Source organism: Trachypithecus francoisi, unplaced genomic scaffold (assembly GCF_009764315.1).
Source record: "Trachypithecus francoisi isolate TF-2019V2 unplaced genomic scaffold, Tfra_2.0 Lachesis_group7, whole genome shotgun sequence".
Classification (NCBI taxonomy): domain Eukaryota; kingdom Metazoa; phylum Chordata; class Mammalia; order Primates; family Cercopithecidae; genus Trachypithecus; species Trachypithecus francoisi.
This window is the reverse complement of record NW_022681472.1, coordinates 15,310,125-15,454,303: the sequence shown is the minus strand read 5'-3', so window position 1 is coordinate 15,454,303 and position 144,179 is coordinate 15,310,125. Positions and strand designations below refer to the sequence as shown.

The following is a 144,179-nucleotide window of genomic DNA, read 5'->3' as shown; positions in this document are numbered from 1 at the left end:
TTCCGAAAGACAGCATGTACTGTGCAGGATCCTGGAACTGCAATTGCTGACATAGACATTTTAAGTGACACCAGGAGCGCTTAGTGGCATTTTGAAATTTTAATACAGTTCAGGAAATTTCTGCCTCTGGAGTACTCCAGAATCATTCAGATAAAGTATTTTTTTTTAAGTTTAAAAATAATTTCTAACTACACAAATTTTAAAAACAGGAGTAAGACTAGAGTAAGTGAAGTGCTGGAGTCTGCTTGTATGGCTTGGAAAAGACAGTTGTTAAAATTTTAGGCATTTTATGAGCCATTAAATCATCCACAGTTGTTGTATTTACTCCCCAGAAATCAGCCAAGGGAGTGCTGGTGGCTACAGCTTTATCAGCATCCTTAGGCTGAGTTCTTCTCAGACTAGAATGCTCATCCAGCCCCACCACTCCCAAGATTTACCATCAAGCTGGTGTGCATCTCCTATATTACTTTCTGTGTATTACATTTATTTTGGGGTTCCCAATAAAACATATAACATTGTTATCAATTTTCTCTTTAGTTTTTAAAGTGTCACCATAAACTTGTTGATTTATAGCCTGCTTTTTTACTCCCTCAGCAAAATCTTAGAGATCTATGTTAGCTCATGTAGATCTGCGTCATTTAAAAAACTGTAATATTCCATATTTCATACATATGGTGTACATACACTATCATATAGGTTAATTTCTGTAACAATTTTCTATTCATGAATGTTTACATAGTTTTAAATTTTTTGCCACTACAAATAATGCAGCAGTTAATGTTTCTGTACCTGCCTTCGTGCCACTGTGCATCTAAAGTAAATAATGATATTAATATTTGGAATTTCTGGGTCTGAGAGTATAAGCATTTATAATTTTAATATATACTGTCAAATTGCTTTCCAAAGAGGCTGTAATAATTTACGGCTCTACCAGCAGTGCAGTTTCTCTAATTTTGACCTCAATGTAGTCAATTTACATTTGCTAACATGATGGATAAAAGGCGGTCATTTAAATTTTGTTTCCTTGATCACTACCGAGGCTTACTATAATTTTGTGTTTATTGGATATTTGTATTTATGTCAGCCTGTTCTGGTGCTTTTCCCACTTTTCTATTTTTTTCTGATCTTTTTTTCTAGTCAATTTGTAGGCCACATTTTGGACACGAATCATTTGCCTATTATGTTGCAAATATTTTATCCCAGATTATCACTTGATACTGTTTTTTTCCAACTTAAAATAATCTTTTCATTTTAAAATAGTGCTTGGTTTACAGAAAAGTTGTAAGGGTAGTACAGTGAGTTCCTATACACCCCTCACCCAGTTTCTTCTATCGTTAACATTTTTCATTACTGTGGTACCTTTGTCACAATAAATGAACCAATATCAATACTACATTATTATTAATGAAAGTTCACACTTAATTAGATTTTATTAACTTTTTCCAGCATCCTTTTTCTGTTCCAGAATTTCATTCATTATAACAAGTTACATTTAGTCATCAAGTTTCCTTAGCCTCCTCTCAACTGTGACATGTTCTTAGACTTTTTTTTTCTTTTACCATTGTTCAATATTTATTTATATCCTCATATATATTAGGGAGATGACATAGAGCATAGTACAAGAATGAGTAAGTCAAGTGTCCTACATGCATACTGATAAATTATTTCTCATATATTAAATTATGATAATATATAATGGCAATATACCAATACTTTTCACCTACATGTTTTAAAAACGTATTAAATAAAATAATTCTCTTAATTTTCAAGTGAAAGTAAAGAAATGCCCAAAAGCTTACAAGTTATGGTTCAGGAACTTTATAACTTCTTATGCCTTAATCACTTTTATATCAATTTTGGTTTTTACTACTAAAAAAGCCATATAAATATCTGGTAATGCTAGTTCCCTACATCACTTCTCACCCATTTTTGAGGCCACTGCCACTTTACTTTCATTTGTATTTACCTGTATGTCTACATCTATGTGGGTGCTTTTTAAAAAAAGTTTTAGCAATTTCTAATAATTACCCCACTGAAAAGATTAGGATTTAGCCCTCTGTTACTACTCCTTGCCACTACTCAATGAGTGCCTTCTCATACTCTTAATACTGGTATATTGTAATTTCAGTTATGCCAATAGTCAATGTTTCTAAATACTTCAAATATGTCGAAGATGATGGCAGTTGAGTCTTATATTGTACCAACATTACTATCCCTTCTTATGCAACTTCCTCCCCACCTCATTGAGCGGATAATTGTCTTTCGTTTTGTTTGCTTAGTTTTCTACATACTTATCACTAATTCAACCTTGAATTCTTTGTCAGTTATCTAAAACCTTTCATTCATCAAGAACTTTATTATTGTCATCTTCCTCAAGAAGAATCTTCAGAATCCATCTGTTACATACTCTGCCTTCTTTGCTGGTTGTCCTAGACTTTGCCTTTACTCCATTGCTATATTGGATCCTTTGTTTCTTTGCTGCTATGTTTCTCTTTCTCTTGACTTCTTTTCTCTTTTTGGAGGAATGTATCCTCCAGGATCATCTTGAGAAAAGCTTCATGAGAAATATTTCTTAAGTTTTGCATATCTGAAAACATCTGTATTCTACCTTCAAATCTGATCAACAGTTTGGGATATATGTAAAATTCTAGGAAAAAATAACTATTTTCTAAAAAGAAGTTTGAAGACAATGTTCCATGTTTCACAGCTTCCAGCGTTTTTTTTGAGAAGTCTAATGTCATTCTGATCCTTTGTGGCATGATTTTTTTCTCTGTTTCTGGAAGCTTGTAAGGTCTTCTCCCTGACTCTTGGAGTGTTTATTTCATTGACCTTTAATGTAATTATTGATGTGACCACACCGATTTTCAGTTTGTTCCCTCTGATTTTTGTTCCTTTGTTTCAACTTTATTACTTTATTTTTCAACAGTTGAGTGTGTTTTGAAATTCCATTTTAATTTATCTATTGGCTTTTTAGCTATACCGTGTGGTATTATTTTTAAATAATTGTTCTAAGAATTAAAATATCAATTCTTAACTTTTCATATTATAATATTTTACCACTTATAAAATGTAAGAACTTCAGTATATATATATGTTCATTTACATTTATTGTTCTTCATGTTATAGTTGTCATATTATATTGTAAATTTTCCATGGCAATATTATAATTATGCTTCAAACAGTGTTGCAACTTTTAAATAAAAAGAACCAGTCTTTTATTATACTTAGACATTTCTATCACGTTCAGTGCTGCTTTCAATTCCTAAAGATCTGAATTTCCCCTGGTATTATTTCGCTTCATCAGAAAGAATCTCCTTTAGCATATTATGTAGTTCAAGACTGGTGTGCATATTCTTATTTTTTCTTTATATGAATATGTTTTAAATGCACCTTCATTCTTGAAGGTTATTATCATTGCCTATACACTTCTGGGTTGACAGTTTTTAAAAAAAAATCTTTCTTTTGTTCAGCACTAAAGAGATGTTCCACAGTCTTGAGCCTCCATGATTTCTCATAAAAGTATGTAGTTTTCCAAATTATTGTTCCCCTGTATCTTTTTCTCCAGTTATTTTCTTTTTTTAAATTTATTTTATTTTTTATTATACTTTAAGTTCTAGGGTACATGTGCACAACGTGCAGAGTTGTTACATATGTATACTTGTGCCATGTTGGTGTGTTACACCCATCAACTCATAATTTACTTCAGGTATGACTCCCAATGCCATCCCTTCCCCCTCCCCCCTCCCCATAATAGGCCCCGGTGTGTGATGTTCCCTTTCCCGAATCCAAGTAATCTCATTGTTCAACTCCCACCAATGAGTGAGAACATGCGGTGTTTGGTTTTCTGTTCTTGCGATAGTTTGCTGAGAATGATGGTTTCCAGCTGCATCCATGTCCCTACAAAGGACATGAACTCATCCTTTTTTATGGCTGCATAGTATTCCATGGTGTATATGTGCCACATTTTCTGAATCCAGTCTGTCACTGATGGACATTTGGGTTGATTCCAAGTTTTTGCTATTGTGAATAGTGCCGCAATAAACATACGTGTGCATGTGTCTTTATAGCAGCACGATTTATAATCCTTTGGGTATATACCCAGTAATGGGATGGCTGGGTCATATGGTATTTCTAGTTCTAGATCCTTGAGGAATCGCCATACTGTTTTCCATAATGGTTGAACTAGTTTACAATCCCACCAACAGTGTAAAAGTGTTCCTATTTCTCCACATCCTCTCCAGCACCTGTTGTTTCCTGACTTTTGAATGATTGCCATTCTAACTGGTGTGAGATAGTATCTCATTGTGGTTTTGATTTGCATTTCTCTGATGGCCAGTGATGATGAGCATTTTTTCATGTGTCTATTGGCTGCATGCATGTCTTCTTTTGAGAAATGTCTGTTCATATTTTGCCCACTTTTTGATGGGGTTGTTTGTTTTTTTCTTGTAAATTTGTTTGAGTTCTTTGTAGGTTCTGGATATTAGCCCTTTGTCAGATGAGTAGATTCCAAAAATTTTCTCCCATTCTGTAGGTTGCCTGTTCACTCTGATGGTAGTTTCTTTTGCTGTGCAGAAGCTCTTTAGTTTAATGAGATCCCATTTGTCAATTTTGGCTTTTATTGCCATTGCTTTTGGTGTTTTAGACATGAAGTCCTTGCCCATGCCTATGTCCTGAATGGTATTACCTAGGTTTTCTTCTAGAGTTTTTGTGGTATTAGGTCTAACATTTAAGTCTCTAATCCATCTTGAATTAATTTTTGGATAAGGAGTAAGGAAAGGATCCAATTTCAGCTTTCTACTTATGGCTAGCCAATTTTCCCAGCACCATTTATTAAATAGGGAATCCTTTCCCCATTTCTTGTTTTTGTCAGGTTTGTCAAAGATCAGATGGCTGTAGATGTGTGGTATTATTTCTGAGGACTCTGTTCTGTTCCATTGGTCTATATCTCTGTTGTGGTACCAGTACCATGCTGTTTTGGTTACTGTAGCCTTATAGTATAGTTTGAAGTCAGGTAGCATGATGCCTCCAGCTTTGTTCTTTTGACTTAGGATTGTCTTGGCAATGTGGGCTCTTTTTTGGTTCCATATGAACTTTAAAGCAGTTTTTTCCAATTCTGTGAAGAAACTCCTTGGCAGCTTGATGGGGATGGCATTGAATAAACTACCTTGGGCAGTATGGCCATTTTCATAAAATTGATTCTTCCTATCCATAAGCATGGAATATTCTTCCATTTGTTTGTGTCCTCTTGTATTTCACTGAGCAGTGGTTTGTAGTTCTCCTTGAAGAGGTCCTTTACATCCCTTGTAAGTTGGATTCCTAGGTATTTTATTCTCTTTGAAGCAATTGTGAATGGAAGTTCATTCACGATTTGGCTCTCTGTTTGTCTGTTACTGGTGTATAAGAATGCTTGTGATTTTTGCACATTAATTTTGTATCCTGAGGCTTTGCTGAAGTTGCTTATCAGCTTAAGGAGATTTTGGGCTGAAATGATGGGGTTTTCTAAATATACAATCATGTCATCTGCAAACAGGGACAATTTGACTTCCTCTTTTCCTCACTGAATACCCTTTATTTCTTTCTCTTGCCTGATTGCCCTAGCCCGAACTTCCAACAGTATGTTGAATAAGAGTGGTGAGAGAGGGCATCCCTGTCTTATGCCAGTTTTCAAAGGGAATGCTTCCAGTTTTTGCCCATTCAGTATGATATTGGCTGTGGGTTTGTCATAAATAGCTCTTATTATCTTGAGATATGTTCCATCAATACTGAATTTATTGAGAGTTTCTAGCATGAAGGGCTGTTGAATTTTTTCAAAGGCCTTTTCTGCATCTATTGAGATAATCATGTGGTTTTTGTCTTTGGTTCTGTTTATATGCTGGATTTTGTTTATTGATTTGTGTTTGTTGAACCAGCCTTGCATCCCAGGGATGAAGCCCACTTGATCATGGTGGATAAGCTTTTTGATGTGCTGCTGGATTTGGTTTGCCAGTCTTTTATTGAGGATTTTTGCATCGATGTTCATCAGGGATATTGGTCTAAAATTATCTTTTATTGTTGTGTCTCTGCCAGGCTTTGGTATCAGGATGATGTTGGCCTCATAAAATGAGTTAGGGAGGATTCCCTCTTTTTCTGTTGATTAGAATAGTTTCAGAAGGAATGGTACCAACTCCTCCTTGTACCTCTGGTAGAATTTGGCTGTGAATCCGTCTGGTCCTGGACTTTTTTTGGTTGGTAGGCTGTGAACTATTGCCTCAATTTCAGAGCCTGCTATTGGTCTATTCAGGGATTCAACTTCTCCCTGGTTTAGTCTTGGGAGAGTGTAAGTGTTCAGGAAATTATCCATTTCTTCCAGGTTTTCTAGTTTATTTGTGTAGAAGTGTTTATAGTATTCTCTGATGGTAGTTTGTATTTCTGTGGGGTTGGTGGTGATATCCCCTTTATCATTTTTTCTTGCATCTATTTGATTCTTCTCTCTTTTCTTCTTTATTAGTCTTGCTAGCGGTCTATCAATTTTGTTGATCTTTTCAAAAAACCAACTCCTGGATTCATTGATTTTTTGAGGGTTTTTTGTGTCTCTATCTCTTTCAGTTCCGCTCTGATCTTCGTTATTTCTTGCCTTCTGCTAGCTTTTGAACGTATTTGCTCTTGCTTCTCTAGTTCTTTTAATTGTGATGTTAGGATGTCAATTTTGGATCTTTCCGGCTTTCTCTTCTGGGCATTTAGTGCTATAAATTTCCCTCTACACACTGCTTTAAATGTGTCCTGGAGATTCTGGTATGTTGTATATTTGTTCTCATTGTTTCAAAGAACATCTTTATTTCTTTTTTTTTTTTTTTTTTTTTGAGACGGAGTCTCACTCTGTCGCCGGGGCTGGAGTGCAGTGGCCGGATCTCAGCTCACTGCAAGCTCCGCCTCCTGGGTTCACGCCATTCTCCTGCCTCAGCCTCCCGAGTAGCTGGGACTACAGGCGCCCGCCACCTCGCCCGGCTAGTTTTTTGTATTTTTTAGTAGAGACGGGGTTTCACAGTGTTCGCCAGGATGGTCTCGATCTCCTGACCTCGTGATCCGCCCGTCTCGGCCTCCCAAAGTGCTGGGATTACAGGCTTGAGCCACCGCGCCCGGCCAGAACATCTTTATTTCTGCCTTCATTTTGTTATGACCCGGTAGTCATTCAGAAGCAGGTTGTTCAGTTTCCATGTCGTTGAGCAGTTTTGATTGAGTTTCTTTATCCTGAGTTCTAGTTTGATTGCACTGTGGTCTGAGAGACAGTTTGTTATAATTTCTGTTCTTTTACATTTGCTGAGGAGTGCTTTACTTCCAATTATGTGGTCAATTTTGGAATAAGCGCCATGTGCTGCTGAGAAGAATGTATATTCTGTTGATTTGGGGTGGAGAGTTCTGTAGATGTCTATTAGGTCTGCTTGGTGCAGAGTTGAGTTCAATTCCTGGATATCCTTGTTAACTTTCTGTCTCATTGATCTGTCTAATGTTGACAGTGGGGTGCTGAAGTCTCCCATTATTATTGTATGGGAGTCTAAGTCCCTTTGTAAGTCTCTAAGGACTTGCTTTATGAATCTGGGTGCTCCTGTATTGGGTGCATATATATTTAGGATAGTTAGCTCTTCCTGTTGAATTGATCCCTTTACCATTATGTAATGGCCTTCTTTGTCTCTTTTGATCTTTGTTGGTTTAAAGTCTGTTTTATCAGAGACTAGGATTGTAACCCTTGCTTTTTTTTGTTCTCCATTTGCTTGGTAGATCTTCCTCCATCCCTTTATTTTGAGCCTATGTATGTCTCTGCATGTGAGATGGGTCTCCTGAATACAGCAAACTGATGGGTGTTGACTCTTTATCCAATTTGCCAGTCTGTGTCTTTTAATTGGACCATTTAGTCCATTTACATTTAAGGTTAATATTGTTATGTGTGAACTTGATTCTGTCATTGTGATATTAGTTGGTTATTTTACTCATTAGTTGATACAGTTTCTTCCTAGCCTCGATGGTCTTTACATTTTGGCATGTTTTTGCAATGGCTGGTACTTGTTGTTCCTTTCCATGTTTAGCGCTTCCTTCAGTGTCTCTTGTAGTACAGGCCTGGTGGTGACAAAATCTCTCAGCATTTACTTGTGTGTAAAGGATTTTATGTCTCCTTCACTTATGAAACTTAGTTTGGATGTATATGAAATTCTGGGTTAAAAATTCTTTTCTTTAAGAATGTTGAATATTGGCCCCCACTCTCTTCTGGCTTGTAGAGTTTCTGCCGAGAGATCTGCTGTTAGTTTGATGGGCTTCCCTTTGTGGGTAACCCACCCTTTCTCTCTGACTGCACTTAACATTTTTTCCTTCATTTCAACTTTGGTGAATCTAGCAATTATGTGTCTTGGAGTTGCTCTTCTCGAGGAGTATCTTTGTGGTGTTCTCTGTATTTCCTGAATTTGAATGTTGGCCTGCCCTACTAGGTTGGGGAAGTTTTCCTGGATGATATCCTGAAGAGTGTTTTCCAACTTGGGTCCATTTTCCCCCTCACTTTCAGGCACCCCAATCAGATGTTGATTTGGGCTTTTCTTATAATCCCATACTTCTTGCAGGCTTTGTTCATTTCTTTTTCTTCTTTTTTCTTTAGACTTCTCTTCTCGCTTCATTTCATTCATTTGATCTTCAATCGCTGATACTCTTTCTTCCAGTTGATCGAGTCGGTTACTGAAGCTTGTGCATTTGTCACGTATTTCTTGTGTGATGGTTTTTATCTCTGTCAGTTCATTTATGGCTTTCTCTGCATTGATTATTCTAGTTATCCATTCCTTTATTTTTTTTTTAAGATTTTTAGTTTCTTTGCTCTGGGTACATAGTTCCTCCTTTAGCTCTGAGAAGTTTGATGGACTGAAGCCTTCTTTCAATTCATCAAAGTCATTCTCCATCCAGCTTTGATCCATTGCTGGTGATGAGCTGCATTCCTTTGGAGGAGGAGATGTGCTCTTATTTTTTGAATTTCCAGCTTTTCTGCTCTGCTTTTTCCCCGTCTTTGTGGTTTTATCTGCCTTTGGTCTTTGATGATGGTGACGTACTGATGAGGTTTTGGTGTGGGTGTCCTTACTGTTTGTTACTTTTCCTTCTAAGAGTCAGGACCCTTAGCTGTAGGTGTGTTGGAGATTGCTTGAGGTCCACTCCAGACCCTGTTTGCCTGGGTATTAGCTGCGGAGGCTGCAGAAGATTGAATGTTGCTGAACAATGAATGTTCCTGTCTGGTTCTTGCTCTGGAAGCTTCGTCTCAGGGGTGTACCCCACCATGTGAGGTGGGAGGTGTCGGTCTGCACCTAGTGGGGGATGTCTCCCAGTTAGGCTACTCAGGGGTCAGGGACCCACTTGAGCAGGCAGTCTGTCTGTTCTCAGATCTCAACTTCTCTGTTGGGAGATCCACTGCTCTCTTCAAAGCTGTCAGACAGTGTCTTTTACATCTGCAGAGGTTTCTGCTGCTTTTTGTTTAGCTTTGCCCCATCCCCAGAGGTGGAGTCTACTGAGACAGGCAGGCCTCCTTGAGTTGCTGTGGGCTCCACCCAGTTTGAGGTTCCCAGCGGCTTTGTTTACTTAAGCCTCAGCAATGGCGGGTGCCCCTCCCTCAGCCTCGCTGCTGCCTTGTAGTTAGATCTCAGACTGCCCTGCTAGCAATGAGGGAGGCACTATGGGTGTGGGACCTTCCTGGCCAGGTGTGGGCTATAATATCCTGGTGTGCCATTTGCTAAGAGCCTTGGTAAAGCGCAGTATTAGGGTGGGAGTTACCCGATTTTCCAGGTGTGGTGTGTCTCAGATTCCCCCTTGTGCTTCCCAGGTGAGGTGATGCCTCGCCCTGCTTCAGCTCTTGCTGATCGGGCTGCACCGATTGTCCGGCACTCCTCAGTGAGATGAACCCTGTACCTCAGTTGAAAATGCAGAAATCACCCATCTTCAGTGTTGCTTGCACTGGGAGTTGGAGGCTGGACCTGTTTCTATGTGGTCATCTTTCTCTGGGACCCTTCTCTGGTTATTTTCATGACTAAATCTTTGTCTTTTTTTTTTTTTTTTAACCAATTTGAATATAATGTGCTCAGGCATCCATTTCTCCAAATTTATCCTGTTCGTAGATTGTTGAGGTTGTTGAATCTATAAATCTGTCAATACATATCTTCCACCTAATTTGAGAAGTTTCTGTCATTATTTCCTCAATTATTTTCTCCTTCATTATCTTACTCCTCTTCCTCTGGGTTTCCATTTACCTATGTGTTGGACATTTTGAAATGGTTTCACATGTTCTAAGGCTTTCTTCATTTAAAAAAAATCATTTTTTCTCTCTCTTTTTCAGATTGGATGATTTTTATTGTTTTCATTCTGCTATTTAGCTCATTCAGTACACTTTCTAGTTCTGGAATTCTATTTTCAGTTGTAAAATGTGCATTTGGTTTTCTTCATAGTTTCTATTTTTGTTCTGAGATTCTCTATCTCTTAATTTATTACAAACAAATTACCTTATGTCTCTTTGAGCATAGTTATAATAGGGGCTTTAAAATAGTTGCCTAATAACTCCAACATCTGGGTTTGCATGATGGTATTAATGTTTGAGAACTGTTGGGAAATTTGTAGGTCACAATCTACAATTAAAGCTCTGCAAATTTGGGGGTAACTCAGCATTCTGAAAATCATAGGTTCAGCTGAGCCAAGCTCTTTCTTCTTCTTCTTCAATGTTGTTCATGATGCTGTTGTATTCCTCATCAGTGCATCTGAGACAAAATTCTTTAGGCCTTCTGAGTCTGTCTTTTCTGAATAAGCCACTGAGGATTTTCAGGCAAAAAGAGACAGCCTAAAAACTATATAACTGCTGGAATTGCTTCAAGTTCCAACATGTACTTATCCCACCTAATTACATAATATATAACTTTGTATTCAGCATATCACCTAGTAAAGTATCTTGTACACAGTAGGTATTTGGTAAATGTTTTAAGAAATAATACAGGCCGGGCGCGGTGGCTCAAGCCTGTAATCCCAGCACTTTGGGAGGCCGAGACGGGCGGATCACGAGGTCAGGAGATCGAGACCATCCTGGCTAACACGGTGAAACCCCGTCTCTACTAAAAATACAAAAAACTAGCTGGGCGAGGTGGCGGGCGCCTGTAGTCCCAGCTGCTCGGGAGGCTGAGGCAGGAGAATGGCGTGAACCCGGGAGGCGGAGCTTGCAGTGAGCTGAGATCCGGCCACTGCACTCCAGTCCGGGCGACAGAGCGAGACACCGCCTCAAAAAAAAAAAAAAAGAAATAATACAGAAGCATCTGTATATCTAAATTTTCTGCATTAACTAAACAGAAAATAGCTGTGCTTTATACTCATATAGCCTTATTTTTTGCAGCTTCTCTTCTGGATCCTTTAGTGTTGCAAAATTACTTGTAGAATAATTCCTTCCAACCAAAGCATTCATTATTCTAGATATAACCAGAGCTCTTCTGGTAGAGTCTTCAGATGAGAGTTAGAGAGCAGATTTTCCTTGTTTTTAGTGACCTTGACAATTTTGAGGAGTACTGGTAAGGTGTTTCATATCATGTCCCTCAATTTGACTTTGTCTAATGTTTTCCTTATGGTCTGGCTGGGTTTGTGGTTTGAGGAAGATCATAGAGATGAAGTGCCATTCTCACCATATCATGTAAAGGTACATGCTGTCATCATAAGTCATGATGATATTAACCTTAACCTTCATTACTAGAAGAAGGGAGTGTTTGAAATAGGCTGTGTTAGGTAAATCTTAGATTTGTAATCATATATTTGCTTTTTACTTTTCTTCTGTAGAAACTAATACTTTAACAAAAGCTGATTGGCACAAAAGGAGAAATTGGAATATAGATAATAGCATTTATTTAATAATCCTGAGTAATTGGATGTTAAATATTTATAAAGTCTGTTGTTTTTATGAGTTTATTTATGAAAGATGGATTTTGCCCAGGGGGCTTAAACTGATTAAACTTTCTCTGAGGCTATTTGATAAGAAAGGAATAGTTTCCTATATTTTGTTCATAAATAGTAATATTAATAATAGGTAATATGACAGGAGATAAACAGAATAAACAATGTTACAGCACATATTGCATTTATAATAGTATACATTTGCAATTACATGTAATGACCAGCATTAAATACAGCGTATTAAATTATTCAAATTGTTCTTCAGTATAAATTATGCCATTGATTAGATTTATCGTGGTAGCTGTGAGACTTAAACTAAATATTGTGACATTCTTTAATTGAAATAAATGCTTGTACTTCAATTAATGGTAATTTTTTAGTTCATTAACTCTAGAAATTTATTTTTATAGTCTATTCAGAATTCTACAGTCAAATGAATTGAGATATAGGCTTATATAGGGTTTATTAGGAACAAATCAATGGTCATATAAACCTGATAACTTTTTTTGATACAATGATAAGGTAGCACATAAAATGTGAAATGTAAAGAAATGAAATGTCTATGTCTGTCCCTCTTAAATGTTGTTATATTAAACATGTCCACTTCTCAAAGCATGGTCTGTGGGCAAAGATGTGTGAATTTTGCTCTTCTAAGCTCATCTCAGAATTCTTCATTAGCCTTAGTGAAATGTAGCCACATTCGTACCTAGCTTAAAGAGTAAGCAAAGTTAGTGTGGTTTGGCCAGAGAGAGATAGTGAGTAGATGTCTTCTGGAGGGAGGGCAGTATTTTTATAAATATTTAATGAGACTTTACCAAAATCTTATAACCTCACTTTAGCAGTCTTTAATGGGTAAAATATTTGAAGGACATTGACCAATATCAATGTCTAAATGATATTTCTCAAAGTATGGTCCAAGGACCCATATCAAAATCACCATTCACCTTGAGTACACATTAAAATTGTAGACCCCCTGAATCAGATGCTTAGGAATTTGGGTGGCAACTGCATGTTTACCATCTTTTAGATGTCCTTATGCAAAATGAAGTTTGAAGTCTACTGGTATGAAGGGTACTGTTTTGTTCATAATATGCAAGGGAGAATAAGAATGAATACATGAAATTCTCTATTAGAAAGGTCTTCCTACCAAATCAGAAGTCTGTGAGAAGCTGTTCCATGTTTCTGAGAGTGTCATGTTCTGTAGAAATGGTCTTCTCTTTGTTCATTTTAACACTTTGTGGTTATTGACTGTATTACGCTCAGCCTTGTAGTTATGATATATCTGCAGAGTATATCATGATCTCCTTGAGGGCAGGAATCATGTGACTTCATTTCTACATCTTTATAATCCTATTTAGATTTGGGGGACATACATATTTCATAATCTGAATTAGGAAAACATTAGCTAATTAGATCAAAATAAAGTGTAACCACCACCATCTATTCTGTCATGCCTAATGATACATTACGATAAGTGATACTGAAAACAACCAGCATAGTTTCTGCTCACTAAGAACGAATACAGTTAGTTCTCCAGATTCTTTCCTAACATTTTCCATGCAAGCATATTTCAGGATAAACCTCTTTCATTACTTTGCTTTTCATCACATTTATACAGCGATCTCTCCCCACCCTTGAGGGACATTTTTTTCTGAGGTGCACATAATAATGTTTGTTAAGCAATGTTTGGATTAAATATTTAATGGCCCTCATAAGTATTATTTATGGTTTTTTAAATAATAAAGATAATACAGAAAAACATGCTAAAGATACTTAATTCATTCTAACCTAGTAATAACAGATGAACAGGTTTAATTTGCACTTTCCACCTCTTTCTTGCTAGAAAATTATGAGATCTCCTTCCCTCTATTCCCTCAATGAACTCAAATGTTTTTCCTATTCCTTGGAGAGTTGGGTAGGGAGAGCAAGATTGAATAGATACTGTGGTTGTATTTTTTTCTGACTTCATTAATCTGGGCTACAGGACTAGCTCTGAATGGCAGGATAATAGCACCATTTTAAAGGTCACCTGCCTTCTGGAGATGTCATCACACGTAGGAATTATTACTTTGCAAATGTAGTGCTTTACAGAAAGATTGAAGAATTGCCTCCTGTAGGCTCAGCTTTGTGCTGTCCTGTATGGCTGCTACAGGTCACGTTAGGGAGTGTATTCAAACCCAGTCCCTCCCGACACGGTTGCACTAGCCTTAGTGTCCTGCTCTGGGTCTCAGTATCTGGTGTTTGAGGTGAGTCTTTCTTGCTAGCTCTCTCCGTGTGCTCTGTCCCTAGCATTTGTTCTGTTGTGTGCTCTAGCTCTGGTGGATGGGAGCCTTTCCATGAACTACAGCCCTCTTGGATGGGACCCTGGGGCCTAACACTTTCCAGGTTCAACTTCTAGCACATGGGTCAACAGTGACTGTTGACTGTTTTTATCAAACAAGAGAGAGGTCATTTCTGGTTTCTCCACTTTTGCCTGCCACCCCAAATTGTGAAGCAAGCCTGAGGCAAAAATTTTATCCTTCCGATTCTCAGAAGACTTGTGCCACTTTAGGATTAAAAACAAAGTTACAATTTTGAAAATCTACAATAAGAAAGCCAAGATATTTAAAGCGTACACAGAAAGGATTTTAAGTGGAGTTACATGGTATATAGCTTACCAGTGCGTCATATCTAAGACCAGCTGAAGAGGTGCAGGCTAAGGCAGATGAGTGACCATGACTTGAGTAGGGGGCAATTGCCATTTTTTCTGGTTACCCAGCATGCATTACCCTTCTCTCTCTCTTTTTATTTTTTTCTGTCACTCAGGCTGGAGTGCAATGGCCTGATCTCGGCTCACTGTAACCTCTGCCTCCTGGGTTCAAGCGATTCTCCTGCCTCAGCCTCCCGAGTAGCTGGGATTACAGACGCCCGCCACCACACCCGGCTACTTTTTGAATGTTTAGTAAAGATGGGATTTCACCATGTCGGTCAGGCTGGTCTAGAACTCTGACCTCAGGTGATGCATCCACCTCGGCCCCCCAAAGTGCTGGGATTACACATGTGAGCCACCGCACCTGGCCGCATTACCTCTTCTCTATCCAATTTCTCTTTGGAGAAATACTTCTCCACGTTGACCCGTCTGAGTGGGATGGTAAATTCAAGGGCCTGCTCAGCTGTGAGGGGAACCAGAGGGATCTCTGAATCTCCTTCCGCCATCTTGAGCAAGGCCCCGAGGAGCTGCTTCTTGACTTTTCCAAGCTGGGCTCTTCAGTCTTCCCTCCAGACTTGGGAGATTTCCCAGATTTTTCTAATATATTACCCTATGCTTTATCTAGCCAGAGTTCAGTTTTCATTTCTTGAAATTGAAGAAGCCTCCATCTGTAAGAAAGGTAAGTGGTGGAGAGTGATGCATTGTTTTAGAAATGCTGTCAGTTAGTGTTTTGTTCCAGAGAGGGCAACGGATATTTTCATCTGTATCACAGTATTGTTATTTCCAACCAATTGTTACCTTAAGTTTAGGGTTCTAGCCCATGAATCAGAAAAATATGTTCACATTGACCTTCTTTACATCCTAAATAATTTACAAAGGGCATGTTTACACAGCAGTAATTCCTGTGGATGATGATGTTTCTGGGAGCCAGTTGACCCATCAAATGTTTCATTAGCATCACATTCTGCAGATAGTCATGTGTCATATCTTTTAAACTTTACATTAATCAAAATCATTAAAGGAATTAGCCACACAAGCCAGCCTCATTAGATGTAATTCATTCTATGATGTGTAATAAAACACAAAGAACACGTGGCCTGTATCAGGAGGCAGGATGTTCTCAGTGGCTCATGTCACTGGTTTAAATGGATATTGCTTCTCACCCAATTCACAGGTTTTGATTGCCACATAAGCTTAATTAATTTATAATTGACATCTTAGCCTTTCCATTCCAGAAAACTGTCATTGTTTACTGATTTATTTAATTTACTGTCAGGGAAAAAATATAAAAGGGTCTTTGTGGGGTTTGCAATTTTGAAGCAAAGCACTAAAGACCACAAACATCAGTTAGAAAATGTCACCTTTTGGGAGGCTGAGGCAGATGGATCACGAGGTCAGGAGATCTAGACCATCCTGGTCAACATGGCGGAACCCCGTCTCCCCTAAAAATACAAAAAGTAGCCGGGTGTGGTGGCAGGCGCCCGAAGTCCCAGCTACTCGGAAGGCTGAGGCAGGAGAATCGCTTGAACCCGGGAGGCAGAGGTTTCAGTGAGCCGAGATCGTGCCACTGCACTCCAGCATGGGCGACAGAGTGAGACTCCATCTCAGCAAAAAAAAAAAAAAAAAAAAGTCAATGTCACCTTTCAGCTTCTGAACCTCAAACTGTCAAATCGAACAGCTTTCATGAAACTTTAATTTTCATTACAAAGAATCCAAGCAACGCATTAATAATTTGTTTGTGTTTGTGGAAATTTGCAAAGAGGTATCATGTAAGACTTTGTCTTTCAGAAGCTGACTTGTAAGTTCTCTTTACTTTTCACTTCCAGATTTACACCAGTGGTAGAAAAGAGTAGGAAGCAAGTCTTGTGGTGAGATGGTGCCATCCCGTGTTAAGAACTTCCGCAGCAGAAAGCCCAAAATATGTGGCAGGGTTGCGGTAAAGTCTTCAAAGCAGGCTGTTTCTCTATCGCTGAGTGTGTTCAGTCATGGGACTATTTCCTGGTAAGTGTCATTCCTGTGGAATGGGGCTGAATGAGGAACCTTCAGTTATGTCAAAAACTGGTGGTTCCCACTGTCGCCACCAGAGGATGTTCTAGGCACGTTTTTGTCAGAGCAGCTCACATTGACTAAAATAGCCAGTCCTTCCAACAGAGGTAGCCTAACGGCTCTGAGGATGTGGAAAATCTCAATGTCAACAGCAGCTCATAAAATGGAAAAGAACATGGCATCAGCTATGTGTTTAGAAAAGTCTGAGGCGTTTAGCCTAACTGTTCTTGAATCATTACCATGATACTGACAAGCAAAGTATTTCTGAGAAACCTGTCGTATTTAGTCCTTAACTGCATGGCTAATAGAGAAAATAGCTTAGGCTACCCACACACCACAATTCTTTTCAAGGTTTAGGAAAGCAGCCATTTTGGTTGATACATTTTTAAAAATTATTATTTTATTGTTTTAATTCTTGTGGTGAGCCTAGGGTAGGTAGAGACACAAGAAGAGAATAAATATATATTTTTAAAGGGGGAATTTAGTCTAATGTTCCTTAGATAGGGAAGAGGAAAGATTGAGAAACATACTGTACATTCATCCAAAAAATAACCTATAAAACACTATTAAAAGGGTAGCAAGAGCACCTGTTATAGATAAGAGCTTTAAAAACTGATATGTAATAGCAAGATCTGCCATCAAATGTCAAGTGTCAGGCACTACTTAGAGGCTGAATCTCGCATCGGTGCCAAGGAATATACATTGAAGCTGAAAAGCAACCTGCCTCCCATCAGTTTGCCTCATTATAGAAATGATATTCTTTTTGCGTGCTGCAAGAACACTGAAGGATATGTAATATATATTAAAATGAGTAACGGTAATATGTTGTTGAAGGCAAATCATTTGCGTGTGTGTGCGTGTGTGTGTGCATGCAGAGACTAAAAGCACAAACCATAGTTTTCAGGGTTGATGGCATGTTTTTTAATATCATACCTATTTTATGGAACATTCTCTGCTTTTACTAAAAATGGTGTATTTTACATTTATTTTATTGTGGTAAGAACACAACATGAGAGCTACTCTCTTAACAGATTTTTCAGTGTGCAATACAGTGTTCTAAAGGCACAGTGTTACACAGCAGGTCTTTCTTACGGCTGAATAATATTTGTGTGTGTGTGTGCGTGTGTGTGATATTTTCTTTCTCCATTTGTCTATCAATGGACATTTAGATTGTTCTCATGTCACAGCTATTATGACTAGTGCTGCAATGTATTTATTTTTACAAGGTTCTCATTTTTATTAAGTTCCCTTACTAAAATAATTAAATAATATGTGTACATTTTAGTGACAGCTGCAGTTCTTATGACAAAAAGAATTGACAAGTGGATGCCTACAGGCAGGGAGAGCAGCAGGCAGGTGGACTTCAGGTATGGATTGATCCTGGTTGCTCTTCTATGGGGCTTGAGGAGCATGGCAAATACCTTCTTCCCCAGCAATGCTGGGAGAGAGGCAGTGCATAGCACAACATCTGGAGTTCTGCTGCTACAATACTTACCTCTTACCTGTTTTTTGCTATTTTGGAAATTCAAGCCATCTAGGCAGCAGGAGACTGGAGTAGCTCACAGGATTATTGTAAAAATGACCGGAAATACTAAATGTAAACTGAGTAGCCAATGCCTGGACTGTTGTGGGCATTCAATAAATACCAGCTATTCATTTTTTTTTTAATTTGTTGTCAGCCATAGTTATACAATGAAAAGTCACACTTCATTGCCTTTGTGGGGCGGGGGAATGGAAACCCTGATCTTCAGAGAGTTTGAAGTATCATCTGAATTATTAGAAAAGAAAATCCCATGAAAGGCCCTTCCAGGCCCCTACCTAGAGTGCACCTCACCAGAATCATATCGTTTACCTTTCACCATCCTGATGATTCAAGATGCGTTGATTTTTATCAAAGGGTTGAGGGTGACACTGGCAGCAGTGAATCTTGGTGTCCTGAGGCTAGCGAGGGAAGCCTGAGGTAAAGCAGACCTGCGCTGGACTCACAGGAAGGCACTGGTTTCAGGCATCAGGGCTTCAGGAGAGCCTGTGTCAAAGGCCTGCCTCTGGGTGGGCCTGAAAGGAGGGGTTGCAGGGGAGGGGGAGATGACAGAGAAAAGCTTCTTTCTGCTCACTGTGAGTCTGGTATCCAAGCGATACCATGATGTTGATATTTACCATTACTGAACAACAGTTGTCTTAAAAATTATTTTAACAGCGGTCTGGACAAAAGGATCTGAACCTCATCACTACTTACCAGAAACAAATGCATTTATCAAGTCTTCCCCTTTGCACCCCTCTTCAGTGTATTTTTAAATATTATGCTAGTTACTTTAAAATAACTATGACTAAGGTTGTTAGATTTTATCAGAACCAGGAGGCCAAGTTTCCCATCAAAATGCAATGTTAAAGAGAATTTGGGCCTCAAATTAAGGATGGATTTTACCTTGTTTAAGTGTATTTGTAGAGAGTCAAGTTTAAAATCTGATTTTGGACATAAACACATAAATTTGAAGGGAATTTGGTACATGACTTCTTGATATATGTATGTATACATATGAAAAGCAACTTCAATTTCTACTCCATCATTTCTCTTTAACTTCCTCCAGTAATACCTGTATCTTCCTTAAATTTTATTTTTAAGTCTGGGCATTCTTCTTTGATGAGCCTGGTTTTCTTATTTCTATTTTCTTCTATTTTCTTTTCTTTTCTTTATTTCTTTTTCTTTTTCTTTCTTTTTTTTTGAGACACAGTCTCACTCTGTCATCCAGGCTGAAGTGCAGTGGTGCGATCTCAGCTCACTGCAACCTCCACCTCCTGGATTAAAACGATTCTCATATCTCTGTCACCCAAGTAACTGCTCTTATAGGCGGGTGCCACCATGCCTGGTTAATTTTTATATTTTTAGTAGAGATGGGGTTACACCATGTTGCCCAAGCTGGTCCTGAATTCCTGACCTCAAGTGGTCCACTCACCTTGGCCTCCCAAAGTGCTGGGTTTACAAGCATGAGTCACCACACCCGGCCTTGTCTCCTGTTTTGTTGAATCAAATCTTCTCTCTTCCTCCTCTACAGTCTCCCCCTCTTCTTTGGTTTCTTTCCCTCAGCCATCAATGATTTTCAAGCTGGTCGTCCTAATCCCCTAAAATGCCTTCTTTTGAGTTTATGGCTTTTCTCCTAGATGTCACTCTTCAAAATGTTAGAAAAGTCTATAACACATGCCTACACTTCTGAACCATGGAGCAGTAAAGCTACAAAACTATTAAGGCACAGTCTCTGTCCTCAAAAAGCTTAGAGTCCAGTATGGTGAGAAAGACATGTAAATGCTTTGGGACACTAAGTGCTGTCAGTGTAAGCTGTCTGGGAATGCTTGTCATATCCCAGGAGTCAAGAGCACTTTCTCAGAGAAGGTGAGATTTGAATAAATGCCAGAGATAAGTTGGTAGTTGCCAGTTAGATAGTAGTGGGGGTGAGAAGGATATTCCAGGCACATGTACAAGTGAAATCCAAGCTGGAAGAAACAAGAAATAACAGACATGCAGAGGAAACCTTACAAGTGATTCTGTATCATTGGAGTATAATGTGCAGAGGAGAGTGCTTGGTAAGAAGTGTGGTTGAGAGACTTGACCAACTGCATTCTTTTTCCAGGCATCGAATGGATCTTCAGGAGGTTTCTCCTCTTAGCAACTCCCCTTGCTTTTTCCCATTTAGGATGCATTGACTAGGCAGACTTTCTATAAACTGGGCTTTTCACTACATTTCTCATTCCCAACACATTATACCTTTGACTATGGGACTAATTACGTGAGAGGCCACTAATCAGGAAATGTTAATATATGTTGATGGTTTCTGGGTCAGGAACTATCAGATGTTTACCAGGACCATTCTCACTGTTTCCAGTAACAGGATGGCAGGGTATCGGTGTACCCACAAAAGACTCCATTTCCCAGCCTCTCTTGCAGGGTGGTGTGTTCTGGGCAGTGCGGTATAAGCAGAAGTGATGCTACCATATCTCCAGTTCATACCTCCAAAAAGGTACGTGCTTACACATCTCTGGCCTTTCCAACTGGTTGGGTGAGCAAGACCTGGAGCAGCTGCTCTGGACTCAGAGGTAGAAGCCATGTGATGAACGTGGCAGGGGCACCCAAACAGCTCAAGAACACTTTTTCCTACTCAGTTATATGAGAGAGAAGCAAAGTTCTGTTTATATCATGTTTGGGTCTCTTTGTTATAGCTTCATAGCCTATTTTGTAACAAATACAGTCACAGAATGTTATAAGAAAATTTAAAGCATTGACTCAAGATAATGTAAATGACTTAATAGGGATGTTCAAGAAAGAGAGTCTTAAAGCAGTTATCCAGATGTTGGACATCCCAGATGCATGAGTGTACTGACAAGGCAGCTCTATTCAGGCAGTGGGGTCCTATGGTACTCTTCAAAATACACCTCAAAAATAGCAAAGCCCTCCTAAAAATAATGTCTGTATACTCCCAAAATACCAAGGACAAGAAACACACAGCAAGCAATAGGAACTGTTTCAGATTAAAGGAGACTAAAGAGACATGACAATTAAATGCAACATATGGTCATAGACAAGGTAAAAAGAGCTATAAGAACATTATGGGAACAACTGATGAAATTTGAACATGGGCTGTCAATTAGATAATATCAATTCTAAAAAATCTTGAATTTGATAACTGGTAGTTACATTAGAAAATATTCTTATTCTTAGAATAAGTATTTAAGGTTAAAGTACTGTGATGTCTGCAACTTATTCTCAAATGGTTCTGAAAGAATATGCTAATACACACACACACACATGCACAACTACACATAAACACAGAATGCTAAAGCAAATTGAGTGAAGTATAAACAATTAGTGAATCAAGGTGGTAAGGGGTAGTGTATAAATCAGCAACCTTGCAACTGAAAATTATGAAAAAATAAAAACTTAAAAAAAAAACAGATAGGGGCACAATTTTCTCTTCTTTGAAAATCACCAACAGCATCAATAGTCACACACTTGAATTTGAATATGGCTTGCCAATTAGATCATTGCTATTGGCAAAACATTTGGCAGGGCACCCCTACATGTGCTCTTCCTTTTGGGCCCACTTCCAGCACTCTAACTTTCCCCTGAAGCAAATTTGTCAAAATAACTGTGGAATAAACTCACTTTTTAGAAGTTGTCAAAACAGAACCAGTCCTCATCTTTGATCCAAGGACTGATGTGATCTTTGAGTATGAATATGAGGTAGAATTGGAGGCTGAATTTTTAGCATGGACTAAAATTCAATTAGTGTGATTTTATTCAATTCAGTGATATATCCTATTCATTCCAAATTGAGGGACATTCCACAAAATAACTGCATGTACATTCCAAAAGTATCAAGGGTAAGAAACACAAAACAAGGCTGAGGAATTACTATTATTCAAGGAATACAACTCTAAAATTTTCCTGAAAACATTTCTTTTTTTTCCATTCTCTGTGTTTCTACCTACCATAGTATCACCACAATGATTATAGTTATTTACAAAAAAACAAACCTAACAACCAAGGCATTCCAAGATGGCTGAATAGGAACAGCTCCGATCTGCAGCTCCCAGCATGACTGATGCAGAAGATGGGTGATTTCTGCATTTCCAACTGAGGTACTTGGTTCATCTCATTGGGACTGGTGGGACAGCGGGTGCAGCCCACGGAGGGTGAGCTGAATCAGGGTGGGGCATTGCCTCACCAGGGAAGGGCAAGGGGTGAGAGGATTTGCCCTTCCTAGCCAAGGGAAGCTGTGACAAACTTCCTGGGAAAACGGGACACTCCCCACCCAAATACTGTGATTTTCCCAATGTCTTAGCAACCAGCAGACAAGGTGATTCTCTCCTGTGCCTTGCTCCGTGGGTCCCATGCCCACAGAACCTTGCTCACTGCTAGTGTAGCAGTCTGAGATCAATCTGCAAGGAGGCAGCCTGGCTGGGGAAGGGGTGTCCACCATTGCTGAGGCTTGAGTAGGTAAACAAAGCAGCCAGGAAGCTTGAACTGGGTGGAGCCCTCCACAGCTCAACAAGGCCTACTGCCTCTAGACTCCACATCTGTGGGCAGGGCATAGGTGAACAAAAGGCAGCAGACAACTTCTGCAGACTTAAACGCCCCTGTCTGACAGCTCTGAAGAGAGCTGTGGTTCTCCCAGCATGGTGTTTGTACTCTGAAAATGGACAGTCCCTGACCCTCATGTAGCCTAACTGGGAGACACCTCCCAGTAGGGGCCAAAAGACACCTCATATAGTCAGCTGCCCCTCTGGGACGAACCTTCCAGAGGAAGGATCAGGCAGCAATATTTGCTGTTCTGCAATATTTGCTGCTCTGCAGCCTCTGCTGGTGATACCCAGGCAAACAGGGTCTGGAGTGGACCTCCAGCAAACTCCAACAGACCTGCAGCAGAGGGACCTGACTGTTAGAAGGAAAACTAACAAACAGGAATAGCATCAACATCAACAAAAAGGTCATCTACACCAAAACCCCATCTGTAGGTCACCAACATCAAAGGTAAATAAAACCACAAAGATGGGGATAAACCAGAGCAGAAAAGCTGAAAATTCTAAAAATCAGAGCACTTCTTCTCCTCCAAAAGCTCACAGCTCCTCACCAGCAATGGAATGAAGCTGGACAGAGAATGAATTTGATGAGTTGACAGAAATAGACTTCAGAAGGTCAGTAATAACAAACTTCTCCAAGCTAAAAGAGGATGTTTGAACCCATTGCAGGGAAGCTAATAACCTTGAAAAAAAGATTAGATGAATGGCTAATTAGAATAAACAGTGTAGAAAAGAGGTTAAGGGACCTAATGGAGCTGAAAACTATGGCACAAGAACTTCGTGATGCATGCACAAGCTTCAATAGCTGATTTGATCAAGTGGAAGAAAGGATATCAGTGATTGAAGATCAAATTAATGAAATAAAGTGAGAAGACAAGGTTAGAGGGAAAAAAGTAAAAAGAAATGAACAAAGCCTCCAAGAAATATGGGACTATGTGAAAAGACTGAATCTACATTTAGTTGGTGTACATGAAAGTGATGGGGAGAATGGAACCAAGTTGGAAAACACTCTTCAGGATATTATCCAGGAGAATTTCCCTAACCTAGCAAGGCAGGCCAGCATTCAAATTCAGGAAATAGAGAGAACACCACAAAGATACTCCCCAAGAAGAGCAACCCCAAGACACATAATTGTCAGATTCACCAAGGCTGAAATGAAGGAAAAAGTGTTAACGGGAGCCAGAGAGAAAGGTCGAGTTACCCACAAAGGGAATCCCATCAGACAGCAGATCTCTCAGCAGAAACCCTACAAGCCAGAAGAGAGTGGAGGCCAATATTCAACATTCTTAAAGAAAAGGATTTTCAACCCAGAATTTCATATCCAGCCAAACTAAGCTTCATAAGTGAAGGCGAAATGAAATCCTTTACAGACAAGCAAATGCTGAGAGATTTTGTCACCACCAGGCCTGCCCTACAAGAGCTCCTGAAGGAAGCACTAAACATGGAAAGAAACAACTGGTACCAGCCATTGCAAAAACAGGCCAAATTATAAAAACCCTCGATGCTATGAAAAAACTGCATCAATTAATAGGCAAAATAACCAGTGAACATCATAATGACAGGATGAAATTCACACATAACAATATTAACCTTAAATGTAAGAGGGCTAATTGCCCCAATTAAAAGACACAGACTGGCAAATTGGATAAAGAATCAAGACCCATCAGTGTGCTGTATTCAGGAGACTGATTTCATGTGTAAAGATGCACATAGACTCAAAATAAAGGGATGGAGGAAGATCGACCAAGCAAATGGAAAGCAAAAAAAAGCAAGGGTTGTGATCCTAGTCTCTGCTAAAACAGACTTTAAACCAACAAAGATCAAAAGAGACAAAGAAGGCCATTACATAATGGTAAAGGGATCAATTCAACAAGAATAGCTAACTTTCCTAAATATATATGCACCCAATACAGGAGCACCCAGATTCATACAGCAAGTTCTTAGAGACCTACAAAGAGACTTAGATTCCCACACAATAATAATGGGAGACTTTAACACCTCACTGTCAATATTAGACGGATCAATGAGACAGAAGGTTAACAAGGACATCCAGGACTTGAACTCAGCTCTGTAACAAGCAGACCTAATAGACATCTACAGAACTCTCCACCCCAAATCAACAGAATAGACATTCTTCTCAGCACCACATCACACTTATTCTAAAATTGATCACATAATTGGAAGTAAAGCACTCCTCAGCAAATGTAAAAGAACAGAAATAGCAACAAACTGTCTCTCAGACCACAGTGCAATCAAATTATAATTCAGGATTAAGAAACGCACTCAAAACCGCACAACTACAAGGAAACTGAACAACTTGCTTCTGAGTGTAGGCAGAAATAAAGATGTTCTTTGAAACCAATGAGAACAAAGACACAACATACCAGAATCTCTGGGACACATTTAAAGAAGTGCGTAGAGGGAAATTTATAGCACTGAATGCTGACAAGAGAAAGCAGGAAAGATACAAAATCAATACCCTAACATCACAATTAAAAGAACTAGAGAAGCAAGAGCAAACAAATTCAAAAGCTAACAGAAGGCAAGAAATAACTAAGATCAGAGCAGACCTGAAAGAGATAGAGACACAAAAAACCCTTCAAAAAATCAATGAATCCGGGAGGTGGTTTTTTGAAAAAATCAACAAAATTGATAGATCACTAGCAAGATGAATAAAAACGAAAAGAGAGACGATTCAAACAGATGCAATAAAAATGATAAAGGGGATATCATCACTGATCCCACAGAAATACAAACGACCATCAGAGAATACTATAAACACCTCTATGCAAATAAACTAGAAAATCTAGAAGAAATGTATAAATTCCTGGACACATACACCCTCCCAAGACTAAACCAGGAAGAAGTTGAGTCTCTGAATAGACCAATAACATGTTCTAAAATTGAGGCAATAATTAATATCCTACCAACCAAAAAAAGTCCAGGACCAGACAAACTCACAGTTGAATTCTACCAGAGGTAAAAAGAGTGGCTAATAGCATTTCTTCTGAAATTATTCCAATCAATAGAAAAAGAGGGAATCCTACCTAACTCATTTTATGAGGCCAACATCATCCTGATACCAAAGGTTGACAGAGACAACAAAAAAAGAGAATTTTACACCAATATCCCTGATGAGCATTGATGTGAAAATCCTCAATAAAATACTGGCAAAATGAATCCAGCAGCACATCAAAAAGCTTATCCACTATGACCAAGTTGACTTCAACCCTGGGATGTAAGGTTGGTTGAACATATGCAAATCAATAAACATAATCCATCACATAAACAGAACCAACAACAAAAACCATATGATTATTTCAATAGATGCAGAAAAGGCCTTTGACAAAATTCACAGCCCTTCATGCTAGAAACTCTCAATAAACTAGGTAGTGATTGAATGTATCTCAACATAATAAGAGCTATTTATGACAAACCCACAGCCAATATCATACTGAATGGGCAAAAACTGGAGGCATTCCCTTTGAAAACTGGCACAAGACAAAGATGCCACTACTATTCAACATAGTGTTGGAAGTTCTGGCCAGGGTAATAAGGCAAGAGAAAGAAATAAAGGGTATTCAGTGAGGAAAAGAGGAAGTCAAATTGTCCCTGTTTGCAGATGACATGATTGTATATTTAGAAAACTCCATCATCTTAGCCCCAAATCTCCTTAAGCTGATAAGCAACTTCAGCAAAGTCTCAAGATACAAAATGAATGTACAAAAATCACAAGCATTCCTATATACCATTAACAGACAAACAGAGAGCCAAATCATGAGTGCGCTTCCATTCACAATTGCTACAAAGTGAGTAAAATACCTAGGAATTCAACTTACAAGGGATGTCAAGGACCTCTTCAAGGAGAATAACAAACCACTGCTCAACGGAATAAAAGAGGACACAAACAAATGGAAGAATATTCCATGCTTATGGATAGGAAGAATCAATATCATGAAAATGGCCATACTGCCAAAGTAATTTATAGATTCAAGGCCATCCCCATCAAGCTACCAATGACTTTCTTCACAGAATTGGAAAAATGGACTTTAAAGTTCATATGGAACTGAAAAAGAGGCAGCATTGCCAAGACAATCCTAAGCAAAAAGAACAAAGCTGGAGGCATCAGGCTACCTGACTTCAAACTATACTACAAGGTCACAGTAACCACAACAACATACTGGTACCAAAACAGATATATAGACCAATGGAACAGAACAGAGGCCTCAGAAATAACACCACACATCTACAACCATCTGATCTTTGACAAACCTGACAAAAACAAGCAATGGGGAAAGGATTCCCTATTTAATAAATGGTGCTGGGAAAACTGGCTAGCCATATGTAGAAAGCTGAAACTGGATACCTTCTTTACACCTCATCCGAAAATTAATTCAAGATGGATTAGAGACTTAAATGTTAGACCTGAAACCATAAAAACCCTAGAAGAAAACCTAGGCAATACCATTCAGGACATAGGCATGGGCAAGGACTTAATGACTAAAACACCGAAAGCAATGGCAACAAAAGCCAAAATAGACAAATGGGATCTAATTAAACTAAAGAACTTCTCATGACAAAAGACACTACCATCAGAGTGAACAGGCAACCTATAGAATGGGAGAAAATTTTTGCAATTTACCCATCTGACAAAGGTCTAATATCCAGAATCTACAAATAACTCAAACAAATTTACAAGAAAAAACTAAACAACCCCATCAAAAAGTGGGCAAAGTATGTGAAGAGACACTTCTCTAAACAAGACATCTATGCAGCCAACAGACACATGAAAAAAATGCTCATCATCACTCGTCATCAGAGGAATGCAAATCAAAACCACAATGAGATACCATCTCACGTCAGTTAGGATGACGATCATTAAAAAGTCAGGAAACAACAGATACTGGAGAGGATGTGGAGAAATAGGAATGCTTTTACACTGTTGGTGGGAGTGTAAATTAGTTCAACCATTGTGGAAGACAGTGTGGCGATTCCTCAAGGATCTAGAACTAGAAATACCATTTGACCCAACAATCCCATTACTGGGTATATACCCAAAGGATTATAAACCATGCTACTATAAAGACATATGCAAATGTATGTTTATTGTGGCACTATTCACAATAGCAAAGACTTGGAACCAACCCAAATGTCCATCAATGATAGACTGGGTTAAGAAAATGTGGCACATATACACCATGGAATACTATGCAGCCATAAAAAAGGATGAGTTCATGTCCTTTGCAGGGACGTGGATGAAGCTGGAAACCATCATTCTCAGCAAACTATCACAAGGACAGAAAACCAAACACTGCATGTTCTCACTCATAGGTGGGAATTGAGCAATGAGATCACTTGAACACAGGGCAGGGAATATCACACACCAGGGCCTCCTTGGTGTCGGGGGCTAGGGAAGGGATAGCATTAGGAGAAATATCTAATGTAAATGATGAGTTGATGGGGGCAGCAAACCAACATGGTACATGTTTACCTGTGTATCAGACCTGCACATTGTGCACATGTACCCTAGAACTTAGAGTACAATAATAATAAAAAAACCCTAATAACCAAAATGGCTGCTTTTCCAAGACTCAAAAAGAATTATAATATGGATATTACAGTACTTGTCACTCCTTGAAATTACCTTAATAATAATAATCATATTAATTTAAATAATATTTAAGTTAATAGTAAATAATAATATAATTAAATAAAAAATATTTGTTATGAACTGTAACATTAAACATTAATATTTAACATAATACTAAATAATATCATATATACTTATATAAATATATGTAGAGAGACAGGAGTGCTAGTTGGAATGTGCATTAAGGCCACCTATATCACAAGTGCTATCCTATGTCAGAAATACGTTGCAATCCAGTAAAATCATCTTACCCATATTGATGAAAAGACATTCCACAGATGCATTCACAAATCAGACACCTCAGTGACTACTTCTTAGTTCATCAATAAATTCTAAAGGATTGTTAAATTACTCAGGCATGGATGCTGGGTAGCATTTTAGCTAATTTTCTTCAAACCCTGGTTGGAAATTTATTCATCATTCACTCAAAAAGTGCTTTTGTGCACTGCTAATGGCAGCCACTGAATTAAGCACTAAAATTACAGTTTGCCTTCCAAGTGGCCATAGTTAAGACATGAAAGGAGTGAGGTAGGGTTAGGTGAGAACCTTCATTATATAAGAATTCATTCATGTTGTGTCATGCAATACTATTGTCATTTTCTGGCATTTCCTCTTAAGATGCATAGATTAAGGAAAGGCATATACAAATATTGTTTACAAATGTAACATATGGAAATCACATACATTTCCACCTAAAGTCAAAGAGAAATTCAAATAGTAATTTTATAATAACACAAATAAATATAAACTTAGATTTACTTTCTGGTCAAATATTATGTTAGAGGCTCAAGGTGGGATTTTGGTGAGCTTATTGCTCATTCATCTTTCCATCATGGCTTCATACAAAGAGATTTACATATAGCAATTCTTAGTAAAACACCAATGTATTAATAGCTGGTAATTATCCTGTCTTCTCCGATGCAGTCCTGTTCGGTAATACCTGTGCAGGAGAGCACGGGTCAGGCTTGAAGGTTTTCCTCCGAGTTCACAAAACTGTATCTGAGAAATCTGCTTACCACACGGAGGCAGGAAATGAAAGATGACCACACAGCTTGCGTCCTGGCCCCTCCAGTTGATAAAGCCCAGTAAAGGCCCCATGTTTTGGCTAATAACAAACTATCTTCATTTGAGGACAGGAGGTGTAGAAAAGTACATTGGGATGGGGACAAATGTTCCCTTTTTCAATATTGTATAGTGTATTTATTAAAGATTGGGTGGATTTTAAGTCTCTGTATGGCTATAAGCTTCTTGAGAGCAGAAGCCACAGCTTAACACATTTTTGCATTGTCTCTAGCTATAACATCAAAGACTAATACATCTTTGCTGATGGATTGAATTTGCTTCAATTGAATTTGCATAGACAATTGTCTATGCTTTAGGTATTATTTTGTAAAAGGCATTTTGAGATCTCCAGATGCCTTCAGGACATGATTATAAACCTCAGTTTCCATTGTATTTTACATGTGCACAAGTCTTGGCTAATAGATATTTCTGAATAAAATAGCTCCTACATGACTATACTATGCAATATTAATAGTTTTACAGTATCTATGTCATTATGGCACAACATTATTCAATAGCATAAAGCTGACAGTAATTGCCCCAAATGAAGTACAGCGCTAGCTTCTTTTGAACTGTCTTAATATGAAGTTGACACAGCAGGACTGAGCAAAGCGAAAATTATTCCACATGAAGGGCAACTTTCTGGAGACTGCGTTTCATACAATTAATTTTTTTCTCTGGAAAGATCTTATTAAGCATTAACTTTATTATTACATAGTTACTTGTCCCAAAGGTCAAACATTTACCAAGAGGCTTCTGGAAAATGTTCTGAAAGTATTTTGTCCAACTTTTAGCTTAAAATTCTATCCATTCATGATCAATTAGTAAGTTTCTTGTTAGTATGTGCTGTGTCATATATGTTCATATCCCTCAAATGTCTATTGTCTTGCATGTAATAAACATGCAACACATATTTATTAAATGGATTCACTGTCTTATGTTGATGAATTGGCTTAAAAGCAAATTTACACAAATATCTGAGCCAATTCATTCTGTCAGCAGCTTTCTAGTTGTCCTTGGGGTCAATGTATTAATCTCAATAATGATAAATTGTGGAGAGTAAGATCAGGTCATATAGACCCCAAATTTCTGACAAACTGAAAACATCTAATAGAATAACACTGCATTCTGTTAAATGACCGACAGCTGAACACCATGGACATAATCATAGGTTGGAAAAGCTCAGTGAGCACATCTATGTTCGGTGCCAAGAACCAAAAGATAATTATATTATTGATGTATTGCAAAGTGGTGAATGGATTTATTGCTAACTATAGTTAGAAATTAATTCCCTCGGCCTCTGTGGCTCACGCCTGTAATCCTAGCACTTTGGGAGGCTGAGGCAGGTGGCTCATGAGGTCAGGAGATCGAGACCATCGTGGCTAATACGGTGAAATCTCATCTCTACTAAAAAAAGAAAATACAAAAAATTAGCCGGCGTGGTGGCGGATGCCTGTAGTTCCAGTTACTCAGGAGGCTGGGGCAGGAGAATGGTGTGAACCCAGGAGGCGGAGCTTGCAGTGAGCCGAGATTGCACTCCAGCCTGGGGGAGTCTCCATCTCAAAAAAAAAAGAAAAAAAAAGAAAGGAAGAAAGAAAGAAAGAAATTCCCTCTTTGACTTGCTGATTTATCTAGACAAAAATTATTGCTATTTATTTAATAGTCTTTGTGATAATGGAGGAGGATAATGTAGTGATGAGTTTGTGTTCTAGAGACACAGCTAAAGTAAAACCATTTCACCAAATCATGTAATTGACGAAACATTTGGCTTCTGGAGTAGTGTTTTTTTGAAGTGGAGTTCGTGATTTTCTTCTCCAAGGTCTGATACTCCTCTAAGAAAATGTCTGATTTTGTGTTTGCTCTTAAAAAATACTTAAAAATAGTATCATCAGCGAAAATTGTACTAATAGGATTCTCTAGATCTCTCAGGTGATATTTTTGATTGAGTTTTGCCATGGACTTTTGCTGCCTGTGATTCTGTTTACTTTTGAGACAACAACAAACTTTTCACATTGATATCTTTGCCTCTCTGGAAGTCTAAAGACTTACGTAGGTTGAATATTCATTATCTAAAATGCTGGGGACTGGAAGTGTTTTAGATTTTGGATTTTTACAAAAGATTTTTGAATACTTCCATATACATGATGAAGTATCTTGGGAATGGGACCTAAGTCTAGACATGAACTTTATTTGTTTCATATATACCTTAAATCCATAGTGTAAAGACAATTTTATACAATTATTTGACGTATTTTGTGCATGAAGAAAGTTTTGACTTTATTTTGACTATGACTCATTATGCTTATGTAATCAGGTGTGGCATTTTCTACTTGCAGCCTCACATTGGTGCTCCAAAAAATTTGGATTTTGGAGCATTTTGAATTTCAGGTTTTAAAAGTAGGGCTGCTTAACATGTATTCCTGGGTCCTAGATATCTAAATTTGAAAAATACCACTCTGGAGAACAGAACATTTCCAAAGAGCTCCACTTTTCTTAGGTCAGAGAACCAGTATTTACTTCTTATTCTGCTAGAAAATAGATTAATTAAAACAGATACATACTGTTAATGCCATCAGTGCTGTGAGATACTGCCATGAAAGTTAACTGGAGGAGAATGGCCCTAGTGTTGTTGAAGAAAGTAATCACATCTTCCATAGAAATCCTGGAAGGTTTTGTCATTGACTCAGCCACTGAGATTCTGTACATATCAAAAAGAACTTAATCACAGTGAGGGGCCTGGAGATTACTATGTGTGATATAGGGGAACCACAGAATTTGTTATTTGAGTGCCTATTTTAGATCCTACAACAGGTAAACTTTAAAAAATGCTTTTTGAATAGTTTAATTTTAAAGTGATCTCCAATAAATTTTTCCTCAAGCACATTTCTTCTAGAATTTTCCCCCTTGTAGACATTGCATCTGCATGCCTCTGATTTATTTACATGAGACTCATCAGAATGTGTTTTTAAAGTGTTTGATGTCCAGGGAAACTAAATAACATTTAAAAAATGTTGAAGTCTGGAAATCATGCTTGCCAGCATAAAACATTTATTTCTTGGATAGAGGCAAACTTGAGTATAAAAGCAAGAAACCTATATTCTCTTCCTGCCTCCACACTGAAGAAACAATGGAGTGTTATATTTAAAAGTGAAATGTTTTATTTGCAGTTAAATTCAAACAACTGTTTCACTTAAGGAAAAATAATCATCTAGTAGCGTTATTATCAGTAGTGAGAATATGACATATTTGGAAACTTTAACTAATTGAAAAGAATATAAGAATCCCCTGAATTTTGGAGAAACTAAGTTTAGGCTAATCTTGGCTTAATTTTGGAGAAACTAAGTTTAGGCAAAGTCAGATCTTGCTTTGATCTGAGACAGATGTGTCCTCTTCACCTGGCAAATGTACCACCAGTACAGTTCATTTAAGATGTTTGGAGCTACCCTTTGCAAATGAGGAAGATTTTTCTGACCCATCAATTTAGGGTTATTCAGTGAACTGCAGAGATGGGCATGCCTCATGTGTCTGTGTGGCCTCACAAGTTCCTCCTCATCATCTCACCACAGATGCAAGAGATAGCCTTGAGCTGGGGCCAAGTTAGGGCCAAGGAGTAGGGTGCATATAACTGCCTCAGACAGCAACCCTATCCATGACTGTGGTTGAAAGAAGCTCAGTCAATAGGCCACAGCACATGCTGGGAGTGAGCGAGGAACAGCGAGCAGGCATGAGATACAGGAGGCTGATGAGCTACTTTAAACAGGTTAATGGTAAAGGCAAAGAAAAATACAACCTGCACTGCCCAGTACAGTATCTGTAGGGCCCTTAAAATTAAAATTAATTAAAATAAATTTGAAAATACTTAAAATAAAAAACTCAGTTTCTCAGTCACAATTGCCACATATTAAGTGTTCAGTAGCCTCATGTGGCTAGTACCTACCATTTGGACAACATGAACAGAGCATTTACATCATCACAGATATGAACTATCTGTACTATAATTCCCAATGTGACAAACTTTACTCCAGGGCAAAAGCAGTCTCACTTTTGCCCAATGACACATGGTCATACTAGCTGTTTTGACTGAATGCGATGAATGAAGGAGAGATGTTACTTCTAGGAGCCAATGCCAAATTAGTTAGAGACCAGTATTTTAAGAATGGAATGCAAGGCTGATTTCTGATTTTTCCCTGAGAGAAGGCATCTCTTGGGAGTCTAAAAATCTCCAAGTATCCTAAATGCCCCCTTCACATAATTACTTAAAAATACTATGTTTATATATCAACTTATTCAGAAGATATTTATTGAACATTTAATATTTTTCAGACTATGCAAGATAAGGGATTCAAAGTAATAATGCATTTTGAACACAATCTAGCTTTTCATTATGACCTGCCATGTCTCATATGATATGGCCCCTGTCTGTTTTCCCACCTTCATCTCATATAACTTCTCCTCTCATTTACCATGCTTGAGACACACTGGGGACTCTTCTGTCTTCTGAATAAAACAAGCCAGTTTTTGTCCCAGACACATTGCAAATGTTGTTTCCTCTGTCTGAAACGTTCTTCCTTTAGATCTTTGCATGGCTGGTGCATGTGCCCTGACACCTCAGCCTTCAGGTGTTAGGTCAAATGTCATCCTTGTGGATGGCCTTCTTTGACCACCCTGTCTAGAGTACCTGGTTCCAACTCTGCTCCTATAGCTCCATGTGATTAATCTGTATTAGCCTCTTTACAGTACTTGCCACTTCTGGAAATTAATTACTTATTTATTGTCTGTGAGCAGAGATTATATACTCAGTGCCTAGAACAGGGACTGTCAATAGTTATTTGTCTAAAGAAAGAGTAAAGGAATGCATGAAGCAGATATAGCCCTTCCTTTTGTGGTAGGTACTTATACTTTTTTCCTTTTTCTGTGGAGGTAGGGTTTTACCATCATCTCTGAAGAGATGGGGTTTTGCCCAGGTTGGTCTCAAACTCATGAACTCAAGCAATCCACCCGCCTTAGCCTCCCAAAGTGCTGGTACTTGTATTTCAGTGAAATATTAATAGCTGACAGGTGAGCATGTACTATGTAGAAACCAACTTCCCATGATTTATCTAATATACCAACCTGATAAAAATACTCTTATTTCACCAGCCAGGACAACATGGTGAAACCCCCGTCTCTACTAAAAATACAAAAATTAGTTGGGTGTGGTGGTGGGCTTCTGTAGTCCCAGCTACTCAGGAGGCTGAGGCAGGAGAATCACTTGAACCTGGGAGGCAGAGGTTGCATTGAGCCGGGATCGCACCACTGCTCTCCAGTCTGGGAGACAGAGGGAGACTCCTTCTCAAAAACAAAAAACAAATGAACAAAACTCTTATTTCCCCTGTTTTACAGATTAAAAATTTGGGGTCTTAGATGAATTAAGTAACTTGTGCAAGATTAAAGAGGTAGTAATGAGTAAAGCCAAAACTGAACACAGACACCATTGCCTCAGAACCATGCCTTAATCAAGGGCCATCTCTCTTTCTCTCCTTTCTGTGTACACTTTTAAATTAATTTCCTCAATTGGGTTCTATGAGTCTTTGATGCTTGAGTCTTACTTTGGATGAATAACAATGATAATAATCTACAATATTTATAAAATTCTTTTTTATATGGTGGATGCACGTACTATCTCTTTGTAGTCTTCACAACTGTCCTGTGAGCTAAGCAGGAAAGATATTATTATCAACAAAATTACCCAGTGAAGAAGATACTCAGCATAAAGAAAGAAATCATTATTTTCACATGTGAGAAAAACAATGTTGCTCTGATTTTAAATGTCACCCCAATTTTGAAAATAGCCTCTGGTTTCTCCTTGAAATCATTGGAATGAGTGGTAGAAGACAAGTGGCACTACTCTGCATGAATAAACCATGAAATATATTTGACAATAAAATTTTCAATTAATGTGGAAATATTTGCTCTGAAATCTTGGCTCTTGAGAATTTAAGTCTTGGCCAAATATTAAAAGTATGTTTTATTTCATTGCACAAAGTACATTGCAGAGTTTTAGATGCCTGCGAAATGGAAAACCACTGTTTTTGAAAATTCTGAATATAGATTAGGCTGATGGATTGATTGTGTTGGGTGAATTGGATTTGCACCAACAGTTAAAAGAAGCCTTCACCCTCGTGTGGTGGAGCTTTGTTAGGAAAATAGACGCTTTTATTCTGACCAACTTTTAGATGGCGGTTTTCCTGGGTCTTTGCTACTCATTAGTATCTTCTTTGTGGAATCCTTTTCAATTCAGTAAATGTATGGGGTGGGGGGAAGGGGGGAGAGAGAGAGATTGATCAAGGTTTTTGACCGAAGTGTTTATTTAGAATTGTGTACTTTAAAAAAAGTTCTGTCAGCTGTCTCAGACAAATATATAATAATACACTTAAATTAAAAAACATGTCCCTGCAGTCATTTTACTCATCATCTCAGTATATTCCTAATTTTAAGAGTTCTGCTTTGCTAAGACTTGGCATTTGCTAGTGATTCTATACCCAGGTTTGTTTATTTGAAATACTATTTGATGGATGTAGAGTATCTTCTATGTGTAAGTCACTATATGCTACATGCTAACACATAGCCCTGTACTCAATAATATGAGAGAGGATAAAGGAATAAAAAAGGAGAATGAGGGTGGAGTGGGGTGGAGTGGGGTGGAGGAGGTGGGCAGTGGGTGAAGGAGATAAAATAGACAAAACACATGGCACATTCACCCACCAGAAGGCTAACTCTGCCACCCCTCAGGGCTTCCCTCAGGTGCGTAAATGCTGCCAAAGACCTTTGGTTTCCCAAGGTAAACCACATAAACATTTTCCTTGAGGAACTGGAGAATGCAGAGCACTCGATTTTTCTGCATAAACAATTCCTTGCTTTGTGTTTATTTCAAACAGATGCAGTTTGTAAAACCATACAATATATAAGAACAGGAATTTTCAGGTCAGAAAGTGTAGTTAGGGGGTCAGGTCATTAAAACCATGTATTGAAATGGACATTGTCAGATTATGTTTTAAGTAAAAAGGATTCTAAAGTAAGTAACATGTAATACATTCATGGCATCATTTCACAGCAAGAGCAGCTCTTGCAACACACACTTTTGCAAACCTGGGTTGCTGGGAATTGGACCAAACAGATGACCAATTGCTTTAAACCAGACACAGCTGTTTTCATCATGCCACTCTCATGCATTTGTTTTTTCGTTAAACAAATATTTATCATATGTGTATGTGATGGGGATTCATTATCCAATAAGAAAATTTTCAGATCCCAGATTTAGAGAAAGATGCAGACAAACGACCAGATCCTCACAGAATAGTGAGATCAATGTCCCATCGTGGATGCATTTCACGAAGAGCAAGGGAGGAAGGCTTGATGTGGATATGGGCAGTAAATAATAGAGGTAGAGCTCCGATAGCCTCTGAAACGGAACTGTAGGAGTAGTAGATGTGGCCACTATAAACACCAGAAATCGATTGAAAAAGTAAATTGTAAATGAAGGGTGACAACAATTATGCAATACATTTATCTCTAGTATAAAAAAATGTTGACTAGTGACAGTCATGATGAAGGCAGAAATTTGTATTGAATTGATGCAAAACAAAAATGAAAACAAAAAATCATCTATCTAATCCAACAAAAAAGCTCTTGATTTTGAAGAATGCCGTTTGTTTAAGGTCAGCTTTACCTAGGCCTCGCTATCTCTGTAGCACAAATGGTTCTTCCAAGGCTAAAAGTAAGTAAAACTCAGGTGATCATGATCAGGTGAGGGAATAAAAAATGCCTTGTAAGGATGGTGACCTTTGAGCTAGATCTTAACTAACATGTAGGCTTTTGATGGGTGAAGATCAAATGAAGCCAGGAGAGACCCTTTGAATGGAGGACAGCCTGAGCAAGGAGAGAGAGCAAAGGCCAGAGTTTGATTTAGGAAACGTCAGGAAGCCTGTTTGTCCATAGCAGAGAATTCAAGATGGCAAATAGTTGATATTAAGGTTGGAAAAAGAGGTTTCTAACATATATTGTGGCCCATCTTAAATTTACTAGAAATTAGGACCACTGAGGACAGTATAAATGCATAAATATATGCATATTTCAAAAAAATTCTTTTAATAATGGTGAACGTTTCATTCTATAAATTTAAATAGAAAATTGTTGTCCAAAATTATTATTCAAATTCTCCTTAATAAACCCTCCAAATAATACTTATGCTGGGGTGTACCTTTTTTCAGTACCTATATGACATTGCAGATTGTAAATATTCTGTGGATTTTTATGTTGCTTTTTTTTGAACTCAAATAAGACTTTTCCAATGCCTTTTTATTTTTAATGTATCTTCTTGTTACACAAGCATCATAATTATTGGACAAATATAGCAGTTTCCTTATTGCTCTGTTGTTGAATATTTAGGCTCTTTTTATTTTTACGTTTAGTACCATACACAACTTTTAAATGAATGTTTTGTGTCTACTGTTCCCCTCATCTTGTTTCCTTGGGTGATTGTTAGATACAAGATTTTACTTATTCTACTCTATTCCTCTTTTCTAGTCACACGAGTACCTCAGGCCTATGAACTCTTTATGTAATACACATTTTCTCCAAGTCTATAATATTTGTTAAAAATAATTTTGCTCAGTTAACTTTTGCCCTTCTAAAAGGTACAATTATATTTTGAGGGAGTTATTTGTTATTAGAGAGTTTGAAAATACCATTTTCCATAGGCTAGAAGTCTTTTACAGATTATCTTCATAATTGTATTAATTTATAACTTAATTATGCATTTATTCAGTCTCTGTATTTTTTAGTACATTTTAATAATTTATATGGTAGTGTAGACTCAAGAATCAAAGAGACCTCTATTTGAAAGTAAAATCTGCTGTGTGCTAGATATATGACCTTGGGAAATTTATTTAACCCCATTAAGCCTAAATGTTTTAGTCTATAAATTAGAGTACTATTACCTAACTCACAATATTGTTGTGAAAATTAGATGTTATCCTGAATATAAAGATTAGCTATTAGTAGTAATGTTTAATTTGCATTTTCTAAATCTATTTGCAATTTATAATCAAAATCACTAATTCATTAAGTTTTTATTGATTATATGTCATGTATTAAGTGTTATGTAAGCTGCTGAGATGTAAGTTAGATCACATGTTAGTAATGACCAACAGACCAACATGTAGACAAACAACGGGTGACTTCAATTTATGACAATATGAAAGATTAAAGTATACAAATCCTCCTGCTACAAAACACCTAGAAATCCTGAATTTATAGAAAAGTAAACCAAATCCGTAGAAATCAAAATAAAGGGAAATCTAAGTGAAAAACTATTTGCTGCTCTAGCAGGATGTTCTCTTTCTTAGTAACCAGGACTTTGGTTATAGGACTGTTAATAGATAGGAGATGGGGCATTGGGCTTAAAGGAGGTAGGGTAGTGGGATGAAATGCCAACATAAGGTTGGGAATCCTTGGATGTTTTATTTCTCAGCTATAGACTAGACCTGGCCTGGCATGGTGGCTCCTGCCTGTAATCCCAACACTGGGAGGCTGAGGCTGGTGGATCGCCCAAGGTCAGGAGTTAGAGACCAGCCTTGCCAACATAGTGAAACCCTGTCACTACTAAAAATACAAAAATTAGCAGGGCATGGTGGTGCATGCCTATAGTCCCAGATACTCAGGAGGCTGAGGCAGGAGAATTGCTTGAACTTGGGAAGCGATGGTTGCAGTGAGCGGAGGTCGCGCCACTGCACTCCAGCTTGGGTGACAGAACAAGACTCTGTCTAAACAAACAAACAAAAAACAGGCCTGAAAAATGATTGGCTACCACACCAGGCTGATGAAAACTGAGCTGTTGGCCTGATCATGGAGACGAGGTAAGAAGAAATAAATTAGCCTATTATAACTAAGATTTGGATAGGACTTACACTATCTGTTTGATCTTAAAGATCTTGTGCTGAGAAGGACTTTTAAAAAGCACTTAAAAATATTCCAAGCTAAAATAACCTTGGGACATGAGGCTGAAATAAAGGAAAATCTATCGTCAGCCTAGGACTATCTAAATGTGAGTTTACAGCATACAATTACAATTCTACCAGGAAGTAATACACCATGAGTGAGTGTCATCAGGCACAGTAAACAATCAAATTCAGTCCTGGGGAACTCAGATAAAAGTTTTGATAGCATTTTAAAAATAAATGAAGGTATAAAAGATAAAGTCAAAACATGAGAAAGGAACGAGACAAGCAAGTTTCCCCAACATTTTATCATAAGAATTTTCAAGTGTAGAGAAAGTTACAAGAATTTTATGCGGAATACCTAAAACTATACTGTTGTTAACATTTTGTTACGTTAGGTTAAAAACATCTTAAAATGATGGACAAATTTATATATCAATTTATCTTATTTCTTGATTTTTATTTATTTATTTATTTATTTATTTATTGCGACCGAGTCTCTCTCTGTCTCCCAGGCTGGAGTGTAGTGGTGCGATCTCGGCTCACTGCAAGCTCCGCCTCCCGGGTTCACGCCATTCTCCTGCCTCAGCCTCCAGTGTAGCTGGGACTACAGGTGCCCGCCACTGCACCCGGCTAATTTTTTTGTACTTTTAGTAGAGACGGGGTTTCACCATGTTAGCCAGGATGGTCTTGATATCCTGACCTCGTGATCCGCCCGTCTCGGCCTCCCAAAGTGCTGGGATTACAGGCGTGAGCCACCGCACCCGGCCTTCTTGATGTTTTTAAATTGAGTTGCAGATATCAGTACTTTTCATGCCTAAACAGTTCAACATATCATTATTAACTACATTCATACATATTATTAACTACATTTGTTAACTGTATTGTTAAAAGGTTACATTAACGATACCCATTTTCATAAATAACATTAAATATATTATAAATAAAATGTTTGCTTATGATTTTTGAAGTAAAAATTACATATACTGGAATTAACAAATTTTAAGTGCATCATTTAATATGTTTGACAAATGCGTAACACCTTTGTAACTCAAACCCCTATCAAGATACAGAACATTTCTATGACTTCATACCCCTTCTAGCCAGTAATACCTTCTGACTCTATTCCTAGCAACCACTGTTTTTTCCTTGTAGATAAATTCTGCTTATTCTAAACATTCATAAAAATGGAATCTTTAGGTTTGTACTCCTTTATGTAGATTACTTTCACTCAGCATAGTTTTGAGATTCATCTATTTTATATTAAAATACCAAGATTCATTTATCTACTCTCTGATTAATGGATATTGGGTTGTTTCCAGATTTTGGCTGCTATGAATATTCTTGTACAAGTCTTTTTGTGGATATAGATTTTCATTTTTTTCTGGGTAAATATGCAGGAGTAGAAGTGCTGGGTCAAGGGGTTTGTTTAGTTTTGTAAGAAATTTCTAAGCCTTCTCCTAAATTAAGTTTCCCTAGAGTGTATAGAGACTTGAAAAAGTGGATAAAAAGTTTAAAATATATCTAGCAGAGGTTCCAGAGAGATTGGAGAGAATTGGTATTTAAGGCATGAAGTTTTTGTAAATTTCTGAACAACATGGGATTTTCACATTCAGGAAACCTAATGAGTCCTAAACAAGATAAGTAAAACTAAATCCACGCATAGTCAAATCATAGGAAAAATGTATAACATCAAAGACAAAGACAATATTTTTAGAAGCAAAGACAAAGGAACAGCACAAACTGATATGTGACTTCTGAGCAGTGATAAAGGAAACCTGTAGAGAATGGAATATTGCTAAAGCACTGAGAGAAACTAACGGCCAAATTAAATTGTACACTCAGGTAAACTTTCATCAAAAGATGAATATGAGGTAAAGACAATGAAGAGATCTTCAGATTAACAAACATGAGGTAGAGAGAGAGAAGAGAGAGGGAGAGTTTATTACTTTCAGACTCTTGCAGAAAATATTACTAGAAGACATTATTCAGGAAGAAGAAAACTGGAACAAGAAGAAAGGAACATTGAACAAATAACTTGACAGACTTGAGCAAAAAGAAGCCTGTGTAGTATACCATCATAAATATCGTGATGGTTAAGAGCATGGATTCTGATGCTAGACGGGGTTTGAATCCTGTTTCTGCCACTTACTAGCTATGTTATGTAGGATAAGTCAATTAACTTCTCCCATTCTAGGTTTTTCTCACTCGAATGAGGACTCAAGGAGTTAACATTTGTTACATGTTTAGAACAATATCTGGTACATAGTTAACAAAATATAAATATTTGTTAAATAACACTTAAGGAGAAGTTTTACCAGTTGGCAACAATGTATTGTATATGTAAAAGTAGCTAGAAGAAAGAACTTGAAATGTTCACAACACATAGAAATGATAAACACTCAAAATGGTCATCACACATTCTATGCATGTAACACATACTCACATGTACTTCATAAATATGTAAAATATTATGTATCAATAAACTAAAATTTGAATAAATAAATACCTGATGGGTAATAATATGATCTTTGAGCAGCATAATTATAGGCCGGGTGCAGTGGCTCATGCCTGTAATTCCAGCACTTTGGGAAGCCAAGGCGGGCAGATCACCTGAGGTTAGGAGTTCAAGACCAGCCTGGCCAACATGGTGAAATCCTGTCTCTACTAAAAATGCAAAAATTAGCCAGGTGTGGTGGCATGCACCTGTAGCTACTAGGGAGGCAGGAGAATCGCTTGAACCTGGGAGGTGGAGGTTGCAGTGAGCCGAGATCATGCCACTGAACTCCCACTTCAGCCTGGGTAACAGGGTGAGGCTACGTCTAAAACAAAAAAAAGCATAATTATAAAGCTTGATATAATGAACATTCTCAAAAATCAGTGGTGAAAAAAAGAAACAGTATTATGTGTCATATGTAAATACCAATTATATAGGACAATAGTTTTACAGATGAAGTTGGAGAGTCTTTTTAAAACAAGTTAGAAATAAAATTTATAAAAATTATGAGTGGAAATATTAATAAAACTTACCATATAAACATTTAAAAAATTATGTCCATGAAGACCATATCAGAAAAAAAAAGTCTAAGACTGCCAGAAGATATTGACAGGATATATAAACTCATGGATTACTACCCAGGAAATATAAAGGCCTCTTTCAAATCAGTAAGCAAAAATCAAACAACTATATTCAATAGTTGGCAAAGGATAAAAAACAGGTTATCACAGAATAGGAAATGCAATTGGCCAACAAACCAGTGAAAAGTTGCTTAACCTTAATAATTTTTATAGAAATGAAAATAAAAGTAACCTTGAAATACAATTTCGTATTCATCACTTCGAAAAAAAATCAGTTCTACAGTCCAAAGAACTGACAAGTATGTGAAGCAATGGGGAGTCCTATATACTGCTAAGTGTACTACTAGTGCACATTAAACAAGATCTGATAATGCTCTGAGATTTGGTATGCAATCCAGGGACACTCACACAAGCAAACCCAAACATAAAAAAAGTCATGTCAACATTCTTTGGAAGAATGAAATACTGGATCCACCCAAAATATCCATCAGTAGAAGAGAAAATACATTATGCATAGTAATACAGTGGAACAGTAATTAAAGTGAGTGAAGCAGAACTACATCATGGATTAAATGTCAAAACAAAATGCAGATTAAAAAGGAGCAAGATGCGGTCGGGCATGGTGGCTCACACGTGTAATCCCAGCACTTTGGGAGGCCGAGGTGGGTGGATCACCTGAGATCAGGTGTTTGAAACCAGCCTGACCAATATGATGAAACTCCATCCTACTAAAAAAAAAAAACAAAAACAAAAATTAACTGGGCATGCTGGCATGTGCCTGTAATCCCAGCTACTTGAGAGACTGGGACAGGAGAATCTCTTGAACCCAGGAGGCAGAGGTTGCAGTGAGCCAAAATCACACCATTGCACTCCAGTCTGGGCAACAAGAGTGAAACTCCATCTCAACAACAACAACAACAACAACAACAAAAACCCAACAAAACAAAACAAAACAAAAGGATTAAGATGCAAAAGTGTCCATATAGTATACTGGTTATATGAAGGCACAAACATGTAAACTTATCTGATTATGTTATAAGTGAGTATGAAGACTAAAGTGTAAGGACACACATGGTAAAAGGAAACATCACCGTAGGATGGGGGGTCAGGGAGATGTACTCAGGAGTTCTCAACTATATTCGTGAGCTTCCTGGCTTGTTGTTACTTATTTCCTTTACTTTTCAAAAAGCAAAAATATTTCATCTTAAAACAGCAGAAGCTCCTTTCTCCAAAATAGTTGCAACAGTTTAGTAATTGCTGTAACAGCAATGTGTAGAGAAAGCAGGAAACCTCTGCTTAGCACTTGGAAGGTTTCTGAGAAGCGGACTGTGCAGCTGACCTGCAATATGGATGAGATTGCCTGGGCAATGAAGGGATTCCAGCAGAAGAAGACCACAGCCAAAGCACATGGAGCATGACAACACCTGATGTGAATAGAAACCAATGTCAGTAATTCAGTGTAGCTGGAGCGCATGCCAAGATCAAAACCATGTAAATACATGTAGGGTTATGAGGTGCTTAAGAAAGCAGAATCTGCACCATCTGGATTCAAATCCTGGCTCTGCCTTTTACACCATCTAAACAGAAACTAGTTATTTAATCTCCCCGTGCCTCTGTTTCTTCATCTTTGAAATGGGGCTGCACAGACAATACTTACTGTTAGCTGCCATTGTGGCTGTGATGATAATGAATGCTTGTAGCAATCCACCTGTTCCTACAGGCACATACTCAGTTTTGTGGATTCTCCTTATGAATATTTCTAACATGACTCCCTTCCACTCCATGTCAAGTCCTCTACTTCAATTCATCTGTCTTTCTCAGGATGATTTGCAGTGCCTACAAAATCAAGCAGAGAGTCTTCAGCACCCCATGGGAGGCCTTCCCTGCCCCAGCCTTGCCCCACTGATCTTGGGTGCCATCCCAAGTAATATGTATGCATCCCATGACTCCATACTCTGGATCCACATATCATGTGCTTGGTGCAGCATAAAAATTTGGCACAGAGAAAGACAATAGAAAACAAAAGGGAAGTCTTTTGTTTTTGTTTGCTTAATATGCCTCTTCGCTAGACTTAACTCTTTTCCTCTCTCCACCCTCTTGTTTTTGTACTTATTATTTCTAGTTTAGTGCAGCTTTCTTGTCCCCATATCTGGAGTTGGTACCAAGAACTGGTATCTCTGTCCTTTCCCTGTCTCATCATTTTGGCTTAGGAGGTAGAATGTGCATCAGCTATTAATGTCATTTTTTCATCTCCTCCCACTGACATTCGGCAACCCTTCCTTGACTCTGATGTAAGCTCATTGGATTGTCAACTTTCACTTGTATGCTTTCTTGGATATGAAAAGAGATCTGATCTGGATGAGGCGTTTCTTTGAATTTGTTAATTCATCTGCATTCTAATCTGGAAGTTCCTTTGAAGGCATTGTTTTTTAAAAAGAAGTCACATAGTATGTGTTGAATTTAGTATGTGCTGGCAGAAATATGAATTATGGATTGATGGAACAAGGCCAGAGACAGGGAAGGTAGCTGGCATTATTGGGAAGAATAGACCAGGATTGAGGACCTGAGCTAGATAGAAAGCAGAGCAATCACAGGGAAAGAATGAACACCAAATACATTTGTAGGGTAGAATCCACTGAACTGGAAACCAGGTGAATTTGGCTGGATCATGATGAACATTCAATAGATTGTTAAAAGGAACAGCCTCACATTTTTCACCTGGTTGACTGAGACACCAGTCTCTTTCCAGAGCTAGGAAACACGGGATGACACAAAGATGAGCTCAATCGTGCACATGCTGAATTTAGGTGCCAGTGCCATAAATCCTTATTAAATATCGTCCATAGGTTCTTGGTAACTGTGACTCTAAGTGGAATCAGTATAATGAAATCAATTCTATCATAGACTAGTTGATATAAACAAAAATTAAGTTCCTATGGCGTATTCCTAGTAACAAAACCATCACCAAACATATAAATCAATACTCAAAACCCTTCTAACATTAACTTTTGAAATAACTGTGTATTATATATACATTTAAGAAAGATTAATAAAAATAAATAAGATAATGACTTACTCAATTTTTGGTAAATCAGTGAATTTTGGTGGTCATGGTGGTGGGGTTAAATCAAGGAATATAACAAGAAGAGGATATTGAACATTCTCAACACAAAAAACGATAAATGCTTGACATGATGGATATGCTAATTCCTCTGGCCTAATCACTATACATTATATATATTGAAACGTCACTATATACCCCATAAATATGTACAATTATTTTTTTCAATTAAAAGATTAAAAAAGGAATAAATGTTTTCGAGGAGAAAATTTTCAGGAGCACCTCCTCCTACCACACAGTTCAAAACCAATTCATCACAAACATGGCAGGCTCACTGAGCACTTTCGTCTTGCACTGTTTATTATTATGCATCTGTATGATTATCATAGACTTTAAGATTTTTATTTTATAATAATTTGTGTTAATTCATTTTCCAGTTCTGTTGAACTGCTTATTCCAGCTCAGGGTGTCAGGTAGCTGGGGCCGATCCTGGCAGCTCAGGGCACAAGGCAGAACTAACCATGGACAGGAAGCTGTTCCATCACAGGATGCACTCAACACACAGCCATATGTACTCACACCAAGACCATGCAGACACACCAATGAACCTAATGGGCACCCATATGCACTTACACTGGGACCATGCAGACGCACCAGTAAACCTAATGGGCACAACTTTGGGATGTGAGAGGAAATGGGAGGACCCAGAGAAAAATCCACGCAGAAGTGCAGAGAACATGCAAACTGCATTCAGACAGTACCTCTGGACAGGAATTGGATTTTTTTTTACCCCATCAAAATTATAATGAAAGCACATTGAATGAAACGATGTTATTCGGGAACCTGCTGCTTGCAGAATCTATCTACTTTAGTATACTGCTTTCATATTTCTGGAATGGGATTTTCACTACTATTTGAGAATTTTTGACATAATTATAGATTACCCTAATTAATGTAATTATTCTCTTCAAGCAATCACTTATGCATTTAAAAACATGTATTTTTGTTTATCCAAAGACCATAGTAATAATACAGTGATAAAGGCACTATGGGTATTGATTTGTATACATTTAGGTGATATGCTATTTTTCGTGTGCTCAGCCACTCCATTCTTTGGTAAGAACAAAGCTATTGGCAGTACTTTTTACTTGTGACTGTAAGTCACGAAATAGTGAGCGATTCCTGCCAATGGGAAAAGGAGACACTGCTAAATGTTACCCAATGTGTTAGGTAGTTTTCAAGGAGGACCATCAACTTCCTCCCTCATGATGCTGTCATGCTATTCTTCCAATCGAAGGTGGAATCTGTTTTCCCCTTCCCTTGAATTTGGAGTGCCCTTGTCACTTTCTTTGGCCATTACCACGTGACAGATGTGAAGCTGTGCAGCTCCAGACCTAGCCCTTTAAGGGTTTGGAAAGTTCTGCTTTTGTTCTTCAGGAACCCAATTGCCATGCTGTAAAAAAGCCCAGACGATCTTTCTGGAGAGAGAGTCCACTTGAAGAAGCTGTGAAGGGAAAGATGGCACATAGAGGGGGCCTCAGTCTTCTTGGGCCTCGTAGCCCATGGGTGACAGCAGGCTACATCAAATGTAGCCAAAGATTCACCCAGGTCACAGAGAATCCAGTTAAATTGTCCACATGGTTTTAAGCCACTAAGCTTTGGGAAGGTTTGTTATGGAGCAGTAGTGACTAAGACACTCAGGTAGTTTATATGCTCATCATTGAGAGACCAGAAAATGATAAACTGTGTGCAGACGTTTATAGTGATACTTTCCCTCACTTCCCTGATATTATCTTTATTCCATTTGTCTGCATCTATTAGGTTTTAATTTTTTTCACTTTCTTATATTTCTTTATATTTATATATTTTAATTTTAATTGGCAAAATTATATATGTTTACTATGTAAAAGATGAGGTTTTGATATATGTATACATTGTGGATTGGCTGCATCAAGCTAATTAACATATGCATTACCTCAAATACTTATATTTTGTGGTGAGAACACATAAAATCTATGCTCTTAGCAATTTTCAGCTTTAAAATATATTTTTATTAACCACTGTCAGCATTATGTACAATAGATCTTTTGAGCTTGTTTCTGATGTCTGACTGCAATTTTCAAATTTTAATTTTATTCCACTTCCAGCAGGCTTGTTCCCATATCTGGGTTTATTTTTGAACATATAAATTTCCACTTTTTAGTTTGAAATTATTTTGTTTCACGCCTGCTTGAATTAGTATGATCTTCAGGGGAAAACCTCTACTCTCAGAGCCTAAGAACAATTATATTGCTTGTGGATTCTAGCCATGTGATGTTTTTAGAGGTATATGCATGGCACTGAACTCATAGCATTCATTGGGAATAAAATTGTTAGGATTTAATGATGATCTCTTTAAAACATCTATTTGGTAGATTCTGCAGGTTTGGGGGACCAATATAATGGCAGAATAATTGCTAAGTCACTGTGAAGGCATTGCTCTATTTAATGTGTGCAATTTTGCACAAGCCAAGTGGAACTAATCAAAATATTGAAGGTAAGTTGTTGCTGCCAGCACTCCCTCAACATTCACCAGTCTAGCTGTTTACAAGGCCCAATATACGACTTTATATACCGTGAGTGAATTGGATTTTTTAAAATAATAAACTGTAGCTGAAATTAAGCAATAATTCCTTCTAAAGCGAACTATTAGATAGTGATGTTTCAGCTCTTCAGTTCTTATCGCACCTGCTGCTGGTCCATCAGGGGTAACACAAGGATAGACTTAAGCATCCCCATCATTTTTTAACCCATTTTTGATATCTTTGTGTTTACACACACACAGTCTCTCTGTGTGTATGTCAGAGCCTCTGTGTGAGGAGTGGTCTGGCTTCCTCTTTGAAGTCCCCTCCCTGTGCCTGCTCCTCCTGGCTAGGGCTGACCCCGCCCAGGTGCACAGTGACTGGAAGGGGTCACCCTCCTATTGATTCTAGTGCTTGCCAGCCTTGCCCTGCCCTGGCCCCCTAAAGTTCACGTTCCGATGTTCTCCCTCAATCTGCCCTTTCTCTTCCAAGACACTATTGGCCCTCCCACCAAAACTCAGCTGTCCTTCAGAGCCTGGTTCTCTGACAATGTGGTCCCCTGATCGAATTACCTAATCCAAGAAAATGGGTTAGCTTAGATGAGTGTCCCTAAGGATGGAATTTTTAGGAGTCTGTTTAGTCCACTGGAAAACTATTTTTTGACAACATGCTATTTTTCTTCTCTTAAAGCCCAATTATTGGTGGCTTTGCAAACTGGGACTACCACAGTTTATAGACAGACTCATCTGGAGCGTTAGGAATTTCCTGAACTATGTCTTGAACACAGTAGTGATCTCAGAGGTAAGAGCAGATGCTCAGCAACAGTGAGACAAATCTGTCAAAATCACGTTGGTGTTTATCATATATTAGGCCAGAACCACTATCAGAGCCAAGGATGTAGATTCAGGCACAAGATAATGGTGTAGCTAGCAGCCGTGAGTCCAGGTAGCCACAGGGCAGAATGGATGGAGTCAGGGGGATAGAAGAGGCAAGGCAGGATGGGCTTGAGCATGGGGCACATCAGGTGCAAACATGAATGGGGTCTCAGTTGCTTTACTATTAGAGAAAGAGGTCCAGTTGTATTATCTATCTCCCTACATCCTCAGAAGAGAAGGGCTTGTATTTCAACACCCTTTGTTGAAAATGATAACAAAGTGTAATATGTTTTTACAAAGATTTTTATTTAAGTGATTAATACTTAAACAGACACACTTTTTTTTTACACTAAGAGACAGAACTTCTGTTATTTAGAGAAGGCACTTACAAAGAACAGATCACTGCCTAAAACTGGACATGCCCATGTTCACCCCTTGTGCACTGCACCAACACATGTCAATCTACATTCTGACAAGGAAATACGTTTGTTGGATCTTGAGCATTTCATTTGGAGAAATTTCATTTCTCATCCCATTTATCTTGGGGATTATACTACTTTGACTTCCAATTCACAGTTTCTAGTGACCGTTTAACTTCTAGCTGCTACTTGTCTGTGTTTTTGATGTCCCTTTACCTTGTTCTTTAATCCTACCCCCCTCACACACACAGACCACCTGGCTGGGTCCTCTGCCTCTCTGTCCAGATGTATCAGTGGAAGGGGGCTGTCACTCCATATTATGATGGCCTAATTCAGTGGGGTACGATGCACACTGGCACCTGGGGCCATCTGGCCTGGGTGAGGCAGGGTGGAGGGATACGTGTGGAAGAAGGGGCAGTAGCCAAAACCAGCAAGAACTGGAGCTACAGGCATTGGATGAAGGCTTCTGATAGCTATATCAAAAACTGGTGTTTTTAATTTTATGTCTTTATTTTTCCTCAAGAACAAAACAAACCTTCAGTGTCATTAATATCTTGTAAGTTAAAGGTTGAATTAAAAGAGTCTGGAAGATGGCAAATAAATCTTATGTTCGGAATTGTTTTTTCAACTACTGATGTAGCTACACACATTTAATAATGAACTGCTGGGAAAATTGTTTTGATAATCTTAAACAGGAGAGTAATTATACAGCAATTATTGTGCATTTTTTCTAAAAATGATCATCTTGATTTGAAATAGGCTACTAAGTGAAATTTACTGATGTATATTTCTTTGCATTATGACCCCGAGATACTTAGAGAAAGAAATGACATTTTAAAAAGATTCTGGATTTTTGGAAATGTTGCCCATCATATCCGGTGGAGGGTTGGGGAGGAAGCCAGATCTACTGGGTGGGGAGCCTGAATCTTCAGATAAGTTCATCAGGCAGCTCTGAGCCCTGCCAGCTCAAGTTCAGGTTAGGATCCATCAATTTCTTGCCCTCATGAAAAGGCAATTTTGCTGAAAACCTACAGACTACAAAATGGAAAGAAAAGTCACTCAAAGGCTGAATTTTACTTACTTAAAATTTTCTTAAGCCCCGAACTTTGAAACAAACTAAGGCTTTAAAAAACACGCTATTCTGGGACCTTTATCAAATGTATTATTTTGCTTCCAAATAAAAAGCCAATAAAAATTTGAGTTTCTTACAGGTATTATTTCTTGTATTACAAAATTATAGCTATTAACATTAGCATCCATGAAAAAAAATGTGAGATTAATTTCAAGTGTGCACCTGGAATTTTTCTTGTATCCTCAGCCCACTGCTGTTGGTTAGAGATATGATTCTTTTATACTCATATGTTCTTGGTTGGAGCAATTCTATTTCTGATCACATCCCCTTGTTTCATAGACAATGGGATGTCTTCCCTTTGAAGAGTGAATATAACCATGTTTACTTGCAAGCTGCATGAAATTATATAACTTTGTTTTGAAGGTTATGTGTGTGTGTGAACCTCAAGTAACAGAGATCCTTTTGAAAGAATATTTGCAGGGAAAATGTGATACCTGTTGGCTATCTGGGTTAGTTTCAATAATGTCTACTCAGTGCATTTGTCTTAGACTACTGCCTTTAGTTGTTAAATTTTGTTTGTTTTAGTTTGTTTAACATTTTATTTTACATTCAACTGTTTCCATACACTAAAATTTGTATTATTTTCTTCATCTTTATGGCTCTTAACTTTCATCATATTAATATATATGATTGTTTTATAGTTTTGGACTTTTTCTTTTTATTTTATTTTCAAGCTAAATTAAAATTTTCAGCTTTAATTTTTACTGATTAAATCCAATTTATCTGTTTTAGTTAGGATTATGTTCAGGGACACAAAACAGAAAATCCTAAATAATAGGGGCAGAAAGAAGATTCAAGCTGAGCTGACTTCTCCCTCATATAAAAGACTCATAGGCAGCATTTGAGAGCTGGCCAGGCAATCCTACTGTCATCAAGGACCAGGGTTCAGTTTTTCTAATGTGTAGCATAATGTGTGCCTCCATGTTCCTGGTCAACTAGGGTCCAAGGTGGCTGGACCACTTGGCTGGGCCTCAAGTGGTCCAACCTGGAAAAGAAATGAAATTAGAAGGTCAAAAAGGAGCTCCTTCCAGCTGATTACCCATTTTAAGTAACCTTCCAGAAGTCCCACCCAGCTCTTAACTGTACCTAGCTATAAGGTGGGCTGGTAAATGTAGTTTTAGATTATGCAAGAAGGGGGACACTGTGCTCAGAGAAAATCAGGGGTCTGTTACTAAGTAGAAAACAGAGAAAGTATGTTGGTCTAGGTGTCTAATATCATCTATCACTTATTATCTTATTTGATGCTACTTATTTTAAAATTCACTAATCTTTATTTTAAACATTAAAGCAATTTACAATTTTATTTCACTATTTAAAATTGTTAAATTATATTTAATAATTATTTTTGTTGCAGGCTACTTTTTATTTCACTATTTTAACCATTTTATTGCTGTTTGCACTACTTTAGACATTTTTATTGATTGTAATTTCTTTCTTTTTTTGTTTTTGTTTTTGACCTCTATGAAGTTTCTATTCTCCTTGTTTTATAAGTTTCAGGAAGAACAGAAATAATGAGAATATCTATGTCAGGAGCAATTCTGAGCAAAGGAAAAGGAATGGTTTTTTTCTTTAGTGTGGCCTGAGCTGTCATTTGCACACTCTGGAACATACCTATTGATATGGTTGGCTCTGTGTCTTCACTCAATCTCATATTGAATTGTGATCCTGAGTGTTGAAGGTGGGATCTGGTGGGAGGTGATTGGACCATGGGGGCAGATTTTCCCTTTGCTATTCTCATGATAGTGAGTGAGTTCTCATGACATCTGGTTGTTTAAAAGTGTGTAGCACTTCCCCCTTTACTCTCTTGCTCTCCTGCCACTGTGTGAGGATGTGCCCTTCTGCCATGACTGTAAGTTTCCTGAGGCCTCCCCAGCCATGCCTTCTGTACAGCCTGTGGAACTGTGAGTCAATTAAACCTCTTTTCTTTATAAATTACCCAGTCTCAGGTAGTGCTTTATAGCAGTGTGAGAATGAAATAATACAGAAAATTGGTACCAGAAGAGTGGAGCATTGCTATAAAGATACCTGAAAATGTGGAAGCAACTTTGGAACTGGGTAATGAGCAGAGGCTGGAAGAGTTTGGGGGGCTCAGAGAAAGATGGAAAGATGTGAAAAAGTTTGGAACTTCCTAGAGACATGTTGAATTATTGTGGCCAAAATGCTGATAGTGATATGCACAATGAAGTCCAGGCTGAGGTGGTCCCAGATGGAGACGAAGAATTTATTAAGGATTGGAGTAAAGGTCACTCTTGCTATGCTTTAGCAAAGAGACTGGTGGCATTTTGCCCCTTCCCTAGAGATCTGCAGAACTTTGAACTTGAGAGCAATAATTTAGGGTATCTGGAAGAAGAAATTTCCAAGCAGCAAAGCATTCAAAAGATAACCTGGCTGTTTCTAAAAGTGTATGCTCATATTCATGAACAAAAAGATTATCTGAAACTGAAACTTATATTTAAAATGGAAACAGAACATAAAAGTTTGGAAAATTTGCAGCCCATCCATGTGGTAGAAAGGAAAACCTATTTTCTGAGGAGAAATTCAAGTCAGCTGCAGAAATTTGCATAAGTAAAGAGAAGCCAAATGTTAATAGCCAAGACAATGGTGAAAATGTTTCCAGGCCATGTCAGAGACCTTTGCAGCAGCCCCTCCTAACACAGGCCCAGAAGTCTAAGAGAGAAAAATGGCTTTATGGGCCAGGCCTAGGGCCCTGCTTCTCTGTGCAGCCTCAGGACATGGCACCCTGCATCTCAGTTGCTCCAGCTCCAGCTGTGCCTTAAAGAGGTCAAAGTACAGCTCAGGTTGTTACTTCAGAAGGTTCAAGCCCCAGGTCTTGGTGGCTTCCATGTGGTGTTGGGCCTGTGGGTGCATAGAGGCAAGATTTAAGGTTTGGGAATTTCTTTCTAGATTTCAAAGGATGTATGGAAGTGCCTGGATGTCCAGGCAGATGTTTGCTGCAGGGATGGAGCCCTTATGGAGAAACTCTACTGGGGCAGTGCAGAGGGGAAACATGGGATTGGAGCCCCAACATAAAGTCTCCACTGGAGCACTGTCTAGTGGAACTGTGAGAAGAGGGTCATCATTCTCCAGACACCAGCATGGTAGCTCCACTGACAGCTTGCACTGTGTACCTGGAAAAGCTACAGGTACTCAACACTAGCCCCTGAAAGCAGCCATGGGGGCTGTACCCTGCAGAGCCACAGAGGTGGAGCTGCCCAAGGCCTTGGGAGCCCACCCCTTATGACAGTGTGATCTAGATGTGAGACATGGAGTCAAAAGAGATTATTCCGGAGCTTTGAGAGCTAATGACTAGCCTGCTGGGTTTCGGACAGGTACAGGTCCTGTTGCCCCTTTGTTTTGGCCAATTTCTCCCTTTTGGAATGAGAGGATTTACCCAATGCCTGTAGCTCCATTATGTCTTGAAAGTAACTAACTTTTTTTTAAATTTTACAAGCTCATAGGCAGAAGGGACTTGCCTTGTCTCAGATGAGACTTTGGACTTGGACTTTTGAGTTAATGCTGAAATGTGTTAAGACTTTGGGGGGACTGTTGGGAAGGCATGATCATGTTTTAAAATGTGAGAAGAACCTGAGATTTGGGAGAGGCTAGGGGCAGAATGATGTGGTTTGTTTCTGTATCCCTACCTAATCTCATGTTGAATTGTGATCCCGAGTGTTGGAGGTGAGACCTGGTGGGAGGTGACTGGATCCTGTGGACATATTTCCCCTTTGCTGTTCTCATGACAGTAAGTTAGTTCTCACAAGATCTGGTTGTTGTTTAAAAGTCTGTAGCACTACCTCCTTCACTCTATCTCTCTTGCCACCATGTGAAGGTGTACCTTGTTCCCTTTCTGCAATGATTGTAAGTTTCCTGAGGCTCCCCTAGACATGTCTACTGTACAGCCTGTGGAACTGTGAGTCAAATAAACCTCTTTTCTTTATAAATTATCCAGCCACAGGTACTTCTTTATAGCAATGTGAGAATGGACTAATGCACTTACTTTTTCTGTTAATGTTGAATCCTCTTACACTACAGACTTTAACCTGAGTAACCCAGGAGACCCTCAGGATGAATGCTTCTCCTCAACGTCTCCCAGGATAACTATAATTCTGTCTCTATTAATAATACATTTGAGCTTTTGAAGCAAAACTTTCCTTAGAGAGATCTATAGTCTATGTATTTTGGAAACATAGAGAATATACTCTTGAATGCATTACTATCTTTGCTGATTACCTTAATATTTGTTGTACACAAACACTTTTAATTGGACTAGTAATAAAAAACATGAGCATTGTTTTTCTGGCTTTATTGAAAAGCTATGAAAACTGTTACTCCAGATCATTCCTATGTAATTTAGTACAGAAACCAAAAATATCACTTGAGAATTAACTTGAGCAAATGCCAGCATGTGAGATATTGTTGTATATCTAATGTAATTTTTACAGAAATGGCGGGAACCATTTAGGTCTTTATCAAATGAAGTAAAATTTTGATTACTGATAGCTATTGACAGATAATCTTGATACTTACTGGGTTTCAGTAAGATTTACTGGCTGTGATTGGTTATGTTAATGTCAATATAGTACTTTTTATGTAATTTCTTTACAAACATAATAAAATACCATTAGAAAATAGGACCAATCTTAGTCAATTGTTTAGATTTTGTATTGTTACAGGATGTGTTTTATATTTTAGTATATTTTAGACTATGAGAATATACTTGTAAAATATTTTTAAAAATTTCTACTAAGAGCTATTTAATTGAGAGTCTACTAAATATTTATATGGGACACAAGATATATCCCTACCCCTCAAGTAACTAAGATTATACTTTGAAATTAATTCAAGTAAACAATATTTGAAACGTGGTAAAATAAGTATCTGCTCTAGTACAGAAGCTGCTAGAGGATCCCTTGGATTGTCCAAGAAGACTCTTTCAAGGAAGAAACATTTTTTTATGGGGCCTGAAGAATAAGGAAAGAACAGCCAAGTGAAGGAAGTCGATATGGTTTGGCTCTGTGTTCCCAAGCAGATCTCACCTTGAATTGTAATAATCCCCATGTGTCATGGGAAGGACCCAGTGGGAGGTAATTGAATCATGGGAGCAGGTTTTTCCCATGTTGTTCTTGTGATCGAGTGATCGTGAATATGTTTCATGGGATTTGATGGTTTTATAAAAGGGAGTTCCCCTGCACATGCCCTCTTGCCTGCTGCCATGTAAGATGTGACTTTGCTCCTCCTTTGCCTTCTACCCTGATTGTGATGCCTCCCCAGTCACACGGAACTGTAAGTCAATTAAACCTCTTTCCTTTATAAATTACCCAGTCTTGGGCAGGTCTTTATTAGCAGCATAAGAACGGACTAATACAGAAGTGAAGTAGCAGTGGAATTGAGAGAAAGGAATAACAGGTAAATTAAATGAGCACCCGGAATGAAAGAAAAGCTGCTAAGTTTAAAGGGGAGTGAGTGGTGAATATGCAGAGTGGTGAGAAATGAGGCTGGAGAACACAAGAGCAGGAGGCCTTTGTGGCATTGTTGCATGTTGAAAATGGTGCCCTGAAATAGCACCCAAGGAGACATGGCTCATGGAGAAACAGGGCTTTAATTATGATGTGCTTATTTATAAAAGAAACTGTTGTCATTCATTCATTCATTCAACAAATATTTATTAAATTCCTACTAAATTCCTAGAATTTTGCTTAGTCCTGGACATTAGAGACAGCTATTGACACCGTCTCTGCTCTCATGGAGTTATAGACTACTCAGGGAAACTAACATCAAACCCATATTATACAATGATTAACCTGCAAATAGGATTCTGGATTTTCAGGTGTATGGGAGGATCACTGGAAGACAAAGAGTGGGGTTTTTTGTGTTTAAGGAGTACAGAGAGATTATTATGGCTGAGATAGTGGAGCTGTGATAAGTGGGCCATCATCCTCCAGACCCCAGAATGGTAGATCCACTGACAGCTTGCACTGTGTACCTAGAAAAGCTGCAGGCACTCAATGCTAGCCATAGAGGTGGGAAGGAAAGGAGGGGAGTGGGAGTCAAAAGGAATTAGGAAGAAATGGTAGAAAATAAGGCTGAGAGTATAACATGCAGGGACTTGGGGGTTGTGATAAATGTAGTTTCATCTGAAGAGCGATGAGAAATCTGTCTGAGATTTAAAGCAGGGTTTGATCTGATTTATCTTTTGAGAAGTTTCTGGGGCAGGGAGCTGGAAGATGGACGGCAAGAGTATATGTCAAGGCCTGTCTTTCACAGGTTAGATGACGCTATTGTTGTCAGTAGGGACAAACTCTGGGCTACTTTTATAATTGGTTGGTAGAGTAGTATCCACACCCTTTAGCCAGTCTAGGTTATGGCTAAAGACATGAATTTATGGGATATGTGTAGTCAGTGGCAAGACCAATGCAAGGCAAAATGGTATAAGAGAAATAAATCCTGCCATGTGGCGCTTATTAAAAGCCTAATCCATGCAACTGAGTCATCCAGAGATGGACACGCAGAATATCAGCTAACAGGTATGCATAATCAACTTTTGTGATGAAAGTGAAAGCAGATTTTATAATCAGGTGTGGTTACGGTTATATGTGCCCCTTGCACAAACACTATAGGTACCAATTACTACCAAAAACTTATCAAAGAATCTTGGCTAAGTGTGCCATTTTCAAGTTCCTTTTAAAACACGATGACTTCATTTTTAATTATATTTCCTTTCATGTACAGAAGCTCAAGTTTAAAATCTGAAATTATATCTCTCTTGCCTTGTACATTAGAGACGGTTCCCCACAGGTAACAAAAAATTTTTATCCAAAAGGATGGTGTGCAATTCATCCTGAAATTCTTATTTAGCTCTGGTCTCTTTCTTTCTACTTTTATCTGTTAAGAGTGTATATGTCATAATATCTTAAACCCCAGTTGGATCCCTGTCAACAAAAGTATCTCTTTTGAACTAACTAGAGTTTCTTAGACTTGCAAACAGATTTAGAAATATGGGCTTTATGCTCCATGGGTTGTTGTTGTATTTGTACTCATCTAATACCTCAAACTCTGCATTATGATTAAGCTGAATAATTATGTCTCAAACTGAATATGTGCAAAATTATTCAAATATATGAACATACATATATGTAGATCTATAGACAGTTGGATTAAACTGTGAATGCAACTCTAGGATTCTTAGCAGATAAACACATGTCAAAGGACACGTTTTATTCTCTTGAATGTAATATATTTTTGAGGCATATATTTTATCTGAGATTTTCATTTTATAATTAATATTAATTTAATGACATTTTTGCAATTAAATAATCCTGTCAGTTCTTTTATTCACTCAAGCAAACATTTATCAAGGGTCTGTTATGGGCAGAAGCTATGCTATTATTCTAGTCAAAGCACAATTATTCAAATATTACTTATCCAATTTTAAGATTAAACAGGCCTTTTATTCCTCATTCTTCGTTTTCTGCTTGCTTTTTGAACATGTAATTGTTCATTGTTCTTTAGCATCTCTGCCAGATGATGGACAGGAGAAATAAAATGAAATAAAAATCAGATCAAACAATTCTGCTACTTGTCTGCAAACTTGGTAGAAAAGAACATTGTAACTTTTTTTTTTGGTTTGCTCTGTCTTATGAGTTTTCATTAAGTTTGGTCTTTGAGTGACTAAATGTTTGAGCAACATTTGGATTTCTACTATTCTTTTTCCTGTGTCATCTAATAATTTGGTTAATTAAAATTTTACTAAATTCAGATTTACCTTTTAGATTTTAACAGGGTTATACTATTTTAACCACATTACCCTGGGTGAAGTGTGGTAAGGCCAGATGCAGATCAAGAGAGAGAAATGAGAAAGATTCACACATTTTTAACACAGCACCCTACCCTAGGCAGGGCCACAGGAGGAAGCACCAGAGTTGGTCAAAAGACTGAAGAAAATGTGGGCTAGAGCCTTTATTGTGTTTTTTGTTGGAAGAAATGGGTGAGGCAAGGTGCACAGGTTTAGATGGCTGGTTTGAGTATTTTCAGCAGGCTCTGGGCATAGGGGCTGCTCCTGGTTGTCTGCTACCTAGTCTTGGGGTGATTAGGACAGGTGTGTTGTGGCCCACAGTGTGAGAACCCAGTAAGGGAGGTAGTTGAGGGTGTGAACTTAATCAGTTGCTCAGTCAGGGGGATTGACTGATTCCTAGCCAAGACCTTAAAACTGGTTCCAGGTAAAAGTTTGAAAACCATATTGCATATACCTATTAAAATACTTTCAAATATTTCATGACAATGTCTGCTTACTGTCTGTCACCTCAACCAGGTCCTTGTTACTGTAGCTCTGGCTTGAAGTACCATGACTGACTTCTATCCAGTGTGTGGACCATTCGTTCAGGACCCACTTGGGGCCATTTCTCCACAGCACAGTCAGACTGAACTTTAAAATGACAAGTCTCCTCTCCCCACCCTGACCCTAGCCCCGGTCCCACTAGAATGTTTTATGGATTATCTTTGCTCTTAGAATGAAAACACAGCTCTGATGTGACCCTGCATGGCTGGATATATGTCCCTCCCTTTGTTGGTTCATCCCCGGAGGCCTCAGCTCCATCTGGCTTGCCCTTCTCTCTTCATATACACAACCCCCATCCCCAAATACGGACTGACTGCATTTTGTTAGCTTTAATACACTATTAGTTGTAAAAAAAAATCTTATTTTCACATAAAAGGAAAAAAAGCTGCCAATTAGACCATGACTCAATGTCTTACCACTAACCCCAAGTAATGCAAAATTAGGCCTCCTTAGCCTATTTTTGCATTCAAACTTCTTTCTTGTATTTGAAGGGGTTGGCAGTGTTTCCTGCCCTCAGTCGCATTATGTAGTGTGTGATAAGCCAACATTTTGCACATTGCTCAGTAACAAGCCATCACAGCTCTGTCACTTGTAAGCACCTTCCTTTCTTATGTTGCAAAATGAATTTTGTATTTGCTTTCAAAGAAAATATGGAATTGTAGTATTTCCTCCAATGATAAATATCTGCCTCACTAATACCAAAACTAGTACTCCATTGTTTTCACATCTTTCCATATTCACAACAATCTTTCATTTCCATGGCAAATTGACAACATCTTAAAACGTCTTGACACCTGTCAAAACAACAATGTATATAACTCAACTGAAGAGAGGACAGTACGAACAGCAACAACAATATTCATGCACAAACAGGCAATAACAATAATGTCACAACAGGTTCTCTTCTGTTTTTTCATTGGAGCCCATCCTCTCAAAAGCCACTGTTTCATTATTTTCCTCTTTTATTCATGATAGTTAAACTCATTTGTCAATTTTCATGCCACAGTCTCTTGAGATTTAATTGATGCCAGGCAGCTTGTTATTTAGATGCCTGGAAGCTGAGCATTGTCTGCAAATAGGAAGACTTCACTCAGAAGTTTCTTTTGAGTGATTTATAAAACTGTCCAATAAGATGATTGTAATTAATGCCTCTCTATGCCAAGACAGGTCTTCTTTTAACCATTGTCTCGTTCAAATAAAACATTCCCCATAATCCTATGTTAACTAATTTGAAACAGAACAATCGACTTTTTATGGAACCATTCTCTAGCTACTTAGATATCTAAATAAATTATGAATATCAATTATTCCTTTTATATAATTAATAAACAGACAAGCTTTTCCTTTATTTAAAGAGACTATGTTGCCTCTCCCAGAAGGATATGATTACATCACCATGATCTTCAACTTTGGCATTTCTATGGCACTTTGTACTTTTCAAAGAATTTTTACATATATTATCACATTATGTGCTCCATGTTTACACATTTTAGTTTCTACTACTTAGTCATGAGTATGCAATATATGTATCCTGTTGAATGAATAAACGAGTGAGCAAAGAATGATCACCTTCATAATGTAATACTCATGATAATTTGGAGTCACATTTGGTATGTCTCATATTCAATAGTATCTGTTTAGAACTGGCTTATTTTCTAGAACTGTATCATAACTGGCAATGGGCTTTTAATCCAATGCAAATTAAACTCTGAATGAGTTATGATGGGAACATGTATTTCTTCCAAGATTTTGTTTTAAAAGTAAGATTTAGATGAATAGAACAGTGATAACAAGTAAGTAAGGGTTGAAAAAAACTGTCCTTAATTTTATATCAACTTTCAGTTATGTATATTTTTCATCTTGGTGTGGAAAGAGTTAACATTCACTAATTATCTACTAGGTGCCAGGTGTCTGTAATAAATGCTTGAATACATGAATGCATCTGATCTGGTTATGTGTTGTTTTTCTCTGGCTAATGCTGTGAGTAGTATTTCTTTCAATGTCTCCTTAGTTACAGAAAGTTCTTTTGCTGCTTCTCACAAAGGTTCTCTCATGGATGCTATCAGTCTGTTAAAAAAATGGCCTTAATGTACATTTATTCATCATTTGTTTTCATCTTGGTTGGGTGAATTGCTTCCTACCTGAATTTGCTATTGCTCCAGCATCCCTTGAGTGAAGGGCTAAGGATCAGTATTTCAGCCTCTAAGCTCCCACTCACTCTAGGCCATTGGTTTGCCTGTCCTGTGAGACTCATCCAGCAAGCCTGAGAAGTCACGGCCTGGGCTGAGGTAGCACATGCAATGAGCTCTACAATCCATCAGTTGCTCCATAGCTCTTTCTTTCTCTTTTGGTACCTGGGAAGCTATTTCTACAGACAGAGAAAAACAATGGTTCATTTGCTTAATGGACCTTCACCCTAGTTGATGTGAATGAGAACATCAATTGAGAATTTTCTTTTAGTTTATGTTTTTCTTCTAATTGGTTCCTTTCACAGCAATATGTATGCAGATGACTTTATATAAAGATTCTGCATCCATCAAGTATCAGAGTGAGTGGCTACTGGTTTCACAGCACCAACTTTGCTGTTTGCTTCTAAGTTTTATACTTTTTGCTGACTTCCAAGCCAGTGAAGAGAATTCCAAAGAATACGTAAAATCACAAAACTTGAAATTAAAAAAAGAAGTTCTCCAAATCTTGGGCTAAATGAGCCACTTACTACATATTCATTGCTGGCATAACTAAGAAAAAATATTTCATATGCTTTGTGCAATGTCAAGTACATTGAAAACTTTGTTTTTATTATGACATGCACATGGTAACCAAACGCATTGTGTTACCAAGCCAGTTCCTTGAGATTTGCACTACCATTTCTCAAATGTTTTCATAAAAAATATTAGTTTGAGTATTGTTGACCAATGCATGCTGATTTGCTGTGAACTATAAAAAGTTTTAGAGATGACATATTTAAAATGGTGAGCTGCTAACATTAAGTCAGGTTTTTCTCCTAGAAATTTCTTCTCTTAATGGAAGAAAAAAACAGTTTGAGAATAAATTAGAAATAAAGGTGAAAACAAGTAAAGGCAAGATTTTAAGTATTTCCATGGATAAGGCCCTTGAGAGCTGGTAACCTGTACATTAAAATGGTATCCTTTTTGTTCTTTCCGAGTGCCTAAAATTGGGACTAGTCAGTAAATATTTTTTGCTGCAAATTTGATTACCTACATTTCTCAAAGATCTGGATTTAGTTACTTTCACTTTGACTTTCTTCTGCTACTTAAATTTATTTCCACAAATTTAGGAGATAACTATTTCTTAATAGAAGAATTCAATTTTATAACCAAGTGATTTGGTTTACCTAAAGCTATATTTTATATAGCTTTATTGCATGTATTTACCTACCATATTTCTATTCCTATCCTCACTGTTCCTGATATTCATACATTTAGCTTGTTAGGAAATAATTCTATGCATTTCCCCTTAATTTTTCTAAGTGTACAATTTAAGAAGTTATTCACAGGACTTCATTTATGCTGTCCATATCAGATAGATGTTTACTTTCTACAGATAGAATTTTCGAAATAAATTCTTTATGTTCAATTGCCAAGAAAATAGCTTCCCTTGGCACCGCTGTGATTTCATATATATAGCGTTCTTTCACTGGTGCTTAATTTAAAAAATTTGCTAGAGAAATGGCAATTTTAAATAATCCTTACTTTGTCCTAGTTAAAGATTTGAAGGTTTATCTAACATGGGAGTCCCTACAGTTTGATTTTATCTGCCACAACCAATTCTCAGATGGTTCTTAAGTTGAAGTAAATGTATTATATTATAATGACATCTTAAGAATTGACCAGAGCTTTTCAGTGTGTTTATAGTGATGTCTGAGAGCTCTGTTTGACTACCATTGTGTTCCCTGCTGTTAGCTGGTGATGAGTTGGACATTCAAACCATTGCAGCATAAGCTTAGTAAAGTGGAACATTTTGTAAAACCAAATGTAAAACATTTGTAAAGGTGAAGACTATACCTTCTAAATAACAGTGAAGAAATTCTTGCAAATCACCTCTCTAGGGGGACTGTAAAACATTGTCATTATCTGATGATATAATAGTGGTAGTCAAATTGCTTTCCATAAATTTGCCAGGGTAGAAAGTCTGGAATCATATTTTTCGTTACTTTGGAATCTTACCACAGCCAATTTCAAAATCTAGAACAACTCTGAAGCATGTTCTGTGTTGGAGATTGAAGAGAGAGGAGAGAGTGTGACAGTTATCAAGGAGTGGAGAGATTGCTAGCATATGGGAAAGTAACATGGGAAGGACGAAGAGGAAGGGAACATTTTATTTCCAAACATAAGATATTCAGGTTGTTAACTACTGTAGACAAGAACAATTACTTACTGAGATAACTGGTCTTACTTTGAATATTTCTCAATTTCTACATTCAGCTCTTCTGCTGGAGTTACATACATGAGATGATCCCAGGTGCCCCCAAAAGCCTTGTAGTCGATGAGTTTATTGAGTGAATTGCAGGCCAAAGAGAATGGGAGAATAAGGCAATGGCAGACTGGCAGGGCTATATTTTGGCTGGTGGGTTTTGATATTTCTTCAGATCAGATCACATGATGGCACAGCAATTTTGCTACTGTAGGCCTGACTCTGCCCAATGTACTACGTTGGTAAAAAGTTATTGCAGCGTGTGCCAATTACTGCAGTTACTTTCGCACTGACCTAATAATTTCATGAGTAAAAAGTGATTACAATATTTTTAAACAGCAGAGCATGGGAAGTAAGTTAACATTCTCAAGTCCGTTGAAACTTTGCTTGACTTAAGTTTTAAAACTTTTTTTTTCAGATGTTTACCTCTTACCCCTTAATTCTAATTAGCATTTGATTGTCATGAACACAATGTTTTGATTAGCCAGAAAGTATCTCCTTCCAAGACATTGATATTTGTATTCTATTAAACCGTCTTTTAAATTAAAAAAGTTTTTTGATGTATTCCCAAACTTCAAACTTTATGTTCCATTGCAGCAATCATTTTCAATTCTTTTTTTTTTAAATTATACTTTAAGTTCTAGGGTACATGTGTATAATGTGCAGGTTTGTTACATATGTATACTTGTGCCATGTTGGTGTGCTGCACCTATCAACTCGTCAGCACCCGTCAACTCGTCATTTACATCAGGTATAACTCCCAATGCAATCCCTCCCCACTCCCCCTTCCCCGTGATAGGCGCCGGTGTGTGATGTTCCCCTTCCAGAGCCCAAGTGATCTCATTGTTCAGTTCCCACCTATGAGTGAGAACATGTGGTGTTTGGTATTCTGTTCTTGCGATAGTTTGCTAAGAATGATGGTTTCCAGCTGCATCCATGTCCCTACAAAGGATGCAAACTCATCCTTTTTGATGGCTGCATAGTATTCCATGGTGTATATGTGCCACATTTTCTTAATCCAGTCTGTAACTGATGGACATTTGGGTTGATTCCAAGTCTTTGCTATTGTGAATAGTGCCACAATAAACATACATGTGCATGTGTCTTTATAGCAGCATGATTTGTAATCCTTTGGGTATATACCCAGTAATGGGATGGCTGGGTCATATGGTACTTCTACTTCTAGATCCTTGAGGAATCGCCATACTGTTTTCCATAATGTTTGAACTACTTTACAATCCCACCAACAGTGTAAAAGTGTTCCTATTTCTCCACATCCTCTGCAGCACCTGTTGTTTCCTGACTTTTTAAAGATTGCCATTCTAACTGGTGTGAGATGGTATCTCATTGTGGTTTTGATTTGCATTTCTCTGATGGCCAGTGATGATGGCATTTTTTAATGTGTCTGTTGGCTGTATGAATGTCTTCTTTTGAGAAATGTCTGTTCATATCCTTTGCCCACTTTTTGATGGGGGTGTTTTTTTTTTTTCTCTTGTAAATTTGTTTGAGTTCTTTGTAGGTTCTGGATATTAGCCCTTTGTCAGATGAGTAGATTGCAAAAATTTTCTCCCATTCTGTAGGTTGCCTCTTCACTCTGATGGTAGTTTCTTTTGCTGTGCAGAAGCTCTTTAGTTTAATGTGATCCCATTTGTCAATTTTGGCTTTTGTTGCCGTTGCTTTTGGTGTTTCAGACATGAAGTCCTTGCCCATGCCTATGTCCTGAATGGTATTCCCTAGGTTTTCTTCTAGGTTTTTATGGTATTAGGTCTAACATTTAAGTCTCTAATCCATCTTGAATTAATTTTCGTATAAGGAGTAAGGAAAGGATCCAGTTTCAGCTTTCTACTTATGGCTAGCCAATTTTCCCAGCACCATTTATTACATAGGGAATTCTTTCCCCATTTCTTGTTTTTCTCAGGTTTGTTAAAGATCAGATGGCTGTACATGTGTGGTATTATTGCTGAGGACTCTGTTCTGTTCCATTGGTCTATATCTCTGTTTTGGTACCAGTACCATGCTGTTTTGGTTACTGTAGTCTTGTAGTATAGTTTGAAGTCAGGTAGCGTGATGCCTCCAGCTTTGTCCTTTTGACTTAGTATTGTCTTGGCAATGCGGGCTCTTTTTTGGTTCCATATGAACTTTAAAGCAGTTTTTTCCAATTCTGTGAAGAAAGTCATTGGTAGCTTGATGGGGATGGCATTGAATCTATAAATAACCTTGGGCAGTATGGCCATTTTCACGATATTGATTCTTCCTATCCATGAGCATGGTATGTTCTTCCATTTGTTTGTGTCCTCTTTGATTTCACTGAGCAGTGGTTTGTAGTTCTCCTTGAAGAGTTCCTTTACATCCCTTGTAAGTTGGATTCCTAGGTATTTTATTCTCTTTGAAGCAATTGTGAATGGAAGTTCATTCCTGATTTGGCTCTCTGCTTGTCTGTTACTGGTGTATAAGAATGCTTGGGATTTTTGCACATTACTTTTGTATCCTGAGACTTTGCTGAAGTTGCTTATCAGCTTAAGGAGATTTTGGGCTGAGACAATGGGGTTTTCTAAATATACAATCATGTCATCTGCAAACAGGGACAATTTGACTTCTTCTTTTCCTAACTGAATACCCTTGATTTCTTTCTCTTGCCTGATTGCCCTAGCCAGAACTTCCAACACTATGTTGAATAGGAGTGGTGAGAGAGGACATCCTGTCTTATGCCAGTTTTCAAAGGGAATGCTTCCAGTTTTTGCCCATTCAGTATGATATTGGCTGTGGGTTTGTCATAAATAACTCTTATTATTTTGAGATACGTTCCATCAATAACAAATTTATTGAGCGTTTTTAGCATGAAGGGCTGTTGAATTTTGTCAAAAGCCTTTTCTGCATCTATTGAGATAATCATGTGGTTCTTGTCTTTGGTTCTGTTTATATGCCAGATTACGTTTATTGATTTGCGTATGTTGAACCAGCCTTGCATCCCAGGGATGAAGCCCACTTGATCATGGTGGATAAGCTTTTTGATGTGCTGCTGGATCCAGTTTGCCAGTATTTTATTGAGGATTTTTGCATAGATGTTCATCAGGGATATTGGTCTAAAATTCTCTTTTTTTGTTGTGTCTCTGCCAGGCTTTGGTATCAGGATGATGTTGGCCTCATAAAATGAGTTAGGGAGGATTCCCTCTTTTTCTGTTGATTGGAATAGTTTCAGAAGGAATGGTACCAGCTCCTCCTTGTACCTCTGGTAGAATTCAGCTGTGAATCCATCTGGTCCTGGACTTTTTTTGGTTGGTAGGCTATTAATTATTGCCTCAATTTCAGAGCCTGCTATTGGTCTCTTCAGGGATTCAGCTTCTTCCTGGTTTAGTCTTGGGAGAGTGTAAGTGTCCAGGAAATTATCCATTTCTTCTAGATTTTCTAGTTGATTTGTGTAGAGGTGTTTATAGTATTCTCTGATGGTAGTTTGTATTTCTGTGGGGTCGGTGGTGATATCCCCTTTATCATTTTTTATTGCATCTATTTGATTCTTCTCTCTTTTCTTCTTTATTAGTCTTGCTAGCAGTTGATCAATTTTGTTGATCTTTTCAAAAAACCAACTCCTGGATTCATTGATTTTTTTGGAGGGTTTTTTGTGTCTCCATCTCCTTCAATTCTGCTCTGATCTTAGTTATTTCTTGCTTTCTGCTAGTTTTTGAATGTGTTTGCTCTTGCTTCTGTAGTTCTTTTAATTGTGATGTTAGAGTGTCAATTTTAGATCTTTCCAGCTTACTCTTGTGGGTATTTAGTGCTATAAATTTCCCTCTACACACTGCTTTAAATGTGTCCCAGAGATTCTGGTATGTTGTATCTTTGTTCTCATTGGTTTCAAAGAACATCTTTATTTCTGCCTTCATTTCGTTATGTGCCCAGTAGTCATTCAGGAGCAGGTTATTCAGTTTCCATGTAGTTGAGCGGTTTGGATTGAGTTTCGTAGTCCTGAGTTCTAGTTTGATTGCACTGTGGTCTGAGAGACAGTTTGTTATAATTTCTGTTTTTGTACATTTGCTGAGGAGTGCTTTACTTCCAATTATGTGGTCAATTTTGGAATAAGTGTGATGTGGTGCTGAGGAGAATGTATTCTGTTGATTTGGGGTGGAGAGTTCTGTAGATGTCTATTAGGTCTGCTTGCTGCAGAGATGAGTTCAATTCCTGGATATCCTTGTTAACTTTCTGTCTCATTGATCTGTCTAATGTTGACAGTGGGGTGCTGAAGTCTCCCATTATTATTGTATGGGAGTCTAAGTCTCTTTGTAAGTCTCTAAGGACTTGCTTTATGAATCTGGGTGCTCCTGTATTGGGTGCATATATATTTAGGATAGTTAGCTCTTCCTGTTGAATTGATCCCTTTACCATTATGTAATGGCCTTCTTTGTCTCTTGATCTTTGATGGTTTAAAGTCTGTTTTATCAGAGACTAGGATTGCAACCCCTGCTTTTTTTTGTTCTCCATTTGCTTGGTAGATCTTCCTCCATCCCTTTATTTTGAGCCTATGTATGTCTCTGCATGTGAGATGGGTCTCCCGAATACAGCAGACTGATGGGTCTTGACTCTTTATCCAATTTGCCAGTCTGTGTCTTTTAATTGGAGCATTTAGTCCATTTACATTTAAGGTTAATATTGGTATGTGTGAACTTGATCCTGCCATTATGATATTAACTGGTTATTTTGCTCGTTAGTTGATGCAGTTTCTTCCTAGCCTCGATGGTCTTTACATTTTGGCATGTTTTTGCAATGGCTGGTACCGGTTGTTCCTTTCCATGTTTAGGGCTTCCTTCAGGGTCTCTTGTAAGGCAGGCCTGGTGGTGACAAAATCTCTAAGCATTTGCTTATCTGTAAAGGATTTTATTTCTCCTTCACTGATGAAACTTAGTTTGGCTGGATATGAAATTCTGGGTTGAAAATTCTTTTCTTTAAGAACGTTGAATATTGGCCCCCACTCTCTTCTGGCTTGTAGAGTTTCTGCCGAGAGGTCTGCTGTTAGTCTGATGGGCTTCCCTTTGTGGGTAACCTGACTTTTCTCTCTGGCTGCCCTTAAGATTTTTTCCTTCATTTCAACTTTGGTGAATCTGGCAATTATGTGTCTTGGAGTTGCTCTTCTTGGGGAGTATCTTTGTGGTGTTCTCTGTATTTCCTGAATTTGAATGTTGGCCTGCCCTACTAGGTTGGGGAAGTTCTCCTGGATGATATCCTGAAGAGTGTTTTCCAACTTGGTTCCATTTTCCCCCTCACTTTCAGGCACCCCAATCAGACGTAGATTTGGTCTTTTTACATAATCCCATACTTCTTGCAGGCTTTGTTCATTTCTTTTTCTTCTTTTTTCTTTAGACTTCTCTTCTCACTTCATTTCATTCATTTGATCCTCAATCGCTGATACTCTTTCTTCCAGTTGATCAAGTCGGTTACTGAAGCTTGTGCATTTGTCACGTATTTCTCATGTCATGGTTTTCATCTCTGTCAGTTCATTTTTTTTTTATGGCCTTCTCTGCATTAATTATTCTGGTTTTCAATTCTTCTACTCTTTTTTCAAGATTTTTAGTTTCTTTGCACTGGGTACATAATTCCTCCTTTAGCTCTGAGAAGTTTGATGATCTGAAGCCTTCTTCTCTCATCTTGTCAAAGTCATTCTCCGTCCAGCTTTGATCCATTGCTGGCAATGAGCTGCGTTCCTTTGGAGGGGGAGATGCACTCTTATTCTTTGAATTTCCAGCTTTTCTGCCCTGCTTTTTCCCCATCTTTGTGGTTTTATCTGCCTCTGGTAGTTGATGATGGTGATGTACTGATGGGGTTTTGGTGTGTGCATCCTTCCTGTTTGTTAGTTTTCCTTCTAACAGTCAGGACCCTCAGCTGTAGGTCTGTTGGAGATTGATTGAGGTCCACTCCAGACCCTGTTTGCCTGGGTGTCAGCAGCAGAGGCTGCAGAAGATAGAATACTGCTGAACAGTGAGTTTACCTGTCTGATTCTTGCTTTGGAAGCTTCCTCTCAGGGGTGTACTCCAACGTGTGAGGTGTGGGGTATCGGTCTGCCCCTAGTGGAGGATGTCTCCCAGTTAGGCTACTCAGGGGTCAGGTACCCACTTCAGTAGGCAGTCTGTCCGTTCTCAGATCTCAACCTCCGTCTTAGGAGATCCACTGCTCTCTTCAAAGCTGTCAGACAGAGTCGTTGCGTCTGCAGAGGTTTCTGCTGCTTTTTTTTTGTTGTTGTTGTTGTTTAGCTGTGCCCTGTCCCCAGAGGTGGAGTCTACAGAGACTGGCAGGCCTCCTTGAGCTGCTGTGAGCTCCACCCAGTTAGATCTTCCCAGGGCTTTGTTTACCTACTTAAGCCTCAGCAATGGCAGGCACCCCTCCCCCAGCCTGGCTGCTGCCTTGCAGTTAGATCACAGACTGCTGTGCTAGCAATGAGGAAGGTTCCATGGGCGTGGGACCCTCCCGGCCAGGTGTGGGATATAATATCCTGGTATGCCCGTTTGCTTAAAGCACAGTATTGGGGTGGGAGTTACCGGATTTTCCAGGTGTTGTGTGTCTCAGTTCCCCTGGCTAGGAAAAGGGATTCCCTTCCCCCTTGCGCTTCCCAGGTGAGGCGATGCCTCACCCTGCTTCAGCTCTCGCTGGTCGGGCTGCAGCAACTGACTAGCACCGATTGTCCGGCACTCCCTAGTGAGATGACCCCAGTACCTCAGTTGAAAATGCAGAAATCACCTGTCTTCTGTGTTGCTCGCACTGGGAGCTGGAGACTGGAGCTGTTCCTATTTGGTCATCTTGCTCTGCCCCAATCATTTTCAATTCTACCTCCCTTAGGGAGAAATTTGGGTCTTTAGTTTCTATAACGTTTTTTGGTTCTTGGTGTCTGCACTATTTCAATTCAAATTTTGGTTTTAATTTAACGAATTTATTGTCATAACAAAGTATGTGAATTTTGTCAAAGTCAGTATAATGAGTTTCAATGTCTAACCTTTCAGTATTGTCAATGGTAACAGAGCCTTTATTTTCTAAAGTCTCTATTTTCGATTCAGATCTGGGGATAGGCTGCCACATAGTGCAAAACCACTTTATTTATTGCTTTTTTCCTTCTCCAAAGGATGGAAGGATTTTTTGGTTCAAATTCTTTTGTGTCACAAGTTATACCATTTCAATGATTGAACAACTAGCTTCCTTAACATTTTCTTTATAGTGTTTTGTCACTCAAAAAGGAAATATTTTCTCATTCATTTTCTTGCATCATTTTCATTGAGTTGGTCTCTTATATTTCTAGGAGTCTCATGTTTCAATTGGGGATCATGGAATTCATATTTGATCTGCCATGTATTTTCCGTATTTGAAAGCAATAAGAAAATCAGTACTTCTGTAAAAGGGAGTTTTGTTCTAGCTCAGTTAACACTTTAAAGGAGGTAGTGCTGGTATATCTGCTTTAGGGCCTGGCACTAGCTGACGTTCAACAGGGTAAAGGGCCAGCACACTAGAAGAACTTAAGTAGAGCCTAGTAGGTTTATAATTAGCTCAAACATTTGATTTAAAATATAATCTTGCTAAGCAGGGTAAAATTTGTTTATTAATAAGTTGTGATGAATTCCCTCACCCTTTCCCTCCTTCCCTTTGATATAGCTAAAAGATTCTTTGCCATCCCATTCCATCAAAAAATAGCATTCAAAGGGGAAAAAATGTAGAGGCATGGATCCTAGAAAATGTTAGCTTACTGATAAAGATATTTTCCTTTATCATGTTTTCTCACCAGAGTGTGAAATTAGATCCACCTGTGTATTATTCCACCATTGCCTCAAAATACTCCTGACTTAGGTTATTTTCATTCTTAGGGTCTAATGGATTGCATTTATTTATTATTACTATTTTTACAAAGCATCTCAAATAAGATTACATTGTGTGATGGTATTCAGAGAGGTTAAGTAACTTGGCCAAGCTTACAAAGGTAGTATATAGGACGTGTTTTTTTAAAATCTAGGTCTGGATTTCTGTTCTTTCTTCCATACAATACCACTTTGGTAGTGAGAACTAAAATTATTTCTACTCACGCACTTGTTGTCTATATTAACATGATTGTATTATTTGTTTGTCTTTACTAATTTTACTATTCCACTGTTTTCATCAACATGTCTTTACCATTCTACGAGACTCTTGCCCAGGGAGATGAAAATAATTTTATTGTTTATACCAGGGCCATTCTGCAAAAATCCACTTAAATGAGCATTGCGGAATACATAGCCTTAAGGGACTGTTTACTCCCCTGTTCTTCTTGTGCACCAAAGCTTTCTCATTGCTTTGCCCACTGATCCTAAACTATTGTACCATGATCTTTGCTCAATCCCAGTTAAGCCCCAACACTGAAAAATGTCTTGGTGTCATGACTCCAAAACCTTATAAATATCCCAACTTCACCTGTCCTCTCCAATGTGATATTAAGACTGCATCAAGGGAGAGTTCTGCCTTACTGTGATAAGTAATAATCTCTGCTCTGCATATCTTCAAGTTGGTTTGCTGATATTTTCAGGGAGCCAGAATTTGAAAATGGTTACGCCTCACATTTCTTTGATTCCATAGAGTTTCTAGGGCTTAAGTGCTACGTGCATATCTTTTAATTGATTATGAAAGAGACAACACACTGTCCCCTTATTTCCATTCCTTGATCTGTTTTTCACTGGTTGTGTGCACTGAGTAAAGTTACGTATTTTCAGTTTTCTCCTCTGAGAGATAATGATGTAAGATACAGGATTCTTTTCAGAACTAGAGACAGTACATTTGAAAATGTGCTGTAGAGTGCTATCTATAGAGAGAATAATATTGTCATTGGTATTATGTATTCTGTGTTTTGTTGCTAATCATTCAACATCCAGCAGAATCAGGTTTCCGGCTGGAGTCAATAAGTGTTGATGAGGGAGGCCTTGTAACGGAGGATGAGCCTCAGGTTTCCTCACTGTGGGGCAGGATAGTTGTGTGCCATTTTCTCAGGTAGGGAAAACAAGACAAAGAGCAGAGGGTAGATTGGGGCTAGGGTGGGAAAATATGTGGGAGGGCAGTGGATGAACCCCTTCCAACGACATTAACTACTCCTTGGCCACGAGCTGTTTTTTCCAGGCATGTATCCTTGGTTCATTTTTCTTTTCTATTTTAAAGGACACTGTTAAAGGCTGAATATTCGTGTCTCTTCAGAACTCATATGTTGAAACCTAATCTCCACTGTGATGGTATTAGGAGGTAGAGACTTTGGGGGGTGATTAGGTCACGAGGGCTAAGACTTCTTGAGTGGAATTAGTGCTCTTATAAAAGAGACTGCAGAGAGCTCTCTTGTCTCTCCACTGTGTGAAGGCACAGTGAGAAGACGGCCATCTGCGAACCAGGAAGCAGGCCCTCACCAGAACTCAACCATGCCAGCACCCTGTAGCCTCCAGAACGGTGGGAAATAAATATTTGTTGTTTAAGCCACACTGTCTACGATATATTTGTTATAGCAGCCCGATTGGACTAAGATAGATAATAATCCAAATTGATTAGCTCTATCTCAGATCTTGAGTTTGGTTTTAGTGCCATCCATCCAACTGGAAACTTCCATCTAGATTTTCTACAGTTGCTGCAACCTCAACGTGTCGATTACCAGACTAATTATCTCCCTTTTCTCGACTAACAGACCAGGATCCATTAGGTTAACCAACTATCCTAACCTTTTCTCCTTCTTCCTCCATTTGTTCACTCATCAATGTTTACTGACTATTTTTTGTCTGGCTATTATTTTAGGCTCCGGGGATACAACCAGCAAGTCAAACAGACACAGTCTTTGACTTCTTGAAGTTAACAGTCTTTTAAAAAAACTGTTTCTCATGTTCTCTACCCTTGGTTTTTAAGGCTTTTAAAGGCAATATTTCTCAAAGTCTGTGCCTTAGAATAGAGTCTTGTGTTGCCAACAGATGATAAATGAAAAACAAAACACAAAAAACAAAAAAACTCCAGAAAGATTCTGAGGTCATATGAGTTGAGAGAAATAGGTCAATACATTTACAAACTTTCTCTACTGCTGGATTTTTCTGAGGCTTTAATATGCCAACGGGCTTCATGCATCTTGTAAGTGACATTGGACAGCACTTGTGAACTTACTTGACCACAAAGACCCCTGTCTACAGACCACTTAGCTTGCACAATGTGCTTCAGAAAAATCTTTAAGCAATACAGCTCTAAAGAGTGGTTTCACTAATCCTTTTATTTGACAATTATTATGAGCCTACTTTGTGTTTCATGTTGCTACTCTTCGGTTAAAGACTCTGGAGATTAAACTACTGCCTCTGACATGAAGGAATTTACCATTTCTTTTATTTACACCTTTTCCTTCAGGTCCACTGGAATATTGTATTTCCTCAAGCATTTGAGCTGCTTTCTAATATTGGATGATGAATTTAACCCTGAAGAGGATTTCAAATTTCAATGCCCTTTCTCTCCATGGCTTAAATTTCCTTTTGGAATTTCTCTCCTCTCTGTGCCATCTCTTTACTCCTATTTTTGGTCTTGCTGAATATTTCCTAGCTGTTTCTTCTTGATTGTAAGCCCCACGGTGTGGGAACCATGTCAGACTTTCCTTTGCATGGTTCCTAGCAAATGTGTCACCTCTGGAGGCTAATGAACTGCAAATAATGAAACTGATGCGCAAAGATGGGCTTGCCAATGACCATGGCTGTGTCTCTTTTTAATAGAGGGATTTCTGTGGTTGAGATGAAAATGAATTTCACTCTTTGGGTATTACTTAACAGATGGAATTTTGCTTGCTTTGTTCTATGGCTATTATTAGGAAAGTTACTGTATTTTGAAGAGCAGTCATTTGTAATAAAGCAAGTGCAGTTTTTCTGTTGGTGTGCTATACCATCTTGTATAAATCTGTAGTATCCTTGGACTCTGATTTTTCTCATATGTACTAGGATGAAGTAAATCATGTTGTTGAATAGAATCAACACTAGCTTTATTAGAAGCTGAGCATGTTTATAGACCCTCTTGTAAAAAAAAATCAGTAAAAATTTCTTAAAGCTTCTGTTTAGAAAAAAATATTTTCTTCCAAGATAATCCCAAATTCCTTAATGCAGTTACTGTGAAGCAGAGAGAGAGATAAGTGTGTATCTCTGTGTGTATGAGAGAGTCTGTGTGAGTGTGTGTAAGTGCATGTGATTGTCATTTACTTTGTGACTTATTTCTGGCAAAATATAGATACAATTTTGTATGTCTTTTAATTTTTCCTTGATCACATATTGTCCACATAAATCACAAAGGAAAGTGATGTTAAGGCTAGGGTCGATTATTACAAGTTGATAAATTTCCAAAGCTGTGATGATCATTAGATGCAACACTAGTGAATATCAGCCTACAGCAGGTACACTGGAGAAACAAATGCATGAACCAAAGGCACTGGCACCCTGTGCTGTGAAATGGCAGGAGACCTACTGTGTCTGTTTTAGTGTACATGGGGGGCAGAGAGCACAAACAAGTATCATGGATAGACATCCTGGTGAAATTATTACATAAAAAGATTGTTTCAGTAAGAACTTTAGATTCAGTCATGTCACTTCATTGCAGTTAACTTCCCCTGAGGGTTGACAAAAAAGGACTAAAAGGGCTCAAGTAAAACTGATGTATCTAAATATCAGCTGTTGGAAACCTTCATAGGAACTCATTTAATTTATTGATGTAAATGGGCTATTTATGTCTAGGTCTTTGATGAAGTCTTTTTTTGTACTTTAATAGAAAGGTAGTGCTGTGGTCTGAATGTTTGTCTCCCCAAAATTCATATGTTTAAAATGTAATCTCCAATGGGATAGTATCAGAGGTGGGGCCTTTGGGAGGCAATTAGGTCATGGGGGCTCCACCTTCATGAATGGGATTGATGCCTTTAAAAAAGAGGCTTGAAGCAACTCATTTGCTGTTTTCCAATATGAGAGGGTGCCATCTTTGAAGCAGAGAGAAAGCCCTCACCAGACACTGAATCTGCTGGCATCTTGAGTTTGGACTTCTCTGTCTCTAGAACTGTGAGCAATACATTTCTCTCCTTTATAAATTATGAATCTAAGGTATTTTATTATAGAAGCCCAAATAGACTAAGACAAGTAGTTTAGTGGACTGGAAGAAATTTGGAGGGAAAGTTTAACAGGAGAGGGTGCGTGGTAGATGCTGGGGTTGTGAAAAGCAGGCCTGTGTGGGAAACATCAGTTTTTTGTTATTCAGTCCCCATCCCTGCCTCTCTTTCTGCTCTTGATATCTATGGTAACAGCAACACCCCTTCCTCTAGGAAATGTTATTTTACAAGCTCCATGTGTGGAATTTGATTGGAGTGGCCATTTCACTGTTGACTCCAGTTTGGCCACAGATGATTGGGATCCAAGAGTTGGCTTTCAAACCAGCCCAATCAGAAGCCTTCCTTGGAGTTTGCAAACTGAAGAAGGGGAAAGAGACAGAGTCTCCAAACAATGGCCAAGCTGTGAGATATAAAATATAGAAGCAGAGATTGGGGTGGCTGGCAAGATGGCTGAACAGGAACAGCTCTGGTCTGCAGTTCCTAGTGAGATCAACAGAGAAGGAGGGAGATTTCTGCATTTCCAACTGAGATACTGGGCTCATTTCACTGGGACTGGTGAGACAGTGGGTGCAGCCCACAGAGGGCAAACAGAAGTAGAGTGGAGCATTGCCTCTCTTGCAAAGCACAAGAGATCGGGGAACTCCCTCCCTTAGCCAAGGGAAACCGTGAGGGACCATGCCATGAGGAACAGTGCATTCTGGCCCAGATACCATGCTTCTCTCATGGTCTTTACAACCCACAGACCAGGCTATTCCCTCCAGTGCCTACACCAGGAGGGCCCTGGGTTTCTAGCACAAAACTGGGTGGCCATTTGGGCAGACACCGAGCTAGCTGCAGGAGTTTTTCTTTGTATCCCAGTGGCATCTGGAACACCAGTGAGACAGAACTGTTCACTGCCCTGGAAAGGGGGCTGAAGCCAGGGAGCCAAGTGGTCTAACTCAGCAGGTCCGAATCCCTCGGAGCCCAGCAAGCTAAGATCCAGTGGTTTGAAATTCTTGCTGCTAGTACAGCAGTCTGAAGTTGACTTGGGATGCTCCAGCTTGGTGGGGGGGAAGGACATCTATCATTACTGAGGCTTGAGTAGGTGGTTTTTCCCCTCACAGTGTAAACAAAGCCTCCGGGAAATTCAAACTGGGTGGAGCCCAGCACAGTTCGGTAAAGCCACTGTAGCTAGACTGCCCCTCTAGATTCCTTCTCTCTGGACAGGGTACCTCTGAAAGAAAGGCAGCAGCCCCAGTCAGGGACTTATAGATAAAACTCCCATCTCCCTGGGATGGAGCACCTGGGGGAAGGGGCGGCTGTGGGTGCAGCTTCAGCAGACTTAAATGTTCCTGCCTGCCAGTTTTGAAGAGAGCAGTGGATCTCCCAGCATGGTGCTTGAGCTCTGCTAAGGGACAGACTGCCTCATCAAATGGGTCCCTGACCCCTGTGCCTCCTGACTGGGAGACACTTCCCAGCAGGGGTTGACGGACACCTCATACAGGAGAGCTCTGGCTGGCATCTGGCAAGTGCCCTCTGGGACAAAGCTTCCAGAAGAAGGGACAGGCAGCAGCCTACTTGTGTCAGTTAATCAAACTCATTCTCCATCCAATTTTGTTCCCTTGCTGGTGAAGAGTTGTGATCCTTTAGAGGAGAAGAGACATTCTGGTTTTTGGAATTTTCAGGCTTTTTGTGCTGGTTTCACGCCATCTTTGTGGATTTATCTGTCTTTGGTCTTTGATGTTGGTGATCTTCAGATGGGGTCTTTGAGTGAACGTGCTAGTCCTTTCTGTTTGTTAGGTTTCCTTCTGACAGTCAGGTCCCTCTGCTGCAAGTCTGCTGGAGTTTGCTGGAAATCCACTCCAGACCCTGTTTGCCTGGGTATCACCAACAGAGGCTGCAGAAGGTAGGTAATAACAAACTCCTCCAAGTTAAAGGAGCATGTTCTAACCCAAGGGAAGGAAGCTGAGAACTTTGATAAAAGGTTAGATAAATTGCTATCAAGAATAACCTGTGTAGAGAAGAACATAAATGACCCGATGGAGCTGAAAAAAGAAGCACAAGAACTTCATGAGGCATATGCAAGTATCAATAGCCAAATCAATCAAGTGGAAGAAAGGATAGCAGAGATTGAAGATCAACTTAATGAAACAAACTGTGAAGAAAAGATTAGAGAAAAAAGAATGAAAAGGAATGAACAAAGCCTCCAAGAAATATGGGACTACGTGAAAAGACCAAACCTATGTTTGATTGGTGTACCTGAAGGTGATGGGGAGAATGGAACCAAGTTGGAAAACACTCTTCAGGATATTGTCCAGGAGAACGTCCCCAAACCAGCAAGGCAGGCCAACATTCAAATTCAGTGAATACAGAGAACACCACAAAGATACTTCTCGAGAAGAGCAACCCCAAGACACATAATTATCAGATTCACCAAGGTTGAGTAAAGGAAAAAATGTTAAGGGCAGCCAGAGAGAAAGATTGGGTTACCCAGAAAGGGAAGCCCATCAGACAAACAGTGGATCTCTCTGCAGAAATGCTACAAGCCAGAAGAGAGTGAGGGCACTCTTTAACAATATTCAACATTCTTATAGAAAAGAATTTTCAACCCAGAATTTCATATCCAGCCAAACTAAGCTTCATAAATGGAGAAATAAAATTATTTACATACAGGCAAATGCTGAGAGATTTTGTCACCACCAGGCCTGCCTTACAAGAGCTCCTGAAGGAAACACTAAATATGGAAAGGAAAAATCGGTACTAGCCGCTGCGAAAACATACCAAATTGTAAAAACCTTCGTCACTGTGGAGAAACTGCATCACCTAATAGGCAAAATAACCAGCTAGCATCAAAATTACAGGATCAAATTCACATGTAATTATATTAACCTTAAATGTAAATGGGCTAAATGCCCAAATAAAAAACACAGACTGGCAAATTGGATAAAGAGTCAATACCCCTCAGTGTGCTGCCTTCAGGAGACCCATCTCATTCAGGAGACCCATCTCACATGCTAGGACACACACATGCTCAAAATAAGGGGATGAATGGATGAATGATGATTTACCAAGCAAATGGAAAGAAAAAAAAAAAAAAAAAACAGGGGTTGCAATCCTAGTCTCTGATAAAACAGACTTTAAACCAACAAAGGTCAAAAAAGAAGGACAAAAAAGAAGGGCGTAACATAATGGTAAAGGCATCAATGCAACAAGAAGAGCTAACTATCCTAAATATATATGCACCCAATAAAGGAGCACTCAGATTCATAAAGAAATTCTTAGGGACCTACAAAGAGACTAGACTCTCACACAATAATAGTGGGAGACTTTAACACCCCACTGTTAATATTAGACAGATCAATGAGACAGGAAATTACAAAGGATATTCAGGACTGGAACTCAGCTCTGGACCAAGTGGACCTAATAGACATCTGCAGAACTCTCCACACAAATCAACAGAATATACATTCTTCTTAGTACCACATCACACTTATTCTAAAATTGCCCACATAATTGGAAGTGAAACACTCCTCAGCAAATGCAAAAGAATGGAAATCATAACAGTCTCTCAGACCACAGTGTAATCAAATTAGAACTCAGGATTAAGAAACTCATTCAAAACACACAACTATGTGGAAACTGAACAACTTGCTCCTCAATGACTACTGGATAAATAACAAAATTAAGGCAGAAATAAGTAAGTTATTTGAAACTAATGAGAATAAAGACACAATGTACCAGAATCTCTGGGACAGAGCTAAAGCAGTATTTAGAGGGAAATTTATAGCCCTAAATGCCCACAGGAGAAAGTGGGAAAGATGTAAAATTGACATCCTAACATCACAATTAAAGGAACTAGAGAAGCAAGAGCAAACAAATTCAAAAGCTAGCAGAAGACAAGAAATAACTAATATCAGAGCAGAACTGAAGGAAATAGAGATACAAACAACCCCCCAAAAAATCAATGAATCCAGGATCTGGTTTTTTGAAAAGATTAACAAAATAGACCACTAGCCAGACTAATAAATAAGAAAAGAGAGAAGAATCAAATAGATGCAATAAAAAATGATAAAGGGGATATCATCACTGATCCCACAGAAATACAAACTATAGTTAGAGAATACTATAAACACCTCTACACAAATAAACTTGAAAGTCTAGAGAAAATGGATAAATTCATAGACACATACACCCTTGCAAGACTATGCCAGGAAGAAGTCAAATCCCTGAATAGACCAATAACAAGTTCTGAAATTTAGGCAGTAATTAATAGTCTACCAATGAAAAAAAGCCCAGGACCAGACAAATTCGTAGCCAAATTCTACCAGAGGTACAAAGAGGAGCTTATACCATTCCTTCTAAAACTATTCCAAACAATAGGAAAAGAGGGACTGCTCCTTAACTTATTTTATGAGGCCAGCATCATCCTGATACCAAAACCTGGCAGAGGCACAACAACAAAAAAAATTTCAGGCCAATATCCCTGATAAACGTCGATGTGAAAATCCTCAATGCAATACTGGGAAACTGAATCCAGCAGCACATCAAAAAGCTAATCCACCATGAACAAGTCGGCTTCATCCCTGGGATGCAAGGCTGGCTCAATATATGCAAATCAATAAACATAACCCCTCACATAAACAGAACCAAAGACAAAAAACACATGATTATCTCAATAGATGCAGAAAAGACCTTCAATAAAATTCAACACCCTTCATGCTAAAAACTCTTAATAAACTAGATATAGATGGAATGTATGTCAAAATAATAACAGCTATTTATGACAAACCTACAGTCAATGTCATATTGAATGGGCAAAAGCTGGAAGCATTCCCTTTGAAAACTAGCACAAGACAAGGATGCCCTCTCTCACCACTCCTATTCAATGTAGTATTGGAAGTTCTGGTTAGGGCAATCAGGGAAGAGAAAGACATAAAGAGTATTCAAATAGGAAGAGAGGAAGTCAAGTTGTCTCTGTTTGCAGATGACATGATTGTATATTTAGAAAATCCCATCGTCTCAGCCCAAAATCTCCTTAAGCTGATAAGCAACTTCAGCAAAGTCTCAGGACACAAATCATGTGCAAAAATCACAAGCATTCCTATATACCAATAACAGACAGAGAGCCAAATCATGAGTGAACTCCCATTCACAATTGCTGTAAAGTTAACAGAATACCTAGGAATACAAGTTACAAGGGATGTGAAGGACCTCTTCAAGGAGAACTGCAAACCACTGCTCAAGGAAACGAGAGAAGACACAAACAAATGGAAAAACATTCCATGCTCATGGATAGGAAGAATCAATATCATGAAAATGGCCACACTGACCAAAGTAATTTATAGATTCAATGCTATCTTCATGAAGCTACCATTGACTTTCTTCACAGAATTAGAAAAAAGCTACTTTAAATTTTATATGGAACCAAAAAAGAACTCTTAAAACTAAGACAATCCTAAGCAAAAAGAACAAAGCTGGAGGCATCACGCTACCTTACTTCACACTATACCACAAGGCTACAGTAACCAAAAGAGCATGGCACTGCTACCAAAACAAGTATATATACCAATGACACAGAACAGAAGCCTCCGAAATATCACCACACATCTACAACCATCTGATCTTTGACAAACCTGACAAAAATAAGCAATGGGGAAAGGATTCCCTATTTAATAAATGGTGTTAGGAAAACTGGCTAGCCATATGCAGAAAACTGAAACTGGACCCCTTCCTTACACCTTACACAAAAATTAACTGAAGATAGATAAAAGACTTAAATGGAAGAGCTAACACCATAAAAACCTTAGAAGAAAACCTAGGTGATACCATTCAGGACACAGGCATGGGCAAAGACTTTGTGATGAAAACACCAACAGGGATGGCAACAAAAGCCAAAATTGACAAATGGGATCTAATTAAATGAAAGAGCTTTTGCAGAGCAAAAGAAACTGTCATCAGAGTGAACAAGCAACCTATAGAATGGGAGAAAATTTTGCAACTTATCAATCTGACAAAGTTTTAATATCCAGAATCTACAAGGAACTTAAACAAATTTACAAGAAAAAAGCAAACAACCCCATCAAAAGTTGGCAAAGTATATGAACAGATACTTCTCTAAAGAAGACATTTATGCAGCCAATAACATATGAAAAATAGTTCATCATCAATGGTCATTAGAGAAATGCAAATCGAAACCACAATGAGATACCATCTCATGCCAGTTAGAATGGCGATCATTAAAAAGTCAGGAAACAGTAGGTGCTGGAGAGGATGTGGAGAAATAGGAACACTTTTACACTGTTGGTGGGATAGTAAATTAGTTCAACCATTGTGGAAGCCAGTGTGATGATTCCTCAAGGATCTAGAACCAGAAATACCATTTGACCCAGCAATCCCATTACTGGGTAAAAACCCAAAATATTATAAATCATTCTACTATAAAGACACATGCAAATGTATATTTATTGCAGCACTATTCACAATAGCAAAGACTTGGAACCAACCCAAATGCCCATCAATGATAGACTGGATAAAGAAAATGTGACATATATACACCATGGAATACTATACAGCCACAAAAAAGAATGAGTTCATGTCCTTTGTGGGGACATGGATGAAGCTGTAAACCATCGTTCTCAGCAAAGTAGCACAGGAACAGAAAACCAAACACCGCATGTTCTCACTGATAAGTGGGAGTTGAACGATGAGAACACATGGACACAGGGAGGGGAACAGCACACACTGGGACCTGTCGGGGGGTGGGGGTCTAGGAGAGAGACAGCATTAGGAGAAATACCTAATGTAAATGACAGGTTGATGGGTATAGCAAACCATCAAGGCACGTGTATACCTATGTAACAAATCTGTATGTTCTGCACATGTATCCCATAACAAAATATAATAATAAAAATAAATAAAATAAAATAAAATATAGAAGCAGCTGGTGGCCATATTTTTAACATCTGGAAGAAGCTGTTCAGAGGGAACAACATACTGAGTAGAGAGAAGCACGGATAGGAGATAGAAAGTCTCAGAGATTACAAATTCCTGTTTTCAGTTGTAACTGAGATCTATCTGTACTTAGGCCTTTTGATTTTTACATGTTCAGAATTGTGATAAATTCCTCTTTGCTCAAGCTAGTTGCATTGGGTTTCTACTACTTTCATATAAAAAAGTCTTGAATCGTAGAACCTGAAAATTATAAACCAGGGAAAGTTGTTTACAGAATAGCAAAAGCAAGTTGGTTCTGTTATACTAAAGAAGCTGACTTTACTAAAAAATGTTGGTTCCCCTGTTTGAGTGGGGTGCTACTGTATGAAGTATTAGATCCACAGCAAGACTGTGACTAAAACCTGATTAGTGTCTACATGAATTTATTGTGTGGGATCAAGAAAAATAGTAAATTAAAAAGCCTTCCATGTGTATAAGATGAATATTTTGTTCATTTTAGCTTTCTCTCTTCCCTATTCTGCAACATGGAGCTCCTCCACTGGGATGAAACTCAAAGAATTTGTATGCAACCACATGCCACTCAAACCTTCATTTCATATCATAGTGGGATTCATACTACACAAAGCAGATGAGAAGCAAATCAGGTCTTTGCCAGGGAAAAATCCTAGATTGTCTGTATGTATTTACTAATCAGTTAGAGAAAGGATATTTATAATTTTTAAAATGTTTTTTCATTGATAAGATAGCAACCTAAAGCCATTTGCAGCCCCTTACCAATATGCACAGGATCTGAGTCAAAGTCCAGGAGTCTCATGAATTATGCATCACATCACATAATGTGTGTTCCATTAAGCTCCCCCTGCTCATTAGGACATGGGGGTTGCCTCCAACGTCCATTTCTAAGATCTTTCTTCACCCTACCCCACTTTGACTTTGGACTGTGCTTTCTAGGTAGCTGTCGCACTGTGGAAGAGAAGATTAAGTCCTAGACTATAAATCTGGAGATAACAAGGGCTTTGCCATTTACTTGTTTTAGAAACTTACATAAATTAATCTCTGGGCCTCTGCTGTGGAATGAATAAATAATACCAACCTTGTAACAAAATTCTATTAGTCAATTAATGCAAAAATATTTATTGAGTGGCTATTATGTGCAAAGCTCTGTTTTTGGGATTTAGCAGTGAACAAAACAAAACCCCAAATCCCCACTTACCTAAATTGTATAGTCTAATTATAGAGACAGATTATCATGGGTGAGATATAAACTATGTGAGAGAATGACAAGTGTTAAGGAAGGAAGTAAAGCAGAGGAACAGATTAGGAACTGCATAGGGGTGCTTTAACTTTGGAAACGTGGCACAGGAAGACCTCTCTGAGGAGACTATATTTGGGTAAAGATTAGTTGGAAGGAGAGGTCAAGCCATGCAGGTATCTGGGACTGGAGCTTCCTAGGTGGAGAGAACCACATGAGGCAAGGTTTTGAGGAGACACTATGCACAATGTATTGGAGGAACAGAATGGACATCATTGTGGCTAGAGTGGAGTGAGGAGGGGGAGAGATCATGGGCGATCTTTCTAGGTCCCTGCAATGTATTTGGCCTTTACTTTGAGTAAGATGGGAAGCTATGGGAGAGTCCTGCATCAATTGCCTTGAACATGCCTAGAGTAGTTCTGGCACACAGCGGGTGTTCACTAAATGCTTGCTGGTTGAACCAAGGGTTTGGTTTGTTTGTATCCTTCTGCTTCCACTTTCAGCAGCAGCATGAGAGTTAGGATCATGACCACATTGTGTCATGGTCTTTGCAGAGTACAGGAAGTCCTTCTGAATTTCTTAGTAATGCCTGCAGGAGCTTGCTGCTTTTTTTTTATCACTGTCATCATTTCCTTCAAAGAACAGGGTGGCCAAAGCTGGCTTAGAATCTGCAGGGCAATCGATTGATATTTCTACCAATAACCCATTAGTATTGTTGTATGTCCCAGAATAATTAACATATTTCCTCTCTGATATCTGTTCTCTATCAATATAGATAGAAGCTTGTTAAATATGTTTACCTAGTAGTTTTAGAGCCATTATGGAAGTTAATTATACAGTGCTCAACAGAGCATAAGAATAGAAAAGCAAAGTGAGTTGATCAGAGAGAAAGAATCACACCTGCTGGTTTACTTGCATGACCTTGATCTTGAGATAGAATTGTAATGGGAGGGAAGTTGGCTGATGATGTTGAAAGTGAAGTTTCCACTCCCTCTGTGTTCACAGATGTTCTGAACCAGATCCACTCATCCTTAAGAAAATCAGAAAATTAAGGTTAGAGATGTGCACAAATGAGCACTTGCTATTCAAAACAATAATTTTAAAAACTCCCTTGATAGAGTAAGCAAACAAAAAAACAGCTGTGAAGTAAAATGTGGCATTCCTGTTTTTCCTTTTATTTGTTTAGGAAGGCATTTAACAAACACTTGTTAGTTCCGAGCCTTACTGGTTGATGAGTGTTCAAGCTACTAAGCCAGAATTTAATTTAGTTCATTATTTACGAATGTGTCCATTAATAGTCTGTGTTAGTCAAGGTTCTTCAGAGAAACAGAACCAACAGGAGATATGCACTCACAGACGTGACACATGCACACACACACACACACACACACACGGTGAGAAAAAAAATAAATTTCATTATATATAATATATTTCAAATATATGATGTCATATAAGTGAGATTTATTATAAGGAGTTGGCCCATGGGATTGGGGATTGTGCTGAGAAGTCCTATGATCTGCTGTCTGAAAGCTGGAGACCCAGGAAAGTCACTGGTATAAATTCCAGTCTGAGTACAAAGGCCTGAGAACCAAAGGCACCAATGATGTAAGTCCTAGTTCAAGGGCAGGAGAAGAGGGATGCTACAGCTCAAGCAGTCAGGCAGAGAAAGAATCCAACTTTCCTCTGCCCTTTTGTTCTGTTGAGGCTGTCAATAGATTGGATGATACCCATCTACATTGGAGAGGGCTAACTTCTTTACTCAGTCCACCAATTCAATGCTAACCTCTTCTGGAAACACTCTTACTGACACATGCAGAAGTAATGTTTAATCAGATATGTGGGCATCCTATGGCCCAGTCAAGGTAACACATAAACTTAACCATCACACCTTATTTCATTTTTAAAGCACCTTTGTTTTTTTCTCATCATCTTCCTCACTCACAAAACAGTAAGATCTATTGACTATTTGGTCACAACTACGTCACCAGAATTTTCAGACTGCAGAGTGTATTTAAAATGAAAAATCTATAATTCAGTTGAAGAGGATAAATTTCACAGCTCTAAGCAATCTTTTTATGACATGACTTATGGTCATGGTGGCAATTATAATATATTCATCAAATGTGTTTGCAACGAATGAGAGTAAACATCCCTGAAATCACGGTTTACTTTTTTGAAATAAACACGTTTATCAGTAATGTCTATAAAATATCATATAGAATTTCTAATACCATGATGATTTTTTACATTTTCAAGGTAACTGTGAGAATGAGATTTGTCGAAATAGATTGATAAAAAAGAAAATTGAAGTCAGTAAGATTAAGGACCGGGGAATATAGAAGAGTTATATTTTTCCAGACCAGATAATTATGATGTGACTCAGTTTAAATTAGACTCCATGAAAACTGGTCCTTTAAGGGTTACCTAGGTGAGACCAATTTGTGTTCAATGAATTTTACATATTTTTTACTTTCCTTTCTTTTTGCTAAAAGCCTGAGTAATTGGAAGGAAATAGACTTCAGCATATTGTACGAACATTTATTTTGATGAGGTGAAATTGGGAAGAATGTATTAGTCTATTTACATATATTATTAAGTAGATCAGCAACCTTCCCAGCCTCTGGTAAGAGCACTCTCCTCATTAGGAAAGTGCCCCTTCCTTCAATTCTTTGCCGTGGAATTCAGTGGATACCAATATCTTTTTACAGGACTTTTTCCTCCCTGCCAAAGTGACTGGGTGAGGAGCAGGCAACTATTCCAGGTTAGGATAGCCCTGTTACCCAATCCCACAATAGGCACATATGGCCCAAACTGACCTAAATCAGTCTTTCTCCAATTTTTTTCCTTATGGAGCTAGTAAAAAATAGCTGTCCCTCTTGGAGGCTAGGAGGCGTGGGAAACTGTGTGTCCTGTGTAGAAGAGGTAGGGTTGCATAAGAGACAAGGAGGTGAATAATCAGCAGACAGGAGAAACAGAGTGAGTCCTGAACTTGAACTAGCCCCTGGTTCCGGTTGTACTTGAGACGTGATGCTATCCATGTTCTTTCGGATAGTTGAAACTGGTGCTGTCCTTTTGGCTGAGATTAGGCATAAGTAAGGCAAACAGCCTTGATCTTTATCATATTGTATCTCTGACTGCAGAGGCCAGACAATACTTTTCACATTTATTTAAAAATTTTAGAAAACTCAAAGATAGCTTTATCTTTTCAGGTTGAGTCTAATATTTAAATTGCATATTTGTGTTTATTAATGATGCTTTAAAATACCTTATTGATTTTTGTCTTCAGATGCAAATAAATGTCCTGCATACATAGTAGACATCTTAGAAGTTGAAATTATGAAGAAAGAGGTTGTATGGAATGTAGCTTAAAATACAACCTTTAAATTTTTTAGTGTGTATCTTTGTTTTGCTAGTTCTTATTATATATAACTTTATCTTTATAAAGATAATTTTCTGCTCTGATATCCAACAAGGATTTGAACTTGTACCTGAGCACTTTTATTGTGCCACATATATTTGTTATTATGTAGTAACATAAAATATGTATCAACACACACACACACACATACACAAATATGCCTGCAACAAAACCCATATCATGCAATTTGCCATTACTGAAACTAAGGCCATCTCTCTTCTGATCACTGGCTCTTTGCAAAATATTCTAATGATAAAGGCAAGCTCACTGGTAACGTTTTAAAAAGTCAGTTTAGATTTTTTTGTCATAGAAAATCCAACTTTGGTTTTTATCATGCATTGGTTTTTATGTTGGCTATTTATGAAAACAGTTATTATCTGTGATCTGCCAGGAATCTGTTGAAGCATCCCACAGTCATCAATGTTCGTATGTAGATAGACATATTGCCATCTTTGACATCAACAGATGTAGCATTTTCATACCATACAGGAAGTAATGGTGCCTGGCATTTCTAGGTTGAAAGCCCCTCTTTGTTTCTTGCACTAATGGAAATAGACTTTGCGGTCTTCTTTTTCGCTTGCTGATTGTATGTAAATGCTTTCATTAAAAATAGGCAGGTTTTTCATTTTATTACTTCATGGAATTTGGGAAATAAAGGTAAAGGAAGAAAACTACCAGACAAAACAAAGATGATTTTTAAAATAGTTTAAATTCTATATATCTAAAATAGAATTGCTATACAAATTGCAACATTTGTTACTTTCCTAGGTGGCAAATTTGTATGACATTTCCATAAATGACTAATGGACAGAATACTTTTAAATAGAGGTAATAAAACAGCTGAACTACACTGATTTCTTGGTATCATTTCATATTTAGATGTTATTTTGTTGAGGTCTGAATGAAAGCTCAATTCCTTGATTCTGAAGAAAGGGGCCTCATGATGTAATTCGGGCAGTATTAGCATCCAGTGTTTTCCAGTCCCCTTGGATCAGCGGTGCTTTGACCAGCTCCCATTTTCTAGTAAGAAATCCTAGCATGTCTTCTGAATTTTTGATATGTTGGGGAATCACTTGCAACAGAAAGAATTAGTAGCTGCATATATAGTACAGTTGTGAGTTGAGGTAGATAGTTTTCATGTACTGGAGAAAAAGCTGCATTTTAATTTCTTAGATGACATTTGGGTGATATTCTCTCATATTGTGAAATCTTGAGGCTGACTGGCTATACTATATGTACCCAGTGCAGTAGGATGGGGGCTCCCTGAGGTAGTGGAAGCAGGTAGGTGAAAGTACTGATAAGATTTTTTAAGAAAAAAGAGTCCAAATACTTTTATTGATATTTTTCTTATCACAAACCTTAATATGTATTTTTCATTCTTCAAGGTTTTAATATTTATGGTAAAGTTCTTTTAATATTGATACCAACACTTTAGCTTTATTTAAGGACACATGTTTGTGTAAAAATGTAGGGTACCCAGAAAAATAAAAATAGAAAAAAAATTGCTACTCATTATCTCTTCATCCAGAAATAATGATTGTTAAAAGATTGGCGATATTTACTTTCAGTCATTTTTCTATGCAAAGCACACTAAAAATATTAGTCTCTTAATCATATATCTTATGGTGTTATTTCTTTTTCTGCTTTTTAAATATAAAATTATATGACAAATATTGCTCAACAAGACCTACAATGGCTACATGGTATTTTATCCTATCAGTGTACAAAACTTCATTTAATTTTGTTGTTTTGAGAAACATATAGTTTACCGTTATTTGCTGTATAAAATGATGCTCCAGTTTACGTTTTGGTAGCAATGAGGCAACATTATTAATAGAGTTGAAGCTCTGTATGTTCTATAAACTGGTAGTGTAGTTTGGGTTATATACTTGAGAGAAAGTCTTGCCTATATGTTGTGAAAAGAGAAGTATACATTGATGCATTGTTTATAATGCATAGCTAACTATTTTGCCCATAGGGAAATATGTGGGAGACTGGTTTATTTATACCATGGAACAGTAAATAGACTTGCAGTGAGTACAGCACAAAGCAAGTAGAGTAAAATGGATAGTATGAAAAGCAAGCAGGTCCTGTTTTGCTAAAGAACAGATATAGTGAACCTAATCCACAGAAACAAAATCTAAAAGGAAGTACATAGAAGAAGAAAATGGATTATCAGGTACCTGTAGGATAATATTAAATGGTCTAACATATGTACAATTGGAGTTGCAGAAAAATAGAAAAAAGAGGTGGGCAGAGGAAATACTTGGGGAGTATTCTTAGACGTATACTTGGGGAGCTTCTTAGACACTTTGGGAGTATCTAAGAAGCTCAACAAATCCCAAGCAGGGCCCACATGCATGCTGACACAAAACACATCAAGGCCAATCCTAATCAAATAGCTGACAATTAGGGATAAAGAGAAAAATATCAACATTGGCCTAATTAAAATAGACACACTTTGTACGGAGCAGGGTTTCTTGATCTCAGCAGAATTGAGAATTTGGGCTGGGTAATTCTTTGTTGTAGAATCTGTCCTGTTCATTGTAGGATGTTCAGCAGCATCCTTATTCTCTACCCACTAAATGGCTGTGACCACATCCCATCAAGTGACAATAAAAAATGTCTATGGACATTGTCAAATGTCCCTTGGGGGGACAGTTTCCTCACATTGAGAATCACTGTGTATAGGAACAAAGGTGAAAATGATTGCAGACTTCTTACCAGAAAATTGCAAGCCAGAAAACGATGGTACCGAAAGAAAAAAAAAGAGAAAACCTGCCAAACTAGAATTCTGTATTCTTGAAAAAAATCCTTTAAAAAGCTTTTTATTTGAATAAAACCAAAGCTGAGAGAATTTGTTACCAACAATCTTGCACTACCAGAAGTGTTAAAAAAAAACCCTTCTGGCTAAAGGAAAAGGATATCAAATGGAAACATATTTTTATAAAGAAGTAATAAAACACCAGAAATGATCAACATGTAAGTAAATAGAAAATACTTTTTGCACTCACTATTTTCATGTTTAAAAATTGTCCTTGACTTTTTGAAGCAAAATAATAGTGTATTGTGATATTAATAAGAATAGGACAAAGGAAGGGAGGAACAGGTGGGTGTATGTATTAGACATGAAGTGGTATCCTGGGATAAGTTAAGTATGCATATTGGAAACCATAGAGTGACAAGTAAAATAAATAAACAAAGACATATTATTAATTCAGGATAGAGAGTTAAATGAAACATAAAAAAATACTCAGTCAATCTAAAACCAGTAGGAAAAGAGGAATAAGAGAACAAAGAAGAGAGGAGTAAATAAAAAACTCACAGCAAAATAATACCTTTGAACCCAAATACATTGATAATTATGTTAAATATAAATGGTCCAAACACTCCAATTTAAAGATAGAAAATATCAGACTGGGTAAAAAAGCAAGACTCAGCTCTTTGTTATCTAAACACACCAGCATTTCTCTCTTAAGAAATGAAGATTTGTTTTTCTTTTTTTTCTTTTTTTTTTAATTATTATACTTTAAGTTCTAGGGTACATGTGCATAACGTGCAGGTTTGTTACATATGTATACTTGTGCCATGTTGGTGTGCTGCACCCAACAACTCATCAGCACCCATCAATTCGTCATTTATATCAGGCATAACTCCCAATACAATCCCTCCCCCTTCCCCCCTCCCCATGATAGGCCCCGGTGTGTGATGTTCCCCTTCCCAAGTCCAGGTGATCTCATTGTTCAGTTCTCACCTGTGAGTGAGAACATGCGGTGTTTGGTTTTCTGTTCTTGTGATAGTTTGCTAAGAATGATGGTTTCCAGCTGCATCCATGTCCCTACAAAGGATGCAAACTCATCCTTTTTTATGGCTGCATAGCATTCCATGGTGTATATGTGCCACATTTTCTGAATCCAGTCTGTCACAGATGGACATTTGGGTTGATTCCAAGTCTTTGCTATTGTGAATAGTGCCGCAATAAACATACGTGTGCATGTGTCTTTATAGCAGCATGATTTATAATCCTTTGGGTATATACCCAGTAATGGGATGGCTGGGTCATATGGTACATCTAGTTCTAGATCCTTGAGGAATTGTCATACTGTTTTCCATAATGGTTGAACTAGTTTACAATCCCACCAACAGTGTAAGTGTTCCTATTTCTCCACATCCTCTCCAGCACCTGTTGTTTCCTGACTTCTTAATGATTGCCATTCTAACTGGTGTGAGATGGTATCTCATTGTGGTTTTGATTTGCATTTCTCTGATGGCCAGTGATGATGAGCATTCTTTCATGTGTCTGTTGGCTGTATGAATGTCTTCTTTTGAGAAATATCTGTTCATATCCTTTGCCCACTTTTTGATGGGGGTTGTTTGTTTTTTTCTTGTAAATTTGTTTGAGTTCTTTGTAGGTTCTGGATATTAGCCCTTTGTCAGATGAGTAGATTGCAAAAATGTTCTCCCATTCTGTAGGTTGCCTGTTCACTCTGATGGTAGTTTCTTTTGCTGTGCAGAAGCTCTTTAGTTTAATGAGATCCCATTTGTCAATTTTGGCTTTTGCTGCCGTTGCTTTTGGTGTTTCAGACATGAAGTCCTTGCCCATGCCTATGTCCTGAATGGTACTACCTAGGTTTTCTTCTAGGGTTTTTATGGTATTAGGTCTAACATTTAAGTCTCTAATCCATCTTGAATTAATTTTCGTATAAGGAGTAAGGAAAGGATCCAGTTTCAGCTTTCTACTTATGGCTAGCCAATTTTCCCAGCACCATTTATTAAATAGGGAATCCTTTCCCCATAAGAAATGAGGATTTTATCCTACCTACCCATAATATGATTAGTACACTCAAATATTTTTTTATTTGGTAACAATGACATTTTTTAAAAGCTCAAAGTAATTGTCTTATAAAATGTCCCATGATTTAGATATCTCTGATTGTGTTTCCTCCTGATTAAATTAAAAATTTTGACAAGAATAATGTATAAATCATCTTGTATTATTCTGATTGCATTCTTTTAGAAGGTATATTATTAGGATAATGACCCTATCATTTATCACTCAACCTGGTATACTTTTGGGGATGAAAGGGTGTACTGTTAATAAGTAAGTACTCTGAGACAACAGGTGAAACAAGGGTATGACCCAGGTAAACTGGGACATGGCCACTTAATTATTGGTGACACTAAGTTTTATAACTTGGTTAAGATGAAATCTATCAGAGCTCTTCAGTGTAAAAGTACTTTTTTCCTTTGTAATGATTAAGTTCATTGTAAGTAAATACATTGAGAACATGTGAATATAATATTTTACATCGTGATTTTAGCACCCATTAATGAGCCTTGCCTAAACAAATGATTACAATTTTTTTTTGAAAATGGCAGCTTTATTCTACCATTTTTTTTCTGAATGTATTAGTTTGCATTCTTCTGTAAAGAAGATCTTTCCTTAATCTCCTCTTTATCCTTTTAATACATTTATGGACTCATCCATTAGGGTCGTTTTTCTTTTCTATGTTCAAATCATTAGAAAAGTCAGCCAGTAGTAACCTTTGTAAGCTGATTTCCTTGCTGTTTTCATCTCTCATTTGTATTTAAGTACTTGCTTGTTTTATGTTACCGGGATGTTCCAGTTTTCACTTGTAATTTCCATTTCCCAGTGGTTTGTCTATTGATAGGCCTGTACCACATTGTTTTGATTATTGATCTTTATAGTTTTATCTAGTAATGGTAGTCCCCTATCATAACTCTTATTTAGGTAGATTTTCCTAGTCATTAAACATTGGGGGTTTCTTTTGCATATGCACTTTAGAATTAACTCATATAGCTACAGAAAAAATTAAATTGTTGGGATTTTTCTTAAAATTACCTTAAATTGATATGCTAACTTGGATAGAATTGCCACAATTACGATACTAAATTGCCCTATCCAAGAAGGAGGAATATAATTGTATTTTTCTAGTCTTCTCTATTTTGGTGTCTTTCAGGAGAGTTTTAAAGTTTTCTTTTTAAAGTTTAAGTATCTTTTACTGTTGCTATTATAAGTGGGTTTTTCTCTTTCAATATATATTCTAACTGGTTATCAGCTGTGCTTATGAAGGCTATTTACTTTTGTAAGCTGATTTTATATTCTGATACATTATTGAATTCCTTTACTGTTTGTGTCAGCTTTATCATTGGTTTTCTAGGTTTTGAAGGTCCACTATAATATAATCTGCAAAACAGAGATAATTTTACTTCATTCCTGCCACAATTTTTATGCTTTTAAGTATTTTCCTTTATCAGATGGCCATGGCTCATGTCTCCAGTGAGGCTGTAAATAGTAGTGGTGGTAGAGGGCATTATTCCTGACTTAATGTAAAGGCATCCGGTGATTTATTATAAAAGGCATATATAATAGATATTTAAAATGGGTGTTGAATTTTGTTGAAGATCTATTAGCCCTTATAGAAATAATTATATACTTTTAAATTGGATTTATTAATATTGTGAATTACATTAACATGATTTCTTATATTCCTGAAATAAATTTTACTTGGTCATAATGTATTATTATTTTTATATGCACTTTTGAATTTTATTTGCTAGTATTTTATTTAGGAATTTTTCACTGATATTTATTTATTTATTTATTTATTATTATTATACTTTAAGTTCTAGGGTACATGTGCATAATGTACAGGTTTGTTACATATGTATTCTTGTGCCATGTTGGTGTGCTGCACCGATCAACTCGTCATTTACATCAGGTATAACTCCCAATGCAATCCCTCCCCTTCACTGATATTTATAAGTGAAGTTGTTCTGTAGGTTTATGTAGGTATACTATCTTTGGCAGGTTTAGCTATATACTGTATGTTATTCTTATTTCACAGATAAGGTTTAGAAAACATCCTTTTTCTGTGCCTTGGACATTTTAAGAAGCATTGGTATCATCTGAATCCTGAAGAATGGTAAAATTTGTCATTCAACCGTCTTGGTCTGGCATTGTTTATGGGGGCAGGACAAAGTTTCTTTGATGACTTTATTTTCTCTGGGGAAATATTTCTGATTATGTTTTTCCTTTATTGGTGTCATTTTTTGAATTTTTTTGTAACAGAAAAAAAGGATCTTCATTCTACTAGTTGAAATGGACGGTTTGGATAAGCTTACATATTGAAAATTATTTATGCTGGAGAATAATTCTTAAGTGATGAATTATAATTGACTGCTGTCCAGGCTTTCTAATCTGATTGAGAGAAGCATTCTTGAGTAAGGATGCTAGACAGTGAATAAAAGAACGAACACTGGAGAGTGAAATTTGATTGTTGAGGGGAGGGGAGACCAATGAAGGAAATAGTAAAGAAAGGAGGAAATCAAAGAAGAGAAATAAACTAGCAAAGAATGTGGCCATTTTGCCTTAAACTGACCCATTTCCATCTGAGAACTTGCTCTTACTTGACTTAACTTGAATTTAACTACAGAAACGTAAAATTAACTATAAAAACTTTGTGTATTAATTCTCACTGAATTTTGTTTGTGGATGCTTGTATGCTCTTTGTTGCAATCAAAAGGTACTGTAATAATCTAATTTCATACACAAACAGACACACATATATAATGCTTGAAAATTTAGGCAATTTGAGTAACAATTGGGAAGTTGAATAAGAGTTAAAAAGCAACAATTTTGTTTGTATTATACCATGTTAGTTTGTGTTCTGAGCATTGTATGGATTCACATTTAATTCTCACAGTAACTCTATTAGATAGATGCCATTATACAACATGAATTTTACATATACGAAGACCCCGGAGGCATAGAGAAATTCAGTGACCCGCCTAGAGTTACCTAGTAAGAGGTGGAGTAGAGACAGATTGAAATTTAAGTGTCAACTTGAGAGTCCAGGATTCCTGAGAAAAGACAAAATTTATCCTTTTAATATTCATTCATCCATTTCATTCAACAAATACCTACTAAGCTTTAGTCACTTTGATGTCAGACAGAATCAGCATCAGACACTTTGTGCCTTTGAGGAACTTGAACACTATAAGGAAGACAGTCCTGTCTCCACCCAGCAGGCTCCACAGGAAGGTGGGATTGTGTAGCTGGTAGGGTGAGCTCGGTGTCCAAAACCTGCTGCCCCCAGCAGTGAGAACTTGGGTCAGCTTCTCAGCCATTTTAAACTCCAGTTACCCACTGAAAAATGGGATAACAATCCAAGTAAATTCACAGTTTTATGATGAGGATCAAGTAAGATCCACTATCTCAAGAGAGAGAGCTCACCAGCTGCCTCTACTAATCCTTTTAGAACCTGAAGCGAGCATAGGCTCTGTACAGTCTAGGATTTTATTTTTCCTTGAAAAACAGAGAGGCAAAGATATGCTTAATAATGTAGACCTAAAAAGTGTGACTGTACTACTTTTTCAGGGGAAAATGATGTGATTCTATGCCTTAGGGTTAGTGAATGCTGGTTGAATACAGAGAAACAACCTGAGAACATTTGAGGAACCCAGATCTGATCCACTATTAAAGGGAAGGAGGGTCGGAAGCATGCAGCCTTTGAGATGTGGCCCTCCTCATCTTCTTGGGAATCTCAGCCATGTGCCTATGGTAATGATATCCTGGTCTCCTCCAGCCTTGTGGAAAGAGATCGTAAAGAATTTCCTGCTGAGGGAAATGAAAAGCCTATGGCACTGAGGTTCTTTCTCAGAAGTCCAGAAAAGAAAGCAGAGAAACTCATACATGACGGTGGACTTTGAGCCCAGATGGCTTGGATTTGAATCCCAGCTTGGACTAGCTGTGCGACGAAGTAGTGAAAACTCATGGACCTAACATCTGACTGTGTAAGGTAAGGATAATACTAAAACTCACATGGTAATACTGTTGTCTTTAATCAGTTAATATATGTAAGGTAGTTGGTGTGTTTATATAGAGTAAATAATATAAAAGTGCTAGTATAAAACAATAAAAGTTAGCAGCTAAGGGTTTAGCTTTTCTCTTGACCAGGAAGGATAAAGAACACTAAGGTCCTTGTAAGATTAACCCCTGGAGTGTAGCTGTGATGAGGGAGTTCCTCAAAGTCTAGGTGCAAAGAGGACCTGGTGTCTGGGATTCTTCTCTCTTGTTTGTTTGTTTTGTTTTGTTTTTTTACATCCCACTGACTGTAATTTGGGAGATCTCAGTAAAGGGTGCCCTTTGTGAGTGAATGGTGGTGGAAATCTCTGGGGAGGAGTGTTTAGTTGGATGTGAAAGGCAGTTCAACTTCCACAGCCAAGAGGAACCCTGTGAGCCTGGGTATCATGAGTCCTCCTTGGAAATGAAGGGCTCTGATGCATCCCTGTTTTGAGTGGTTCTACAGATGGTGGTACATTCTCTTTGAGGCACAATTCTCCTGGAAGCAGTGTGAGTCATTATCAGTCAGTATTTCTTGGGAGAAACTCATCTAGGAGGTTACTTACTCCAAAGTAAGTTTTGGGGTGTGAAAGCACCAGGGTGTTTAGAGGAGATAAGTGGTTGAGTGGCTTCTGTTTGTGGGAGCAGCCATCAGGGAGGGTTTCTAGAGGACCCACCCCCTGTCCACCTGGAAGCACTCCTGATATCACTTAGACTCTTGGTCATGGAAGCTGACACATGGTCTTAGTCTGCTCAGACTGCTATAACAAAATACCATATACTGGATGCTTTAAACAACAGAAACATATTTTCTCACAATTCTAGAGGCTGGAAGTCCAAAATCAGGGTGCCAGCATGGTTGAGTTCAGGTGAGACTTCTTCCTGGCAAGAAATAGCTGCCTTTTCACTGTATCCTCACATGGCAGAGAGAGAGAGTGAGAGAGTGAGTGAGCTTCTAAGAACCTAATCCCATCATGAGGGCCACACCCTCCTAACATTATCTAAACCAGATGATCTCCCAAAGGCATCATCTCCAGATTATCATCACAATAGGGGTGACTTCACCAACATAGAAATTTGGAGGGAGACATAATTCAGTCCGTAGCACACATTTACTTGGACCATGGCTAATATTTGAGCTGTATTACAGACTCAAGACTTCAATCATTTCAATGATAATGCGTAGTGCAGAGATTTGGAGGTAGCTATTTCTAAGACACCTAGTTAAGACAAGAGGGGATTCATTTGGGCTGCATCATGTATTGGTGAGATAAAAGAAGATAATATTCTCTCTCAGTACTCAAGCCAAATGCAATGCTGTGATAGTTTTGCCTTGTCATAGTCTAATATATTTTTCATTTTGGTTTGCATTTGGCTCCTGACACACTTACCCATTGCCCGAGGAGGTCCAAGATTTTCTCATTTTTATGGGCTCTTGACATCTTGATTTTCTTTATTTTTCTCAAAGCATCAAAAAATCAACACATTTTGGAGTTTGAGTTGCTCTTTCATGTTTGATGAAATTCTGGTATTATAAATATGTTATATAACAAAGAAAAAGTTGAAAAATAATTTAAGACAACATGAGTGTTTTCATCAGGTGGTTCATGTAATTGCCAGGGAATCGCAGGTTAAGAAGCCCTAATGGTGTTTATACAAAGAGGTAGGATCCGTGGTTCCCCAGGATTCCAGCGGGGAGCCTAGAACATTTGCCCAAACCCATTGAAGACTTCCTGATATGTCATTGGAAGAGTCACTGAGTTCTGAGTTTTTTACTTGCAAGATGGTAAATAATGAATGTTTCCCTCAGAGGTGGTTATTGCAACCTGCATAAACCTAATATCTACTACTTGTTATCTGTTATCTGATGTTCCATTTATTAGAGCACTAAATTGCCTCTTTTCCTTGTTATGGGTGTCCACCCTAAGTCACAAGTGGATCCTGATGTGCTTTTTGAATTACCAAAACAGGATTACCTGATGTTCATTAAATATGAATGTTTAGAGGAGGGATTCTCAACTGGGAGTGATTCTATCCCCTAGGAGATGTTTGGCACTGTCAAGAGACATTTCTGGTGTTCCCAAAACTGAGGGTTACAACTGGTATCTAGTGGTAGAAGCTGGGGATGTTGCTAACCAGCCTACAGTGCATAGGAGAGCCTAACTGTCAGTAGTTATAAAGCTGAGAACGCCTGGTCTAGAATATTTGAATATATTATAACTTTTTGAATTATTAATGGTTTTGCATATACCCAGAAGCTGTCTACCACATGCAATACTTTATTAACCAGAAATCCTTTTTTGCAACCTTATTGGAGAATAAGTTTAATAACTGTTATTGAGGTTTACACCTTAGGAATAGCTTATTGATCACAAAGTTTGAGACGACCTGGAATAAATAAAGGATTGAAAAAGCATATAGGACACTTTTCTAGAGCGCTAAGAAAGGGAATGCCTCTCTCTGTCCAGGAGACCCATGGCATAGTCTAAGCTAGAGGAATCAGGGGATATTAAATGTTTTTAGTATTTATTTTTTGTTATTACTTCCAATCTTAGGATCCCGGTTTCACATGAACACCTGAAATGGCACTGAGCACCCTGGGACATACATGGTTCCTCTGGAAACAACACAAAAATAGCACTTCCCTGATGCCAAGTTTGTCCTTATACAGCCAACTTGGTCACCTCTTACTTTAACTTGCTTCATAAAAACCCTAGTGAGTGTAAAAATGAGCTCTGCCTTAATTTTTATCTCACTTCTCAACATTCTCTTCTTTTCCTTTACATGGGCCTAAGAGAAGGTTTGTGGCAGTCTAGGAAAGTTTTACTAAAAGTGTCCAGGGCATACATTTGTAAAAATAATTTTGATTAAGTGCCTGAGCTCTGAACTCCCAGAAAAATGGCTTTGAGTCCAGGTGGGTACATACAGCATTGTTACTTTGGAGAAGTCAGTTACTCAGAAAATGAGGTTTATGGGGAGAAGTCAGTGCCTGTGCCAAGCATATAGTAAGTACTCAATAAATGTTAACGATAGTTATGATTATAATTAATTAGAACCTATCCTGATAACCTTTGTCTCATGTCATGATACCCAATGGTTAGACTCACTGGAACAGATGGCTAGTGCTGGAACGGTTGGTGCTCTATTAATTTGCTCTTTCTTCTCTTCTGGGAACACCCACTCATGTGCCTGTCAGAAGCTGGGTCACTCTTCAGGGCTAAGTTCATATGACATGTGCCCTGGAACCTTCCAGTCTGTGCTCCTGTGATACTTTGGACTTTGCTCACACAACTCTAAAGTGCTGGTTACAAGGTTTTGCAATTAGCCAGATGTGGACCTTGAGCTCCACAAGAGCCCACATTTCCATGTGACTTGTTGTATACTCCATGACTTTTTCTTGAAGAAATGAATTGGATTTTGCTTTGGTTTGACCAAGTAGGGAAGTCAAGAAGGAATGGACTTATAACTTTAGAAGGGCCCCCTTTGCACGACTCTGAAGACGGAGAAAACATCTGACAGTGGAGAGCTTACTTCCGTTTATACTGGAGGAAGTAGCAGAATGGGAAGAGAGAGAAGAGCAGGATATTTCTAGGAAAGCTCTTTAAAATCCTTCTGTTCCTTATATCATAGTTTTTTTTTTTTTTTTTTTTTCCCACAGACTTAGTAAATATTCACTATGTACCCACCAAGAGGCAGACACTGTGGAAGGTTCTGGAAATGCACTGATGAACAAGATAACCAAGATCCCTGACCATATTCTATCAGTCTTTTGCCCTGCTTTACACACAAATATATTGTGTCTTCTTGCAATCTGGTCCAACACTAGGCATATTTCTCCAGATTTAAGTAAATAGAACTGCAACATGACTGAATCTTTCATTTGGTCTTTGGCGCCTGCAGCAGAATCTCTTAGTGGCATTAGCCCAAAGGGTCAACTAATCTGAGTTTTTCATGTCACCAGGTTGGGAATCATGATTTGATAGATGTTAACTTGTCCGCATTATTCTCCTCCAAAATAGAAGTAGAATAATAAATAATTACTTTATCTTTGAAAACCATGGAAGCTTGAGAACTAACATGCCCACTAAAATAATTGTAGAATTCTTGCTTCTATTATCTAGCAGTTATTTGTTTGCAGCTTGGCATCCTGGGTTTGTGTTCTTCAGAGATTCAGGATGTTCTTTAATGATTAGGGCTCATTGTGTTTATGATGCATATTCACTCACGTTTTTCAAAATGGGTGTAGGCATGAATTGGGCTGGATTTATTCTCCTTTTTCTTTCCAGGTGAGCTTAAAAATCCAAAGGGGGGAAAACTTCCCAACAGAGCAGGAGCCTTAGATGCATTGTCTCCCACTCCCCCCACCCCACCCGTATTCATTTCTAACTAATGCTTTTCATCTCAGAAGATACATGAATATGTAAGTGCAAGTGCTGCTTATTGTGAACTCCGAACAAAGAATAGTGCTGTAGATTTCAATGTGTTTGGACCATAATGTGCTGCTTTCTTGATAATGGGCTCTCTTGGCATTGAAATGAAAAGCAAACATATCATTAAGAAGGCGCTCCATAAAAACTGTCTGTCATATATCTTAAGCTTCATTAGTTTAGATTAATGACTTACTTGATATACATGACAATAGGTGAAGCAAATCTTTGTTTATTTATTGACAATTAAATGTGGCTCTGACATGCATAAACAGGCTTCTCTCTGATTAGTTCCATGTTTTAAAGTAACTTTGTGTTATAAAACTTGTTAACTACAGTATCATTTTATTGAGCTCTGCTCGGTGAATGATGTGATCTACATTGAAAGGCATCAATATTGCAGCCATTCCTGGCAGTCACTGGAGCATTGTGCTCACAGATTGGAGTTGATATCTCATTGTACAAATTCAGGGACCCAGAAAATGTCCAGTTATTGAGCCTCTGCCCTGCGAGGACAATGTTCTATTCATGGAATCTGGGTCCAAGGTCACAGACTGAAACCTGAACGAAGGGTAAGATTCAAATTCATTTCATGATTTTGCCAAGGACCTCCCTGAAATTCAGTGTTTTGAAAGCATGAAGCTTTTCCCAGAGTATCCTGTTAATGCAATGCAAAGAAGCATATACATAAATATAGTGCATTCTAATTAGGGGGCCGCTAGAGGACCAAACAAACTTACCTTTAAAAATAGATCTTGATAGGTCTGATATTATGTTGATTCAGATGACATAAGAAAGCTTCCAAGAACACTTCATAATAGGCACACCATTTTAGAAGAGGCTGGGAAGCCAGGGAGAGGAAAAAAGGAGGAAAAGGGTAGAAGGGCAATGTGGCATTAAATGTGTCTGCATACTTGGCTCACTGAAATATTTGTGGTTTGCCTTTCCAGGAATTCAAAGTTGGAGGCTGTCAGGGATAATCAGTCCTTCCCATCACAGACACCCCATGGTTCTCCTTAATAGCTCCCTTTTATGTGCCGTCAGTCCTCAAAAATATATTTAGAAAACACTTATTTAGAAGGAGGCATAAAATACAATCCATGTTGCAGTTGAATATTACACATGATTCCAGGGCTCCATTCTGTGCTATTAGGCTCCCTGTATAATTTACATACAAAGTAAAAAAGAAACTCCTAGCCAGCTCGAAGTAGAACTCTTTGGTAGAAGAAAGCATCTTCATCTACACAACCACTCACGACGTTGTGGGAAGGCAGATCTCCCCAGACACTGGAATTCAGTAAAGCATCTCTGCTTTCCTTAGGAAATATTAGGCAAAAAAAAAAAAAAAAAAAAGTACACACCTAGTTATCTTTTCTATGGAATATCCTGGACAAAGTTTGAATGCAAAGAAAAGGATAATGTTAATATAAGCATTATCCAATTTTACCTACAGCCCTCGAGGTAGCCTGTCCTTAGCAGATGACTTTGCAATCATTTTGCTCTTAATTGTGGTGTTAGCACTTCATTTGGTAAATATGGAAAATCCATCTTGAAACTATTGAAGAGTAACCAAACTCTGCTCCTTAAATTACTTTCTCCCTTCTTTTCGTTATTACCCATTCTTCCCCTTCTCACATCACCCCCTCTCCCTCAGCCTCAATCTGGATTACAACCTTATCAATAGCCACCTTAGCCTGGGACCATTGGTCTGGTGTGTTCAAAACCAGTGGACAGGGTCTTCAGAGGGCAGTATGGGGCAGCAATAAAAAAAGTTGCTCTCATTTCGTATCCTTCTTCTATGAAATTTGCCCTTTTGAGTTGTTCTAACCTCTCCCAGAGGAGGAAGGCAAGCACACTGAGGCCTGGGGACAGGGTAGCTTCTGGAGGGACCAGGACTGAATGGGGAGCTGGGCATTAAACGGTATCATCTTTACCTGCTCCCTGGTTGCTGACTCTCTTTTTTCTTCTCAATGGTCAAAAACCAGCAAAACCATGAATGTGCTGAGTTTTGGGCTTCCCCTACACTTCAATGCTCAGCCTCAATAGTTCAGCTCTCATTCTTGCTCCGGGATCCTTTGGCAGGTTGTTGAAGTTCTCCCATAACAATCGCTGTCACCAGTTAACAAGGAAGAGCACCTGGGTGACTAGCTACCAGTTCCGTCTCACGTTGGGTCATATACTTCCTTTTCAAATGGTACCCTTCTAGCATAGAAATGCCTGCTTATATTTGGAAAGAGGAAAACATATACAGAACTTTCTTAATCTAGAAAAATGTGCGCCATCATAAAATTTGGGGAAGCTCATTTATTTACCTACAGATTGATATATTTTATTCTTTGTGATTTTGGAAAAATATTTTGAAGTTTTATTTTGACATCATATTATTATCTCTCATGAAGAAACAGCAGTCTTTATAGATTTGTCCCATGTTTATAAACAAGTTTTAAAAATAATTGGGAGCTGTTGGATTGTAATATATATCTGAAATAATGTGAGCAACTTGGTTTAAAAGATATATTGACTAGGTCATATTTTATTATTGGACAATGATGTTGAAAATAACACAGAATTAAATAAAGGAAGTTAATGTGATAAGATTTTGTACTAGTGTCAGTAGCTGGAAAACACTCACAAACCAAAATCCTGACCAAATTAAGATCCTTATGAAACCACAAAATTAAATGTAAAACATTTGCAACTTCAAGACCATAAACTTTTTTTTTTTTTCCAAAACAAGCAAATGAACAGGTTAGACTTTCCTGGCTACAGATTAAACTGCAGCTTTAGATTTTTTTTTTTTTTTCTGTGAGGACCTTTGTTATAATTCTCCATGTTTAAAACTCTATATCATTAAGCTTGATTTATCTATTAGAATGAGATTTTCATATGCTAACCAGGAGCTCCTAAAGCATTAATTCTTTCCCTAAAATACTTTGGCTATTTTATTTTGCTCTCCTTTGTTCACAAGACTCAGCTTTTCTTTCAAAATTGCACCCTCTTTTCTCTGTGGCAGTGTTCTGAGGATTAGAATACAAATGATCATTTACAAATTGAAGGTTAACACAGAAATGCTTTGTACTTGTGATTTGATGAGTAAAAACAAGTCACAAAATAAGAACAAATAGCAGCATTATCCCATGGGAAAGATCCTTCTGTATTGATCTATTATTTCCCAGCTTGAAATGTGGCCCTATTGTAGTTCCACTTGATTATGAGTCTTTTTATCACTTCCCCTGGTTGATTCAACTTGAGTGCTTCTGACATTTGCAAAGCTCCTCACATATTCTACTGAGCAGCAGGGGAAACCTTGCTAATGAAGAAATAACAAGCTGAAGATTTGAATAAATATTTAGCTGATTGAAAGGAGGTATACAGTTAATTTTTTTAAATGCTGACAACTGAGGAAACTCACTGACATGCTTTGCTTGTCTTAGCTAAAATGGGTTCTAGTGGAGTTTTTTACTGCACCACAGGGCACTTTCATTTCCTGATTCTATTATAAACTAAGTGGCCACCTGAACCTGCCAATGAACTTGTTCTATTGTGTTTTTCTATTTTTAATCCTGAAAGTAAACACATTTCTCATCAGATGTGTTACAGACTGCCATACATTGGAGAGATTTATGAAGGTGCCATTGGGTTATTACAGAACCATTCATTTATAAATAAGTGTCCATTCTGAAAGGAAACTATAAATGATAGCAGCATTTCCATCATTTGACAAATCTATATTACAAAAGTGTGTAGGCTTTTTTAAAAATATTACAGTGGTATGGAAACAATTTGGAATTTATGCCTTTTTAGGCTATGTTTTCAGTCCTTATATATGATTAAAGTTCTGGTCTTATAACCTAGAAGATGTTTTATGTGACTCCCAGCAGCAGCTGTAAGAAGGAACATAATGGTTCCTTTAGGATTCAAGGATTAATTATATGAGTGCTGTGAGCCTGTCTCGCTGCTTAAGGAATGGTCGCTAGCGGATCTGGAAAGCCAGTGGAAATCCCTAAGTTTTCTTCCATCATATCCTGGTAGGTTCTGTCCCCAGGGATTGCGTCCCCTGTGTTTTACTAAGAGGTGTACCTGCGCTTTCAGAGCATTTTTAGCACATGTGATCTAGTGTTCTGCATTGGCAGTATTTAAAACTATCTTCCAAAAAATAGCAAATACCAAAATCTTTCAAAATACTGTTCCTCAAATAAATGTATGAGGAGTGAAAATGGGGAAGAGACAAGTACATTTGGACATGGATATTACTTAGTACAGGTTTGATGTCATGAGAGGTAGAATCCTAACACGTCAGGGTTGGAAGGGAAATGTAGCAGTCAGGTAGTCTAACAACCCCCAGAGATGCTTGAATCCCCCTTAAAATATCCTGGAAAAAGCTGCAGTTAAATAAGTGATCCCGGGCGGAGCAAGATGGCCGAATAGGAGCAGCTCCAGTCTCCAACTCCCAGCGCGAGCGACACAGAAGACCGGTGATTTCTGCGTTTTCAACTGAGGTACTGGGGTCATCTCGCTAGGGAGTGCCGGACAATCGGTGCTGGTCAGCTGCTGCAGCCTGACCAGCGTGAGCTGAAGCAGGGCGAGGCATCGCCTCACCTGGAAGCGCAAGGGGGAAAGGAATCCCTTTTCCTAGCCAGGGGAACTGAGACACACAACACCTGGAAAATCGGGTAACTCCCACCCCAATACTGCGCTTTAAGGAAACAGGCACACCAGGAGAATATATCCCACACCTGGCCGGGAGGGTCCCACGCCCACGGAGCCTCCCTCACTGCTAACACAGCCATCTGCGGCGATCTATCCGCAAGGCAGCAGCGAGGCTGGGGGAGGGGCGCCCGCCATTGCTGAGGCTTAAGTAGGTAAACAAAGCCACTGGGAAGCTCGAACTGGGTGGAGCTCACAGCAGCTCAAGGAAGCCTGCCTGTCTCTGTAGACTCTACCTCTGCGGACAGCGCACAGCTGCAGCCCATTAGGGGAAAGAGCGGGGGCGGTGCAGACGCGAACGACTCTGTCTGACAGCTTTGGGGAGAGCCCTGGATCTCCTAACGCGGAGGTTGAGATCCGAGAACGGACAGACTGCCTGCTCAGGTGGGTCCCTGACCCCTGAGTAGCCTAGCTGGGAGACATCCCCCACTAGGGGCAGTCTGACACCCCACACCTCACAGGGTGGCGTCACCCCTGAGAGGAAACTTCCAAAGAAAGAATCAGACAGGTACACTCGCTGTTCAGCAATATTCTATCTTCGGCAACCTCTGCTGCTGATACCCAGGCAAACAGGGTCTGGAGTGGACCTCAAGCAATCTCCAACAGACCACAGACAGTCCTTCTGACTGTCAGACGGAAAACTATCAAACAGGAAGGACACCTATACCAAAACCCCATCCGTACGTCACCATCATCAAAGTCCAGAGACAGATAAAACCACAAAGATGGGGAAGAAGCAGGGCAGAAAAGCTGGAAATTCAAAAAATAAGAGCGCATCTCCCCCTGCAAAGGAGCGCAGCCCATCGCCAGCAACGGATCAAAGCTGGTCAGAGAATGACTTTGACGAGATGAGAGAAGAAGGCTTCACTCCATCAAACCTCTCAGAGCTAAAGGAGGAATTACATACCCAGCGCAAAGAAACTAAAACTCTTGAAAAAAAAGTGGAAGAATTGACAGCTAGATTAATTAATGCAGAGAAGATCATAAACGAAATGACAGAGATGAAAACCATGACACGAGAAATACGTGACAAATGCACAAGCTTCAGTAACCGACTCGATCAACTGGAAGAAAGAGTATCAGCGATTGAGGATCAAATGAATGAAATGAAGCGAGAAGAGAAACCAAAAGAAAAAAGAAGAAAAAGAAATGAACAAAGCCTGCAAGAAGTATGGGATTATGTAAAAAGACCAAATCTACGTCTGATTGGGGTGCCTGAAAGTGAGGGGGAAAATGGAACCAAGTTGGAAAACACTCTTCAGGATATCATCCAGGAGAACTTCCCCAACCTAGTAGGGCAGGCCAACATTCAAATTCAGGAAATACAGAGAACGCCACAAAGATACTCCTCCAGAAGAGCAACTCCAAGACACATAATTGCCAGATTCACCAAAGTTGAAATGAAGGAAAAAATCTTAAGGGCAGCCAGAGAGAAAGGTCGGGTTACCCACAAAGGGAAGCCCATCAGAATAACAGCAGACCTCTCGGCAGAAACTCTACAAGCCAGAAGAGAGTGGGGGCCAATATTCAACGTTCTTAAAGAAAAGAATTTTCAACCCAGAATTTCATATCCAGCCAAACTAAGCTTCATCAGTGAAGGAGAAATAAAATCCTTTACAGATAAGCAAATGCTTAGAGATTTTGTCACCACCAGGCCTGCCTTACAAGAGACCCTGAAGGAAGCCCTAAACATGGAAAGGAACAACGGTACCAGCCATTGCAAAAACATGCCAAAATGTAAAGACCATCGAGGCTAGGAAGAAACTGCATCAACTAACGAGCAAAATAACCAGTTAATATCATAATGACAGGATCAAGTTCACACATAACAATATTAACCTTAAATGTCAATGGACTAAATGCTCCAATTAAAAGACACAGACTGGCAAACTGGATCAAGAGTCAAGACCCATCAGTCTGCTGTATTCAGGAGACCCATCTCACATGCAGAGACATACATAGGCTCAAAATAAAGGGATGGAGGAAGATCTACCAAGCAAATGGAGAACAAAAAAAAGCAGGGGTTGCAATCCTAGTCTCTGATAAAACAGACTTTAAACCATCAAAGATCAAAAGAGACAAAGAAGGCCATTACATAATGGTAAAGGGATCAATTCAACAGGAAGAGCTAACTCTCCTAAATATATATGCACCCAATACAGGAGCACCCAGATTCATAAAGCAAGTCCTTAGAGACCTACAAAGAGACTTAGACTCCCATACAATAATAATGGGAGACTTCAACACTCCACTGTCAACATTAGACAGATCAACGAGACAGAAAGTTAACAAGGATATCCAGGAATTGAACTCATCTCTGCACCAAGCGGACCTAATAGACATCTATAGAACTCTCCACCCCAAATCAACAGAATATACATTCTTCTCAGCACCACATCGCACTTATTCCAAAATTGACCACATAATTGGAAGTAAAGCACTCCTCAGCAAATGTACAAGAACAGAAATTATAACAAACTGTCTCTCAGACCACAGTGCAATCAAACTAGAACTCAGGACTAAGAAACTCAATCAAACCGCTCAACTACATGGAAACTGAACAACCTGCTCCTGAATGACTACTGGGTACATAACGAAATGAAAGCAGAAATAAAGATGTTCTTTGAAACCAATGAGAACAAAGATACAACATACCAGAATCTCTGGGACACATTTAAAGCAGTGTGTAGAGGGAAATTTATAGCACTAAATGCCCACAAGAGAAAGCAGGAGAGATCTAAAATTGACACTCTAACATCACAATTAAAAGAACTAGAGAGGCAAGAGCAAACACATTCAAAAGCTAGCAGAAGGCAAGAAATAACTAAGATCAGAGCAGAACTGAAGGAGATAGAGACACAAAAAACCCTCCAAAAATCAATGAATCCAGGAGTTGGTTTTTTGAAAAGATCAACAAAATTGACAGACCGCTAGCAAGACTAATAAAGAAGAAAAGAGAGAGGAATCAAATAGACGCAATAAAAAATGATAAAGGGGATATCACCACCGACCCCACAGAAATACAAACAACCATCAGAGAATACTATAAACACCTCTACGCAAATCAACTAGAAAATCTAGAAGAAATGGATAATTTCCTGGACACTTACACTCTCCCAAGACTAAACCAGGAAGAAGTTGAATCCCTGAATAGACCAATAGCAGGCTCTGAAATTGAGGCAACAATTAATAGCCTACCCACCAAAAAAAGTCCAGGACCAGATGGATTCACAGCTGAATTCTACCAGAGGTACAAGGAGGAGCTGGTACCATTCCTTCTGAAACTATTTCAATCAATAGAAAAAGAGGGAATCCTCCCTAACTCTTTTTATGAGGCCAACATCATCCTGATACCAAAGCCTGGCAGAGACACAACAAAAAGAGAGAATTTTAGACCAATATCCCTGATGAACATCGATGCAAAAATCCTCAATAAAATACTGGCAAACCGATTCAGCAGCACATCAAAAAGCTTATCCACCATGATCAAGTGGGCTTCATCCCTGGGATGCAAGGCTGGTTCAACATTCGCAAATCAATAAACGTAATCCAGCATATAAACAGAACCAAAGACAAGAACCACATGATTATCTCAATAGATGCAGAAAAGGCTTTTGACAAAATTCAACAGCCCTTTATGCTAAAAACGCTCAATAAATTCGGTATTGATGGAACGTACCTCAAAATAATAAGAGCTATTTATGACAAACCCACAGCTAATATCATACTGAATGGGCAAAAACTGGAAAAATTCCCTTTGAAAACTGGCACAAGACAGGGATGCCCTCTCTCACCACTCCTATTCAACATAGTGTTGGAAGTTCTGGCTAGGGCAATCAGGCAAGAGAAAGAAATCAAGGGTATCCAGTTAGGAAAAGAAGAAGTCAAATTGTCCCTGTTTGCAGATGACATGATTGTATATTTAGAAAACCCCATTGTCTCAGCCCAAAATCTCCTTAAGCTGATAAGCAACTTCAGCAAAGTCTCAGGATACAAAATTAATGTGCAAAAATCACAAGCATTCTTATACACCAGTAACAGACAAGCAGAGAGCCAAATCAGGAATGAACTTCCATTCACAATTGCTTCAAAGAGAATAAAATACCTAGGAATCCAGCTTACAAGGGATGTAAAGGACCTCTTCAAGGAGAACTACAAACCACTGCTCAGTGAAATCAAAGAGGACACAAACAAATGGAAGAACATACCATGCTCATGGATAGGAAGAATCAATATCGTGAAAATGGCCATACTGCCCAAGGTGATTTATAGATTCAATGCCATCCCCATCAAGCTACCAATGACTTTCTTCACAGAATTGGAAAAAACGGCTTTAAAGTTCATATGGAACCAAAAAAGAGCCCGCATTGCCAAGACAATCCTAAGTCAAAAGGACAAAGCTGGAGGCGTCACGCTACCTGACTTCAAACTATACTACAAGGCTACAGTAACCAAAACAGCATGGTACTGGTACCACAACAGAGATATAGACCAATGGAACAGAACAGAGTCCTCAGAAATAATACCACACATCTACAGCCATCTGATCTTTGACAAACCTGAGAAAAACAAGAAATGGGGAAAGGATTCCCTATTTAATAAATGGTGCTGGGAAAATTGGCTAGCCATAAGTAGAAAGCTGAAACTGGATCCTTTCCTTACCCCTTATACGAAAATTAATTCAAGATGGATTAGAGACTTAAATGTTAGACCTAATACCATAAAAACCCTAGAAGAAAATCTAGGTAGTACCATTCAGGACATAGGCATGGGCAAGGACTTCATGTCTAAAACACCAAAAGCAACGGCAGCAAAAGCAAAATTGACACATGGGATCTAATTAAACTAAAGAGCTTTTGCACAGCCAAAGAAACTACCATCAGAGTGAACAGGCAACCTACAGAATGGGAAAAAATTTTTGCAACCTACTCATCTGACAAAGGGCTAATATCCAGAATCTACCAAGAACTCAAACAAATATACAAGAAAAAAGCAAACAACCCCATCAAAAAGTGGGGAAAGGATATGAACAGACATTTCTCAAAAGAAGACATCCATACAGCCAACAGACACATGAAAAAATGCTCATCATCACTGGCCATCAGAGAAATGCAAATCAAAACCACAATGAGATACCATCTCACACCAGTTAGAATGGCAATCATTAAGAAGTCAGGAAACAACAGGTGTTGGAGAGGATGTGGAGAAATAGGAACACTTTTACACTGTTGGTGGGATTGTAAACTAGTTCAACCATTATGGAAAACAGTATGGCGATTCCTCAAGGATCTAGAACTAGATGTACCATATGACCCAGCCATCCCACTACTGGGTATATACCCAAAGGATTATAAATTACTCTACTACAAAGACACATGCACACGTATGTTTATTGCGGCACTATTCACAATAGCAAAGACTTGGAATCAACCCAAATGTCCATCTGTGACAGACTGGATTAAGAAAATGTGGCACATATACACCATGGAATACTATGCAGCCATCAAAAAGGATGAGTTTGCGTCCTTTGTAGGGACATGGATGCAGCTGGAAACCATCATTCTTAGCAAACTATCACAAGAACAGAAAACCAAACACCGCATGTTCTCACTCATAGGTGGGAACTGAACAATGAGATCACTTGGACTCGGGAAGGGGAACATCACACACTGGGGCCTATCATGGGGAGGGGGGAGGAGGGAGGGATTGCATTGGGGAGTTATACATGATATAAACGTCATGCACATGTACCCTAGAACTTAAAGTATAATAAAAAAAAAAAAAAAGAAAAAAAAAGTCAAAAAAAAAAATAAATAAAAAAAATAAGTGATCCCAAGCACGAGGGCAGATATCTGATTGTCAAAGAAGCCTGCACAATCTTTGCATGGCCATATTTGTTGGAAAGTCCTTCTTTATATTGAGCTAAAATTCATCTCCTCTAACTTCTGCCACAGTCCTGGTTCTGTCTTTTGGGCACAGAAAAACCAGGTATGCTCTGATTTCATGCATTACCCCTCCTAACACTTGGAAGCAGCGGTGGTGCTCCTCATTTGCATGCTCAATGTCTTCTGACTTTACCCTCATGAAAATCATTGGGGCAGAGTAAGATGCAGACTGTTTTTCCAGAGCATTAGATTCCGTAGATCCATGCTAGAGCTCAGAAATCTACCTATGTGCTGCTCCCAGGAAATATAGAGTTTGGAAATCTTCCCATTTCCTACATTCAGGGACTGCATTCAATGTTATCTGTTTTACAAATGAGGAAACAGACAGAGAGAATGAGAAATGTGCCCACAGTCCCATTGCTAATAAGTGGCAGAGCTAGGATTTAAATTTCAGAACTTAACCAGTGGCTTTCACTGCTACCAGTATAAGAAGGGAAGACAGACAGTGGTAAATAGTAATGTATATTGAATTATAGAATGACTTTGGACTGAATCTACCAGACATGTATGAATAGGAGTCATATTGTAACACCAATTCTTTGCTCTACTGAATATTTGTGTCTATTGTAGGGCCTACTAAGGTAGCATTTACCAAACTTTAAAAAAACACAAATTCTACAAGATTTTAATAATTTTTGATAAAGATAAATATAAAAACAAAGAGAGGGGTTAGTCTTTAAATACATTTATGGAGTAGCAGGTTAAAAAAATTAAACATTTTTCTTATTTGCGCCACTTATCAGAGCCTTCAATATACTAATATCAATTTTTACACTCAAATAAATAATATATTATGTGGGATTCTCAAACTTATTACAACCTGGCTTTCCTTTCTTCTTTCCTTCCCTCTCTCCTTCCCTCCCACTTTCCTTCCTTCTTTCTTTCTCTCTCTCCTTTCCTTCCTTCTTTCTTTCCTTCCTTCCTTCTTCCCTCCCTCCCTCCCTCCCTCCCTCCTCCCTCCCTCCCTCCCTCCCTCCCTCCCTCCCTCCCTCCCTTCCCCTTCCCTCCCGTCCCTTCCCCTTCCCTGCAACAACCTCCCTTCCCCTCCCCTCCAACAACCTCTTCTCCCCTCCCTTCCCCTCCAACAACCTCTTGTCCCCTCCAACAAGCAAAATGCAAATGTTTATTGAGCACTTACCACGAGCACCAGTTCAGTATTTACTCTCCTTTTCCCAAAATTGGCAACATCTTAAGGATAAATTATTATTTAAACAAGTGAAAGAAGATTTTTCTCTATTTGAAAGGAGTTGGGGGAGTTCTACCTGATTTTCTCTTGACTCTGTGGCTTCTTGTTTAGCTCTGAGAACTCTCTAGCATTTTTCTGAGTACACTGTAAACGTTATTGATCATTCCAACCCAACACGTTGAGTATGAGGTAATGGCAAACTTTTCCAGTGTGAGTGTTTTGTTATGAGTTGTAAATCAAAGAATTGAATGCCTAAAATAGTTCATGTGATCTTAAATGTGGAGCCACTTACTGGCTCTTCATGTACTGAATGTTAAATTCAATAAATACTCAAATACATTGATTGAGAGATCCTTGTGTAGCAATGGTTTCAAGAACTGGCATTTGATAGTGACACATGAGATATCTAATATCTTAAAAAACAAAACTCTCCTGCATATGATAAAAAAACCTCCCCCAGTTTTGGTCAATCCACCAACTATTTCTTCATCCTCATCTAATGAAACAATCCCAGGCTGTAATACAGTGAAGGATATTTTACCATGGGAGGAAGAACAATCATCTGAGAAAAAAAATTGTATTATCTTTATGAAAGCTGAATTTTGAGAATTTCGGTTGCAAGATTCTTATAAGAAAATCCTATTTACATAATTCACATACTGAATTTCTAGCTATGCGTTTGTATCATAATAATATACAGTCTTCCTGAAGACTTTTATTAGGTGTCCCTTCCCCCATTTTGTTTCTAACTCACTGAAAGCTTAGGAATAATGCAGCATATATCAGTTCCATTTGCAGAGTGTATGAATTTTATATGTAAATGAATTGAGTAGACTGCCTTAGAGGATGCAAGGCCTTGCTGTTTGGTTTTAATCTTGATGCTGGGAAATAAATTTGGAATTGTTGATGGGTACTGTTCTTGAGTTCAATTATTAGCAGACATTAACTGAAGTACAGAAGCATCATTTGGGTATAGCAACCTGTCAGCCATGGGGATTATCAGATTAAAAATGGAAGTGCACTAATTACTGAATCAACATTATGTGTCGATAGTGCTTTCTGGGTCATGCATAATAAGTAGAAATATTATCTTGGATGAAAAATTTCTGGCTTTTTGCAACACAAAATGTTGAGAACAAGTTTTGACTTTTGTTCTTAATCCTGTTCATAATCTTTTCTAGCCAAAAAAATGTCAGATCTGATCTTATTAAGAGGCAATGTTGCTGTAATTGAATGAAACTGAATCAGTTCTTAAAATAGAGATGTTTGTAGAACAGAGAAGGACAATTTATCAGCCCCAATGGAAATATCCGTTGAGAATATCCAGCTTCCCTTCCTCCAAATTTGTGTTCATAAAGCAACCTCTGCTTTATAATTTGTTTTCCTGGGGGATTTATGCACCATGATTGAGTTTGCCGATAGTCTCCATTCATGCACCAAGTAGGTCTTTCTGCACACATTGAATTTACATCTGGTTGATGAAGTTATTTTTGTAAGTTTACTTAGTCCTAGTTTTCCTTTTTAGCTTGCCAATACTGGGTGCCCTTAAAATTTGAGTTTTGGGCCCTGCAATCCTGAGGCTGGAGCCTGGAACCGTGCCCTTCTATGCAGAGTAAAATACCATGGGCAATAGTAGCCAGATGGTCTATTTTCATGACATTTTACAAATTGTATCTGTGCCATTTGTCTTGCCTGTGATTTAGTGATGAAAGGAGTATAGATTTATAATATTTTTAATGTAAATTGAGCTAGAGAGTTTTCTGATTCTTTGTGCTTGCAGAGCTGTGAACCCTATGGTAGCCTGTCCATTGCTGGCCTTGTCTTCTGGAATTTTGTCTTGAATGCAGTTTTTTTCCACATCACATGGCTGTGGCTGAGTCACTTGACTTGTTTTGGCCAATGGATTATTAGCAAGTGTGATTCATGCAGCGGCTTTATTAACAGTTGAACAATGGGGCTATCTTTCGGAGGTCAGTTGCCTGTGTGGTATGTAGGGAAGCTAGTGCTAGATTTCAGTAGTGATTGGACACATGAAGGAAGGGCCCTAGAGCATGAGAGGCCATTCTGGAAATTCCAGTCCTAGTCCCAGCTGAACACAGATACATGGGAGACCCCAGCTCCATCCTGTGAAGTAGAAGATAAATGCAGAAGAATGGCTCATCTGAGCAGAATCAACTCATGGAATTGCGATAAATAACAAAACATTATTTTTTACACTAATATGTTTTGATGGGTGGTTTGTTGCACAGCAGTCGGTAAATGAAATGATTCTTTTGCCATAGCTATGGATTCCTTTACAAATGTATTCAATCAAAAATGTTAGATACAAGATGTATTGAATATCAAAAGGAAATAATATCTAATTTCAGGGGCTCCCATAGTGAGTAGTACTTATCCAAGGTCCCTTGTGCCCATTTTAGTGTGCTTGTTCTATACAAGAGTGGTATTACACTGCCATCTGGTGGTAAAGGCTAAATGTTCTGGACTTTTCCCGGAAAATGGTGCCTTTATCCAGTAGCATTTGTGAAACTGTTAAAATACAAAAATGCACACATGATCACAAAAGACTCCAGAGAACCTAAACTGACAAGAAAAAACCTTTCATGTAACCTTTTATGAGGTGAAAATGATGAAATTTACACAAGTGTATGCACGGTACAAGCATTCTTTGCTGTGGTCAGTTGCTCTTACTTCCTAATCACTCTGGAACACGTTGTGGACTCTAGAGAAATATTGTGCTACGGAAAGCTGGTTGTGTTTCTTCTCCTCCTTTCTACTCATCTTCTTCTCTCTACTAAGAGAGCATGATACTCAGAAGTGAAAATTTTCTTCCTTCTTCTTTCTTCATCAAATGAGTATGACTTTGTGAGATGTTCCTCAGCACACACTGAGACTTGATCAACCTTTTTGATGTGGACAGAGGCTGCTGTGAGTGAGGTGGGAAGTAGGTAGGCGGTGGAAAATGAGAGTTTTCAGGTGTTGATTTCATTTGGTGTTGCCATTGTTCTTTAACAGTCATTGGCAGGAACCTGTACTATCAGGAAGCAAGGCAAGGTCAGTTGCAGCTGAATGACTCAGCGAGCGTGACCACCTGGCCTGGCTTCCCCATGCTATTATGAGCTCAACCCAGTAGTAACAGAGCTCATTGAGGTTTAGATCTAGGGCTCTGCCATTGGGAATACCCTTTCTTCTTCAAGATAGATTAAAGGAGAAACTCACATACTGTTTAGGCTCAAAAACATATACTGTGTAAGAACCACAAATTTCTTCCTAGAGATAACGTTGTGTCAAAGAAAAATAAATATATTTTTGTAGTATATTTACCACTAAGATACATCAGCACAACATTTATTATCAAAAGTAATGGGTACATATATGTGTTCATGTTAAGTCTAGAAAAGAAAAAAAAAACTTTCTTCCAAGTAAAATGATTTTATCTGAACTTATGATGTTGAAGGAAACACAGTACTCATTTTCTCTTTTCAAGTTGAAGTAAATTTCTCTTAACATAATATGTATTGCAATAATAGCATCTAGTTAAGATTTCATTATGACATTTCAGTTCAATATAATACACAATCCCTGCCATGTTTTTATAAAACATTACTTGGTATGAGATATTCACATTAACTACAATTGCTGAAATGACTGATGTTTAAATCTAATGACAGTTTCTATCATTATTAAACTTCATTATAAAATAAAGTCTGTGGGTGGAATTGTGGCTTGATGCTTTTGTAATTTGCTCTCTACCTTTTCAATGTACTTTTCAGTTACATCAACTGAATCATTTCATCTTACAGATGCAAAGATGAAGGAAAAGAACAAAAACATGGCCATTAACGGAAGCAGTGCAAATGTGCATAGTTAATGGAAACCATTTTGACATTTTGTATTTGATTCCATGGTGTACCTACTCAAACAATTTCAATGGCGTATTAGAACAAAATGCTACATTGTGCTCTTCACTAAGAATGAGAGTAATAGACTTCAAAAATTACCTTTTCACTGAAAGTATTATCTGCTGGAAATGAAGAAATGTTTTACATTATGAGAGGCTAATAGCAGCAAAAAGGAGCGAGGGGTTGGCAGGATAACTCAGGCAGGGGAGGGACTTGACTCTTTACTCTCCAAAATGCATTTTTCCAGTGTGCAAAGCACAATAACAATATTCCCCTTCAATATTTTGGGTTCTAATAATACGGACTCTAGTTTTCTACATCTTCTGACTGTGTTGTTACTAATCTGAGTGCAGGATTATATCCTAGTTATGAAGGAATCAAGATCTCTATTTTACCACGGGATCAAAGTGTAAAGCATAATGACTGCTTTTGAATATGTTAATTTTGATTCTGGGAGAAAAATTTCCTTTCTAAAAAATGAAGAGTTAAAAAAATCTGAATATAGGAAAAATAACTACTTGGTCCCCATTGCCCATGCTAATAGGCAGCTCATTTACTGGGGGAGTAAATGTAGGTCCCCTGGATTCTGCTAAAGATGTGGTTGATTAAGAGCATTCTGATGTAAGTCAGGAAAGAGGATGCCTACGCATTTGAGGAAGTAGTCCTGCTTGCGGGAGGTGTATGCACCTTCTTTACCATTCATTAAAGTACTTTCACATAGGAATTTCTTATTTGATTGTCATAACAACTCTGTGAAGCAAGCATTATTTCCTTCATTTTTCTCACATGAAAACTGAGGCTCAAAGACATTATGTAATTTGCACAAGTTCACACGTCCAATAAGCAACCAGGAAAGCAACCCCTCTTTTGATTCTGTTCGGGGAAAATGTGGAGGTGGGGAGAAAAAAAGGGGAAACAAATCAGTTTTACAAGACAGAATGGAAGAAAACTTTTGCTTGGGACTGAGCAGGTTTAATTGTGTAGGTTGACCCTGACTCAAAGGCAGAAGCAAGGATGATAGAAGAGAAGACAATGAATGGTACAACCTGAAGTTAATTTTGTTTACAGCAGTCTAACTTCTATAAATTAACCAGGTAATAAGTGACTTGGCATTTGATAGCATGTTCTAACGGAAAGAAATATCAAGATCCGGTCTCCCTGGCACTCGCTCTGCAGCTGACTGCACTGGTGTGATCAAGCCACTGCCCACCATGGGCAAAAGCTCAATGCTCACCTCAGGGAGTCTCTACCCTGATGCCTTGGTAATCTCATGGAGAAGAGGCAAGCAGAATCTGAGTCAGAGCTGCCGGAAACCCAAAGACTTACTTCTGTAAAAGAGGAAAGGACGATATGCTTTGAGGAGAAAAGACAAAGGAGGGAAACCCCACAGCAACATCTTTTTTACTACTTTCTATATTTTTTCTTGCAATTCAGCTGCAACCCAAGTTTCTGGTCCTTGGTCCATTGTGAATGCCGAGTGGACACCAGCAGTTCAGTGCATCTCACAGTCGTGTAGCTCAAGATGGGGCCTACTGTGAACATTCACCCTTTTCATTGCTTGTCTTGTAGTTATAGATTGTTTGGAAGCTGACAAGTGATGCAGGGGAAAATAAGAGGTCTGAATACTAAAAAAATCAATGTTTGTGTTATCTGAGAGAAACAAAATGATAAATGTCTACAAAAGCCTAAGGTGCCAAAAAAACCAGTTTTATATGAAAATAAAAATGAGTCAATTCACTGGTTGTGACTCTCTTAAACATAAAGCAAAGAAGCAATAGTATTAGCTTGTTTTAAATTCCAAATCTTTATTGTCCCGGCCGATTTTTAGGAGGACTGAAACATTGTCATGCATGTGCTGTGCGTGTATGTGTGTTGTGGGGAAGAGGTATGTTAGTGTGAAACTTTTTCTTTTACACTGGCTTCTTTCTTAACATGGCAAACTTACTCTTTCAGAGCAGTCATCTGGCCCCATCACATTGGTGACCAGCACATGATAGTAAGAATTTTTTGTACTCAGTATACACCAACCAGTGAGATTCCTTTTTTGTCTTCATTTTAGATTAAATATATCGACAACAGGCATGCTTCTATTAGCTTAGATGACAGAGTGTTATTTTCTGAGCTGTAACTCATTTCTGCAGATTCTGCTTTTAAATGGGACATTCCTTCCATCCTGAAGTAAAGCCACATCTGCAGAGAGAGCAGGCTGTAGTTTCTCTGTGAAGAAGCAATTGCCATAGTTTCTGATTGAGAAATTGTAAAGGACAATTCCCAAATAAGGGCATCTGCAGTCAGCTGAAGGGCCAGTGCTCCGGGGCAGGTTAGAGACCTGTCAAAAGCCTATTGAACAAGTGGCTTGTCGCAAAAGACATTGTGGGGTCTGGCACTCAGTTGGAACAGTACAGTGATCCTGTCCAAGGAGGGTCAGCAGGTTACAAAGGACTGGGAGTGTTGTGACTTCATATGACCCATGTTAGCAAGGATATGTTGAGTGAGAGGTGGAAATCTCGTGCTCACGGTGGCCTTCAGAAGCTCAGTCCTGAGCACACTGCATACATAGAAGGTAAGGAGGCATAGACTAACACCAGGCCCATGTGTTTAGTGAAGACTGAAGTCAGAGGCATCTAAGGTACTCAGAGGCTTGGCTCTTGTTGGCTTATGGTCAGAAAAACACTAAACCTCAAGCACCCCGATGGGGTTGGGGCAGGAAAAAGCTTGTGAAGTTCCTCAAGGACAACAGACTATGAGCAGTCAATGCAGTTGATCCTTTTAAAAAATGGGAGCCATGGAGATATAGAAGGCTCATGTGCTCCTGCAATTCTGTCTTCAGAGTAGGGGATTGGTGGAGACACTTTTTTCTGCTTTTGTTAGGCACTGCTCACAAGGACAACAACTGGGTCTGTAGAGTGCTCTCCGCAGGAACAATGTGGGTGCTGGCTCAGGTGTCCTAGGTAGAGGGCACAAACTTTGCTCTCGATTATGTGGGGGCCAAGGTGCCAGGTGAACAGGTGGAGAGGCCGAAACAAATGTCCTATGTAAGCATTTGCTTCTTTGTGGAAGCAGACAATAATAGTTTTCATTATAATTGTTATTCAATAAATGTAAAAACATATTTGCTTGCTCACATAAATACATTAGTGCAAAGAACGTGTGCCATGGTGCACCTACTACTTGTATTTGGACATTTACCTATTAAGAAACTTCAGAGTTACCTAAAATGTGAAGCAGCATTTGTGAGTAACTTGAGTAAACTCTACTCTAGACAAAATGGCCACTGAATTTCAGGGAAGGCTTCTGTCTAAAACTGCTTAGTTTTCACCAAATAGTACTTTAAAACATATACTGTTATTTAAGCCACTAAACCGTGCCTTAAGTTCTAGGCATTTCCATTGGCAATTACATACAACGAAGAAAAAACCACAAAAATTATCACCTGATGTGTGAATAGTGAAGGTAGACAATGGTGCCAGGTGGTGCCTGGGTGTGTAATCACGAGAACAGTGTGTCAAAGCACAGCAATCAATAACAAAGAAAAATCAACACATATTCAGCATCGTCCTTATAGTGTGAAGCTGATTATCCACTTCAAGTAATTGAGGCAGAAAGATGAACGTGTTGAGTAGCCTTTATTTCTCTTTTGGAATGCAGAGCTAGGTATACAGGTTAAGTGGTGTCTTATATTGCTCATCATTCTCTACCTCAGCCACAGATTTCCAAAAAGAGAGAAATATTTTCCATTGACTGACTAATGCCTACCTGGTTTCTATCATCTTAAAACTATGCTGTCAATGGGAAATGAGTAGTTTATGATTTTTTCAATTGCATACATGTATGCATAAATACATACATAAACATACGGAAACATAGAGACACACGTACATATACACAAGTACATACCACTTATATCCCTTAAAGGCTTCAGGTGCATGGATTTCGGTTACATTAAACTTCAAACAGATCCTCTTAAAACAGACTCTCCTGTTTTACACCTATGCTTCTAAAGAGGAAGCATGGTCTATGTTAACTGAGGGAACACTTCACCCATCCAGGTAAGAAATGGGCTTGCATGACTCCACAATGAAGAACTCTTCTAGGTCTCCATGGGAATTAGAGAATGCTTGTTCCCCTCAGCCTTTGAAGATGCATGGCCATCTTCCTTGGTGAAACATGCTGCTACTGAGTGCATCACTCCCGTCATCACTGTGAAAGCTTGAAATCTCTCATGTTAGCTTAGGACCATTGCTGCTTCTCACCCTGTGGGTGAGCAGCCTTCGTGGACAGAAGATCATTATAATTTCAGTGTTGCAGCTTCCTCTGCATAAAACCTGTAGTCTTCAGTACATTTGATATCCCATGAAAACCTTACTCTTCAAGATTTTAATCTGAATCTTCTCTAATCCTCCATACCTATGTTAAGCTTCCACACCTTAGTACTCTATCCTTCTTTCAAGGGCCATTTTCAGCTGTACCTCTTCAATAGACCATTGCTCTAAGAAATACCAATGTCTCATTGCTTTGAACCTCTCATAGTAATTCTTCTTCAGTACATGTTGGGCACAGTTGGAGGTTATAGTGTAGCCTCTGGAGTTAATGGACTTGGGTTTGACTCCTGGCTCTGTCGCTGTCTTTGGGTGAGTTGTGTAATATGTCTAAGCTGTGTTTCCCACCTCTGCAGGTCAGAGCAGTCATATTCTCTCTCATGTAGGGAATATGTGGGAATTGAAGAATCAAATGCAGATAAAGCACCAAGTCAGGGTACATAATATGTGCTCCATAAAAACTAGCCTCTGTTTTCACTACATACACATCGCACTTCTGTATCACGTAGATTTCCTTTTACATATGTTCTTTATACAGTGCGTGTCCTCAAGGAGAATCCCAGATGTACACATGTTATGAGGTCAGACATGACCAGGCTTATTTAGAGGGATTTGGGGGCAGCACCCCAAACATCTACTTTCATGAGGATTCTAAGAGACTCAAGGAAAGAAATGTACTTTTGAGGGGTGAAAGTCCAGTGGGGAAACTTGGCTAAGAAGGCATATTGAAGTACAATCTTTTGTATTTTTCTCAAATGTTCCTTTGGCCCAGATCCCCAAGTCTTTTTACTGAAGACTTGAGATAAATTGGCTCCAATGTTTAGCTTATAAAATAATAGGCAATCTAAACTGAAGGCAAATGTCTGCATGATTTTGTGCTTAGGCTGCAGACTGATGCTATTCCACCTATTTTACTGAAGTAACTACTAAGGCATTCATGGCATGGGTAGAACAAAGAGGATTCCCCACGGCATATAGTCATCCAGAAGAAGAACGGAAGTCTGCAGTCATCTCTGCGACCCAGGTACTTCTATGCTGGGTTGCAATTTCTATGCTGTGGCAACAGTGGACCTTAGAGAATCAAATAGCCACAAGAATTCTTGTGGCCATAGTAGAGCACAAATGGGAAGCATACCACATAGTGTGCAGAAGAGCTAGATTTGCCAGAACACTTTTGATGCTACAGCAGAACCTAAGCATTTCCTTAATTAGTTGCGTTAGTCTAAGTCAGGCGGGGATTGCCGTGCTCTGCAGAAGGAGGTTCATCTGGCACGGGGCTGCTATCATGTTGCTGCTGGATGGCCTGGGCTTATGAGGCTTGAGGCGAACTGGATTATCCATTTTCATCACAACTAGGTTTTGAATCCCTTTAGGACAGAGACTAACCCATCATTATTAGTCTGCTTGGGTTGCCGTAACAGAATACCACAGACCGAATGGCCTAAGAAACAGAAATGTATTTTGTCACAGTTCTGGAGGCTGGGAGCCCAAGATCAATATGTCAGCAGGTTAGATTTATCGTGACACCTTTCTCCTTGGTTTGCAGACAGCTGCCTCCATCCTGCATCCTCACATGGCCTCTTCTCTGTGCATGCACTCCTGCTGTCTCCTCCTCTTCTTAGAAGGACACCAGTGCTACTGAATAAGGGTCCCACTCTTATGACATCATTTCACCTTAATTAAAGATCTTTAAAGATTTTATCTCCAAATACAGTCACACTGGGGTAAGGGTTTCAACATACAGATTTCAGGGGACACAGTTTCGTCCATAACATCATTTTCACCTTATTAAGCACAGGCTTACTACAGGGATAAAACTTTATTAAGAAATCTGGGTTGTTACAGCAGACCATGAGGGAAATAGGTTGAGGACTGAACATTGGAAGTATGAAGATTTAATTGGCTCAAAATAATAAAGTTCCTGGCATATCAGAACTCCATCAGTTCTCACCTGAAAAGCTACCCCAATTTAGCCATGCCTGAAGAAACTTTAACAGCGTGTTTACTAAGTCCCTAGAAGATGAAATACTGGAAACCTTTTATTCTTTCAGTGAGCTGATTGAGAAAAGCATTAGAAACAGGCAAAAGTAAGGTTTCTGTAACTCATGGCTGAGAGTATGAGGAAGTGTAGACCCCAGAAGACTCAGGAGGATTCCATTGTGCACATGGCTGTAATGCTCAGTATATCACATCAGCCACTAGAAAACTAAAACAAAGAGTGGTGCAACATGTACGTAGGTGCCCACTGCTTTTAATACCACTTGTTATATTCTAGAAATGTTAATTCTACTGGTGAATATATTCTGAGGCAGTAATTCAAAGATGTTTACTGCAGCATTGTTTATAAAGTAGAAAAGCTAACAGAGACCATGTCTGTAATGTTTCACATTTGGTTCAGTAAAATTATTATACAATCACACTATAGACAATTACACAATTCTAAAAAGTGATAATTACAAAATATTTGCGCTAATATACAAAGTGCTTATTCCTTCTTATGAAAAGAGGCTATCTGGAAGTCAACACACACACACACACACACACAGAGTTGTATAGTAGAGCAACTACATAAAAGGTACATCAAAGAGGCTAGAAGAATGTATGCCAAAGTGTAAAAATGATTATCTTTAGCTGGTGGCACTTCTAAAATTTAAAAAAAATTTTTTTCATGTTTTCAACATTATAATGCACATGCAATATTAGTATCATAAAAATGAAATAAAAATAAATATATTTCAAATAATGTTCACTGCTAAATTACCCCATCAAATAGTTGTATCTGTTCTGTTCCTGCCGTCAGTGTGTGAGAGCCCCTCCCCACCTCTTCAGTGACACAGATCCTATTCTACTCCCTTCTCCATTCCTTCTCATGTAGCAAATTGGATGCCACGTGCCATCCTGTCGAATGAATGAATGAATGCTCTAAGAGATTTTCTGCAGTTGATGTCTTTCTTTTCATTCCCACTGCCCCTTCTTCTCCTGCTCCTGGCCCACATTTTTGGAATGGCCCCGACTAATCTCCCTACAACTAATGTCCTTTCTTCCTACTGCCCTGGCAACTTGCTTTGTTTCCTGAGTAAGTAATGGAAACTTATTGAATCTCAGTTCTTAGTTTTTTTTTTTTTTTTTTCAACGAAAAAGTTGTAAAGTGCTTGAAAATCATTAGGCAGCAGTGGGGAGAGCAAAGAGGTTTGACTGACTTCTCTGTGAAACAATATTCCCCTACCCCAGTGCCATGCAGATATGCCTTCTGTGAAAGCTGTGGAAGATTGAAAATAAAAGGGGAAGAAAATGAATCATTTCCATGCCTATGGGACAGGAAAGAAGTTAAAGATAAGTAAAGATAGTCTCTGTAGAAAAGAAATAAAATCAAGATTAAAACTGTGCTTTTCTGTCATTCTCCACAGAATACACTCCTGGTTCCTTTATCCTGCAATAATATGGCACAGATGCTCTGGACTACTATGAGATAGGAGACAAGAATATGAACAATGAGCTGCATTTTTTTTCTTGGCTCTTCTAAAATTGGTCTTCAGCAAAGTGAAAAGGAAGGTTTGATTGCTACATCAAAGTATCTCTCCAGAATTCAAATCAAGACTTAACTTCCCACTAACAAAACTAACCTAAACACACACACACACACACACACACACACACACACACACACGCACATAGCTTACAGAAGACCCTTTTGCTCCTTTTCAAAAATATTATTATAATCTAGTTCATTGAAGCTGGACATGAACTAGGCTAAGCATTCATTCTAAACAGGTAACAAATATTAGGGACTTACATTTCCTGGGATTTTAACCTCTGCTCCCGCCCCATGTTGGATAGATTCTGAGGGTAGGAATGATTACAGAGTTTGCTTTGGAAACTGTGGTGTGGTTGCTATGACAACAAAACTTTAGGGCATTGTTGTCTACATGGGATCACAAAATGACAGATGGCCCATTATGGAACTGTATATATTTGAAGATGAAAAGAAAATACATCACTCTAAAGTCCATTCGTTGTGCTATTGCAGAAGAGTTGGGATACAATAACCGAGTAGGGTGAAAATAAGCAACCAGAAAGGAAAGGTTAAAATAAAAATTTATTCATCTTGAAAGCTTGTCAACCTACTTGAAGACTGCTTATAGATCACTCTCTCTTCCCATCCATAGAGAGAATTCTATCCTGTCAGGTATTTATTTGGCATTGCTTAGTGCAAATTAGAAACTTCCTTCATTATTACTACAGTTACGAGGTCAAAGTAAAACTGATTAAAAGCAAGAGGGTAGAACTCTTACATAAGTACTAGTGGGAAGGTGTAGTTTCCTTTCCCATCCTTGGAGTGGTTTTGGCATGTGCTAGAAGGTGCGGATGATGAAGCAACTGGAAAGGCTGAGTGTGTTTCCCTGTAGTCCTGTCCAGGATAGACCAGTCTGGATTACAGGTCAAAATAAGATCAAACTTCAAACACATGTGAAGTGAAGTTCTAAGCTAGGTCCTTAAAGCCATCACTGTGGATTCAGACAATACGTTTAGCAGAAACCATTGCAACAAGCTTAGCAAGGCTGGGACTGTGACTCACGCCTGTACTTCCTGCACTTTGGGATGCTGAAGTGGGAAGATTGCTTGAGCCCAAGAGTTCAAGACTAGACTGGGCAGCATAGCAAGACCTCAACTCTATAAAAAACACAAAAATTAGCTGAGCATGTTGGTGTGCCCTTGTACTCCCAGCTACTTGGGAGACTGAGGTGGGAGGATTGCTTGAGCCCAGGAGGTCGAGGCTGCAGTGAGCTGTGATTGTTCTACCGCACTCTATCCAGGGCAATAGAGCAAGACTGTGTCTCAAAACAAAACAAAACAAAACAAAAGGCTTAGCAATTTTGGCTAAGCTGGTGAACTTGGCATGGGTAAATGTGATATATCTGCTAAATGACACTATTTGTTTCTAAAATCTTTATATTCACTATTTGTCCTTAAAATCAGATGAGAAAAGTGATAGTCTTTGTGACTCTGAACACTTTCAGTATGTCTACAGAACATCTATTTCTGTCTGTTCTGTCTATTTCTCTACCTGTCATCTAACTACCTGTCTGCCCATCCCCATCCTTGCTATTCATTTATGAATAACTGAAAATCCCTGATAACAAGGGGATCTAAAGTCCGGTCATAGGCTATGTGTTAATGGGATCAGATAAATTTCACTTGTTTTCAAATATACCAAGGACAGTGATGCAGAAGAGACTTTTCTGTGGTCCAAAGATGAAATATTTCAGTTCAAAATTTTGAAAATTTCTAAAAGCCAAACTTTCTCAAAATAGCATGCTGCCTCTGAAGACAGGGAATTCTCCCTCATTAGAAGTGGTCATGCATCAGAATTTGGCCTTGGGCAGGTATGTTGTCAGTAGAATTTAATCATCAGACTGGAACCTTGGCTAGATGGCCACAAACTCTCTTCCAAGTTTGGAATCTATCATTCTATCTGGGCATATGGTGCTCATCAGATTCCTGAACCATGACACTCCTGCATTCTTCAGGCCCACAAATCTGGGCCTAAAGATTCTATGGCAGAGTCGACAAATCATTCATAAAATTGGATAGTGCAATTGAGAATGAATGAATATTAAGGACAAGGCCGGTATGACTGCATTTATTCTTTTTGATGCCTACTAGGTATATTTTTAACCCTGGCCTCTAAGAATGTAAAGTCAATACATTAACCCTGATGACACTACCTCTTTTCCAAAGATTTCCATTTAATTAATGGAAACATAAGCCTTGTCAAAATGAGGAAATGAGGCCATTTCTCCTTTCCAAAGAGCTCTGCAGTAAATCAAAACACTATGTTGAATAATGCTTTCTCACATTTTAGCAGCATAACATTTATTGAAAAATAGTCTTGCTGGTTAGAAATTTTGTTGAATGCCATAAAATGTTATTTTTAAAAATCTCTAATCTTGGGAGATATCTGTCTGTGGTACTGCTAGCACACACACACGCATGCACACACGCACACACAAATGTGTAAGTACTATTCATTTCTCTCATGTTGGCATGTTGTAAAATTCTGTTTTCTTTTCATTCCTAGATGTTGTAAATAAACTGGATCTGTACAGTAGGTTTTTGTCAGACTCCCAGAAAGACAATTTTATTTTATAGCACATCCAAGAGTGACAGCCAGAAACTGTTCTGCTCCACCTCAGCACAAACAAAATTAGCTTTTCACAATATTTTTGCAGATGTTAAAGGTCATTAATAGAATGAAACCAGATGACTAAAGCAATACATTCAGAATGATTGGGTTTTATTTTTCTCCCTAGCTTAAAGACACAGAGTCCCCTTTTCTCTCCTTCTTGGCTACACTTCAATTTTTTTTCAGTTATTTAAGAGTTTCCAAAATCATAAAAGTGGTAGGATATGTATTTCTTGGCATATGCCACCTTTCTTGTTTGACAGAGTTGGAATTTTATTAGGATGAAAATAATATTAACTGTTCAAAAAACCACACTGCTTAACAATTGTGCAAGCTTTCTGTTTTTACTGAGGTCAAACTTTTGTTATGAATTACATGACATCCTTTTTTGAATTAAAAAGAAGAGAAGAAATGCTACTGGATTCCTCTTTCAGAATAGAAAGGAATAAGCTAAAATACAGTGTTTCTCATTGATTAAAGCATGTCATGAGCTTTGTTAGGACAGAATGCATATGCTGGCCGTCCATACCTGTTCCTGATGCATAGGTAAAGAAACTGCAGTTAATACTTGCAAGTGGATATGTTTATGTTTGCAATATTTACAGATCAGTTTGCAATTAGTATACTTTCTAGAATAATCCTGCCTTTATTATTCACTAGAGGATTTGGAAAATGATTTTCATCACATAGGTAACAAAACAAAACAAACAAAACATGATTCACTCCATTTCTTAGTGAAAATGAAACAGCAACACAAATTGGATCTTGCTTGTGGATATGTGGTACATGTTGAAGGAGTTATGTGTTGCCCTCCCATCAACAATGCAGCAGCTCCACAGTCACTAGCAAACCACAGAGTAATGCTAACTCTTCTGCAGAAGTGGGCAAAGAGTGGAAGGTATTAATATATAGTTCTCATGAGTAAGGGTTATTGCTATTACATGGAATGTCTCATTTGAAGGAAAGAAAAAAGATTGGAAGTATAAGGGTAGGAAATGAGAAATTAAAATATGGGAGTTTTTAGATATTATTTCTTTTTATCTTGGGGTTCCAGACACAACAGAACTGGCTTTGAAAACCTGAGAGAGAGAGAGTAAGTGGTACAATTATTATCTAAAGTATTTATTGAGATGCTACTGCATGCTGGATACTCTTTGGGTTGCTGAGAATACTGTGAAGAATATAAAGGTATACCTCAGAGATACTGTAGATTTGGTTTCAGAGCACAATAAAGCAAATATCCTAATAAAGCCAGTCACATGAATTTCTTCTTTTCTCAGTGCCTGTAAGAGTTATGTTTACACTATACTATAGTCTATTAAGTGTGCAGTAGCAATGTTACGTCTAAAAAATCTGAGTCTTGTAATCCTTTTTCTGGTGGAGGGTCTTGATGTTGATGGCTGCTGGCTGATCAGAGTTGTGTTTGCTGAAGACTGGGGTGGCTGTGGCAATTTCTTAAAATAAAACAACAATGAAGTTTGCTGTATTGCCTCTTCCTTTCATGAAATATTTCTCTGTAGCATATGGTGCTCTTTGACAGCATTTTACCTGCAGTAGAATTTCTTCCAAAATTGGAGTCAATTCTCTCGAACTCTGCTGCTGCTTTATCAACTGAGTTTATGTAATATTCTTAATCCTTTGTTGTCTTTTCAACAATGTTTATGGCATCTTCACTAGGAATAGATTTCCGTCTCTGGAAATCATGTTTTTGCTCTTTCATAAGAGGCAGCAACTTAGTCACATGTTCAGGTTCCATTTCTAATTCTAGTTATTTTGCTCTTTCCACCACATCTGCTTTTACTTCCTCCATTGAAATCTTACACCCCTCAAAGTCATCAATGAGGGTTAGAATCAACTTCTTCCAAACTCCTGTTAATGTGGATATTTTGATCTTTTTCCATGAGTCACACATGCTCTTACTGACATCTAAAATGGTGAACACTTTCAAGAAAGTTTTCAATCTACTTTACCCATATCTATCGGAAGAATCACTATCTATGACAGCCATAGCCTTATGAAATGTATTTCTTAAATAATAGGACTTGAAAGTAAAAATTCCATTCGGATCTATGGACTGCAGAATGGATGTTGTGTTAGAAGACATGAAAACAACAATAATCTTCTTGTACATCTCTATCAGAGCTCTTGGGTGAACAGGTGCCTTAATGAGCAGTAATATTTTATTTTTTTACTTTTTTTTTGTATTTTTTTAGTAGAGACGGGGTTTCACCGTGTTAGCCAGGATGGTCTCGGTCTCCTGACCTCGTGATCCACCCGTCTCGGCCTCCCAAAGTGCTGGGATTACAGGCTTGAGCCACCGCACCCAGCCATTTTTTAAATTTTTAAAAAAATTCTTAAATGTTTAGCTTTTGTGGGTACATAGTAGGTGTGTATATTCATGGGGTCCCTGAGATGCTTGGCACAGGCAGGCAATGTAAAACAATCATGTCATGGAGAATGGGTTGCCAATCCCCTCAAGCATTTTTCTTTTGTGTTATAAATAATTCCATTATACTTGTTTAGTTACTTTAAAATGTACAATTAAGTTATAATTGACTACACTATCCTGTTTTGCTCTCAAATAGTAGGTCTTATTCATTATTTCTAATTACTTTTTAAATCCATTAACCTTCTTTATCTGCCCAGACCCCCCACTACCCTTCCCAGCCTCTGGTAACCATCCTACACTCTATGTCCATGAGTTCGATTGTTTTGATTTTTAGATCCCACAAATAAGTGAGAACATGTGACATTTGTCTTTCTGTGTCTGGCTTATTTCACTCAAGGTAATGATCTCCATTTCCATCCATGTTGTTGCAAATAACTATGTCTCATTCTTTTTATTGCTGAATAGTACTCCATTGTGCATATGTACCACATTTTCTTTATCATTCATCTGCTGATGGACACTTAGGTTGCTTCCGAATCTTGGCTATTGTGAACAGTGCTGCAACAAATATAGGAGTGCAGATATCTCTTTGATATACTGATTTCCTTTCTTTTGGGTATATACCCAGCAGTGGGATTGCTTGATCATATGATCGCTCTATTTTTAGCTTTTTGAGGAAACTTCAAACTGTTCTTCATAATGGTTGTACTAATTTACATTCCCACCAGTACAACGGTTCCCTTTTTTCCACATCTTCTTGAGCCTTTGTTATTGCCTATAGTTTGAATCTTAGCCATTTCAACTATGGTGAGATAATATGTCATTATAGTTTTGATTTGCATTTCTCTGATAATCAATTATGTTCATTTGCCTATTTGCTGTTTGTATATCTTCTTTTGAGAAATATCTATTCAAATATTTTGCCCATTTTTTGATCAGATTAGATTCTCTATTAATCGGCAGTAATATTTTAGAAGGAATTTTTTTCTAAGCAGTCTCAACAGTAGACTTAAAATGTTCAGTAAACGATGCTACAAAAAGGTATGCCGTTATCCATTTTTGTTGTTCCATTTTTAGAGTACACACAGAGTATATTTAGCATAACTCTTAAGGGATCTAGGATTTTCAGAATGATATACAAGCATTGGCTTCAACTTAAAGTCACCAGCTGCATTAGCCCCTAACAAGAGAATCAGCCTGTTCTTTAAAGCTTTGAAGCTGGGCATTGACTTCTCCTGTTTAGCTGTGAAAGTCCTAGATGGCATCTTCTTCCAATAGAAGGCTGTTTTCTCTACACTGAAAATCTTGTTTGGTGTAGCCACCTTCATCAATGATCTTAGCTAGGGTTTCTGGATAACTGGTTGCAGCTTCTACATCAGCACTGCTTCACCTTGTACTTTTATATTATGAAAATGGCTTTCTTCCTTAAATCTCATGAACCACTCTGCTAGCTGCCAACTTTTCTTCTGTGGCTTCTTCACCTTTCTCAGCCTTCATAGAATTGAAGAGAGTTAGGGCCTTGCTCTGGATTAGGCTTTGGCTTAAGAGAATGTGTCCAGTTTGATCTTCTATCCAGGCAATTAAAACTTTCTTTTCTGAGCAATAAGGCTGTTTTGCTTTCTTATCATCTGTGTGTTCATTGGAGTAGCAAATTCCTGCAAGAACTTTTCCTTTGCACGAACAATTTTGCTATTTGGCACAAGAGGTCAAGCTTTCAGTCTTTCTTGGCTTTCAACATGTCTTCATCATGAAGCTTAATGATTTCTAGCTTTTGATTTAAAGGGAAAGGTGTGAGACTCTTCACTTGAACACTTAGAAGGCATTGTAGGGTTAATTGGCCTAATTTCAATATTTTTGTGTCTCAGGGAATAGAGAGGCTCAAGGAGAGGGAAAGAGATGAAGGAACAGTCAGTCGGTGGAGCAGTCAGAACACGTAATATTTACCAATTATATTCACTGTTTAATATGAGTATGGTTCATGTTGCCCACCCCCCCTCCAAATTACAACAATGTCCAAGATGTACCATCTGAGATCACGGATCACCACAACAGATGTAATAATAATGAAAAAGTTTGAAATATTGCAAAAATTACCAAAATGTGACAGAGACACAAAGTGAGCACATGCCGTGGAATAAATGTGGCTAGAGACTTGTTCAGCGCAGGGTTGCCACAAACTTAAACTTGTAACGGAGGCAGTATGTGTGAAGCACAATAAAACAAGGTGACTTAAAATGAGGTACATCTATACCAGATAAATATTGCTTTCGAGGGACTTATATTTTAGTAAGAAAGATAGACAATAAACAGGTAAAACAAAAACATCAATACTCCAGGCAGAGGGAAAAGAGCAAGTACAAAGCTTCCACCATAGGGTAGAGAACAAGCTTGCTAGTTCAAGGAGCAGAAAATCCTGCTTTTTGTGGCTGTTGCAGGACACAGTGATAGAAGGTGGGGTCAGACCTGGTGGTGGGGGCCAGTTCACCCAGGATTGTGGGGACTACAGTAATGTGTTTACAGTTTTTGGATTCTAAAAGCAATGGAAGATCTTTGCAGAATTTTCAGCAAGGGCATAAGAGACTTGATTCAGGTTTCAAAAGCACACTTATCCTGCTATGAGGACCAGGTAGGAGACTAGAGCAGAGGCTCAGACAAGGCATTCGTGATGCCACAAAAAGGTTGTGGCAGTGAAGATAATGATAGGTGTGCCAATTTGGGATATGTTTTGAGGTACAGAATTAAAAAAGATTTGTTGATAAGCTGGATGTGAATAGAGAAGGAGAAAGAGGACTCACAGATGACTGGATGGTTGCCATTGCCTTTTCCTGACATGAGGGAAACTTGGACATTGGGGGCATGGCATAACAATACCAATTAAGAAAGTAGATATTTGAGTTTGATATTCCAGCCTAGAGATTTAACTTTGTGGGTCATCTATGTATAGATACTATTTAAAGCCACAGGCTAGATTTGAGTACCTAGATTGGTGACCTTGCTCAGAGCAATTTTAGTGGAGGAAAGGGTATTAAAGCTAAATTATGAGATGAAAATGATTGACTTCTAAATTTGAACAACTTGAGGAGCAAATGCTAACTATGGAGGTCAATTTATTGAGTTTAGGTAGCTGTGAAGGGCACCAGAGAATATATATAGCTGGAGGGAGATACGGGATCAAATGATGCTTTTGTTTTGTTTTTGAAGAGCTTGTTGTATAGTAAATCGAATGATATCTTGGTAGCAGAAAAACTGATAATGGGATAAGGGGAGGCATAAAGAGAAGGAGGTGGGTAAGGAGAGAGAAAATCTTTGAGAAAGTGAGAGAGACTAGGACTGAAGCACAAGTGGAGGGCTGGACTGTTTTGTAGAAGTTGTGCCTCTGTTGTAGCAGAGGGAAAACTGAGAGTGAATAGACAGTTTGATAAATGTGAATGTGAGGGTATTTGAGTTAAGTTGATTAGAGTCATGGTACTGGATTTATTTTCCCTTTGCTATCTCCCAAGACAAATAAAGGCTTTCCTGATATTTAAAATATTATTTATAATATTGTGTACTTGGTTGAACTAGTGTGAAGAAGCAACATGCCACTTCTCCCACTGAACTAGCATGTTGATAGTTGAAGTAAACTCTAAAAGAGAAATACATTTCTAGGAAACAATTGGGCTTGTGGTCTGTGCACCCTTCTTCATCTGAAGTTTGGCAGATTCTAACCATTGCAGATTCTGTTGTGAACATTTGAAAATATGTTTTTGCTTCCTATTCTTTTCCTGATGTTGTTAAAATTCTAGGACCAGAAATACCATTTGACCCAGCAATCCCATTACTGGTTATATACCCAAAGGATTATAAATCATTCTACTATAAAGACATATGCACATGTATGTGCATGTGTCACAATAGTGAAGACTTGGAACCAACCCAAATGTCCATCAGTGATAGACTGGATAAAGAAAATGTGGCACATATATACCATGGAATACTATGCAGCCATAAAAAAGGATGAGTTCATGTCCTTTGTGGGGACATGGATGAAGCTGGAAACCATCATTCTCAGCAAACTAACACAAGAACAGAAAACCAAACACCACATGTTCTCACTCATAAGTGGGAGTTGAGCAATAAGAACACATGGACACAGGGAGGGGAACATCACACACTGGGGCCTGTCACTGGGGGTGGGAGGCTAGGGGAGGAATAGCATTAGGAGAAATACCTAATGTAGATGATGGGTTGATGGGTGCAGCCAACCACCATGGCACATGTATACCTACATAACAAACAAACGAACGTTCTACACATGTATCCCAGAACTTAAAGTATAATTTAAAAAAAAATGACTTTAAATATGAAGCTAAATTTTCCTTTCACCACTATCTCTCTATCTTTTCTTTGGCAGTCATAATTACAAGTTGACATGTATTCTTAATACATGCTTTAATATATTGATATACAAAAATACATAACTTGAAAGGTAAAACTGTTTATGTGTATGTTTCAAAAATCTACATAAACTTTATTTTGTAAATATTAAATGCTTTTCTGCAAACAGATCAATTTGTCCAAAATAGTTTTTACCTTTATAATGATACATATTTTCCTATATTTTCTTTTAAATTATTCCAATGTTCTCATCTTTAACTTGTTGTTGAGTTTTTAAATGTGTTTGATATGAAATAAAGTCTACTTTTGTACTATTTCATAGAAAAGCCAGTTGTCCCATTTATCAAAGAAATAATCCCCACTATCTAAATGCTATCATATCTCAAGTTCATATATACACAGGTAACTTCTTTCGTCTTTATATTTCATTTCTTTAGTTGGTACTCTCTGTTTTATTACTGTATCTCTGCAATGTATTTTAATTCCTGGTACCTTTCTTATTATATTTTAAAATTATGTTGGTTATTCTTCTGCCTCGATTCTTCTTTACACATTTTATGTTTAGTATTTTAAATTCCATAAAATCTTATTGGCATTTTGATTGGAAATTAATTTAACTGACAGACTAATGTGGACAGATCCAACATCTTTAAAATAATGGCCATGTCGACCCATGTATTACTCAATTCTTTTATGTTTATAAATATAATTGTATAATTTTTAATATAGATTTGCTTATATATATATTACACTACTATGCAAATTAAGCCAGATATCATTTTAGGTAATTTGCATGTTTTGTTTCATTTAATCTGCACATCAATCCTCTGATAAAAGTGTCAATTATTATTCTCATTTTTCAAAAGAGAAAATCAAAGTCCCGGAGGGATGAAGTAATTTGACCAATGTCACAAGGCTACTAATTGGAGGGGCTGAATTGAAACCCAATTAATCTGACTCTGTGGCTTCTAATCATTATGTAATGGTAATTTCTGGCATCATTAGTACTTTGTAGATTGTATTGTTATTTTAAAGAAAATATTTTAATTGCATTTTATTTGAGTACAGCTGGTATGTAGAAATGTTATTTTTTTTTGTACATTGGTTTGTGTCTAGCAATTTCTCTGGGCTTTGAAACTAGTTTTAAAAGTTGCCTGCTGTTTCTTTTGGGTATCTGTGTAAGCAAACATCTTGTATGCAGATAATAGCAATTTTGACCTTTTTTTTAGGTTTCTACCTCTACATTTTTATCTTGTCTTAGTACAATGGCTAGTAGGTCTGGTAAAATGTGAAATATTAGGATTGCTGGTGGGCATCTCGGTTTTATTCCTAACTTCAATGTTTCTGCTTTAAAAATTTACCATTAAAGATGATGTTAAATATAAGGTAGATTCTCTTTACTGAGCTATTGAAGTTCCCTTCTAGGATTTGATTACCAGCAGTTTCTTTGTAATAATGGATATTAAATTTCATTAAATGCCTTTTGTTCTCTTTAACATAAATTAAAACACATAAATTACCTGATGTTAAATGAGTCTTGAGTTCTTGTGATGCATGCTACTTGGTTACAATATCTTATGTTTTAATACACTCTTGGATAGGATTCACAAAAATTTTCCTTCTATTTCTTCCATTCCCATTCTCTGGAACATTTTGTTTAAGTTATACATTTTTGTTTACTTAAAGATTCAGTACATTTTAAAATCATCAAAGCATAGGGACTTTTGTGAGGGGAAATTTTTCTTTAAGCCTTATTAGCTCTTTGGGTTTTTGATTTTTTTCTTGATTAAATTTTTGAATTTTTTACTTTTCAAGAGAATTGTCAATTTTAGCTGTCTTATATTTATTGAAATGTTATTCATTGCATTCCATTTTGAATAAAAATATTAAATGTCTGCAGTTATGTTTCTTCTTCTATTCCTAATATTATTACTTTCTTCATAATTAGTCTTGCCAAAAGTTTGCCTTTTCTATTTTTTCAAATATCTAGATTTCTGTTTTGCTACTCATATATAGTGTTTTGAGTACATATGTGTATATGTTTATTTTCTATTTAATAAACATTTTGCTTTAATCTTTACTTCCTTCATTCTTTCTTTTTCTTTGGGTTGACTTCATTTCTTATTTTCTAGCCTCTTTAACTGAATGCTTAGCTAATTTATTTTCAAATATTATTGTACCTTAATATGAGAATTTAAAAGTATAAATTTTATTTAAATATTTCTTTATCTGTATCATGCAAGCTTCAAATATACTTTTTAATGTTCTAAATTAGTGTAAATTAGGCCAAAATTAAGCTAAAATTTTTCAATTATATTCCAGTGTATCTGTTGTATAGAAAGCAATTTTCAACACAAAGTTAAATTTTGGTATCATTAAATACTGTTTGATTTTATATTAATTTGGTTTCACTGAAATCTATGTTTGGGTGCTTGTGGACAAATCATGGTTGTACAAAATTTGTGTTCATGCTTAACTTTGAATATCAACTGTCCCAGTGAAGTGCATTTGAATGTTTCCTTTAATACCTGGGCACAATAAAAGTTAAATAGGTACTCCTCCAACTCCAACTCTGAAGTGCAAATTTGCACTTCCTTTTTCTGGTACAATATGGTGCTAAATAAAGTTTGTCTTGAATGTGTGTTTCCCCTTTTTTAAAAGCTAAAAGATTTTTAAAGTGTTTCTTTGGAATGTATAAAGCATAGAGTCGATGTGATGTATCTAAGGTCACATGCAGAATCACTGAACTATTAAATGCCAAATGGTTTGCAAATAAACATGCAGATAATTATTTTTCCTCCCTAATTTTCAAGTTGGCACTAGCCAGCACTCTTGTCAAATGTCCCATCTATTTTCTCCCAGTCTCAGCATCTTGCGTGCTACTTTCCACTCTTTCTCACAGTGATGCCTCATGACTGATAAATTGTAATATCACTTGGTTGCCTATGACATTGAATCCAAGCTCCTCTGTAGACTTTTTAAGCCCTTCCCAATCTGGACCTGCATAGCCTGCCTTCACTTTCTAAATCTCCTTGGCCTGCAGCCTCTATTCCTCTGAGTCTAAACTCCTACTTGAAGCTTCCCTACCCCATCTCTTCATGACATTCATCTTGCAGATCTCTTCCTTTTTATCCAGACATCCTTCTGCTTATCTAAGTTTTATTCATCTAAGCACTGCTCAACTGACATGGATTTGCTTGCTTCCTTGTAGATATCTTCTACTTCATTCATTGCTCATTGATCTGCTGTTTCCCAGTGATGCTTTATCGTTTGATTCCTACCTCATAGATTAATAGGTTTGCAGAATACAAAGCTCAGCTTTTTAATGTTTATACATGAGGAAATTGAGTATCAGGGAATTTGGTGTCATTAGTCAAGATGGAGCATATGTTATTAATGTAGTGTTTTGAAGGAAAGACATTAAGCTTCTTTTGGCATGTGGAACTTTGTTTACCTGTGAGGTACCTAAGTTGAAGCATCCAGTAGGTTATTGGCTGTACAGATCTGCTGCTCACAAGGGATGTGTAGACAAGAGATCCTGTTTTGGAGTCCACTACTGTATAAGTGACAGCAGAAGCCAGGAGAACGGTTGAGAGAGCCCAGATAACATTTGGAACTAGACAACGATAAGGACTGGACCTTGGAGATTTGCTGGAATTCTCATGTACAGCAGAAATCATGCTATTGCTAAAGTGAAACCAAAATCAGGTTTCTGGGGAAGCTTGGGGAGGAGAAGGAACAAAGGTGAATGAGAAGGCTTGTGGGCAGAGAGGTGGAGGCAGGTGAGGGTGCTGTCCTGCAGTAGGCAGCCCACAGAGTGCACTGTCACAGAGACCCTGAAATGTTGCATGGAAAAGAGGGCATGCTCTGTATGCCACCATGTGCCACTCAGCTTTGATGTCCCTGTGTATGCCCTTGAATATGCATATTTAAGACGGTTCCTCTCTATTGTTATTCAGCTGTGATAACCATGCATACATGGTTTTAATAAGACTTGGCGATAGTTTTTCAGTTGCAAAGGTATAGATGGAATCCATGTAAATATCTTATTCCATCTTCAAATGATAAATTGTGTAACGATATGAAATTCGCTTTAAACATTGCAAGTAAAAGGAGTCTGTGATTTAAAATGTCATGCTTTGGAGGTACCGTATGAGCAAAATTCCTACAATCAATCATCCACAGCAAACTATTATTTAGAAATGATTTGAAAATAGATAAATTGAAAATATCATATTTTAAGAACAAGAGAAAAGTGATGATGTATCAAAACTTACTTTTTTATATAAACATATTGAGTTTGGGGTTAAATTTAGTGTTGTTTATAGAATCATAGGAAGTAAGAACTTCAAAATATCTCAGGAAGAAAATAAATATTGGTGAAAACACATCTTAAATTTCTCTGAAACCACTTTAATTTCACTCAAACTTAATGCATTATCAGTTTAAAGTCAAATAAAAATATTTTTAACATTATAAAAGTTTGGATTCTTGCTTTAGAATGTTTAAAAGTAAGTTTTAGCTGGCTGAACTTTCTTACTGAACTCCACACACACTGTACATATAAATATACACATACCATTATGATGTCAATATACAAACTACATGGAAGAATATATTAGAGGCCTGAAATTCTCATATAGTGCTGGGTGAATTTGAAATATATAAATATTGAAAGACTTATAATCTTAGAAGTTAATATCTGGAAGGGACATTAAAGCTTATGCTCACTACAGACAAGTGAAAAACTGAGGCCCAGAGATTTGTTCAAGGATGTAAAGATTTAGAAAGTAGTGATAATAATAATAACAATGATAATAACTACTTTTTCTATTGAGTGATTCCTATGTGCCAGATAATGTCCTAAGTATGGTAATATGTTATCACTGATAATTATTATGATTAAAAATAATTCCAGAAAACAGGAAAATGTGTCTTCATTTTCAGACTGCACTACCTTCTCTCCCAACACCCTCTCCAGTCCCACCTTGAGAGTCACTGCTGTATCTAAAGTGAACCATTATTTGGCCAGGCGCAGTGGCTCGTGCCTGTAATCCCAGCACTTTGGGAGGCCAAGGCAGGCGCATCACCTGAGGTCAGGAGTTCGAAACCAGCCTGACCAACGTGGTGAAACCTCGTCTCTACTAAAAATACAAAAATTAGCCGGTGCGGTGGCACACACCTGTAATCCCAGCTACTCAGGAAGCTGAGGCAGGAGAATCGCTTGAACCCGGGAGGCGGGGGTTGCAGAGAGCCGAAATCATGCCACTGCACTCCAGCCTGGGAGACAGAGGGAGACCCTGTCTCAAAATATTAAATTAATTAAAAAAAGTGAACCATTATTTGTGTATCCATTCTTAGGAATGTCATCTTGAGAAGCTTGTTCTTTCAATCTGGGAAAATGCACTGATCATGCAGGCATCACGGTAAGTGTTGTAAAATAAACAAAAACGAAAAGACATGACCCCATTCTCAGGAAGAATGTAGTCCAACAGAGCGCAGAGGTAGAAATCAAAGCCCTGGGTTTGGGGAGGATGTAAGGGCAGGACAAACTCATAAGCAAAGGTTCTGAGATAGGAGAGTCAGGTGGGTTGGGGACTTGAGGTTTCCTATCAGCTAAGATGCAGAGAACAGCTAAAGGGTAACGTGCTAGACAGAAATGCCTCCCCTTTGTACACATACACAGCACTCTCTCTTATTGCATAACATTTCATTTGGTCTTCACTACACCTTTATGAGGTTGGAGTTCAACCTAAGGGACCATTTTCTCATTTCTAGACCTCTGTCTTCCACTGAAAAAAAGGCAAAATCTCTCTCTTGTATTCTATGCTCCCCACGCCTCCTTCTAACATAATGACAAATTCATGATGTCAAGCACCAATTAATTTTGCTCCACCTCAATTATACAGTACTCTTGCCCAATAAGCATCAATTTACCAAATTTATTTGATTTCATAACATCATTTGAAATGAAGGAAAATCCTTTATAATTTTTAATTTTCTTAAAATGCAGCAGAATGAAAGCAGATCGTAGAAAGAAAGGTTAATGGCTTCTGAGTCATACAGGTCTAAGTTTGAGTACTGACTGTGCCTCTTGCTGGCAGTATTAATGTGGACAAGTTTCTTAAGGTCTTTGAACTTTAGCTTTTCTATTTATTGAATGAAATAGTAATGTTTCATAGGGTCATGGTGAGAATTAAGTGAAATAATGTGTAAATCTTTTTGACAAATGGTGTCTAAATATTTCTTGAATTAGTGGATGAAATGAGTTGAACTGAAACAACATCAGAGGCCAGACAAGATGGAGAATTAGGTGGAGGGACTGACTGTAGAAGGGTGGACCAGAACCAGGTGTGATTATAATGTTCTTAGACGTTCCCAGGAAGAGGAGTCTCAGCTCCTGCGAATGCCGAATGTCTTGCAGTTGCAAAAGCCTCAGCTGTACCATCAAGCTTAATTTAGTTACAGATCAAATGCCATCATGCATTTGCCTCTTCCAGCTGCTTTTGCTATGGGCTGGGAAAAGTTATAGCTGTTGTACACAAATCCCCTGCTGACAAACTGTGAAGCGTGGGGGCGGCTTTGTGAGTTACTTTATCTAAGCTTAAGCTAATGAGGATGTTTAGCACAGTCCTTAGCAATTTGTCAACACCTTGGCATTCTAGAACCATTTCCCAGGGCACTGAGTAAACATTTAAATGTTAGAGACAAAACAAGCTTCTCGTTAAGAATAATGTTACATGTTCTCTGTGTGCTTTATCCTGCTATTTCAGAAGTGAAGAAGCATTTCTTTTCAGCTGGTGATTTAGTAGACATTCACAGGATATTTTTAGAAGAGTTTTAAAAGCTTTCCTACTGAAGATTTTCAGTAGTCTTCTAGACATCTCTGATGGGAAAATCTTTTGAACATCTACCAACAGAAGTCCTTCAACAGATATGTTATTCACAGAGAAAGGATTTCTAAGATGATGCTATATGAAAGAAAACAGAGAGGAAGTGAAACAATTTTAGGACATTCTGTTCGTGTCACCATCTATTCTGGGTCAATGACATAAACACATGACCATGAAATTCATAGATGTCTTGATATTTTATAACTATTCATTTGTTTAAAAAGTATTTATTGAACCTTATTTTCCTAGTTTTGACAACTGTACCATGGCTATGTAAGCTATTATCACTAGGGGAAGCTGTATATAAGATATACGGGAACTCGATGTACCATTTTTAACTTTTCTCTGAGTCTAAAATTATGCCAAAAACTTGAAAAAATTTAAGAAAACTTTAAAAATATATGCAGATGTGGTAAACTGAGACATCTAGGCTTAACCTTATCATCTATAGCTTTACATAATCTTATAAAGTGCAAAATAGGAAAAAAGTATTTATTGAACACCTATACTAATGCTGTCCTAGGCCCTTGGGATACATCATTAAGCAAAACAGACAAAAATTCCTGCTCTATGGCACTGATATTAATGTGGCAGAGAAGACTGACAATAAAGAGTAAGCCTAAAGAATAAAAGAATGAATGATTGAGTGAATGAATGAAGTCATAACATGGTAAGTGCTATGAAAAGAAAACAAAAAACCCAAGATAAAAGCAAGTCCAGAGCTGGGTAGAGTGAAGAGTGATGAGGGGTGTGAAGCAGGAAGAAGCAGGGTGTGTGTGGCCATTTTACACAGCGTGTCCTTGGTGAGATGGTAACATTTCAGCCACAGCCTGTAAGAGGTGCAATATGTGGGGATGTTGGGAAGGAAATGTGTTCCTGAAAGAAGAAAAACCAGTCTAAAGTCCCTGTAAGAGGTGCTATGAGGAGGAAGAGCAAGGTGGCTGGAGCAGAGGGAGGAGGACACAGAGTGGGAGGAAATGGAGTTTCCAGTCTTTAGAAATTTTGTTCCATTTACTTTACTCTAACTCATGGTGAACACATTTGACTCACATGGAAGGAGAGAGAACTAACATTTATCAGATACTTATCATGTGCCAGAATTTATGAGGTTCATTTCACTTATTCCTCACAAATAAACCCATAAAGTGGGAATAACTACCCCCAGTTTATAGGTGAAAAAGCTGAGGCTCAGACAGATTAAATAACTTCCCTGGAGTCATGCTGCGAATAGGTAGCAGAGTCACGGCTCTAACATCTCTTTGTATGGAGCCCACAACATGCCCATATGTTCACTCCACTCTGCTCCCTCCCTTGTGTCATGCAGATTAAGCACGGTAGCATTTCATTTATTTAATCCCCGAGGTATTGTTACTGATTATGGAATATTGAGGAACATAGCATGTGGCTTTATAAATTACTTTCTTTTTATTTTCAAACTTCTACTGAACCTGAGGCATTCCGATGGGCAAATGTGATATTTTGTTCCCCAACTGCTAACTCATCCTACATATGAGATTCCATTTTTTTTGACAAATATGCTGAGAGTTTCAGCCTATAGTCTCTAATGCACATTACAATATGTGACAGAATAGGGAGTAACTGTTATTTTCTAATTTAAGGATCTTCAGCTTTTAAAAAAGTATGAGTTTGGGGTTGTCATTTAAAGAGAAATTATGGCCCAAGGTTTAATAGAACTGAGGAGTGATTTAGACTTGAGAAACATCTTTCAGGTTAGATTTTTTATTATTTTATTTTATTTTATTTTTTACTTTAAGTCCTAGGATACAAGTACAGAAAATGTAGGTTTGTTACAGGGGTATACACGTACCATGGTGGTTTGCTGCACCTATCAACTCATCATCTAGGTTTTAAGACCTGCATGCATTAGCTATTTGTCCTAATGTTCTCCCTCCCCTCGCCTTCCACCCACCAACTGGCCCCAGTGTGCGTTGTTCCCCTCCCTGTGTCCATGTGTTTTCATTGTTCAACTCCCACTTATGAATGAGAACATGTGGTATTTGGTTCTCTCTTCCTGTGTTAGTTTGCTGAGGGTGATGACTTCCAACTTCATCCATGTCCCTGCAAAGGACATGATCTCATTCCTTTTATGGCCACATAGTATTCCATGGTGTATATGTTCCACATTTTCTTTATTCAATCTACCACTGATGGACATTTGGATCAGTTTCATTCATGGGATGCAGAGCTAGTTCAACATATGTGAATAAATCAAGGTAATCCATCACATAAAAAGAACCAATGACAAAAACCACGTGTTTATTTCAATAGATGCACAAAAGGCCTTCAACAAAATTCAACATCTCTTCATGTTAAAAACTCTCAATAAACTAGGATTGATGGAACATATTTCAAAGTAATAAGAGCTATTTACAACAAAGCAACTGCCAATATTATACTGAATGGACAAAAGCTGGAAGCATTCCCCTTGAAAACCAGCAGAAGACAACGATGCCCTCTCTCACCAGTCCTGTTCAACATAGTATTGGAAGTTCTGACTAGGGCAATCAGGCAAGAGAAAGAAGTAAAGGGTATTCAAATAGGAAAAGAGGTAGTCAAACTGTCTCTGTTGGCAGATGACATAATTCTATCTTTAGAAAACCCAATCATCTCAGTCCCAAAACTCCTTAAGCTGATAAGCAACTTTAGTGAAGTCTCAGGATCCGAAATCAATGTGCAAAAATCACAAGCATTCTTATTCACCAACAATAGACAAGAAGAGAGCCAAATCATGAATGATCTCCCATTCACAATTGCTACAAAGAAAATAAAATACCTAGGAATACAGCTAACAAGGGATTTGAAGGAACTCTTCAAGGAGAACTATAAACCACTGCTCAAGGAAATAAGAGAGAACATAAACAAATGGAAAAAACATTCCATCTTCATGGGTAGGAAGAACCAATACGGTGAAAATGACCATACTGACCAAAGTAATTTATAGATTCAATGCTATTCCCATCAAACTACCATTTACATTCTTCACATAATTGGAAAAAAACTACTTTAAATTTCACGTGGAGCTAAAAAAGAGCCTGTATAGCCAAGACAATCCTAAGCAGAAAGAACAAAGCTGGAGACATCACACTACCTGACTTCAGATTAGATTTTTATAGGAAAACATTTTGTTTACATGGGAGATTTAGTCTTACGTGGAAGGAACCCATAGGACCTAATAACACACTTATTTCATCCAAATTTAATATTTTAGTTGCTGAGTAGAAAAACATGGTTAAAATTTGGCAACAATGGTGTAGGACAAAGTAATGTTTGACAATTTAAAGATAAAATAACAGTATCAACAATAAAATCAATACATAAAGAATGAATTTGTTTAAGCATGAAAATATAAGGGGACTATAAGACAATAATATTGTCCTTTGTATAAGGTCAGAAAGAAAATCTCTCAGAGAACATTAGATGTGACCCAAACTAAATTGATGTATAAATCTTGGAAGAGTCAGGGATTAGTGTGTAGTTAAGATTAAAAATTTATTTTAAAAATCAAGTATTTGCAGATGGTTTAAAATTTTTATATGAGTAGTTTTTCTTGTAAAGTTTTGCCTACACTCAAAAGAGATTACTGCTGGAAATACCCAGAATAAATATTATTGGTGCTTTTTATGACAGTTTCAGATTTGTGGTTTGATAAGGTGGAAGATTCTGTGCTTCTTTCTCGCAGGTATCATTATTAGTAGCAGAAAGTGGAGATCTTATTCTACAAAATGCTAGTGTAGAGAATGGAGTCCATCTTGTCAGTGGGAGGAAATTATTGAGAGGTGAAGGTGCCTTCTTTTTCTCTTTCCCTTTCCCCCAATTTTTCAGTAGAGTTGTTACTTCAATTTGTATTTTGGACATTGTTCATTGTTTTGTCTACTCAGTTCAGACAACCACGATTCTGATTTAATGTCTTTCAATCTTTTTTTGTTGTTTCTTTGTGGTCAGCTCTATCATCCTATCTCTCAGTACCTGAT

At 38.1% G+C, this 144,179-nt stretch overlaps 1 long non-coding RNA gene across 1 annotated transcript; it reads right to left on the bottom strand.

Moving 5' to 3' along the window:
• Window positions 1-44,156: 44,156 nt before the first annotated feature.
• LOC117078909 lies at window positions 44,157-124,286 on the bottom strand. Its single transcript, XR_004435196.1, has 3 exons — window positions 124,138-124,286; window positions 84,475-84,604; window positions 44,157-44,329 (listed from the first exon to the last, which is right to left on the bottom strand). It is a non-coding gene; the product is annotated as an uncharacterized LOC117078909 (long non-coding RNA).
• Between the last annotated feature and the right edge of the window lie 19,893 nt (window positions 124,287-144,179).